The sequence below is a fragment of the Carex rostrata genome, chromosome 16 (genome assembly GCF_964058835.1).
Source record: "Carex rostrata chromosome 16, lpCarRost1.2, whole genome shotgun sequence".
Classification (NCBI taxonomy): domain Eukaryota; kingdom Viridiplantae; phylum Streptophyta; class Magnoliopsida; order Poales; family Cyperaceae; genus Carex; species Carex rostrata.
This window is the reverse complement of record NC_135933.1, coordinates 1741858-1885052: the sequence shown is the minus strand read 5'-3', so window position 1 is coordinate 1885052 and position 143195 is coordinate 1741858. Positions and strand designations below refer to the sequence as shown.

At 34.4% G+C, this 143195-nt stretch overlaps 13 protein-coding genes and 1 pseudogene across 32 annotated transcripts; 8 read left to right on the top strand and 6 right to left on the bottom strand.

Moving 5' to 3' along the window:
• The first annotated feature begins 13714 nt into the window (after positions 1-13714).
• Positions 13715-17238, top strand: LOC144567057 (WAT1-related protein At3g45870-like). 2 transcript variants are annotated; one of them, XM_078317096.1, is made up of 6 exons: positions 13715-14206; positions 15377-15439; positions 15520-15904; positions 16041-16196; positions 16299-16450; positions 16562-17238. In XM_078317096.1, the coding sequence occupies exons 1-6, from the start codon at positions 13974-13976 to the stop codon at positions 16737-16739; spliced, it is 1167 nt and encodes a 388-aa protein (XP_078173222.1). In that variant the 5' UTR covers positions 13715-13973; the 3' UTR covers positions 16740-17238. The 2 variants fall into 2 exon arrangements, with proteins under 2 accessions (XP_078173222.1, XP_078173223.1); XM_078317097.1 differs by lacking the exon at positions 16299-16450 and having other exon boundaries at positions 13733-14206.
• Positions 17239-17630: 392 nt separating this feature from the next.
• Positions 17631-22160, bottom strand: LOC144567058 (uncharacterized). The gene is made up of 5 exons (XM_078317098.1): positions 21678-22160; positions 19432-19509; positions 19162-19249; positions 18394-18521; positions 17631-18117 (listed from the first exon to the last, which is right to left on the bottom strand). The coding sequence occupies exons 1-5, from the start codon at positions 21948-21950 to the stop codon at positions 17872-17874; spliced, it is 813 nt and encodes a 270-aa protein (XP_078173224.1). The 5' UTR covers positions 21951-22160; the 3' UTR covers positions 17631-17871.
• Positions 22161-46006: 23846 nt separating this feature from the next.
• Positions 46007-47043, top strand: LOC144567578 (late embryogenesis abundant protein). The gene is made up of 2 exons (XM_078317741.1): positions 46007-46552; positions 46670-47043. Exons 1-2 carry the CDS (start codon positions 46208-46210, stop codon positions 46928-46930), a joined length of 606 nt encoding a protein of 201 aa, XP_078173867.1. The 5' UTR covers positions 46007-46207; the 3' UTR covers positions 46931-47043.
• Positions 47044-47333: 290 nt separating this feature from the next.
• Positions 47334-49617, top strand: LOC144567374 (uncharacterized). Of its 2 annotated transcripts, XM_078317499.1 has the most exons (4): positions 47335-48800; positions 48905-48976; positions 49124-49229; positions 49326-49617. In XM_078317499.1, exons 1-4 carry the CDS (start codon positions 47481-47483, stop codon positions 49331-49333), a joined length of 1506 nt encoding a protein of 501 aa, XP_078173625.1. In that variant the 5' UTR covers positions 47335-47480; the 3' UTR covers positions 49334-49617. The 2 variants fall into 2 exon arrangements, with proteins under 2 accessions (XP_078173624.1, XP_078173625.1); XM_078317498.1 differs by lacking the exon at positions 49326-49617 and having other exon boundaries at positions 47334-48800; positions 49124-49319.
• Positions 49618-50906: 1289 nt separating this feature from the next.
• On the bottom strand, positions 50907-52476 carry LOC144567375 (uncharacterized). The gene is made up of 2 exons (XM_078317500.1): positions 51864-52476; positions 50907-51448 (listed from the first exon to the last, which is right to left on the bottom strand). Exons 1-2 carry the CDS (start codon positions 52459-52461, stop codon positions 51057-51059), a joined length of 990 nt encoding a protein of 329 aa, XP_078173626.1. The 5' UTR covers positions 52462-52476; the 3' UTR covers positions 50907-51056.
• A 15024-nt stretch (positions 52477-67500) lies between these two features.
• LOC144566985 (uncharacterized) lies at positions 67501-71872 on the top strand. Of its 17 annotated transcripts, none has more exons than XM_078317001.1 (8): positions 67504-67793; positions 68358-68447; positions 68562-68741; positions 69500-69667; positions 70050-70217; positions 70459-70593; positions 71214-71365; positions 71621-71872. In XM_078317001.1, exons 1-7 carry the CDS (start codon positions 67646-67648, stop codon positions 71348-71350), a joined length of 1026 nt encoding a protein of 341 aa, XP_078173127.1. In that variant the 5' UTR covers positions 67504-67645; the 3' UTR covers positions 71351-71365; positions 71621-71872. The 17 variants fall into 17 exon arrangements, with proteins under 17 accessions (XP_078173129.1, XP_078173136.1, XP_078173127.1 ...); XM_078316998.1 differs by having other exon boundaries at positions 67505-67793; positions 70456-70593; XM_078316997.1 differs by having other exon boundaries at positions 67505-67793; positions 68355-68447.
• A 9695-nt stretch (positions 71873-81567) lies between these two features.
• On the top strand, positions 81568-83164 carry LOC144567645 (F-box/kelch-repeat protein SKIP25 pseudogene; annotated as a pseudogene). Its single transcript, XR_013515474.1, has one exon. The product of XR_013515474.1 is annotated as an F-box/kelch-repeat protein SKIP25 pseudogene (transcript).
• A 1750-nt stretch (positions 83165-84914) lies between these two features.
• LOC144567284 (phytochrome-interacting ankyrin-repeat protein 2-like) lies at positions 84915-88188 on the bottom strand. Its single transcript, XM_078317383.1, has 3 exons — positions 87591-88188; positions 86767-86938; positions 84915-85514 (listed from the first exon to the last, which is right to left on the bottom strand). The coding sequence occupies exons 1-3, from the start codon at positions 87723-87725 to the stop codon at positions 85291-85293; spliced, it is 531 nt and encodes a 176-aa protein (XP_078173509.1). The 5' UTR covers positions 87726-88188; the 3' UTR covers positions 84915-85290.
• Positions 88189-90659: 2471 nt separating this feature from the next.
• Positions 90660-93308, bottom strand: LOC144567286 (GCIP-interacting family protein). The gene is made up of 5 exons (XM_078317384.1): positions 93085-93308; positions 92836-92985; positions 91849-92054; positions 91415-91652; positions 90660-91281 (listed from the first exon to the last, which is right to left on the bottom strand). The coding sequence occupies exons 1-5, from the start codon at positions 93194-93196 to the stop codon at positions 90917-90919; spliced, it is 1071 nt and encodes a 356-aa protein (XP_078173510.1). The 5' UTR covers positions 93197-93308; the 3' UTR covers positions 90660-90916.
• Positions 93309-94530: 1222 nt separating this feature from the next.
• LOC144566984 (chaperone protein dnaJ GFA2, mitochondrial-like) lies at positions 94531-99424 on the top strand. Its single transcript, XM_078316993.1, has 18 exons — positions 94531-94821; positions 95202-95262; positions 95396-95455; positions 95543-95634; positions 95900-95983; positions 96110-96148; positions 96236-96370; positions 96480-96527; positions 96640-96727; positions 96855-96919; positions 97060-97134; positions 97274-97346; positions 97906-97997; positions 98265-98336; positions 98441-98497; positions 98596-98644; positions 98858-98924; positions 99017-99424. Exons 1-18 carry the CDS (start codon positions 94741-94743, stop codon positions 99114-99116), a joined length of 1338 nt encoding a protein of 445 aa, XP_078173119.1. The 5' UTR covers positions 94531-94740; the 3' UTR covers positions 99117-99424.
• A 335-nt stretch (positions 99425-99759) lies between these two features.
• LOC144566986 (multiple organellar RNA editing factor 2, chloroplastic-like) lies at positions 99760-101831 on the bottom strand. Its single transcript, XM_078317011.1, has 4 exons — positions 101289-101831; positions 100776-100873; positions 100511-100576; positions 99760-100171 (listed from the first exon to the last, which is right to left on the bottom strand). Exons 1-4 carry the CDS (start codon positions 101681-101683, stop codon positions 100044-100046), a joined length of 687 nt encoding a protein of 228 aa, XP_078173137.1. The 5' UTR covers positions 101684-101831; the 3' UTR covers positions 99760-100043.
• Positions 101832-115016: 13185 nt separating this feature from the next.
• Positions 115017-125822, top strand: LOC144567247 (protein ENHANCED DISEASE RESISTANCE 2-like). Its single transcript, XM_078317336.1, has 22 exons — positions 115017-115494; positions 116736-116810; positions 116889-116942; positions 117360-117425; positions 117579-117673; positions 118506-118564; positions 118671-118787; positions 119242-119282; positions 119544-119644; positions 119804-119899; positions 120581-120645; positions 120730-120801; positions 120972-121127; positions 121204-121421; positions 123444-123483; positions 123581-123729; positions 123926-124027; positions 124168-124212; positions 124299-124439; positions 124685-124780; positions 124910-125011; positions 125190-125822. Exons 1-22 carry the CDS (start codon positions 115348-115350, stop codon positions 125295-125297), a joined length of 2145 nt encoding a protein of 714 aa, XP_078173462.1. The 5' UTR covers positions 115017-115347; the 3' UTR covers positions 125298-125822.
• Positions 125823-126040: 218 nt separating this feature from the next.
• Positions 126041-127615, bottom strand: LOC144567650 (UDP-glycosyltransferase 73B1-like). Its single transcript, XM_078317818.1, has one exon. The coding sequence runs from the start codon at positions 127613-127615 to the stop codon at positions 126041-126043; it is 1575 nt and encodes a 524-aa protein (XP_078173944.1).
• Positions 127616-128239: 624 nt separating this feature from the next.
• Positions 128240-132428, top strand: LOC144567246 (tlg2p-like protein a). Its single transcript, XM_078317335.1, has 8 exons — positions 128240-128597; positions 129035-129314; positions 130127-130216; positions 130304-130387; positions 130673-130750; positions 130851-130916; positions 131013-131093; positions 132015-132428. Exons 1-8 carry the CDS (start codon positions 128389-128391, stop codon positions 132120-132122), a joined length of 996 nt encoding a protein of 331 aa, XP_078173461.1. The 5' UTR covers positions 128240-128388; the 3' UTR covers positions 132123-132428.
• The last annotated feature ends 10767 nt before the right edge of the window (positions 132429-143195 follow it).

The window sequence follows — 143195 nt, the reverse complement described above, 5'->3', positions numbered from 1 at the left end:
GTCATACGAAGCGTGTGAGTACTGACAGAGCTGCTCTGTTCTATTTAAGCAGGGACCGGTGTATTTAGGATATATTCCTTTTTCTCACGTATGTCTACCTTTTCGAGTAGGTAGCGTAAAGAGAAAGACGTTTCTTTAGCCATATTTCTACAACGTTTAAAGTAAAGATTTTTAGCTTTGTTCATGTAATGTTTTATTCAATAATAAAACTCCCACTGCAAATTTGTTCTATTCCCGTTTGCAGTAGGACCAAGATCCATATTTTCACCAATAACCAAGGCAGTGTATGCATATCATGGCTATCAGTTATCTTAGGTAAGCAAACTTGCTAATCACATCTCTTTGTGATTCTTGGTTTCGTTAAAACATCACGTGTATTTAACGAAGACTTTGCCCCGAGCCCAAAACTGTTTTGGAAATCATCGGTAAGTAACCTCACTCTATTTGGTTTGATATGTCGGACATAACCCTCGACCACCAAAGGTAAAAGGCGATGTCTACTGAGTAGTTTACCCATCAACCAATGAACAATGGTTTGAGGAGGATAGAGTGGGAAGGGCATACTACTTAGTATTTAATGGGTTGGTGTTTATGCTTAACAGTGCCAGCAATCTCCAAAGGGGTATGTGAGAAAGAATGACTAATGTGATTCTATTCGTATCTTTATAGCGACTTCTTTCATATGCTTCATTAAGCAATTATGAAAAAGAAGTCTTGAATACTGAATGTGATCTCCATTTCTTTTCTTATCTTATGTTAGAAAGAACGATTAATGTGATTCTATTCGTATCTTTATAGCGACCTCTTTCATATGCTTCATTAAGCAGTCGTGGAAAGGAAGTCTAAAATATCGAATGTGATCCCCATTACTTTCTTTTCTCAGCATATGTAAGAATAACTAAATGTGATTCTATTCGTATCTTTATAACGACCTCTTTCATATGCTTCATTAAGCAGTCGTGGAAAGGAAGTCTTGAATACGAAATGTGATCTCCATTAGTTTATGTTCTTATCAGTACCTCTTTGATATGCTTAGCTTTGTTAAGCAGTCAGTTCTTGTAACTGACTTTAGCTACCGTCTATCTTGTAGAGGTAGTTTATATGATTTCTTATAAAAACGGTAAATCTAATCTATACGTTTTTATATGATAGCAGTAAATCTGATTTACCTATATATGTGATCGAGTCACGTATATTTCTTTCAGTTCGTAATGTTGACCTTGGTCAGTGTTACGGACACGTGAAAGTTGCTTGTCAGAAAAATACCGATTGTGATCCACTTCCTATCTTCCTCAAAGACCTCTTTCATATGCTTCGGTAAGCAGTCGTGGAAAGGAAGTCAGACAGAAAGAATAGTGAATATGATCTCATTTACATTTTCCTAAAAGACCTCTTTCATATGCTTCAGCAAGCAGTCGTGGAAAGGAAGTCAGAAAGAAACAATGTCAAATGTGATCCCACATTCATATTTTTCTTCAAAGAAAGTTTTCTTTCACGGTTCCTTAGAAAGATGGTAAATCTAATTTTACTCATTTTTCATTTTAAAGCAGTAAATCTAATTTACTCTAAGCTGTAAATCTAATTTACTTATATACGGGACCAAGTCGGTATATAATCTATCAGTTACCAATTCTTTATTTTGCAGCTATGCTCAGTTCTTATTTATACCATTTAAAGCACATAAACAATTTATATGTTTTAAAATCAGATATTCTTTTCGGTCCATAAAGCAATTTGGTAACGTGACAAAGTTCCTTTTGGGCCAGTCATTAGGACACGTGAAAGGGGCTCCCAGGAAAGATTGGGGTCACGAGGACCGCTTGACTCAATCTTTCCTAGACAGAACCATCTCTTTCTTGTGTGGAAATGACAGCTCTTACTCAGGTACTTTATCACATTCTTCGATGAACTTTATTTATCCGAAGGTTTTCGAAAAGGCGAAAAACTTACACTAAATTTTGCCATTTCAAAAGCGTTAAAGCAATTTGGTAACGTGACAAAGTCCCCTTTGGGTCAGCTATCAGGACACGTAAAAGAGGGTTAGACGAAAAGCCGAGACTTTTCTTGTCATTAACCTTGTCTTTTACGGGTGGAGATTAACAGCTCTTACTCAGGTACTTTATTGCTTCATCACATTCTTAGATGAACTTTAACGCAATCAAAAGTTTTGAAAACGAAAACATAAAGAAAGCATAAAATCCTATTTTATCTTTCTCGGTCGGAAAACCGATCCAAGAAATGTAAAAGTTTACATTTCATAAGAAAGCATAAAGAAAGCTTAAATCTAATTTAACTTTCTTAGTCGGTAGAACCGATCCAAGAAAATCTCATTTCTAATCGGTTTTGGACTTAAGCTGCAAATGTAAGAATTAAACTGATATGCGGTATATGCACCTAATTTGCATAAGTTATAACTTTTAGAAAATCAATCAGCGGGAGAGCCTTGTGCTCTGATACCACTGTTGGGTTTTGCGCGGTGTGCTAACCGGAAACCCTTTTAAGCTTAAGTTGCGGAATGACCGTAGAACAAAAATTTCTACGGCCAACTTAAGCTCAGGATTAAACGGGGTATGTCAGGAAACTTTCCAAGGCGGTCCACCTTCAGTATTCCTTTGGCATCAAAACCCAATTTAATCATTTTACAGATCTACTCCATGATTGATTTCTAAAACTTTAATCTACTTACAAATTAAATAGATTAATATAACATATTTATACCTTGTTTCCAAATCACAGTTGGAATGCAGACCGAGCGAGTAGAGCCTCACCAGGGAAGGAATCGACTCGGAGTATCACACGTGTGATACCTCTATCGGTTATCCACCAGGACTAACCGGAGAGCGGTTTATTTCTTCTGCCAGAAATACCGTAAACCGCGGAATTCTGCAAAAACACTATTCACGGGGAAAAGACGAAAACCCATAAACACGAATTTTCGGTTGCTCAGTTTCATCAATATGCAAAACTGACATACCGCTAAATTCGGTAAAACACTATTCATCGATCCCGTAAATATTCTCCACAACAACCCGCAAGATTATACGTCAACTACGTATAACTTTCTTTTCTCAACCGAAACACTATTTGGGAGAGAAACCGAGAAAGAGAGAAAATACCGATTCGTTTCTGCACGAAAAGATACATGTGAATGTGCATATGTATATATGTGAATATCTCTTTCTCTCTCTACCCCTCCACCCCTATTTATAGTGTTTAGATTCGGTTGCAAAAGACCAAAATGCCCTCCAAGTTCGGCCTATTTACAAGATATGCCATTGACACCTCATCCTTTTATATGTGAAATGACCAAAATACCCCTTCCACACCCTTCCACATTCTTCTCCATGCTTCTACACATGCAAGGTGGCATAGGTGTGAAATGACCATTTTGCCCTTGTGGATAGGATTGATGACATGTCATCTGGATAGGATCAATGACGTGTCATGCGGATAAGCACGAATCTGAAAAGACCCGAATGCCCTCGGCCCGAACACAAATAATATTCGTATAATTATTCTGAACAATTATATATATATTTTTCTTTCGGTTATTTGTTTCGGTATTGATGACGTGTCATCTGGATAGGATCAATGACATGTCATGCGGATAAGGACGAATCTGAAAAGACTCGAATGCCCTCGGCCCGAACACAAATAATATTCGTATAATTATTCTGAATAATTATATATATTTTTCTTGCGGTTATTTGTTGTTTCGATAATTTATACAATGTGTCCTGCACATTTATAAATTAACCAGTTAACTTTTATACAACGTGTCATACACGTTTATAAATTAACCAATGTTTTTGCTTGTTATTTTTACATAACATTTATAATTTAATTATAACACGTATAATTAATTATAACCATCTTAATATTAATTATAATCAATTTATAATTAATCAGTAAGATTCTCCGAGTAGCTCCTATATGGTGTGACCCAATAGGATCTGTGTTATGTTGGTAAACAGAGTTAAAACTATTTTAACTTCTGTTAGTCATGGGTGGCATCTGGCAACACATCATGACCATCCAATTACACAGATGATGCTGTACTGTACAATATCACGATCCAGTAAACAATTTACTTGTGTCTGTTCTTCTGTCTCATAGCTATCAGATTAGTTTCAAGGTAGATGTGTGTCATCCTTGCTAACTTAATCTTTTCTTGATCTTGAGCAGATTATCAAATATAATTACTCTTGTAACTATACCGCTAGCAGATAATCTTACTCTATCAAGGGGCCCAGTGATGCTATAGCTCGTATAGAGATACGAGGGACAAATAGTATTCTTGGTAAACTATCACTTCCTCAGCTAAGCTATACATATGGAAAAGCTACCGTTATGACTGCTTTTTACGGACAGCGGTGGATAACAATCACACATACATATTTCTCAGTGGGAACGATAAATACCTCATACTGTAGAACGTGACACTGAATGAAAACATAAATGACACGAACACAATTCTATTTAATGTTTCATTCGGGGTCTGTCAAATACCATGTTTCTAAAACATGTATCTATGTGATTAAAATGACATCTCGTGTCAGGTGGTTTGTAAAACTTAACCATCTTTTAATCCACATACTAACCTTATCGCGGTAATTAGTGTTCCTGCTAATTACCTTGGTCAGTGACCTTTTAAGAGTATATATCATCTATATTATGGAGTTTCACAATTTCAGTCATGAACTCGAAATGATCCATAAATTCAATAATACTCAAGGCAACAAAATGCTATATAAATCATCCAATTCATGAACAAAGCTTTATGATAAATTATCGTATTATTGACTTCTAGATTATTACAAACTAACAAGGATGTAGTCTCTAAACCTTGTCTTTGAGTTGAATGATGTTTTGATCTAAGTTTGAACTTGTGTGATTGTTGTTTGAGTATTCATTGTTTGCTTGATTGTGATTTCTTGATTGATTCTTGATTGTCTACTGTTAGATGTCTATAGCATCTCTTCTAGTAATTTGGCCTTGATGTATCTTGTAATTGTGATTGAGCATTTGAGGTAGATCTAAGATCAATAGTAGCCGAGAGGTGAAATTTCTATTATCGAAAGGTTGTAGATACCTCTAGTTAACCAGACAATCAATTTAGGTTAGATACCAGTAGGCGAGAGCCACAGGTTGAAGCCTCGCACAAGAAATCAACTTAGATACGAACACATGTCAGCTCTGCTCGAGGGCCATGCGACCCGCATCAGAGATGATGCGAGTCGCATCATACGGGTCGCATCAGAGATGATGCGAGTCGCATGATAGGTCCAGAGAAGGCAAAGTTTGGGATGAAACCTGAAACCCTAGGAACGCCTTTTATCTTTGATTCAAAACCAAAACCTTTAATTGCTTTCATTTACTGTTAATTGAATTGACACCCAAAATTAGGAAACATAAACAAACCAAACCCAACTTTTCACACTTCTAGTACCTAGCTTGGATAAGTGGTGATTTAGAATCGAATTAAACCGTCCCTGAGGATCGATACCTTAATATACTATACGGATAGGGTTGTGCACTTGCAATCCTAGACGAGAGTAGATTCAAGGTTTAAACTGGTATAGCTTGCTATACCTGAGACTTTGTAGCCTACCTTTGTAAGCGAACAGTGACCTATACCCGCTCTGGATCCGGAACCGCCCCGTATCCGAACCGGACCCGATAATCCACAAACAAGTTACGGGTATCTATCTACCCGGAACCGAAAGACTGGACCCGAAATATCTACGGGTAGATAGGTATCCGGATCCGGACCCGACCCGATTTGAAACAAATAAGTATATGAATCGAAATTTGGACCCGAACACTTTTAGGGTCCGGGTCCAAATATAATAGTACCCGGACCCGACCCGACCCGATAGCACCTCTATATATACCTTGATCTAATGTTTGCAAAGTACATATTGCTAGCTTTGTGTTTGACAAGAAAAATAAAATTAAGCGAAGTAGATATCAAATAACTTTAAAATATCAGTTTGATGGTAATGAAGTATATAGACGAATCTTTTATTTTTACCATATTTAAAAAGAAAAATAAACCAAATAGCTCTTTTTATTATCTTCTAAAAATTATATTTTTACTAAAATTGCAGATTCAATCTACAATTTTCAGATTTAATCGGCGACCCATCACAGATTCAAACTGCAGTCCATTTTTTATTTTTACAGATTCAATAGTTTACAAAATTTACTAGTTTGTAAACTATCTATACATCTGTTCATTGCAGTTCCTTTTGTTCTCTTTTTAATAGTGGGACCCACCATTTGTTCACTCCAGTCTAGGGCTATAAATGAGCTGAGTTTGAGCAAGTTACCTCCAACTCGTGTTCAGCTCATTTAGTAAATGAGCCAGTCAACTCGAGTTGGGATGTCAATACGAGCTGTAAAGCCAACTCAAGTTTTCATTACCAACTCGAGTTGGCTCACAACTCGTTTGATCAGTCAATTTTCGTAGTTATAGTTATATACTAGTAAGAGTTTATCTAAACAAAAATAATTCAAATGATTTCGTAAGAGTTATATAAACACAAACAATTCAAAGATAATTAACAAGACAACTCACAAAACAAAAAAAAAAATCCAAATAACCTCCTAGGAGTCATTTAGAAGGGCATAAGCTTATTGTGGCGAATTTTGTGTAACTCGAGTTGTTAATGAACGAGTTGGGGTATGCTCAAACTCATAACTCCCTCATTTACAACTTGAGTCAGCCAACTCGAGTTGGAACTGACTCAAGTTATAAATGAGCAAGTTACAAGTTTGAGCGATTTTGTACAGTCATACTGCAGTCTCTTTAGAGGGCATTTGGTTTGTGCTTTTGAAAGGCAATTCTCAGTCATTGTGATTTTTTGGAAAATGATTAGTGTGTTAGGTAAAATTAATTTGCAGTCATATTTCTAGTTTCAAAATTCAAAATGTCGATTCGAACCGTTTAAGTTGATATCCATATTAAATTGTGCTTGGAGACCAAATTTTATATTTTTTGGAAATTTTTTTAGAATTTTTGAAAATCACTGTTTTTGATGGTCCATAATTTTCTGAAAAACACTGATTTTGAAAAATTCTAAAAAAATAGTAAAAAATTTTCAAAAAATTATAAAATTTGGTCTCCAAGCACAATTTAATATGGATATCAACTTGAACAGTTCAGATCAATGTTATAAATAGCTAGCTATAGCGGTTTTGGACCTAGAAAGCTAAGCTACGGGGTAAAACTGCGCTAATCGAGCTAGGGCCGCTATAGCGTGTAGCGCGTAGCGGCAATAGCGGTCCGCTATGCTACATGGCTTATAATTTTGCAATTTTAATGGGCCTTAATGTCCAGATGGACTTTTTTTACTTTATCAAGCTATATCAATATAATGGAACATGTGCGGGCTATACCGCTATATTAATTAAATTTTGTATCATGCATTAATATATGGTAGTGGTATATTTTGAATATAAAATATATCGATAGTTTTTGAAATAAGGATATTTTGAATGACAATTTGAACTTTGTATTAGTTCAATATGAATATTAGAACTTCTTAATTAATTTGGTATTTTTTTTTCTTGATGAGACATGTTTACTATTAGTAGAAATATAAAATATAATTTTTGAAATAGAAAAAAAATGCTATTTATGATAGCTTTCGCTATAGCTGCGCTATTCGCTAAAGCTTTTTTTTTTTTTGTCTCCTCGCTATGCCACTATAAACACTATTTAGAACCTTGGTTCGGATCGATGTTTTAAACTTTGAAACTAGAGATATGAGCGCAAATTAAAACACCCACTTTATTTTGCAAAGCATGGTAGCATTACTATATATATATATATATATATATATATATATATATATGAGTAGGGTTAAAATGCACTATTGGTTTTGTGCCCCAACCATATCCCACGTCTCTATCTCCGTTTACAAAGTTCAAACAGTCGATTCGAACCGCTCAACGTGATATACATATTAAAATGTGCTTAGAGACCAAATTTTTATATTTTTTTGAATTTTTTTAGATAGGTATAAAATCACTATTTTTGGATGGTCTAGATGCAGTGATTTTGTACCTATCTAAAAAAATAGTAAGAAAATTCCAAAAAATATAAAATTTGGTCTCTAAGCACATTTTAATATGTATATCATGTTGAGCGATTCGAATCGACTGTTTGAACCAACGCAGATAGAGGCGTGGAGTGTGGTTGAGGCACAAAACCAATGGTGCATTTTAACCCTACTCTCTCTCTCTCTCTATATATATATGAGGTTCAAATGCCTTCATTGTTTGTGCCTCCACCATACCTCTATTTTTTAAAACTTTAATAACTCAAAATTTAAAACTTAAAAGTCAAAATAAAACCGTTAAATGTGATATATGTTATTTTCTCTATGTACTCATAAAAAATTATCACATTTCAATGTGAATCAATAAGTTGAAAAGTCAATGTATAGAAATCATCCACATTAATACATTTTATACAAGCTTCTGATGGCAACCAAAATAAAATTAAAATATCATAATTTTTTATACTTGCATAGATAAAATGATGTAGATCATAACCAACAGTTTTATTTTAACTTTGAAGTTTTATAAGTCATTTCTATGTTTTCAATGTCCAAATGATTGATCTGAAATGCTCAACATGTTCTTCATATTAATATGTGTTTGGAGACTAAATTTTATATTTTTTGAAATTTTTTTACTCTCATATGCTTATGGAAATAGAGTAGCCAACCCCCCTCTCTCTATATATATATATATAGAGGTTGCCTACTCTACTTACATATATATATATAGAGAGAGAGGGAGGTTGGCTACTCTTGGCTACTCTACTTCCATAAGCATATGAGAGTATATACTTATAAGTCATTTTTTCATTTTTAAAATTCAAAAAATCGATCTGAACCGTTAGATGTGATATCTATATTGAAATGTGCTTGGAGATCAAATTTTACATTTTTATGAATTTTTTTACTATTTATTAAGCCACTTTGAAAATCGCTGATCCAACGGTGGCTTCTGATTTTACTGTTTTGTTAAGCCACCATTGAATCAGTGATTTTCAAAGTGGCTTAATAAATAGTAAACAAAATTAGAAAAATGTAATAGACTCACAAACGATTTGGAATCGTGTGCGAGGAAGAAAAAACAAAAGTCGCAGATTGGATCTATCATTTTCATATTGGAGTCGTCGATTCAATCAGCGATGTCAATTATAAAAATCATATATTGAATCGACGATTCTGGTAAACATCAAATTTTTAGAAGAAAAAAAAAAGGAGTTATCTGATTTATATTTTTGTAAGATAATAAAAATAAGAAACGATTCCACTGTAACCGATTATAGTTAATGAAAACTAGAGCTAGATCCTTCTCTTTTATTAAAAAAAATGGTAAAAATAAAAATTTCGGGTAAATAGATGAAATAGTATTAAATAAAAAAAATCCAGTTATTATCATATGTTAGATGTACAAGTATCTGGGTTTTTCCTACAAGCAATAGATGAAATAGTATTAAATAAAAAAAATCCAGTTATTATCATATGTTAGATGTACAAGTATCTGGGTTTTCCTACAAGCAATAGATGAAATAGTATTAAATAAAAAAATCCAGTTATTATCATATGTTAGATGTACAAGTATCTGGGTTTTTCCTACAAGCAATAGATGAAATAGTATTAAATAAAAAAATCCAGTTATTATCATATGTTAGATGTACAAGTATCTGGGTTTTTCCTACAAGCAATAGATGAAATAGTATTAAATAAAAAAAATCCAGTTATTATCATATGTTAGATGTACAAGTATCTGGGTTTTTCCTACAAGCAATAGATGAAATAGTATTAAATAAAAAAATCCAGTTATTATCATATGTTAGATGTACAAGTATCTGGATTTTTCCTACAAGCAATAGATGAAATAGTATTAAATAAAAAAATCCAGTTATTATCATATGTTAGATGTACAAGTATCTGGGTTTTTCCTACAAGCAACTTGGATGGACTAATCTCTGCATAGCACTATACAATTTAATTTTTGACTTTTAATTAGCAGACTAATCTCTGCAAGCCGCTGTCAAAATATAATCCCTATTTTCTATTTATAAACGAACAGTGTATTTTATAGCTGTCAATGAACAGGTTATTTGACCAAGATATCATTGTTTGAATACATTATCCCTAGTACTCAGAAGAAATGCTATTATCTAGATTTTTTTTTTTTAATATTTTTCTCTTTTTTTTTTTCTTTTTTTTTTTGCTGTCTTTGCTTATTATGTAAATATTTTTTCAGTTATTAATGAAAATTTGTAGGCTTATGCCTGTTTACTCAAAAAAAAAAAATATTGTTAATACAGTGCAATGGCTCTAGACAAGAGAAAAAAGAGAGAGCAAGTAATTAAAGGTTCGGGTATTGATAACATTGTACACAGGGGCGGACCCAAAATTTTCATCAGAAGGGCAAAAAAATATCGAATCGGATTTAAACTCATTAACTAATTGAATACTTGATAAAAAAAAATGTTTTGACTTATATTTTCTAATATGCTGACTTATAATTTTTAATTCTATAACTTATAATTAATATTACCAATCATAATTCAAGAAATTTATTTTGATTTTAATACTAAATTTAACCCAAATTACAAAGTAAACATCTAGAGAGGAACAAAAAAAATTCCAGAGAGGGACAAAATCGATTAGTACCAATAGATCACCACTAAAACTCGAAATCCAGAAGAGACGGCTACCCCCTGTGCTAGTAGATCCGCCCCTTATTGTACACTGTCTTAAGCATTAGTGTATCTTCTTGGATTTCCAAAACTCTTCTTAAAATTTTTTTTTTTTCCTTCTCGTAACTAATTAACTTTCAAATTATTACTTCATTAATTCACAAATCTATCCTCTTGAATTGTAGAGGATCGATTGAAAAACAAAAGTTAGTAAATGTAATATTAATCAAATTATTTTTAAGCGTAAACTTGATTTCTAAAAAATAAAATCAATACCTTATAATGATGCAAAATTTCATCTACACGATAGATATTTAAAAAAAAATAGCAAACTTTTATAATTACTAAATTAGAATAACAGTTAGAAATACAATTTATTTGAATCGCGCTGGACGCTACACTTGTCAAATGGAAATCGTGTACGCAAACACATTATATTTATAACATATGGTCTATTTATTTGCCTATTTGACTCCAATATAAGAAACTACCACCCATTCTTTCTTCATTTTTATTTCTAAATAATAGGAAACTTCCACCTACTCATATACTCTCCGAACTTTCACTTTCATATTTTGACTAGTATAACATCAATGTCAGATGACACTAACTACAAAATTAATTGTATAGACTTTAAACGACTAATTTAAACTATTCAAACCGATTTAATTTATGAGTGATCCGTTTATTTGCAAAATTTTTATATTTTATAGTTATTTTAGTATCAAATCCAGCGGTCAAAAATGTTGAAAAATAAATGCATTAAAATTAACTTAAAAACTCATACATTTGACAGCTTGACTTGATACTAAATAAATTAAAAAAATTATAAATTTTGTATGTAAACGCACAACTAATAAAATAGATCGGTTTGAACGGTTTGAATTTATCATTTGAAGTCAATTCAATAAGTTTTGAACTCGGTGTTATATAGGATGAAATGACATAGTAATAAAGAGTCCGGCTAGTATAACATCGGTGTCACATAACACTAATTTCGAAATTAATTGAATAGACTTCAAACAACTAATCTAAACCGTTCAAACCAATTTGCTTTATGAGTGATGTATTTACATGCAAACTTTTTATATTTTCGAGTTATTTTAGTATCAAATCAAGCGGTAAAAAAAATAAAAAAATAAATGTATTAAAATTAACTTAAAAACTCACAATTTGACTACTTTACTTGATACCAAATAAATTCAAAAGGTTATAAATTTTACATGTAAACGCACAACTAATGAAGTTGATTGGTTTGAACGGTTTGGATTCACCGTTTGAAGTCAATTCGATAGGTTTTGGAGTTAGTGTTATATAGACTGAAATAACACTGATGTTATACTAGCCAAACTCAGTAATAAGACTAGCTTGCTATCTTTTGATACAGTAACATGCTATGTTATTTTAAAAAATATATATATTGAATATGTTTTAACGGTAAATTCAAATTGTTAAAACTGATACACTTTATGAGTAATGCATTTAAATGCAAAGATATATTAAATTTTAAATTTATTTGATATAAAGACAAGCGGTCAAAAAACAAAGAATTATAAGTCATCTTAATACATACATTTTTGTTATTTTTTTTTACCATTTGACGTTATACTAAATGAATGCAAACATTTATAAATTTTATATGTAAATACATCACTCATGAAATAGATCGATTTCAACTGTTTGGATAAATTTTATATGTAAATACATCACTCGTGAAATAGATCGATTTCAACGGTTTGGATTGTTTGAAGTATGTTCAATAAATTTTTGAGGTAGCACAATATGCCACTGTTCTACATGTAGCATGTTAGTCTTTCCCTTTGAATTAGGCAAAGAATAATACTAATCTGGGTTAGCGACTATTCTACACGTTTGGATGTGTTTGGACTAGCAAAAATGAATAATTCTTTGTTTGTGTTTTGTAAATTAGCATGCTATTCTATTAACTTAATTAAAAATTAATTTAGTTCACTATCTCAAATTTGAGTCACCTCACTATTCTCACTAACCGAAATCTTCATCCAAAAGAGTGTTAAATAAATTTCAGTAAAAAACAGATTATTTAGTTCTGATGTGTTCTTTTTTTTTTTTTTATAAAACAAATGAGAAAAAATAATTTAATATTTCACACAACTATGATTGTCCGGTCTTTTAACTGAAACTTCATATTTCATCACAAACTCAGATTTCTTTTCTTTTTTATGTTATAAATAAAATAAGGGTCAGTTTTTAAAATCACAGTCTTCATTAGGCTGTATTTTAATTTTTAAAATCATAGTCCCCGGAATTGCTGAAGGCCAGATGAACTTTGGAATTGCGGTCCTCAAAAGAAAAATCACCACCCATGCCTGGGCTTCAAAAAAAAAAAAAAAAATGTGTTATGTACTTGTGTGTATCAAGTATTAACTTAAATTTTTAAATGTTGGATAATGTAATTTGGTAGCTGCTACTAAAGTTAAAAAAATAAAAAATCGGACCTACTTGTCTTTACTTTGATCACCATGGGAAATAAATCTGCTGCAATTCCATAGGATCGTAGGATCTCTGCAATTCTAATCTCAATCGTTATATATTTTGAGATACGTGCACAAAAATTATCTCCTTTCAAAATTCCTACAATCTAATAAATGAACGGTTGAAATTGAAATCGCAGGATCCTGGAATCCTTTTGGATCGCAGCAGCCATCACCATGGGGGGACCCCTGTTAGCCATCAGACGAGACCACAGACCAGCCTCAGCCTCAGGTAGATAAGAGGGATTGGAAATACCTAATTCCAATTTCGGGGAGTGCGAATCTCTGAGATATCTCAACTTCTGCGTGACCGACGTGTTCGGTGCCTATTCGGGGGTGATGTAGGGCTCAGTATTATGAGCGCTTTGAGATTCGTGTAGAACGTATTTAAACGCTTGGGATTTTCCATAAAGTCACGCAAAGTTTGAGATATCTCAGAGGACCCGCGGCATAACGTCTAAAAGTAGATAAGCTCAAAACGGCGGGCAAGAGAAAAATTAATTAAACGAGAAAAAGATGGGATACCGAAGATATTTTCTTATTGAAATTCTCAGCGCTTGATGGCAGATATCTCCCTTAAATATTAGATAACCTATCAAGTTGGGTTATCATATCAAATTGGGTTTGTGGTGACTGGTGACCATCTGGGCTCGCGTCAATCCTTGCAAAAGTAAAGACAAAGGAAAAGGAAGAAAAGAGACGGAAGGTTAGAGAGAAAGACATAAGAGATGGTGGATAGGTGCAGCTCGAGCTCGTCTTCGCTGGGATTTGGATCGGGATGGTGGAGAGAGGATACGTGGCGGGCCCACCTGGGCATGGCCATGGTTCAGTTCTTGTACGGCGTGTACCATGTCTTGACCAAATCAGTGCTCAACGTCGGCATGAACCAGATCGTTTTTTGTGTTTATCGTGATCTCGTTGCCCTCGCCGTGCTTGCCCCTTTCGCCTTCTTCCGAGAGAGGTCTCCTTTCCATTTTCTCTTCCCTTTTCTCCCTTTTTTTGTTTAATATTTTCCCCACACAACTCTCTCTAGTATTGTTACTGATGACCCAAAAGTGAAAAATTATTTCTATGTTTTGATTTGTACAGAAAAGAGCACCTGAGTAAGTATTTTCTTTCCGAAATTGGATATATAGAGATGTATAGTTGTATTAATGCAATTTTCTAATAAAAGTAAATTCACAGATTGAAATGGGTGTTCAATTTTATTGATTTAGATAGGAGAAATGCCCCTTTTTTATAGGATAGCTGTTACTTTTTTTGTTATTTTGTTTTTACCTTTGCAAAATTTGTTGCGTCAGTTAGAAGAAGTGTGTCCAAAGTCGGAGATTGTTTTGGACTACCTCAGTTTAATTCATTTCTTTATTAGTTTGCCTTTCGTTCTTTTTCTTTGGTTTATTGTATATTTAAGTGGAATGGACAGCCCAGTTACTAGATATAATTAGCACTGCTGCATGATGAGGAGGGATCATTTGATAATAGTTGTTTTGACAATCTTGACAACAAATTTTAAAAAAAGTTTATAAATAAAATTGAAAATTGTAAGTTATAGGTATGTTATCACACATATAGATAGTCTAAAGATCAAATTTCATGCAATTTTAATATTGTTTAATGATGCATCAAGGACCGTTAAATGTTCGAGTCACTTGATGTACGGTGAAACATACACCAAATCGTATCATATTGTATATAAATAATATGTGGATACTATAGATCATGTCTATAACGTCGGATTTAAAATTTAAGATTGTCAAGGGATCCTTCTCACATGATAAAACAAGCTGATTTAGATAGCACAAAGCAGGTCAATCACATAAATTAGAGAGTAATTAATGGTTATAGGCTTATAGTTGTCAATAAGAGCTTGCTAAGAAGGTGATCTACATACTTATTGTCATTCTTTCTGTTGTGCTGTCGTAGTTAGATTTCTACAGCGTCAAAAGTTTTATTTCTGACACTTTGACTCAACGGTACTTTGTATATCACCAAATGCATAATTGTAATTTGTACAAATCATATAGGTAACTTTAAAAAAAATTGTTTCAGTCCTGACATGGTTTTTGGAGCTATTGTTTGTGTTGTTCGAACAAGTATATTAATCTTTTTTTTTTCCTCTTGATTACTGTAGAACAAAGCGGCGCCCATTAAATAGTCAGCTTGTTGGATCATTTTTCCTCCTTGGGCTTACTGGGTAGATTCCCAATTCCAACTCTTTAAAATTATTCACAAGTGAAATTTTCTTCCTATTTTAACTGATTATAACAAATGTAGAATATTTGGGAACCAGCTTTTGTTTCTCCTTGGTTTGAGCTACACAAATCCAAGTTATGCAGCTGCATTCCAGCCTGCAATACCTGTTTTCACATTTCTACTGGCCGCAATAGTAGGCGTTGAAGCAGTAAATTTGTACAAAAAGGATGGTCGTGCAAAAGTTATGGGAACTGTTGTGTGCATTTTGGGGGCTACATTAATGGTTCTTTACAGAGGTCCTGCTGTGGTTGGTCCAAGTGGTGCTGATTTAGTCTCCCAGAATGGGATCGGTGTGCATCTTAGTGGCCTTAACATGGGACGTCTTGGTGGTCTCGGTAATTTTCATCTAGGCGTGTTATGTTTGATTGGAAATTGCTTTCTTATGGGTGCCTACTTTGTTATTCAGGTACCTTCAATTTATTCTTGTAGCATCGCTATATCATGTAAATCTATGGTTGTAATTCTATGGTTATCCCGAATATTTGTTTTTTTTTTATTTTCATCTTTTGGGGAAGTACTGAGATTCAGATGTTATTTTTCAGGCACCTGTGTTGGTAAAATACCCAGCGAGTCTGTCATTGACGGCATACTCGTACTCATTTGCGACACTTTTCATGGTAGTCACTGGTGTTTTCGCAACAAATGGATTGCATGAATGGATCTTGACCACAACTGAAATTATTGCCATCATCTATGCTGTACGTTATGTTCATGCCTTATCTACCTAGGCCTTTCAATCTTATCTACTTTTTCAAATGTGATAAGTATCAATTTGGCTTCTAAGATTAGTATCCTTTCAGGGAGTTGTGGCATCCTGTCTTAATTATGCGATAATGACATGGGCCAATAAAGTACTGGGACCTTCTCTGGTGTCTCTATACGTCCCCCTCCAACCTGTCATGTCTACATTCTTATCTACTGTTTTTCTTGGTAGTACTATTTTTCTGGGAAGGTATGATTACATTTAGGAAGGTTCATTTTCTTGATGTTTTGTTCAGTCATCAGAGTAATTCAATCTCAATTTAGCTGTTCTTATCTTGTTCTTATTTTATTTCAATTGCAGCATAATTGGAGGTATTTTAATAGTTGCTGGATTGTATGTGGTGACATGGGCCCGGTACAAAGAGTCGCAATCAGCAAGTATGGTTGAGATAGACTACTATGACCCTCTGCTGCTAGAGAACCCACCATCTCTCAAGACACTGGGAAAGATGCCAAGCACATCCTCCTTGGATCCTTAAATGCTCCTCTACGTTGGTATAAGTTGCCTTGTATTATATCTGTTCTCTTTATCTATGTTTATATCTAATCACAGGAGAAGGGATTTTGAAGGTGGGGGTGGTTTGGGGGCGGGGTTGGGGAATCAATATTAGAGTGGTCCTTGGCCGACTGGTCAAAATTTTCAGGGCACCTATTGGCAAGGACATTGATTATGAAAGGGAGCTCATTTTGTTTCATGACATGATCTCTCCATTCCAATCCTGTTTTGCATCAGAACTACTGGGAGAGTGATAGAAGTTTGCTTCTCAAGTGCAAATATCGAGTACTCTTCTTTTTTTCATTTTTAACGTGTATTCAGTTGTTTTATTACGGCAATAAAAAAGAGGGGCTGTGGAGTATCTATTATTATGGTACTTCTGTGTTTCCTTTTGAAGTGTACTATTACTCTGGCTTTATAGCTTTCAGAATATTCTTGTAGAGATTCTCTCATTTAGTACAAACCAGTATTAATTAAAGTCATATCATGTTTCTGTAGATATGTTACTTCTGCGAAGAAGCGATTTTAGATTTGTAATATATTGCTAACCAAGAACTTTAATAGCCTGTAATTTCCATAATTTGACTAGAGGAGGGTTCAAATGCCTCCATTTTTATTTTATATTTAGATTCTTTTGTGAGACTAACCGGATTTAGCTCCGGACCACATATTTTACAAATTACAATACATTGTTTTTTTTACGACTTATTAAAATCTAAATAGAAGAGACAATTTACAGCATATTTTTGGTCTAAATATTTTTTAATTTTTGTTTCTTATTGCATATATATAGAAAAATTGAATATATATACATATTTCTAAAATAAATCAAGATTTCCTACAACTAATTTCACAGCATAACCATTTCCGAACATACTCATGAATATGGGTTTCCGTAAATTAACTATTTAGTTTCTGAACCTGTAAAACCTCATTCACACAATTTCTGACCTATAGATCTTTTAGCATACCAAGATGGATGGCCATTGTTCAAGTATTGATACAAGGAGGATGTGGATGCTTTACAATATGCATAAAATAAGAAAATATCGTTCCGTACATCTAAATGTATCCTACTGCTGAGTTACCATGGATATATCTTAGGAGAGATGCCTTTAGGATGCCTCTGGAGCATGGTCCGTTTCTTCTTTAGAGCGGGTGGAAGTGAGCTTTGAAAGAAGAAATAGACAACCAGAAGAGAGGAGAATTGAAGCTGAAAAGTACAAGAGATCTGTTGCTGTTGTGATTACAACCTTCTTGCTATTCTCAAATAAGCCAATCAGGAGAACCATCACAATGACATGTCCAACCTTCGTCTTTAATTCATTCACTGATTTTATCTGCAGCCATTTTGGTCTTTCCTGCAGATTACAAAACAGATGAATTGAGACAAATTAAACATTTGACAAGGATTTTCTAATTTGTGGCAATTTCTTTGTGCAAGTTTCACACAAAAGATCACTTCTCAACGAACTAATCCCTCAGTCAGTGGTTTGTGTGCGTGTATGCGTGCGCGCGCGCGCGTGTGTGTGAGAGAGAGACTGGCGAGAAATGTAATTGTAACAATTTAATTTTTTTAAATACAATAGGATGGCAGCTACTGCCATCATTTCAAAAAGAGAGAGAGAGAGAGAGACCGGAAGGCGGAATAACCCGAGGAGATTGGAGCCATAGGAGGAGGTTTTAGCAATATCAAGATTGCATATGAACAGCTCATAGAGACCCATTCCGAAAACAAGCATCACTGTCCCTATCAGATAGCAATCTGCAATACACGACCATTTCATCAGTTCTTATTCAAACCTAGCATCCTTCTACATCACTTGATCCTCCACTGCCAAACTGATCAAGGTTGGTTCTGGTACCAGTATAGTGTAACCACAATCAGAAGCAGATCTTTATAAAAATAGGGAGAAGCTGAAGATTCCCCAAAGCTTTTGATGCTGACTGCTGAGTTCTTAATTAAAAGAAGGCTAACTACTTGTATAGCAAATATATGCCAAATATACTTGAATATTCTGAAGTCCCTGAAACTTCTGAGATTTGCATTTATAAGGATGCCCCTCCAAGAAAATGGTGGAGCACTGCCACCAGACATATAGTTCAGTTGGTTGTTTGTACTTGGTAGTGTTTCCAGGATAGTACTGTCAGTGGGTCATGGGATTTCACATCTTTCCTTTTCATTATTTTTTAGTAATGTTTGTTAAAATTGAGGTTTCTAGCATCCTTAATCTTTGTCACACTAATTACACAAACACTGTCCATTTATTGTTTGCTCAAGTGTCCTATTGCCAATAGTCAATAAAACCATGGCACTATCATCTAATTTCTAGCTTCATTCCTCATATAAAGTTCAAAAGTTACATAATTTAAAGGAGAAATTCCGAGGCTAGAATGGTACTAACCAATGGCTTCAACCAGCATTGTGATCACCTTTCCGGCTCCGCCACCTACAAATTGCTCCCCAAAAGAATTGAAGACATATATACAACCCTGCATTCCATATGCCAATTTCATGGTAAGGCTGTCTCAAGAGTTGGCAATCTTCCGATCACAAAATCAACTAACTAAGCAATCTTAATTACCAAGCCAGCAACTTCAAAACGGCTATGGAATGAGCCTAAGCCATATAAGAAATTAAGAAGAATAGAAAACAGGGACAGAAAAGGAATTACCTTGAGGAAGCAAATAACGGAACCCATGAGAGAACCAGTTATGCCAAGAAATGTCATAAAACGGCACCCATATATTACCTACATCGACTAATGAATTAGTGGAGAGTAGAACCTTTTTAAATTAATGAACTAGTCAATTGAAAACTTAGTTAAATGTGGAACCACTACTGGATTTATCTCTGTTTTCATTTTTCTTTCTTTCTTTGTTTTTTTTGGGGGGGTGGAGGGCTTTAACTCTCTTATTATGTTGAAATGATTGAAATTCTGCAAACTAATTGAGCTTGAGTTCAATTTGCTTGTTAGTCGCACTTGAGCTATCAAGCTCTAACTAATTTGAACTCAAATTCGAGCTCGAACTCTACACAAAATTAATTACAACTTTTTTCTTGTATTTAATTAAAATTATTTGAAATAATTATTATAAAATAGGGATCAACTAACTATCCCCCAATTCATTTCCTCCATTTATTCTCCAGTCAATAACTGTCTTTGTCTAATTAAGAGGGGGACCACAACTTCCAACACTAAAAGACAAAACAAAATGTGTCATTATCGATTATTAAGTTGAAGGGCCGCTCATTTACTGGGTGGACCACTAACTACTTGAGGGACCGCTTAATATTTGATAGATTTTACAACTGGCACGCGCAAATATGGATACATATGCACGCAAGTGTTAATATATAATAGATCAAGTATTCATACCTAAGATATCAAGTATTTTAAGAAAAAAAAAAATGGACACATCACACCCATCTTTTATACGTTTTTAGAGGTGGGTTTTTTTTTTCCCCGTTCAATCTCGCTAATATTTTTGACGATCTGTGATGAAATTTGTGAATCTAATATCACGAACGTCTTTTACGTAATTTTCTCTTTCAAATGAGATCCATAATAACATACTTTCGAGTCGTCCGTTGCATAAGTATTCATATCTTGTCATGTAGTTTCATACCTCGTCGAGCAAGTATTCTACCACATCGAGCAAGTATTCATACATCTTTGTGCAATTATTGATACTTCGTCGAGCAAGTATTCATACCTCGTTGGGAAAGTATTCATAAATTGCCTGTGACAACCTGCCTTGTTGCCGGCGGATCAGTAGAAGCCGATGGATAGGAAGTCGAAGGTGATGCAGTTTGGATTGTGATCGCGACGAGTTATGAATACTTGCATGACGAGGTATGAATACTTACACTACGAGGTATGAATACTTGCGCGGCGGACAACTCAAAAGTACTTCATCATTGATTTCATTTGAAAGAGAAAATTACGTAGAAAACGTTTGCGACTTTAGACTCACAAAAAAATTCACAGATTGTCAGAAATATGGGCGACATTGAAGTAAGAAAAAAAAATCATCTTTAAAAATGTGTAAAAAATGAGTATGTGATAAGAAAGATTGTTTAAAGAAATACTTGATATCTTACATATGAATACTTGCTATATTAGATGTTAATACTTGCGTGTATATGTATACATATTTACGTGCATCAGTTGTAAAGTTTTTCAAATATAAGTGGTCCCCCAGTTAATTAGCGGTCCCCCACATTATTAATGACTGATACACGTTTTCTTTTGTCTTTTTGTACTGGAAGTTGTGGTCTCCCCATATAATTAATGATTGGGGGATGGATGGGGGAAATAACTTGGGGGAAAGAAATCTTTATTCTATAAAATAACCAGTAGTTATTTTTTACATTAAATTTATTTGAATAAACGATATTTAATTGATCTTATAGTATTTAAAAAAAAAATACATTTATATCTTAATAGATTAGTCTCTTATGCTATATTAATGACTTCATAATATAAATCAAGTAACAGAATTACATATAAATTTATATCTTAACAAAAGAATATATTATGTTACATTAATGACTAGAAATCTAAATTGAACAACACAATTACATATCGAGCTATTTTGGAGGAGCTCAAGTGAATCAACTCAAATGATTTCCAACTCAAAATCAAACTAGGCAAAAGTCTGATTCATCTACTTGAATTCTAGCTAGATTTAACAAAAAAAACAAGTCTTACGTAAGTGTAATCCTTGTATTTCATATCAGCTGGTTAAAATATGGCTGAATTGAAATGAGACTCCACACTATAACAATCAGACAATTCAACAGGTTTCCAAACTTATTCAATTAATACCATCTGATCTAAAATAGAGCAATCAGAATTCCTAAGGCTACCTGATTGCTTCAAAAAATTATGAAAGGATTGAAATGGAGAGTTGATACCTTCTCAATCATGGCCTCGGTTCTATTATCTGCATCCATTGAAAGAGCTGCCGCATGGAGAAATTCATCATCCTCCACTTGCGATCGCTCTGCTGTAACTGCGGCAGCAGGGGAAGTGCCTTGCCTCTGCGCTGAACAAATGGAGATGCAGCTGCGCTTTCGTTGGGACGAATTCCGTTGTACTAATTGCCTCTTAATTTTGGTGGTGGGCCCCACCTGACTCTTTTGTGTGCAGAGTCTGATTTTGGCGAAGGTAGAGCCCGGTGCCTTCATCTCAAGGCAAAGCAAATTAGCAAAGACTGTGATTCTGTGTAGTGTCGATTACTTCAATTGTTTACTTGTAATGGAGGGAAGGAGGGGGATGATTTTATATTTTGATTAGTCAAGATATACAACTTTAGATACAATGGAACTGGACAAAGCGGGGATACTGCCAAGGCGAAGAGCTTGAGATACTTTGATTTGCGGGCTCACGAGGTTACAGGTGGAAGAACTTCAGAGAAAGCAGGAACACATAAAAGCAATCAACTAGGAACACATAAAAGCAATCAATCAGGAAATGGAACAAAGAACGACTAATTATTGATCGGAGGCAGACTTAGGGAAAAGTATCTCTGCGGAGTTTTTCCGTGCGGTGCTGTGCGGCACTTTTAATCTGGTCCGTTCATTTCGAATCGGACGGACCAGATCAGATCTTGTCTGAATTTAAAAAAAACTCAAAATTTGATGAACCCTTAATCCAGTCCGTCCGATCTGAAACGAACGGACCAGATTAAAAGCGCCGCACAGCACAGCACAGAAAAACTCTGCAGAGAATAGCGTTTCCAGACTTAGAGCCTGCGAGTATTGCATGGAGTAGATCTGGCCCAGTTATAATGGCCCAATAGGTCCATCCCGCTATAAGCTGACATAGTGACATGTATCTGGGCCCTGAAATGATGTATTAAGCTGAGTCTACCTGGTGTTCGGATCCGGTTTAATCAGTTTTAAACAGAACCGAGAGAGTTTAAATTAAATAGTTTAGGTTTTTTGATTAAATAAATCGGTTCGGTTCTTTTTTTAAAATCAGTTTAACTTTTCCGTCTAATTTATCTTTATAAATTTTAAAACTGGTTAGATCGAATCTACTGAATTTTTTAAATCCGTTTCCTGTTTGAACTAAATATTTAAAAAAAAAAATTAAAATATGACATACATATATTGATTGGTTCAGTTTAAAATCTCTTAGACCGAACCAAACAAATTTTTTAAATCCATCTTAAAAATAATTCCAAAAATTAACAAAGAAAATGATTATTTTTATGGTTAGTCTTCTTAATTTGATTCGAACAAATAAAAATTTAATTCAATTTATTCAGTTCAATTGGTAATTTTATTTCAATCTGTTCAATTAAACTTTTGAAAACCGAATAAAATTTTAATTTACCTATTTTACTTTGATTTTAACCGAACCAACCCCATGAATCTCTTAAGTCAAAGTACTTTTAACCTAGCCCGGGCCACTCCATTCCACGACTGCCTTAAACTTTTCTGGGGATATACAAACAATTTTGCGAGAAGTAAATTTTTTTTTGTGAGAAGATATATAAACAATTAAATAATAATAATATATTAATTATTATTGTTATAACTATAGGAAGCTGATAATTGTACTCCAAATAAAATACCCGCACGCGTCTTCCAGCCTTCTAGAATGTCAGTGACAAACCGAGCAGGTTTTACTTCATACAGTTCAATAATAATACGAATCTTTCTTTATTGTATAGCCTTTCGCTGCATGAAGCGAAAAATACTTTGTTCAAAAAGTTAACAAAAGTAGCGCCAATTACAGCAAAACAATCGTATAATTTAAACATGTAAACGAAAACGTTTAATTAACTACGTTCTAGTGTTTAACTTTCATTGTAAATGAGTTAAATTTTTTTTTTTTTAAAAAGACGAATCCTCGAATTCGTCCCCGAGCGTAAATTAACAGCTCTAAATTTGTACCAATTCCCGAGCACGTCCCCAGCACAAATTTCTTCCATACATTCTAGAATGATTGCAGCTCTGAATTTCTAAGCATGCAAACATTGATTAAATAACAATGAAACTAGTACTTCAAAACAATCATTCCTACCAGACTCATCAATTATTTTAAGTTGTCAAAATTATAACTTTTCCAACAATGACAATTTCGAAGCATGCAAACCTCTATTAAATAACAATAAAACTACTACTTTGAAACAATCATTCTTATCAGACTCATCAATTATTTTAAGTTGTCAAAATTACAACTTTTCACAACAATGACAATTTGTAACTAATCAAACCTCTATTAAATAACAATGAAACTACTACTTTAAATGACATAAACAATGTAAATCTAACTCATTATCCACCCTGTGTAAACAATTAACTATAACAATTTAGAAACATTGAAAGCTAAACTAGATAGCATTGAAAACTAACTCATAATCCCCATATTTAGACCATTCACTATAACAAATTAGAAGCATTCAAAGCTAACGTAAATACCATTAAAAGATAACTAATACTCCCCCTTTTTAAACCAATTAACTATAACAAATTAGAAGCATTCAAAGCTAACGTACAAACCATATAAATCTATTCACTTCATAATTTAAACATCAATTAACAAACAAAAGTGAGGAATACAAGTATTCAGTAAAAAATGCTCAAACTTACTATGCTGTAAGGTTTGAAACATCGATCAACGATGGAAAGCACAAAGAGGAAGAAAATAGAGAGACAAAACAAAACAGAAACAAAATGAAGCTTCAAAATGGAGACTCTTTTTTTAGTTATTAAATATCAAAAGCAGTTAATTTCCATCATTAAAATTTGTGCTTATCATTAAAATTAGAACCAATCCCCGAGCTAATCATTATAACTTGTACTTTAAAGTACACTAAAGTACTTTAAAGTACTTATAACTAGTTTAACTAGTTAAAGTACTTAAGTAGTTAGCAAATGATTAGAGGACCGTTAACAAGCTGGGGGACTAGCTCGGGGATTGGTGATTACAACTGCTCCTAACAAACTGTCCACGAAATTAAAACATTGTACAAAAGTATGCAAAGCTAATGTTTAAAACAATCAAATTAAAACAGCGATGCGTTAATTAATGGCAAATTAATAAATTGCCATTATTAGCGGACGGTTAAACCCAGTTAAACCAGTTCGGGGACAAGCTCGGGTTTGGTGGCTCGGGGTACCAGAACATTTCTTTAACTATAATTATAAATGAATTTGACAAGCGTGCTATTGGGTGTATAGCAACAAGCCGTGTTATAGTCTCAAAAATTTATCGAATAGGCTCCAGACAACGAATTTTATAAATTTTACATATAAACAAATCAGTTTTAAAGTAAATCGGCTTTAATTTTTAACAATAGATCTTGAAAATAATAACCCAATATGTTACTAACTTACTACTAGTATTGTACCCGTGCGTTGCAACGAGGACATTATAAGAAAAAAATACGAAGAGACTTTTTTTTATTAACATTTCACTTAGAATTAAGAAAAAATATACAAATGAAAATAAAAAACACAAATGAAAAAAATAAAAATAAATAAATAACGTGAAAAAAAAATCTTACAATATTATTGCCAGTGTGATCCTCTTCAATGTAGTCCAACATTTATGAAAATGATCCTCTTTCTAATTTTGTTTTGTTTTCTTTTCCTTCTTCCCATCTTGCTAATTTGTGATTTTCAATTGATTTCCATTGGAATTTAGAATTTGTCTGATACCCTTTGGACCAGAGCTCATGCAAAGGACATTTTACACCGTCTGATTGAGTGATCAGGTAAAAATAGAAAATTATTCTTTCACCTCGGTCTAAATCAAATATGGTATCTTTTTGTTTCTTATTTGAATACTAAACTACACATCAAATAAAATGGAGGTTTTCATTACTTCTCAAAGTCGTATTTCTTATTAAACGCTATTCATTAACAATTTTGTTTCATATAAAAAAATAAAAATATAAAGTTAGTGTTCGCACTAAATATATGCTTACAAAGTTTCGGTATAGCAAGCTATATCTTTTAAACCTTTGTTATACTATGTCAAATCAGATAGCAAGTGTACTATCCTATTGATGAGTATGCTCATGTATCGATCCACAGGGACGGAAGAAAATGATCGGACTCGTCTTAAAATTACTTGAGATTCTAGAAGTGAGAGAAATTGGTTTGGTTCGGTTCTAACAATTCTAATGATTTATGACAAGTTTAAAAGACAATAAAGAGAATTAAAGTTGTTTTCAATTAATAAAAAGGCGTTTCCAAGGTTCAGATTTCATTTCTGTTCAGCCCCGAGGCATACGGCCCGTACGGATTCCCGTACAGCCCGTAGGGGACCCCAAGTTAATGCTGCAGCTACTGTTTTCTGCGTTGATACTAATGTTTAGGGTTTTTATCGACCAGATCTAGATACCTAACCTCAACTTTCGCATTTTGGCCTAGTACCCGATTACCGAACTCAAATACTTCCCTCTTAGATGCGTTAAACCTCAACTTTCGCATTTTGGCCTAATTTATCCAAGTTACTTGTTGGTTTACTAAAAGTATCCAAGGACTTTCGCCTCAAGGAAAGTTTCACCTTTCGAGTACTCCTTGGTTTCACCCTACTTCATATACTTTATTCGGTTGGATCAAATGTCATAGACTTGGCTCCTAACACTTAGATGTGCGCATTCATCTAACGGGATGACTAATCAATTCAAGAAAGCACAAATAAAGCAATCAAAATACTACTCAACAAGGTAAAAACAAAGCATTCAACACAAAATCCAAGTAGCATGCAAACAAAACCAAACTAGAAACTACATCTTAACCCTAGAAACAAAGTAAATTAGCTACTCATGTTCATAAGATAACACAAATAACAAGAAATGAAAGAGTTCATGACAAAACAGTGGAAAATCCGAAGATCCGTTGCAAACTCGCGTTTTTCACTTCTCTTCCTCTTCTCCTCTTCTTGTCTTTTGCTCCAAGAAAGCTTGTCCAAGTTCCAGTGGTGAATTCCCCTTTTTTTGGTGTGAAAATATCTCATTTAATGCCCCAGATCGCGTCCCCAGAGGCTTCCTTTTCGGCCTCCTTAAATTATGCTCATTTCAGATTCCAGCTGGATTTTCCGAATTAGCGTCCTGCGGCCCGTAGGGGACCCCGTACAGGCCGTATACCTGTGCTTTGTCTTGGAGACTTTGTGCCTCTGTTGTGGAACCTTCTGTGTGGTTGGGTAGATCTTGTACGGCCCGTAGGGAATGTCATACGGGCCGTATGAAAAGTAGTCAGATCTAGTTTTTCGCCCTTTCTCCTGCAAAATACCAAACAAAGCATAGCAGTACCACATTTATGTTAGTGTAATAATCTAGAAGTCAATAATACGATAATTTATCATAAAGCTTTGTTCATGAATTGGATGATTAATATCATTTTGTTGCCTTGAGTATTATTGAATTTATGGATCATTTCGAGTTCATGACTGAAATTGTGAAACTCCATAATATAGATAATATATACTCTTAAAAAGTCACTGACCAAGGAAATTAGCAAGAACACTAATTACCGCGATAAGGTTAGTATGTGGATTAAAAGATGGTTAAGTTTTACAAACCACCTGACATGAGATGTCATTTTAATCACATAGATACATGTTCTAGGAACATGGTATTTGACAGACCCTGAATGAAACATTAAATAGAATTGTGTTCGTGTCATTTATGTTTTCATTCAGTGTCAAGTTCTACAGTATGAGGTATTCATCTTTCCTACTAAGAAATGTATATGTATGATTGTTATCAAATGCTGTCGGTAAAATACAGTTATAACGGTAGCTCTTCGGTATACATGGCTTGGCTGAGGTAGTGATGGTTTACCAAAAGTACTATTGTCCCTCGTATCTCTATACGAGCTATAGCATCACTGGGCCCCTTGATAGAGTAAGATTATCTGCTAGCGGTATAATTGCAAGAGTAATTATATTTGATAATCTGCTCAAGATCAAGAAAAGATTCAGTTAGCAAGGATGACACACATCTATCTTGAAACTAATCTGATAGCTATGAGACAGAAGAACAGACACAAGTAAATTGTTTACTGGATCGTGATATTGTACAGTACAGCATCATCTGTGTAATTGGATGGTCATGATGTGTTGCCAGATGCCGCTCATGATTATAGAAGTTTAAACAGTTTTAACTCTATTTACCAACATAACACAGATCCTATTGGGTCACACCATATAGGAGTTAATCGGAGAATCTTATTGTGATTGATTATAAATTGGTTATGATCAATAGTAAGATGGTTATAATTAATTATACGTGTTATAATTAAATTATAAATGTTATGTAAAAATAACAAGCAAAAACATTGGTTAATTTATAAACGTGTGTGACACGTTGTATAAAAGTTAACCGGTTAATTTATAAATGTGCATGACACATTGTATAAATTACCGAAACAACAACCGCAAGAAAAATATATATAATTGTTCAGAATAATTATACGAATATTGTTTGTATTTGGGCCGAGGGCATTCGGGTCTTTTCAGATTCGTTCTTATCCGCATGACATGTCATCGATCCTATCCAGATGACACGTCATCGATCTTATCCACATGACATGTCATCCTTATCCATTCAATGGCATATCTTGTAAATAGGCCGAACTTGGAGGGCATTTTGGTCTTTTGGCAACCGACCCTAAACCCTATAAATAGGGGTGGAGGGGTAGAGAGAAATTTGCTAATTTACTCATACCGTTTCGTGTCGAAACGGATCGGTATTTTCTCTCTTTCTCGGTTTCTCTCCCAAATAGTGTTTCGGTTGAGAAAAGAAAGTTATACGTAGTTGACGTATAATCTTGCGGGTTGTTGTGGAGTATATTTACGGGATAGATGAATAGTGTTTTACCGAATTTCGCGGTATGTCAGTTTTGCTTATTGATGAAACTGAGCAACCGAAAATTCGTGTTTACGGGTTTTCGTCTTTTTTCTCGTGAATAGTGTTTTTGCAGAATTCCGCGGTTTACGGTATTTCTGGAAGAAGAAATAAACCGCTCTCCGGTTAGTTCTGGTGGATAACCGATAGAGGTATCACATGTGTGATACTCCGAGTCGATTCCTTCCCTGGTGAGGCTCTACTCGCTCGGTCTGCATTCCAACTGTGATTTGGAAACAAGGTATAAATATGCTATATTAATCTATTTAATTGGTAAGTAGATTAAAGTTTTAGAAATCAATCATGGAGTAGATCTGTAAAAGGATTAAATTGGGTTTTGATGCCAAAGGAATACTGAAGGTGGACCGCCTTGGAAAGTTTCCTGACATACCCCGTTTAATCCTGAGCTTAAGTTGGCCGTAGAAATTTTTGTCCTACGGTCATTCCGCAACTTAAGCCTAAACGGGTTTTTGGTTACAGCACCGTGAAACCCCAACAATTTCATCGAAATACAAGTACAAAGTCCACTTTTATAGGCTTTAAAACACAGGTTTTAGTGTAAATCAGGGCTGTAATTTAGATATAATATGGAGATATCAGTTAGAGATAACAATTAGAAATATAAAGTTAGAGATAAACATTTGACTTGTTCAATATTATATTTTTATTCTAATTCTAACCTATTTTCAATATTATCTCCAACTAAAGTGACACTCAATTATGATTGATGTAATTTCATTTTATTTATTTATTTTATCTGAATAGATTGAAGAATGATGGATCAGTTAATATTTTTTTTTATTGAATAAAGATTAGAATTATAAAATGTCGAAGTTGTTTGAATGAAAATATAGTTTTCAAGCAAACTAATTAAAAAAATTATGAGTAAATATTGTTGTTATTCAGAATTTTTTTTCCTCTATCATAATTTGGGTTTCTAAGTTTTTTGTGCCCATCTTAGTTTATGCATTATAAAGAGCTAATGCTAATGATAATGGTTAGTGAATTTAAAAGAGTTAATGGAGGCACCGTTTATTTTGTTCTGTTATCAAATGGAGAAGGACCAAATATTCATATATTTCTTTCCAAAATATCCATTTCTCAATTATAAATATCATCCTAATCCAACGAAGTAGGAAACCTTTGGACATAAATCTAGTCCAAAGGCCATTGGATAGATTCCAGAACTTTTTCATTGTGATCCGCTATATAGAAATGAAAGGTCGAATTGGTTCAATTAGAGTTTTGAAGAGGGAAAAAAAAACAGAGGTATATAGCAAATAAATGAGTATGTTTAATTTTAATTATAATGTATCGTGTACGTGTAACGAGTATGTTTTTAGCTAAATTTAAACTTATACACATTATTCAGATACATTTAATAAAAAAATACATAATATGTGATTGGAGGGCTAAAATTAAATTTGAAATTTTATATTTCAATCGTAGCCGTTGATAAATCAGACACCCAACGTGCTTAATAATAAAATGGAGATACACCCGATAACATGCTTTAGTGGGGACCCATGCGGTATTTTTATTATAACTCAATTACATTAGGAATAAACCGCTGCTCATTACACGGAAATCTGCACAGTTTTGCTTGCTACAAAATAATAGAGAAAATGCTAGGAAATTTGTACCGTCCGATATTAATTTCGGACGAATCTGTACTCATCGATAGCTAAAAATAACTGAGGCAATGCTCGGTTACTTTATTTATAGGGACGAATCTGTACTCGTCTAACATTTTTGTATTTGGTTCATTCTTGTTGAAATGTACTCATTTTATAAAATTTATGTTTACATACAAATATACTTCAGACAATCATAGATATTTGACATTGTAAAATAAAATAACTGCAATGAAAAATATACAAATCTATAAGAACATGTGTTAAATTCTATAAAAAAATATATCAATTCTGCAATAGCACATATCCTATAAAACACAATTTAATTCTATAACAATATACAAGTAAACGTGAGCATACAAATATTATCCTGTGAACATACAAATATTATCCTGTGAACATACACATATTATTCTGTGAACATATATATTGTAATTGAAATTATCTATCAGTAATAGAGCAATACATCATCCTCATATACACCGAGCATTTTGTGTGTATTAAAGGTCTCCGTCTCTTTGAAAAAGGTGCAATATCAAGTATAGAATCCTTTACACCTTTGAATTTATTGCATACAAATTTATAATCTACAAAAACATCACCGTTCTTGTGAAAGGTTCTCTTGTTTACTCCAAAACCACTTTGGTACCCATACATTTGCCAGTATAAGTAAGCTTCTGCAACAGAATCAAACTTATCACCTACTGTAGGTGGACTGATGAATCGGATCTCATCAAGATCAGGTTCGCTTTCTAACTGATGACCAACATTAACAACTTGTTCCCCCCTCATTCTCAGCCCTATTCTTATTTTCACCAAAATTCTCATTCTCAATCGACTTCTCATCAGAAAATTCAGAAGCATCCTTGTTCAGATCCCATTCATGCATACATGAGCGGGAAACTGTGTCATCCACACTTTCTTCATTCGGGTCAAAATTCATTATATAAACCTGCCCTTACACAAACACATACAAACCTATAAGAATATATGTTTAATTCTATAAACATAACATATAATTTTATAAACATAACATAATACATATCATATGGAAGCAACCAATCCTATTACCAAATAATCACAATTTTATCAATTTATACTTCATCAACCAATGCATAACAAAGTTTGAAACCTCAGTTTATGTATACAGTACAAATAAAAATCAGAATGTAAGATAATTTATTAATTCCGTTATTGTAAAAAACTACAACAATGTGAATATGTAATTGAAACATAAACATGACAATCTAAAGTAATTAATCCTATTAACAAAATTATTGAATCCTGCAAATAACAATTAATAATCATTGAATCATGTTTACATCATAGTTAAGTCAATTAATCAGCAATTAATCGTTCAAAATTAAACGATCTATGTAACTTTCAAAACTTCAATACTAGCATATAATGAACAAAATTAATCTACAAAGCAATATTAAATGAGAAAAATGACCTATAGCATATAATGAAGAAAATTGATCTACAAAGAAATATTGAATGAGAAAAATGACCTGTAGCTTTCAGAACTTCGATGCTATTCGTCAATGCTGATGCTCCTCAACGATGATATTAAATGGACAAACGGCACTAAAATTACAACAAGAGGAGATGTTGATCTTCGATTTTGCGACTCAATACTTGATTGAAACAAAGAAGAAAAAGAAAAGGAGGTTCAAAAAACGATTCAATTTTCAAAAAAAAAGAAGGGCTTAAATAGGAAAAATGGCTGCTGTAGTAGTGGGGACCGCGTCGTTCCCGGTTATGACAGTTGAAAGCGCGTGGCCGAAAAAATGCGTCGAAACTAAACTAAAAAGAGAAGATTTTTATACGCGGAGATTTTCGGAGGACTGTAGCCCGGGGACATTACCTTTTCTCATGCGTAAAAGATAACTGCGAGGAACATTCCTTTTTTTCATTTCCCATAGTTTTGAATTTTAGTATGTTTAATGTGTGCTTTAATTTTTTATTTGTATTTTGAAAAAAGGCATTATTTGCCCATTAGCATTAGAAATAGAGATTAATTACAACCACCAACAGATATGTTTTAGTTAATATGAATTGGTCAAAAGGCAAGGAGTGAATTGTCTGAGACCAGACGTTTACCCTCCCTGCTTATCAGTTATCACCAATCATCAACTACTGCACTAGCCCATATCTGGCTATCCAAAAACTGACTTTCAATACCAGTACATCAACACTGGTACCAAGACCATGACAGATCATCAACAGCCATGTTCAGTTCCTTTTTTCTTTTCTTTTTTTTTTGATTAACAAAAGTTGGAGAGTCCCACCAATGTCATTAAGAACTAACACAGTTTGTTCATACAAAAGTTGGTACTAAGCTAAAGCTAGTACCAACCATGTCAGTATCTAAGGAAAGTAGAGACCACAGCTCTGAGCATATCCAAAAGAAGTAAAGAGAAATAAAAACACAGATATGTTCAATTCTAAAACTACATATATTGATAATTTGATATATATCATCCTCCAAACTAATATACTACTTATAAGAACTACTAATTGCCCTCCTGGATCATCTCCTCTCCCTCAATCTGGTACACCTGTGAATCTTCTCCAGCAACAGCCAGTTGTGCCTCTGCAGCCTGCAGAGGGTCCCACTCCGGCCTGTAAAGGGATGCAATCCACCTCCCTAGAAGTCCAGTCTTTAGTAGCAATGCTAATTTTCTCTTTATGCCCCCCAATCAATATTAATTGTACAAGAGAGATAATGAGAAGTACGTATTAAGTTTCTATTGCATTAATTATTGTACCTGAGAAACATCTTTCATTTCTAGTGTTTTCATATGGTCCAACAAACTGCACTCATAATCAAACGGAAATATATTATGTTAATTACTATAAGAATATTCATGGAAAAACTGATAATATCATCAAAAGGGTGCCAATTGATAAAATCATCTTGACAATGGTTCATCCAAAACCAAATATTTTCTCACAAAAGCACAACTCACAAATAGATGATCCACATCCTCTACCAAACCACAAAATTGACACTGAGTTAATCCAATCCATCATTTTTAAATAAATTATTAATTTGTCCTTTAATAGGATCCGAATCAAAGATGATAGCAGTTACCAGTTCATATGATTAGCGTTTATCATGGTTTCTTTATTGGACGAGTTCGGATTCAAGATTTGTTTGGCTCAGTTATTCTAATTCACTCTTAGTACTTACTGGTAACAATAAATTAAGATTTAAAATTTTGTCGTTATGCAATATAAGCACCCATAGTACTAACTATAACTATTACAACAAGACCAATTTAGGAGGGCAATAGAATTGTTATAATCGTTCAGGCCTTAATATACGTGATAAAAGAATAAAAATAGTTTGACAAAAGTTAGAACCTTGACATAAATAATAGAGAAATTTAGATATATACCCATCATAACTTGCTTAATTAGATATTTCCCCATTCAAAATTGAAAATTAGTTATTTACTCATCTAAACATAATTATTTTATTAATATACCCATTATTAAAAAAAATTCATAAAAAAATCATGTTAATATTAATGAAATATCGAATTGACAACTTTAACCTCAATAATTATATCCTCTTCCTTCCCTTTCTTTCAAGATAGCTATGCCGCATTCTCCCCTTCTCCAGATGTGACATTTCTCTGTTTCATTCCCAGACAGAGAGCTAGCTAGAATGCCGCATCCTCCCCTTTTCTAGTTTTGAGATGTGTTTTATTGCAAGATCTACCCAGCGTCATCATCTTCTTCAAAGTGCATCTTGACATCTTGCTCAACCATCTTATCACCGGAGACCAGTTCTTGGTCCTTTGCAAAAGCATATTTTTCATGAACTTAGTTAAAAGTTTCAAGGAACAACAATTAAACGAGAAACAAACCATGCCTCCCTTAGAAGCTCCAAAGTCCAAAAGCATAGCCCAATGTCATGTGTCATTTTGCCATTAATATCAAAAATCAAAATTCTACAAATAATTATTGGAAACACCAGTTTAATGATGCACAAATCATAAAGTACATGGTATACGAAAGTAGTACATTTATGCACAAATCATTGTATTGTATACAAAATAATAAAATATAAGTCATGCAAAAATGTTTTACATGCACCAAACATGAAAGGCCTTCACTCTCTGATGTCAGTTTGCTACTATAACAGCAGGGTCACGACCACGAAATTGTGGGGCCCAGCTGCCAGTCGGTGCACCGGACCGTTCTCCATCATCCACTTGTACAATAGCAGGAAGAGGTCCTCACCAAGCAAGTCTGACACATCGTCCAGCTTCACATTGGCGATTGGGATGTCCGATTTGTCACATTCGGAGAGATGGTTCATGTCAGTGAGGTGAGCTAGTCCGGGATGACACATGAACCACCAGTTCCTTTATTGTTGTCGAGAGAAGCAGTGGCAGCGAGTCTCCTGTGGGGTTTAAAATAGGCAGCAAGGTGACATCAGGGTTGCAACACGAGCAGGGAAAGCGGAAGGCAAGACCGTAGGGTGAGCTAACGAAGAGGGAAGAAAGAGGAAAGAATTATTTAAGGGTAAAACTGTCAATTAGATATTTTATCAATATTAATATGAATTTTAGTGTGAAAAATATTAAGAATGGGTGTATTAATAAAATAGCTATGTTTAGACGGGAAAATAACTAATTTTAAATTTTGGATGGAGAAATATCTAATTAAACAAGTTATGATGGGGATATATCTAAATTTCTCATAATAATATAATTTGGAGCTGAGAGAAAACACGCAAACGCAAAATAAAAATCTTACCTGCCAATTTTTCTCACATAAACACATTCAAAGGTTGGATCAAGGATACAATTAATGATTTAGAAATAGAAGGGCAATACCGGCTCCGGTTCAATTGGTGCAAGGCGGGATACGACGTCAATCCGCTCGATTTTGACGTCGACATGGACCTGACTCATTCCCGACCTGCACCAAGCGAATCCGAGACGGCCACCTCTGCTGCGTTTTCATGTCAAGTACAAAACATCCAGAAGGGGATCAGATTAAGGAAGAAGAGAGGAGAGATAGGAGAAAAGAGAAGAGAGAGAGGGGTGGAGGCAGGGGATGCATCATATGTTGAATGCAAAATGAAATTATATAGAGGTAGAGGAATTAAAACCGTAGAATATATATGCACGTGTATGGGGAGAGCACTGAGCAATCACACGCTCTGCTCAGCATTTGGTAAAAAACAGATGAGGCCAAAGTTTTTAGCATGCGGTAAATGTTCTGTTCTGCCGCCCCCACCTCTATGACTACATCTATGTAATGGATTCTAAGTTGTTGTTTGCTTTGAGTTGACCTATTATCTTTGTATTAGATTGTTTGTATTTAGATAAATTATTACTAGGCTTTTTCAATTGTTTGTGTATATATAAACACATATTAGTGTATAACAATACCTAAGAACTTGACTAGTCAAACGAGTTCCGAGTCAACTCGAGTTGATAATGAGCTGAGTTCGAGTTGGAGGTAACTTGCTCAAATTCGGCTCATTTACAGCCCTAATCACATCCAACGGTTTTATTTTTACTTTTAAGTTTTAAAAATGGAGGCATAGTGGAGACACAAAAAATGAAGGCATTTGAACCCTCCTCCTAAAAAAATAGTAAAAAAAATTCAAAAAAATATAAAATTTGGTCTCTAAGCACATTTTAATATGTATATCATGTTGAGCGATTCGGATCGACTGTTTGAACTTTGTAAACGAAGATAAAGACGTGGGATATAGTTGGGACACAACCAATAATACATTTTAACCCTACTCAACATATATTTACCATTGCAAATATGTTCTTTGAGCAAGGTTTTACCTAGCTATATGCGCAATGTAAATTTTTTTGTCCAGCCAATTGATTAAAGTTAATGAAAAAGAACCACCACCCATACAACTATACAAGTACTTAATTAGTTTAATACTGGTAATTTCTATAAATGCAATCATATACTTTATATATATCTTCCCACCTACCAACTAAGCACTTCTCATGCAACAAGGCATTGATAGGAGAATAAAAGGCAAGCACACGGTGAAAGTGATGTTACTGGAATAACAATTTGATGAAAAAGTATAAGAAAATAAGTACTAAATAGAAAACACTTGGATGTTTAAAAATAGGAAGCTGGTGGAATAAAACAGAAAAGCCAAGTACATAAAAGTGACATGCTAATTATTTTTCCAAGGTTGAATCGCTCCTATGATTGTTAATAGGGATTGCTGAATTCATGTATTTTGTTGTATTATTTATTAAAGATAAATATTATAAATTTTAAAACTCTGCATATATATTATGTTCGGGATTAAATTCATGACATTTTTTTTATAAATACTGTAGTCAAACTACCCAACTATTTGATATTTACAAACAAATTTTTTTTTTTTATGAATTTCAAAATATGTAACTTCTCAAACGGAAAAAAAAAAAAAGACTTTTATCACCATATTAAAGGCTAATTTTTAATTTATTATGTCAATTGTGAGAAGGCTCAAAAGAAAATAGATAGAAAAAAGGGGGAATTTCAGGTATACCTCTCAAAAACTACAAAATTGCGTATATCCCCCTCTAAAATTTAAAATTACATATTTCCCTCTCTAAATTTCAAAAACTCGCATATTTACTCATTTTTATTGTTTTTTTTTCTATTAAAACACATTCTAAATTTATAAAATATCAATTTTACCCTTTTATTAAAAAAACATAAAACATCCATCTGACTCCAATTCGAATCTAAAGGTTCCTCTACCGTCTGAATTACTTTGAGATCTGTGCGCGCTAGATCAACACGAATCTTGAAGCGAACAAACAGGGAATGCACAGATCTTAATGCAATGTACACAAATCAAAATTGCTTTGAGATTCATGCAGGCTAGATTAGCACGAATCTTGAAGCAAACACGCAATAATCTTATTGCGGTGCTCGCAGATCGGACGGTAGAGAAACCCTTCATGTTCAAATTTGAGTTCAATGAGGCGTTTTATACTTTTAATGAAGGGTAAAATAGGTATTTTATAAATTCATAATAAGTTTTAATATAAAAGACAATGAAATGGGTAACTATGTGAGTTTTTGAAGCTTAGAGGGGGAATACGTAATTTCCAAATTTAGAGGGAGAATACGTAATTTTGAAAATTTTGAGGGGTATACGTGAAATTCCCCCAAAAAGAAAATAATTCAAAGGAAATTTTCCATGAAGAGAAAACTTCAATTTTTGGGTTTATCTGCCAAAGTCGTTCCAATTTTATAATTTTTATCTATAACATTTCAAATCAACCTCCTATGTGCAACGCACGAACTCCATGAAAGTTTGTCTGCCTTATTCTAGTAACTACCCGATATACCCGATATGGAAAATCTTATGATAAGACTTAATTAATTATATTTAGTACAACATAATTTCTGGGGTTCCAAAACCAATTTGAAAGGAGAATTTTTTGAGTTCAGCTCCTCTGGTGCTGTGCCTACTTCCTAGTTCCTAATAAAAATATATTTGAAAGCTCATAAACTGTAGATTTCATTTATGAAGGTTCATGTGGCACCTGATAAGAAATTGCTTAATTTTTTTGTACACATTAATAATTGCAATCAGGATGTTTTATTTTTATAAAATCAAACAATTTAACAAATGTATATTTTCACTCACAGTGATAAGTCATGCATTGTTCAATTGGCACGCTGCAAATTAATTCTACGGAAAAGAGATTGTAAAGTGTATATATTCATCAAATAAAATAAAAATCATTGTCTGATTAGAGATAATAAAAATATTAAAATAATTGTTTTCCATACTGTCTACCTTATAAGGTGGTAACATGTAGAAAAATCAGTCACTTTAAAAGGCAACCAAAACAGAGGCGAACGCATGATTTTTGCCAGGGAGGAGTAATAATCGGATTCAAATAGCTTATCGGGTTCAAACTCATAAGATTCACGATCTGTTGTTATGGGGAGCATTTGTTGATTCCTAAAAATTTGAGAATTCATTTAAGAATTTTATCCAATTAGTTTTTTAGAAGATTGGTCGATTCAATGTCTTAAAATCTAATTTTTTTTTAAATTCACAAAAATGAGATTTGGATTTATTAAAAATAAAATCTATAATAATATTCTACGCGTTAAACTGAGAATTTCGATATGAAGAATGCGAAAAACCTCCAAATAGTTGATTTTATATGGATTTTACAATATTTAACGCATATTTGGATGCAACTTAAATTTGGTAGATAGCAATTCGACCAATGAGGCCCACTGTCATAGAGGTATCATTTGAATTAACTTAAACTCCTCATTTAATATAATCATTTCATTTTGGGTACACCCATACCACATAGTCCAAAACATGAAAAACATGAACAGACATGGGCTCATCATAAACCAAGTCTATCCAAAAATTAAAATAAAACAAGAAGCATTCTATTGGGTCAATGACATGTGGGACCCCTTTGTAAGATTTTTTTTTCCTTCTTTGTTATCTGAAAAATTTTTAGAGCTACAAAATTCAAGAGTAAGGTGAAATTTTATGACTTATTTTCACCAGTAATTAAGAGAGAAAGAACAAGACCCGTTTTTCTCTAGAGAGGAGCAACCTAATTTTCAGAGGAGCTAAAAATGAAATCAACGGACTACACTGGATCTTCCCCTGAACCAAAAGTTTTTTGGATATCCGATTTACAAAAAGATTATACCAAACAAAAGCTTATCTAATTTGTATTTTTCCTTAAAATAAAGAAAACCTCAAGAATTTCTGTTGTTTTTTTAATTGTGTGTGTGGGGGTTGGGGGGTGTTGTTCCTTGTTGAACTTATCCACATTAATCATTAATTAGAAGCTTAATCTACAAGCAGCGATCTCCTCGGTACTTTGACTCCATGATGAAGCTCAAACCCTAGTTCTTTTATTTAAACAAATCTAATCTAGTTGCTTTTTTAGTTGTTCAATAAATAGAACCATGTTTTGGGTAGTGCTTCATACTTTTACACTACTAAGCAATTTCCAAGGTTGAAATTTATAATACTCTATTAAAAAGTTCGTCTGCTTTGCAGCTAAACATATTCCATAATAATAGAAATTTATGATGATTTCGTTTTAGTGGAATAGCTTATTGATCTCCTAAAAAAAGGAAAAGAAAACTTTAAGAAAAGTCTTTGATCAGATTTGATTCAACTATATCGGCCAGTGAGCTTTATTCGATCCTTGACCAAAAAGGAAAAAAAAGGATTGGCACCTATTTCTTCAATAAAAAAAGAAATGAAATGAAAAATGGTTGGTGTTTAACCATGCAACTTATGATCCATGCTATTGCATGATGCTTTTAATCTTTTTGGGAAGAGCTATGTTTTTGCATAAATGATGCTTTTCATTTTCTTATATTATTTTGATGGAGGATACAAAATTGATTCTGAACTTTTACAAAATCTTTTTAAATATAGACCTCCGTTTTTCATAAAATAACAATTTTAGTAGTTGTTGTCAAGATGGATCTATGTATAGTTCAGGAGTGCTCAGTTATTCACTTATTCTCATCCTCATAATTCAAAAAAATTAATAATTATATTAGTTGATTTATCTTTTATTAATTGGAGATAATTGAATTCAAATTCCAGCCATGTATTTTGCATTTTAAATTTTAACATCTTATCTATTTTTTTGTTCTGCCTCTGACTATAGTATGTAATATTTAGACTTCATGAATTACTCCTTCAACAAATGAAAAAAAAACTCTCATCACTTATCATTGAATTCCATGTATTTTGTGTCAAGAAGTAGAACATGAAATGTAAGTAGTAGAAAATGAAAGACAAATAGTTGAAAATGAAAGACAATTAAATGAAAGCGAAAGACAACAAGTATAATATAAAAGACAACCCGTATAAAATAAGAGACAAATAGAAGAAAATCAATAGAAGATAAAAGACAATTAGTACAAAATAAAATACAACTAAAAGTAGATGAAAGATAATCAGTACAAAATGAAAGACAATTGTCAACGAATTTTTTTTTTAACTTGATGTAATAAATATCTTATCGTGTCAAAATATATGCATCCGCAATTTTTTTTATTTTCAAATTTCCATATTATCTTACATAAATAAAAAAATCATATATGCATTGCTTGTAGTAACACCCATGCAATGAGAGAACATACACTATTTTCTAAAATATATAATGAAATAAAGTCATGCGTGACATTGACATATCAGATCGTTGCAATTAATCAAAATAAAATAAACTTCCTACTGAATATACCAAACTCTTTTCATATTTATAATAGCAATTGTTCTATAAACATCATAATTAAAAGGATTGAAAAAATATGCAAGTGATGACATAATATATTCTATATTGAATTTATTTCAATAAAAATTAATGAGAGGAACGCTATAGAAATATATTTGATAACACCAAATCATATAACAAATATCACTACTTTTAAGTACGGAAAATGGCGAAAAAGAGTATGCAAAGTAGCTATTTTCTGAATTATTTACCGCAAACGTGTTTTTATGCTATTTTGGCAGGTTTTGAAGAAAATTGTGTATTTAGTCCAAAAATAGAGCTAAAATATCATATGTAGGTGAATATATCATCAAAATAGGGCATCACATGAAGCATGTAACACCTCACACGAAATACACAACATAAAAAATGGTGAAAAACACAGATATTACGCTAAGTCAAGAGCCCTGCAGCCTGGGGCCATGCTGCATGCGACTAGGCATGACGACCCGTAGAGCCCACGGATTCAATCTGTGAATTGTTTTGATTGGATTAAATCTTAGCCGTTGATGTGAATTAATTTCGAGCATAATCCTTCTAGAATAATGTGCCTACTTGACTTGCAAGTTTGGTGAACCATTTTTGGTAGAATATTTGTGACATGGGTGGACCCCATGCACCCCCCCCCCCCCCCCCCCCCCCCCCCCCATGATCTCCACTACCTCTTACCCCCTTAGAAAGACTATATACACCTTCTTGTAATAGGATTTAGTGTGCGTGTTTATTTGTGTTAAGTCCAGAAATTAGATTAGATTAGAGAGTATATTATAGGGAAGAGAAGTGTAGTCATTGGAGCCAAAATGTTCTTCAATCTTCAATCTCTAAGGTTCTGCCATGACTTTGAGAAGCTGATCTTCTCATCTCTAGGGCTTAGGTGTGATTGAGTTCTTGATTATGCCTTAGGTAGGATAAGAAATTATATATTATCCTTTGTGCGAGGAGGATAATTTACAAGTCTAGAATACTCAAAATTGTTTGCCCAAAAGCCGATCGAAAGATCGTAAAACCTATCAAATCGCACAAGGCAGAAACCCTAGGTACCTGCGGGTAGTGACAGTGCCGTATGCGGGACAGAGAGACATCGAAATTATATTTTGCTTAATTTAGAAGGATATGACCTGAACCCTAGAGGCTATCTATATCTGTTTATTTATGTGATTTAATTATAAATAGCGTCACCGCCTCAAAACTATTATAAACCCGAGAACATATACTAGTAGACGTTGGTAAATATTTAAAGATCTATCACTGTGGATCGACACCCAACATTACTAAAGGTAGAATCATGCGATTGTGATCCGAATGAAAGTAGAATTAGGGTAATAAAAGTATATTATTATATACTGAAATTAGACTAGTAGACGTTGGTAAATATTTAAAGATCTATCTCTGTGGATCGACACTCAACATTACTACAAGATAGGATCATGCGTTTGTAATTAATTTGAACGAAAATAAAATTAGAGTAATAAAAGTATATTATTATATACTAAAAGTAGTAGTACTAATTTGGTCATCAATATTCCCTGATATTATTTAATAAGAAAAATATTTGACAAAAAGAACTGCAACCATTCTTTAAAAAAACTTTGCAATTACAAAGCTTTCTAGGGTCTACACCTAAAATAAGAAAATTATAAAAAATAGCTTTTTTTTTATTATGAAAATAAACAGCAGCAGGTGTTTATCGTTTCACCGCCGGTGTAGCAGAATGCATATCATTTGCACCAACGCACTGTTTGAGTTTAGATCCGGACCGTCTAATCTGAATCTCACAGATATTAAAGAGTATAATTAGTTCGATCAGACGATCCGGAGCTAAACCCAAACGGTCCGTTAATGCAGAGAATGCAGACTTCTGTGTAACTAGCGAAAACAATATATTTACGACATGTACCTAAAATATCACAAAAATGCTACATAAATTGCTCTACTTTTTAAAATTTTCAAACAAAATATCCCTCTTCCAAAATAATTAACAAAATATTGCCCTTCCCTTCTCTCTTTTTCCTCTATCTTTACTTCCTATTTACTCTCATGAAAATTGACACCTCCTTATCTTTTATTAGACTTTAATTAGTGCATAAAATAAAATAAAATATAATTTAAACAATAGTCTTTTTGTTGACATGCAACAATATTTTAATGTATTTATACTAATCTGCACCATGATGAAATTATTAACACGATTATACTGGTTGCCACTAATATATCTGACCAACTCATATTGATAAAATTACAAAGATAACAAATTTATAAATAAAAACCAGTTAGGTCGGAGTTCTATAAATATGATCATATGTTTGTTATTTTTTTTAAAAGGGCTCGTTATAATAAGCATATTTTTAGGAATTAATTTCTTTTTATTATTGATGAGCATATAGGCATTAATTTATGTATTGCAATTCAAATTTACAAAAACGAACCCTTATTTACGTATCAAAAGTACAATAAATATTTAATGTTCAAATTTACAATAAATATTTATTGTAAATATTTTCGAACATTAAATATGAAAATATTTATTATTTTCAAAGGGTTCGTTTTTGATGTTTAATGTTCAAAAACGAACCCTTATTTACATATCAAAAGTATAAATATTTATTATTTAATGTTTTTACTCTTATTTTTTTAATTATTATAAGTAAGTTTAAATGAAACACTGTCAAATAAGTAAAATATATGTATTCGATATATATATTTGATGTGATTATTACAATACAAGTAATAAATCCTAATTTACGCTCAATTTGGTTGCAAGTGTACAACCTTGTCAAGTAGTACTTAGGGATCGTCTCCACAGGGACAAGTTGGAATATTAACTCTAACCTAACAATTTAACTCAGTGAAAGAAAGTAAAAATATTTTTGTTTGTTCAAAGGTTGGTTTGGTTTCAATTAAAATGAATTAAACTAAAGTCTTAAAGCAAAATCTGATTTTTAACAAGTATGAGAAATTAGGATTTCTTAGGGTTCCTATCCACTAGTGTTACGACTAATTGGTTTGTAAATTTTGTTCTTATATTTATGAAGGCACAGTTGGGTGTTGTAGGTACAAGTGATATCTCTATATTAATATCATCTTTCAATTAGAATAAACGTCACCTCTCGATACTTGGCTACTCTAATCTAAAGTCATTAAGTTCTTACTGTCCTAATTGATCTAGAAAACTATCTTTCACCTCTCGGTATTTGGCACAATTTTCTAAACTATTAGGTGAAGCCCGTATAAGACAAGCGTCACCTCTCGATACTTAGCCTATCAAATACTGGTCTGGACCTAATATTCAATTTCTCAATTGCAAATACCAAATCCTAGGGTTTCATGTGATTTTGATTAAGTCTTCACAATCAATTAAAATAAAGAATAGATCATAACAAAGAACAAGAATATATAAAATAAAACCAACTAAATAAATAACAAAAGTTTCAAGTACAACTCCAATCAACCCTAGAAAAGCCCTTAGCCAGTCATGGCTAAGACACAAATGAAATCAAAAAGAGTAAAAGAGTTCCAAAGAAAAGAAATTAATAAAACCGGTTGATCAATGATGTTCTCTTCTTCCTTCTTCTCTGTTCCTTGTTTTTCCTTGCTTTTCCTTGTTCAAAACTAGAAATTATGCCTAAAAAACCGTTCTTAATCTGTTCTACAGATCCCCTTTTATAACCCCTTGTAAAACCTAGAAATAACTAACTAAAAATAGCAAATTCGGACTCTGAACCGCCTTATTGCGAGCCGCAATACATTCATTGCGGGCCGCAATGAATGGAGGCAGTTAACAGACTGCGCAGAAAAATTTCGAGAGGTCATTGCGGGACGCAATAAAGGTCCTTGTGGGCCGCAATAAAGGTCCTTGTGGGCCGCAATAAAGGTCCTTGCGGGCAGAAAAAAAAGTTCTGATAATGTTGCGGCCCGCAATAAATGTGAAAGATGCTTCAAATTTCGTGTTGACTTGCTACAGATCACCCGTTTTGCTCCGTTAAGTTCCAAGCACTTGATTACCTGCAAAATAAACATAACTAGAGAAGTAACTTGAACTTTTGAACATTTCTAACCTAATTAAACCTAATTTCAACAAAACTTGGCTTAATTTACATAACAAACCCTAGGTTTCAATAGATACAATTTCGGCTTATCAATATTATCTAACGAAAAATTTATTTTATGCCTAAAAAAACATTATTATATGAATTATATATTCTTTGATATCTTTTATGTATTAATTAAAGTCCAATGGAAAATAATAAGGTGTCAAATTACTTGATGAGAATAAATAGGAAGTAGGGATCGAAAGAGTGAGCTGAGAGAAAAATGAGTCCCACAAAAAAAAAATTGTTAATTATTTTGAAGGAGAACATTTTATTTGAAAATTTTGAAAGTATGAAAATTTGTAAAATTTCCTCATTTTATTTCCAACATAGTAACAAATGAATAGTTCAGGTTTGGTTTAACAGAGTCAAAAGTTCGTGATTTGAATATAATTAAGGAATTTTTTTTTACTATTCGCGTTTTATTTGCGAATAAAATATATTATATGTATTTTTTAAGTTTTATTCGAATTTTAATTTAAAAATATTTAAAAATAAATAAAATGCGCGAATTTATCGCGTTTAACAATATGATATCACCAGCTCTGCTTTCCGCAGGGAGTCTTGCGCTGTTCCCATCATTGTTGGCCAATGGCCAGAGGTAGCTTCTGTGGGTCCCACGAAGGTTTAGTTAAATATGACTACACGGTTTATATGCTCTTAAAATAAGCATGTCTGATGACTTTACCCGCACAGTGATAAACGAATAATTCGGATTTAATTCGGCATAATAAAAGTTTTGTGATTCGAGAATAATTTAGTATAATAAGTAAATAAAATAGAATAATTGGAGGTCAATCATATAAAATTTTCATGCTACAAATGAAAATCAATTTTACAGTATCTATAATATTTTTCTCGAAATTATATTGGTTTTTTTGTCAGCCATAGCAGTAAGTTAACGGCGTATCAAGATTTTATATCCTTATACTTACTTTTTGTTAATTTATGAACTTATTATTCTTATTATTTCTATAATTTCACAAATTGTTTCGTATCTTCAAATTTTAATTTTCGCTCATCAAAGTCAAATATTTACACTATTGTTCATTTAATAAGGTTTATGAGTTTTGATGGTAATCTCTGCATTCAATTAAAAAATTTATCACATTAAATAAATTAAAAAAAACACACACACAATTGAATATGCAAAAGAACAAAACTCGAAAGTTTTATTTAGATGAATTTAGAAACGATACATTCATTTTACTCAAAAAGAAACAATACATCCATGTACAAAGTATGCATGGTAAGTTTGTTATAATAAAATTCAAAGATGAGGTGTTCTGAAGGAGCACGCTGTGTTACTTGCACAAGCATGGTATAATGCATAGTTCCAAGTCATGACAAAGCAAAGAATATACCAAACCTTTCATCGATCACAACCTACATGTATAACTTCCTAAACAACATTAATATTCTTTTTGAATTTCTATGCCCCATCACCCACCTTTCACATCGCAAAATAACATCTCTCAAAATCGCAACTAAAAACTGTTGGTAGTCTCCAAATGCCTGGCCATTGCACAAGAAAGAACATCACCTGCATCCTATAACAACACCGAAATGTCACAAAAGCCCCTGACGAGTAATTATGGCCAGCAGTCAAACCCGGCAGTATGGACGGTTGCAATTGTTTGCACCATTCTCGCTACTGCCGTGATCATCTCAGGAATAGCGGTGTTCACTGTGTACCTGATTTATCGGCCCAGGATGCCATACCTGGTCATATCTGCAGCGCACCTAAACAATCTCGGTTACGACGAGTTCCGCACGATGGATGTGGACATGTCGGTAACCGTACTTGCAGAGAATACCAACAGCAAGGCAGATGCTAGATTCTCTGATGTTGCACTGAGTGTTAGGTTCCGTGGCATGGATATCGCGAGTCTGCAAGCAACGCCTTTCGAGGTGGGTAACCTATCATAACCAAGCAAAATTAATCAATTATATATATCTAGAGTGTGTGTGTGTGTGTGTGTATTTGGTACTATATATGAAACTAAATAATGCATAATTGGGTGCAAGGTTGACAGGAACAGTTCATTGGTGCTGAGCTACCAGGTGAGATCGACGCCTATACCCCTCGATCGTGGGGCCATGAATGAGCTGGCAACGGCGGTCAACAGAGGATTAATTGATTTTAGTATATATGGGCAGGCGAGGACTCGGTGGAGAGTCGGAATATTCCTCTCCGTCAAGTTTTGGACGCGTCTCTCGTGCCGCCTTCAATTCTTTACCAATAATGGGACGGCTATCGGCAACGACTGCACTTCAAAAGCACTCTAGGACATTTTGTTTCGCACAGTTTCTTGCTTTCTTTATTTTTATTTTTATTTTTATTTTTATTTTTGCATGCCTTTTGTAGAAAAACTTGTGGTTATATTACTTGGTTTGCAGAATTGCAGGGGAGATAAACCGGTTGCTCTCTGCAAAAACGCCAAAAAAAACGTCTCATTCAAAAATCTTTTGTTTGGCTACGGTGACAATTCAGGGATGTTTAGCTACAACGAATTTTTTTTTTTTTAAATAAAAATAAAAGAGTAATGAAAGTATGCGCAAATCGCAATATGAAGAAAATACAATTATAATTGGAACATTTGATATTTAGATTTCCGCTAAATTAAAGATTTTGTCAATAAATGGGCCAATCATGAGAAACATATATCATCATTCACGGCCCAATTGGATTGCGGGTGGGACCGTCCCGTCAGTCTCTGAAACCCAAACTAACCTCGAGAGGCGAGAGCTCTCTCTGTTCGCTATCCGCACCGTCGTCCTTCCCGACTTTCAGTTTTGAGTCGAGAGTGAGAATTCGTGGAACAAATCAATAAACGCCATGATCTCTTCCCCCTCTACCCCTCAATATTTCAACAGTTCTTTACTTGGCCCTTTACCAAAAGAGCGCTCGCACTATTGCTGCTTCTGCTATGCACATGTAAAAGCTCCTTCCTCCCTCTCAACGAATATTCTTTCCAAATTTGGTCCTTCGAAACAGCAAACAAAGGAAGAGATTTCATGGGAAACCTACGACGGTCTGATTCAGAACCATTGCTCCAACGGCCAGATTGACCACTCCCTGCAGATTTTGTCAGAAATGGAGGCGTCCGGGATTTACCCCAGCATTTCCTCCTACTCAATGTTAATCAAATCTCTTGCAAAAGTGGGTCGTACTGTCGAGGCTGAAGCCATATTACTAGAGATGAAGCGTTTGGGACTGAGAATCGATTTCCATGTGTACAAGTTACTGTTAAGTATCTTCTTGAAAAGGGGTCAATTGCACCAAGCTGATAGTTTGCTGGTTGAGATGGGAAGGGATGGATTTGTAAGGAATAGAAAGATTTATCTCCTTCTCTTGGATACCTATGTGAAAGCCGGTCGATTAGAGGACTCATGGCAGGTCTTAGGAGAGATGAAGAAAAATGGAATCAGGTTGGATTGTTTCGTATATAGTAGAGTAATCAAGCTATATAGGGACAATGGCATGTGGAAGAAAGCAATGGAGCTGCTGATGGAGATGGATGAGATGGGGATTGACCCTGATAAAAGAATTTACAATTGGATTATTGACACTTTAGGAAAATTTGGACAATTGGGGCATGCAGTCAAGGTGTTTGAGGAAATGCAACACAGGGGTATGAAACCAGATATTGTTACTTGGAATTCTCTAATAAAGTGGCACTGTAAAGGTGGAGATCTGAAACGGGCTATTGATTTTTTTGGGGAAATGCAAGAACAAGGCCTGCACCCGGATCCAAAGATATTTCTCACAATAATTAGCAGGTTAGGGGAGCAAGGAAAATGGAACATGATTAGGAGTTTATTTGACGAAATGCGAAAAAGGGGGAATTGGCAAAGTGGGGTCATTTTTGCAATATTGGTTGATATTTACGGGCAATATGGTCGGTTTAGGAATGCTGAGGAGTGTGTAGCTGCGATTAGATCAGAAGGGGTAGTGCTCTCTCCCAGCATCTATTGTGCACTTGCAAATGCCTTTGCACAGCATGGTCTTTGCGAACAAACAGTGAAAGTGCTGGAATTGATGGAGGCTGAAGGCCATGAGATTAATTTGGTGATGCTAAATTTGTTAATGAATGCATTTAGTATTGCCGGAAGGCACTTAGAGGCACTTGCTGTTTTCCAACATATCAAGGACGCTGTATGTAGCCTTTGCTTTTCCTCTTTCTTTTACCTCTTTCTCTTTCTCTATTTTTTTTATTAATTGATCATATATCATGGCATACCGAACTGGTATTTTTTCAGGGTATTAGCCCGGATGTGGTTAGCTACACTACCATTATGAAAGCATTTGTTAGAGCCAAACTATATGCAAAGGTTGCTATTTTTTTCACCAAATGTTTAAATTTGAATGTTGCATGTTGAACCGTGAGCATCAAAAGTTTTGTTCAGTTGTCCTTTATAATAATTTTTTTTTGTGTAAAGATAATTTAACCAATGAAATTGCACCCATATGTTTATCAGGTCCCTGAGTTATACAAAGAGATGGAGTCAGCTGGATGCACACCAGACAGAAAAGCAAGGGAAATGTTACAAGATGCTTCCCTCATTTTACATCAAAAACAGGGATGTGAGTTTTTCCCTCGCATACTCTCTGTCTTGCATACGTTCTCTCCTCTTAGCACGAGAACAAATTGAAAAACCAATTGGTTTTCTTTTGTTGCAGATGTTTGAAAGATTTTGTGAAGCCCCACTCTTCACTTGTTCCTTTCGGCATGGGATGGTATCAACAAATACAAAGTATCTTTTACAATTGTGTTTGGTACAAAGTGTCTTTGAAACTCTTCTCAAAAGATTATATCTGGTATTGCAAGTATGCGTTGATTCATATACAGTAGTAGAAAGCAAGTTCTTGATGAGTGGTAAGCTACAATGTAAATGCTAGATTGATCTCACATATTAATACAATGTGAATCACATCTATTTATTTATTAAATCTTCATGCTATGCATAGCACCGATGGGCCAATGCTACGATATTCAAATTTCGATTTTGAGATTCAAATGGTCGATATGGACTCATCATTTGATCCATATATCAAATCCATATAACGATATTGTAGGAACACCGACTTTACATTTTTATGATTCTTTTCATTTTTCTTGGATAGAGAGAAAATTGTTAGTTATAAAATTCTAGACCATCCCATAAGAATAGTTTTTTCATATCAACACAAGGTAGAAAATTCTAAAAGATTTGCAATTTCATTTGCTGGAAGATTTTGATATGTAGATAACCACTTGAATCTCAAAAACCAAGATTTGGAGCAATAGCATCGGCATATTGGTCTATGCATTGCCCTGTAGTCTAATTCTTAGTTGTTTGTTTATATCAATTTGGGACGTGAAATTATGACAGTTTGAATTATTGTGTGTTTTATTATATATGCTAGCGACATCATTTCTGCCATGTTAATCTCAGAGCGGAATGCACATAGGTAAGCATTTAGTTATCAGCTCCAGATTCTGACCTAAAGATGGCTTGCCACAACTCCTTGAATGATGTCATTTATTAATTGATATTAACCTTTCATTAATTGATTTAAGTTAATGGACGTTTTTTTTTTAAAATGTAGCCAGTAGGTTTGAACAAAGACAGCTAACGGTAGCTCAGAATGAGAGCGGCTGGAAAGGTAAAATTTTAGAAGAACAAAAAGGGTCTTTAATTTTTTTTTTTTAAAAATAGAGCAGTTGGCGATATCAAATATTATCTGCAAAAAGGAAGTACTAAAATGCACCAGCTTTCTTGACCAAAAGTAATCAAAGCATATAGATGACCAACCTTTTTTTTTTTTTAATCCCATAGCATCTGCATTCCAGCAATTCGAATGAATTTTTAAATAATTATTAACCAGCAATTCAACAATTCAAATGAGTTTATAAATAACTATTAAACAACAATTCAAATGAGTTTCTAAATAACTATTAACTATTTTTTAAAAATTAAAGTCTCTAAAATTTCTAAACTCTAACTTCGTTGAAATTAATTTTAAAGTTCTATTAAGTCACATCAGCAATAAATTAAAAATGATAAATAGTTTGAGCCAATCATTTGACTAGTGTATAGTTTATAGATAATTTCTTAATAAAAAAAAAGACTGCATAATTTCTAAATAATAAACTTTTCTATATTCCTGAAATTGGATTAGAGATTACTACATCATATTATAAACTCTAATAATACCAGAGATTTAGTTGTTCTTTCTAAAGTTCATTTAAGATTTATAATATTTCCATGTATTGTAAAATTGTAACCCTATCAACTTGCATTTCTCTCTCTCCATATAGACCTATATTAATTAAAACGATATGCTATTGCCAAACAAAGGAAAATAATAATTAAAATCAATAAAAAGAAAAACAGTGACTGAAGGCCTTCTAAAAGCGAGCATCCAGGCTCAGTGAAAGTGGGTCCCACCAAGTTCATCATCGTCCTCGTCGCTGAACAACTCGTCAGTATTTACTCTCATTCTGGCCGATGCCTGTTTGGACCAACTCACCAGCTTGGCTGCCTCTTTACTAACCTTCTCTTGCTCTTTCAGCGCCTTCTTTAGTTTCTTCTGCTGCTCCTTTATATCTACAAGAAATTTATGATTATCCAACAGTTCATCGAGTTCTACTTCACCAAGATCCATGTTACCAACTGTTCGACCATTTCCATCTTCTCCTTTACTCTTTGGAGTAGTGCTCATGGTCTTTTTTGGTGACAAAAAGAAGCAGCAACCCAGACGATCCATTGGTGATTGGCCCGGCGACCGGTCCCTCCTTTTAGAGGGTGAATTCCCTGATCCTGCATAACATAGAACACAGCTTCAGAAATAAGCTTCAGAGTTTGTGGTTAAACTTTCCATCTTTAATGAAAAGATACTGACTACTCAGCTCATAGGATATTCTCGTTTCCAAAAACTCTGAACAGAAATTGATTAAAATTAGTCAAATTACTGGTTTACAATGACAACTTAGGGAAATTAGCCCTACATTTTTCATTATTTTATAGCAATTCTTTGGTTTAATTAAGGGATAAGGAGGGTCCTCGACAAACTAGAACTCGCAAAAAGAGAACCTGGCACAAATTGTTTCCAATTGCAATAATATGATATAAGTTGCACGCAAATTATAATGGGTATATTTCTTTTCTTTCTCTAGATGCTACATGGTTGATCAGAGTCCTTTAGCAAACCACAGAGGGAAATCTTACTACTCACCGAAGTTGTAATCAGGGAGAGAAGGCTTCTTTGACTTCATTTCTTCTCCAGCTAGAACGCCATTTCCAAGCTTGAACTCCGTCTGAGTCTCATTCGGCATCTGCTTTCCAGCTCGTGGTGTGACTGGAGAAGCAGAGGCAGTTGCCTTGTCGTCGCTTCCAGTAAGAGTAGAAGGCACGATCGGCACGGAAGAAGGTGGAGGTGCGGGTGCATTGTTCTCCTTCCCAAAATTGAGGGATTTGGTGGCAGTTAAGGCCGGAGAGGCGGCGGTTTTAGCAGGGAAAGATTTGAGCTTTCTGAAACGCGATTCAAGATCGGAGGGGAGAGAGGAGTCGAGGGAGAGATGGGCAGTGTTGAGTTTAGCGATCTGGTCAAGTGCGCACGCGTCCATCGCCTCAGCGATAATGGCATCGACCGCCGATTTGTCCATCCTTGCGCCCTTTTTTGGATTGGATTGGATTGCGGCCGAGAGTGTAGAAGCGCAGGAGAGAAGTGTGGGTTGTCTTTGATTTTTCCCTTTCAGTGTGGAGTGAGAAGTGTGAACGGAGAGTGAGTTGGGATGGTTGCTGGTGCGGCGATACTCCTGGATAGCTAGCATTAGCAACACTCCGAGTCGGCGTGGATGTGACCGTTGGAAAATGTGGCCCCGGATATTTTATTTTTTTCTGACCGGTGGGCCACACGCCGACTACTGTCCACTGGTCACCGCCGATGCAGATGTGCTGTGGGATTTTAATACAGTGAGCACTGAGCACACTTCGAATATCAGAAGTTAATAATTGAAACTTGAAAGTAATAAATAAATAAGGAGGAGGGTTCAAATGCCTCCATGTTTTTGTGTCTCCATCATGCCTTCATCTCTCTCCATCGTTTTCAAAGTTCAAACAGTCGATCCGAACCGCTCAACTTAACCTCCATACTAAAATATGTTTGGAGACTAAATTTTATATTTTTAGAAATTTTTTTACTATTTTTTTAGATAGGTACAAAAATACTGTTTTTAGATGGTTCAGATTTACTGATTTTGTACCTATCTAAAAAAATAGTAAACAAATTCCTAAAAATATAAAATTTGGTCTCCAAACATATTTTAGTATGGAGGTTAGATTGAGCGGTTCGGATCGACTGTTTGAACTTTGAAAATAATGGAGAGAAATGGAGACATGATGGAGGCACAAAAACATGGAGGCATTTGAACCCTCCTCATAAATAAGAGTAGGATTAAAATGCATCATTGGTTTTGTGTTCTAACTATATTTTACGTCTCTATCTTCATTTATAAAGTTTAAACAGTCGATCCGAATTGTTCATCTTGTACCTATTTAAAAAAATAGTAAAAAAATTTCAAAAAATATAAAATTTGGTCTCTAAGCACATTTTAATATGTAGAACAAGATGAACAATTCGGATCGACTGTTTGAACTTTGTAAACGGAGATAGAGACGTAGGGTATGGTTAGAGCACAAAACCAGTGGTGTATTTTAATCCTTCTCAATAAATAAAATATATTAAGCCATCCAATTAAATTCGAATTAAAAGTTAATGAAGCTATCAATCATGTTTGAATATTAATGCTGGAAATAAAAGTTAGATAACATTGGAATATTTTTTCCGTTAAACTACTTGGGATGTATTCGGAGATTTTGTTTCAAATACAATTATCAAGCTCCTTTAACTGAATGCGTTGATAGTTTTATCTTTAAATCAGATAATTTCAATTATTAAAATCTACTATTTATTATCTGTTAATTTAATAAAAAGTTTTCTTTCTGTTGATTGATAAATTGATTTTTCTTGTAATTAATTATGAGTTTTAAATTTTATGTTCCGTAAGAAAAGAAATGAATCTAGAGGTGAGATATTTTGATTTTAGAAATAAAAGAAATCATAATTATTAAAATAAATAAAGAAAGTATTAATTACATAATTAAATAAGATATACTATAGCAATAACAAAATAAGGATAAAATTGTCTATATATTTGATAATTTTGAAATTGTTGTGTTAACAAAGTTCAACTCTCACAAAACAAATTAAATAGTTGAACTAGTGTTGTAAATAACGATATGCGGTTGTCGGACAGACGGAGCACTGTCAAGTAATTAATTAAAAATAATCGACTATATAAAAAATAATCGGCCTATTAGTCGAAAAAATTTATAATAATTTAATTACCGCTAACAACTAATCAGTCGATTAATCGGCCTAAACGGACTTTGTTTTACAACACTGAGTTGAACATCTCGTTGACCTCCTAACCGTTTCCGCCTGCATCAATTTTATAGAAAGTAAGAGATAAAATCTGTTCAACTATTGTTGTGGGATTAAGCTTCCAGTGTTGTAAAAAATGACCGTTTAGATCGATTGATTAGCCGATTAATTATTGGCTGTGATCAAACCGTAATTAATATTTCTGGCTAATTGACTGATTATTTCTGATTATAGCCAATTATTTCCAATTATTTCCGATTAATCACTTGGCAGTACGACAACACTGGTATTATCTGGATTCAGTGACCGAATAACATTGAATTCGTATCCTCTAAGATATCTCGTATCATGTGTTATTTTCTAGAAAATCTCAACCATTCAAATTGTCTGCACGAATCTCAAACCTCAAATAATGCTGGCTCCATGTGCCATCCCCAAATAGATGCATTCAGATCCAGTGAAGTAACCCGATTTTAGGGTTTTAGATCGAGACCGTCCGATTCAAAGCCGTGACAATTCATTCTAAGTTGAACGCATACATCCCAAGCAACGAATCTAAATTCCAAAATGATCTCAAGCGAAGAATTTGAATTGAACGATTCCAATCAAAAATCCAAAATCGAGTTACTTTAGAGGATCCCTATCCCGAATAGACACCGGACACGTTGGTCCGCAAAATATGAGATATCTCAGAGGATACGCACTCAATAACATTTATTTTTTCCTTTGGGAGAAAAACTGAAGAAAACATTACCTTTCTAGTTTCTACCGGAATTTTGGGCCCTTCAATTTAAGGCCTTCGTTGTCTCTGAAAATGAGGCCTTTATCGGGCACTTTCGTTAATTGGACCAATTGGACCACTTACATATGATAAACTCATAAACCACTTATAATCATTCTTTCATTTTTTTTTAAATCTTCTTCAAAATAATTTCGCATTTTGCCACAGTAGGAGCGCTGCAAAAGAAATCCTGCTTGTGCGATTTTGCTTACCTTTAAATTAATTTGTTATTAAGCCATCCAATTAAACTCGAATTAAAAGCTAATGAAGCTATCAAACTAATTTAAATTGGAAATATCTGTTCCTCAATAAACTAAAATGTAAGAGCATCTCTATTCTTGGTATTACTAGATTTTTTTAATATGAAGTAACAGCTTCTATTTTGATTTCAAGAATGTGCGAGTGTTTCTTAAATTAAGAAACTATTTATAAACTCTACACATATCAAATAAGTTACTTAAATTATTTCTCCTTTTTAATTTATTGCTGATTTGATTTAATAGAACTCTAAAATTTATTTTAGAGATGTAAAAATTTATTAGAAACTTTAGAGTCTTTAATTTTTATAAATTAATTAACGGTCATTTAGAAATTCATTTGAGTTGCTAGGATAGAATATGCTTGAAAACAACAAACAGTTATATATGTAAATTTAATTAATTGAAAATATTTTGCAAATCTGTCCCTTGCTTTATTCGTCGATGCGTGTCGGAGAGCCTCGGACACGTCATGCGTGTCTTTCCGTTTTTATGAGATTCTACACGATATTAACGCGTAACTTTTTTTTATTGTAGAGAATCTAAACGGCCTTTGGTGTTCCTGGTTATTTGCTGCTTTCTATCGGGTTATATATGAGTCGCCTCTTGGGCCCTTGGCTCAATTTCCCCTTTCCACAATTAAATCAAATAAAATTTGTAGGTTATTCTAAAAAAAAAAAAAAAAATGTGGGTCCCTCAATTACGGAGAATGCCAACTGGCATATGTATTCATATTTGTGCGCGTCAGTTGTAAAAATTTTAAATATTAGATGATATTTCAGGTAATTAATGATGTACAGTTAATGTGCAGTAGGAGTGTCAATGAGTACGATACAGGTAGAGTGGAAGCATTTTCATACCCATACCCTACTTTTACCCATTAAAATTTGACCTTATCCTATCCTATCCTATCCTTACCCGTTAAAATTATCGGGTAACGAAACAATAGCAGGTGAATAACGAATAATACTACTATAATAATTAGTTTTATTATATTTTACAGATAGAACATCAAAACTCATTTATTTCACACATATGCAACGGTATTACTAATAAAAAATAAAAAAATAAATGTACAATCAATTTCGACTAAATTGTATTTTTTATAAAACAAGAGAATTCAAAAACAAAAATATATCTTCCAACAAATTTAATTATTTGATTAAAGAACAAGAGATACAAATAAAAATAATATGTTTAATATTTTATATAATTAAACATTATCATATTATTATATTTTATATAATTAACCTATAGAGTAACGGGTACGAAATAGACTTTACCCGCATCCTTATCCGTTTAGCTAACAAAAAAAAAATCTTTACCCATACTGAATAAGCTAACGAAAAAAAATCATTACCCATACTCACCTTATCGAATATAGTATGGGTCGGGTAAACGGCTAAAAGGGTATCATTGACACCCCAAATGTGCGGTCTCCACAATTAGTTATTGATTGATATTACATAAAGAAAATGTTTAAATAGAGTTTATCGCGTCATAGCGGACTGATTAAAAAAACAGCGCTAATAGCATTATAGTTTTTATGGTCTGAAAACAACGCCGCTATAACACGCTATTTAAAACCTTAACATAGAGTAAGGAAGCAACGGGAGATACATGCACATCCTACAGTAAATGAGATAATTACAGAATAAGCCAAAAAATAAAAAGAGGTGGATACTTATCTCCTCTTTCAACAGTTGTAACTAAGATCCAAAACATAGGTTTTTTTTTGTAATCCTTGATTTTTCATAAATTGCAAATTTTAAAAATTAACTTTTTTACTTTGAAAAGTTCAAAATTTTATTTTTCCAAACACTAAAAACCACATGTTTCCTTGTCAGTGGGAAACAAACATCAACTAAATGTCACCCTTTAAGTTGCATTACGCTTTCGTGTGTTTTTTTTTTCTTTTCACTGACCTTTCTAGAAGCATTGACCACTTGCTTGAGAAACTTTCGGTTGAAAACTCATTATTGAAGTTGTTTGACAACTTAAATGACATAGACAACGAGGTTTTCCGTTTTCGTCGCCATGAACTCAACACCTGAACATGAATATAAAAGTTTTAAATAAAATTATTTTTTCTCCTAATTGAGACGAGTCGTAAGTTGTAACAAATTGTTCTCCTAGTACGGAACAACAGTACCTGCATTTTTTTTTCTTTCTTTTTTACTTCTAACTTAAGTCAAGGATTAAACGAGGTATGTCATGATATTTTCCAAAGCGGTCCACCTTCAGTATTCCTTTGACATCAAAACCCAATTTAATCATTTTACAGATCTACTCCATAATTGATTTATAAAACTTTAATCTACTTACAAATTAAATAGATTAATATAACATATTTATACCTTGTCTCCAAATTTCAATTAGAATGCAGCCGACCAAGAAGACCGAATATGAGGAACGTCTCGCCTTTGAGTATCAGACGTCTGATACCTCTATTGGTTATCCACCAGGACTAACCAGAGAACGGTTTATTTCTTTTGCTAGAAATACCGTAAATCGCAGAATTCTGCAAAAACACTATTCATCGAGAAAAGGACAAAATAACAATATTTACGACCCGCTGTTATTACGATTCACTAATAAGCAAAAACAAAAATACTGCGACTTTCGCAAATATATTATTTCCGGATCCCGTAATAATCGCATCCAAGAAAAAGAGAAAATAGATTACCGAATCGATTCGATATCTCAGAAATTAGTGATCTTCTCTCTACCCCCACCCCTCTATTTATAGGCATTCGAGGAGGTTCGGCCAATGACCAAAATACCCCCAAAGTTCGGCATATTTACAAGAATGCCATGGAGGTGTTCAATTTGGTTTTGTGCACTTTGGTTGGATAAGAACAATGACATGTCATGTGGATAAGGACGACATGTGAAAAGACCAAAATGCTCTCGGCCCAAATTCAATTAATATCCATATAATTATTCTGAATAATTATATTTCTTGCGGTTGTTGTTTCGGTAACTTTTATACAACGTGCCATGCACGTTTATAAATTAACCGTTTGTTTCTGCTTGTCATCTTATATGACATTTATAATTTTATTATAACACGAATAATTAATTATAATCATCTTAATATTAATTATAATCAATTTATAATTAATCAATAAGATTCTCCGATTAGCTCCTATTGATGAGTATTTTGGAGATACGGAATTATGCTTGGATTATATTCTTTTATGCCTTTAAATTTATTATCCTTAATATCCAAAGAAAGATTTGTTGCAAGCGCACAACCTATCTATGTAGTACTTAGGGTGTCGAACCACAAGGAGTACGTTTAGAGACTAGGCTTAAACTTTAATAATTAATTTCAGAAAATAAAAGGAAATAAAAGTAAATTGGGGGGTTTTGTTCTAACAATCTTAAAGTTGGGTTCAATACCCGAAGAAAGGAATTTAAAACAATAAAAACAAATAAAATAAAGGTTGGTTTGCTTTCTAGTTGAGGAGATCTAGGGGTATTCGGTCTACAATCCCTTGATAATTCCATCTATTCGGTATTTGTTTAAGTTCATGTATGATTTGATGAGGTTGCTAACCTAATATGTCATTAAGAGTCATTTTCGTGAATTAATAACGTGTCTAAGTAATTCGGATTTCACGATTAGGTCCTTCACCCTAGCTACCTAGACCATAAGCTCTTGTTAGTCTCTCATTGATATTTCATGATAAAGTCTATCATACCAATATCTGATTTGATTTGAGATGTCCTAATTAGGGTTTGGCTTCACGGTTAGGTCCTTCACCAAATCTCTAACCTTAATTTCTGTAGTTTCGGCTTAGATTACAAATTGGTTAGATCCTAATCCAAACCTAGGGTATTTGTATTCATAATTTGGTACTATCCTATTGATCATAGTCAATTTTGGTTCTTTCAAATCCAAAACGGGATAACTACAATTCAAGCACTAATTATGTAATTAATACAAATGATAAATCACGGAAATTAACAATCAAATCCCATAAAACAATCATAACAAAAACAAATATCCGAATAAGATACAATTAAACAAGTTCATGCATTGACCTAAACCTCTGGAACTCTAGAAATTGCTGCAGATTTATCGCTGTATTTTATGGAAATGGACATGCACCAAGGGTGAGAGAGAGAGATGAGAGTTGTGTCTTGAATGTGAATGAACCTCCTCTTTTATAGCTAAGGGCTATGCCCAATTAAGAGGCTAGGAAGTGGAGTTAGTGGGTGCTATATTTGGATTGTTTCCGAAATTGCCTTGTCCACATTTGATTATCAAAACACGTCCTTGGTGCGCTAAAAATAGAAACCGTGTTGAAACCGTGTAATTTTGGATGTCTACGGGTCCAGTGCGTCCGCACTGAGGATGAGTGTGGATGGATGACCCGCACTGGATCCAATCTTTCCTTTTTTAACTCTGCAATTTCTGCGAAAATATCCTTAGTGTGTCCGCACTGGATTTTAGTGGGGTGGATGACCCGCACTAGATGATTTTCTGTGCTGTTCCAAAGTTCCTGAAATCGGTTTAAGTCTTGAGTGCGGATGGGTGACCCGCACTGGAGAATGAGTACGAACGCATTACGCTCGGACATTTTCTTCTGAGGCTCTGTGATGCTGGAAATTTGGCTTAACTGTTGAGTGCAGATGGATGACCCGCACTGAGAGCCTTTTTCTTCATTTTTCATCTTTTCCTGCATTTTAAAGCCAAACAACTGCAGTAACTTGATTCTAGGTGTATTCTAATCACTTTTTATTCAAAATACATGATATTTGGTATTGCTTTTATAATAAAATCTAGATCGAATGTGTATATATTTTATACTTATCAAATTTCTCCAAGCTTGAACCTTGCTTGTCCCCAAGCAACATCTAATCTTGGACTACAATTCGATCTCAAATTAACCTCATATCAACTATATTTCTTCAATTGAAAAATTTGTATGACCTTGACCAAATTTAAAAATCTCAATGTAATTTTTTACAAATCTAAAGTTCAACCATTGGCTAATTATGCTTCACCCCACAATTTGATTACTCTAACTTTCATTTTCTTAAAGAATTAGAATTTGTAAACTTTGGATATCTAAACTCGTTACAAAGATTTGAACTCTTATTTGCGGAAATTCCTTTTAAATTCCCCCAAGCTTGAATCAAACTTAGGTTAGAAAAATCGGGGACTTCGTGTGTAGATATTTGCAAAATTTCATTTTCTTTTGTTGCTTTTATTTTTATGACACTATAATTCTTTATCCTTAGTACAAAACCGGTTAGTTATAGGTAGCTAATCCATACCTAACCGTTTTAATTCAAAAGTGCATTTGCATGCTCTTGGTTCAACCCTTCCATGACACGAACTCACATGTTTAGTGCGAACCTGGTCATTTTATCGGGCAAATTAGCGGAGCAAAGTGTCAATGATTCATTGCTATAAGTACGTCATGTCGCCGTAACATAAGCAAGAGGAATCTTATTTTATTTTTTAAAAATTTTAATTTTGAATAATTTTTCAACATTTTTGCATAATATCATGAATACACACATCCTTAGGTATTAATTCATACCTATGGATATCCCGATCTTTCTAAATTCGTTTTCCGCATATAAGTTGCAATTTTGAAAAGAAATTTAAATCCCTAAGTTTTCATTTTCTTAAATCTTTATTTCCACAAAGTTTTTCGCCAAATTATGTGATTATTTCCAATTATTCCAAGGGTATTACCAAAAATTTGTTAAAATTTGCATCAAAATTTATAATTTCCGTCAATCACTCAAATTTATCAAAAGTTTTATTTTTTGCCAACTTTTAACACAAAAATTAAACATGATTTTATACTTTATGCATTTTCAAACAATTAAGTCCAATTATGCAAGACTCTATTTTCCATAACCTCATAAAACATCTTGACAAATTCGCAATCTCAAGCAATTAAGTTCAAAATCACAAATCATACTCATGGTCAAGTAAAAAAATAAGGTTATAAATCCTAAAAGTTTTCGAAAAAAAAACTGAAAAATAAACATGCATGCCGATACAATTTCTTCCCATCCCTCAAGCTTAAATTAAGCATTGTCCCTAATGCTTTAAAGTAAACTAAAAAAAGAAAATAGAAGAAACATGATATACTCTACTAGCTACTGGTGGTGGTAGTGCTATCAATCCTCATCTTCGTCCATGTCCTCGCCGTCCTCGTCCTCCTCCTCCTCGGTATCTTGCTCCCCTTCTTGAGCTGCAGCCGCTTGCTATTCGGCTTGAGCAGCTGTCGCTGCTTCGTGCTCCCTTGCCAACTCTTGCTCCCTCCGTCGAGCGGCTCTTCTTTGGTAGAGCGGTGTGGATGGCTGATCCTCATACTCGGGGTCGTTGTGCATTACTCCCTCACGAGCATAGTAATTTGCCACGGCTGACTCGACCTCTACCTCATCCATACGGTGCTCGAAAGTGTCCATGCGGTTGTCTATGTGGAGTCGCAAGTCATTGATGGAGGTTTGCATGTTTTGCATGAACTCCCACATTTGTTGCATTGTCGGGCCCCCTTGTGGTTGAGCGGCACCTTCTTGTGCGGCGGCGGCGGCTTGTAGCTCGGGTGGTTGCTGTGGTGGCAAGTGAGGACGCGGAATTGGTGCTCACTTATGTCATTGAAGAACCGGAGGGTAGTGCACATTTCTTTGACATTCTCGGTCGGTAGCCCGAGACCTATCATAAGTTTGGTGGTGTGCAGCTGATGATGGAATCCCCCAAGGTTGAAGCTCATTGTTCTTGAGGCCCGATCGAATTCAAAGGAGGAGAGGAATTCGATGGTTAGGTTTTTTGTAAGTTGGGACCTCATCACATAGGAAGTCCCACAGCCCAAGTCGCTCGGTAAGCATTTGTATCGTGGCTGTGAGTCCGAATGTCTGAAGGGTGTATATGTAAATCCACCGGGATGGTTCGAGGTTTCATTGGTATTCCAAAAGGTTCTTCATGATGTTTTGATCATCGTTTAAGGGTAGGGCGAGTGGATATTGAGGTTCTTGGTTACTGCTTTGACCTTTCCCTTTTCCTGACCTGGTCCTCTTAGATTTGCGCTCCATTTGTCCAACAATTAGGAAAAATTAAAATTTTGTGAAATTATGATGAATATAGGCTGAGTGCGGACGCACTGATTCTCAGTGCAGATGGTCTGGCCGCACTAAGCTTAATTGATTATATTCTGGTGCAATTCTGACCTTTCCCGAGCCTAATGCGGACGAACTGACTCTCAGTGCGAGTGGCCTGATCGCACTGGGTACTTGGACAATTTTGGGCTGGTTTTGACAGAGTGCGGACGCACTCAGATCCAGTGCGGGTGGTCTGGCCGCACTGGGTACTTGACTATTGCCTAGGGTTTTCTTACAGAGTGCGGACGCACTTAGATCCAGTGCGGGTGGTCTAGCCGCACTGGAAGGGGATTTAAACCGTCTTACCAAATTTTGGGCCGAAATTCCATTAGTAATTAAGCATTCATTAATGATTAAAGCCCAAGTGCAAAAGCCCAAAACAATTCAAATCGATTTTGGGTCAAAGTGCAAAAACCTGAATTTGCTTCTTCCTCTTGAAACTGCCACAACCAAGGGCATTTCAATCATTTCCCAACCGACCCTAGTGCCTATAAATAAGTGGTGAGGCGTAGAGAGAAGTTTACTAATTTATGAGTTCATACCGAATCGATTCGGTATTCTATTTTCTCTTTTTCTCGGTTTCTCTCCCAAATAATGTTTCAGGTTAGAAAAGATAGTTATACATAATCCACGTATAGTCTTTCGGGTTGTTGATTAGTAGATTTACAGGATCGGTGAATAGTGTTTTCCTGAATTTTATGATATTTTAGTTTTTTGCTTATTAGTGAATCTGAATAACTGCAAGTTCATGTTTACGTGTTTTTGCCTTTTCCTGATGAATAGTGTTTTTGCTAAATCCCGCTATTTACGGTATTTCTAGCAAAAAAAATAAACCGCTCTCCGGTTAGTCCTGATGGATAACTGATAGAGGCATCAGATGTCTGGTGCTCCGAGATAAGTCATTCCTTGAGTCGCTCTTCTCGCTCGATCTGCATTCGAATATGAATTTGGAAACGAGGTATAAATGTTATATTAATATATTCAATTGATAAGTAGATTAAAGTTTTAGAAATCAATCAAAGGGTAGATCTGTAAAGGATTAAAAGGGTCTTTGCAATGAAAGACTTGTGAAGGAACTCACATTTGGTCTTTCCGGCATATCCCTTTTAATTCACGGCTTGAGTTAGAAGTAATTTTTTTTTGTTTTACGGTCTTTCCACAGCTTAAGTCTAAACGGTATTTGGTAGCACCAAAACCTAACAGTATAGTGCCTTACGGCCTCAGCTATACTGCATGCGATATAAAGGTCTATGTTGTAAGGGCACACAGATTGGATCCGTGGACTGTCTAGTTTGGATGAAATCTCGGCCGTTGGACAGCAACCTTCTAGAAGGACGAATTTTCAGACGTGGCAGGCCTTGTTATGCATTGAAGTCTATTGTTAACGCTCCAAATATAACATAAAAGACTATATTTGCCACCCATGTTCTCCTATGATCTCCATGACTCCACACCTTTAGGAAAGACTATATAAACTCCTCTTGTAATAGGAATTAGTGTGCATGTTTTAGTTGTGTAAGTCCATAGTTTAGAGCATAATATTGCGTTTCTAGAGTCGGGAGAAGAAGAGGTGCTTGAAGTCCAAGGCGAAAGAAGAAGGAGTCATCCATGGAAGAGGTGTTCTAGGTTTTAGGTTATGTCTTTCTTTTATTACTTCTTTTATTTTGTCATGGCTTTGAGTAGCTAAGCCCTTCCTCTCTATGGATGGATGTAATGAATTCTAATTTATCTATTTACTATAATATTTATTTTTCTTTTATGTCTATTTGAGATTTCATTATAATTAGAATGTTATTGAAATATGTCCTTGCATACATAGTTCTGTCTACTATATGCCAATGTCCTCCAGATACCTATAGGTGTTAAGTCACTGTACATCGGTGTGAGATGGGATACAAGTACTATAAACACTTCGGCTAACGAGGCTTAGCAGCAGTTCAAAGATTAGAGTTAGAACCCAGTGGGCTCCCTTGGCAGGATATAGATTGGATAGCATGTCGAAGTATAATTATGAATTTATTTATTACTTGCAATGAATAGGGTTTAAGGTTATCGCTTAGCGAGTAATAAGAGAATATAATTAATTAGGTTAGTGTGAGTGGTTTAATTACATTATATTCTGTGATAATCTGAATTGTCCCCCACAAGCCGACCTTAGAGTCGGAGAACCTTTCAAATACGCATAGAACTGAACCCAAGCATCAGTAGAGAATAACAGTACCGGTATGCGGCTCTGCTCTGCGGGGTGGTCTATATCGCATACGATAATGACATAAGGTCATATGTGAGGTTGTATGCGATAGTGTCATAAGGTTGTATACAGGTAGACATGAGTACCATAAATATGTATTGAGATAATTAGAATGAATTCATCCAAAACCCTAGAGGCTCCCTAAACTTGGTTTACAAAAATTAGCATCTCCACCTATCAATTTTCCAGAGTAAACTGTAAAATCAAACTGCACTTATTATTATTATTATTATTATTATTATTATTATTATTATTATTATTATTATTATTATTATTATTATTATTATTATTATTATTATTATTATTATTATTATTTATTTATTTTATTAAGTATACACATTACCCAACTAAACCAAAGAACCTAGACTAGTGTTAGTATTGTTAAATTACTAAGATCTATCCATGTGTATCGACACCCGACACTACTACATGGTAGGATTATGCGCTTGTAATCCAACAGAGTAGCATTAGGGTAACTAAGTATATATTTTATATAGAGTAGAACTAGGGTGTTCTTAAGCTCACCAAAGTGTTTGGTGAGCTTAACTCCAAAACTCATCAAATCGATTTCAAATGACGAATCTGAACTGTTGGAATCCGTCTACCTTACGAGTGATGCGTCTACATGTGAAAATTTTAAACATTCAAATTAATTTAGTATAAAGTCAATCTGTCTAAATTAGAAGGTTAATAAATTAATTTTAGTGGATTCATTTTTTGAACGCTTTTTGATCGCTTGACTTTATACTAAATTAATTCGAATGTTTAAAATTTTCACATGTAGACGCATCACTCGTAAGGTAGGTGGATTTTAATGGTTCAGATTCGTCATTTGAAACCTATTTGATGGGTTTTGGAGTTAAGCTCACCAAACACTTTGGTGAGCTTAAGAACACCCTAGTTCTACTCTTTTATATATACTAAAAGTTAGTAGTCTCATTTCGAGTCATCAGTAGGCACATTCTTCTAGAAGGACTGCTCAAAATTTGCATCAATGGATGAGATTTAATTTAACCAAAACAGTCCACAGATTGAATCTGTAGGCTCTGCGGATTGTCATGCATAGTCACATGCGGCATAGCTGCTAGCCACAGGGCTCCTGACTTAGCAGATTTTTTTTGCGTTTTTCACCATTTTGCATGTTGTGCACTTCGTGTGAGGTGTTGCATGCTCCATGTAATGCCCTATTTTGATGCTATCTTCAGAATTAACCTAAATACGACATTTTAGGTCCATTTTTGGGCTAAACACGCAACTTTCTCCAAAACCTGCCAAAATAGCCTAAAAACGCGGTTGCAGTAAATAATTTAGAAAAATAGATACTTTGCATACCTATTTTCGCCATTTTCTGTATTTAAAGTAGTAATTTTCGCTATATAATTTGACGTTATCACTAGCATGGAGTTTATCAACAGTTTATTAATAAGAAACTTTCTGCATAATTTACAAATAAGAAACTCTCCTACATCCTTGAAACTAGATTAGAAATTGTCGCATCATATTAGAAACTCTCATATTACCAGGGAAGTAGATGCTCTTAGGGTCTCTAAATCATATTTTTTTTTAATATTCTATTTATATTTTTTTGGATAGCTATTACAATGAACAATTAATTGTATAATTTCATTGAGAATTTTTAATTAGACGTTTTTAAATATATCATTTGATTTTAATTTCACTCATTTTATTTATTTTTTCAAAATTTAGTTAAAAAATCTATGCAGGATAATTTGCGTTAAGTTAAGTTTGCTGCTTATTCGCACTTAATGTTCTAAGACACCTTGATCATCTGATTATAAAATAAATATATAATTATAAAATAATTAAATAAACGGGTGAAGCTACTCGAGGCTTGGCACCTAGTTGCTAATTTAGCAAAGTTTCAATAATTGCAAATGATACGAGCATATCATTCCTGTATTTGTAAAGATTAATTATCAACGACATTGAAATTGCATTCCTGTATTTTTTTTTTTACAAGTGCTCTTGCTAATTTTAAAAATCAATTATCAACGAAATTGAAACTGCAGAATGAATATTCCGAAAGTAATTTTAATGAGAATGATTAAATTACTGATTTAGTAAATTTGAATTTGAATTTATAGATTACTGATTCGGTTAATAAAGTCAACTCTAATCACAGAGATGCTCTTGGTCTATTCTGTGGTGGCGATGACGTCAATAACCATCGCGTACATTGTTTACTCAAGAACCGGCCAATTATATATGAACAACATTAAGTTACCAATATCTGTGGAAATTAGAAAATATATTCTTTGCCATTGTTCTAGACGGGTAGCGACATCAACCCTCAACCGTGCGTTAGCAGCCAATTGCCTTGTCAAATAATAGAAATCAGAAAAGAAAAAAACGTACGTAAGACTGTGAGAGAGAACAAAAGAGACGAAGGCTGGAACGTCGTTTCTGACCTGTGTGCACCTGGAATTCACATCCTCTCCAATACCTGATAAGGGAATCTTTTACAATTACTAGATCTCAACCGTTCTTTTTAACTTGGCACGAATCTCAAAGCCCAAAAATACAGCCCCTACTGTGACCCGAATCCTAAACTGGTTGAGATTTAATCTCAAACCGTAAAGTGAAGGTGATCCTTTGCAATACCTGAGAGGATACGGATTCGTGCACCTGGTCCCCGACCCAAACTTCTCCACCGCCCATTAGCTTATTCTGGGACCCACAGGTCTTTCTCAGTAGAACTATTAATTGTCACCATATACCTATGTTCCGGGCTCATGTAAATAGATTTGAATTTTCCGTCTTTTTTGCTAGTACCCTCTCCAGTCCTGAGATCCATTTTACTACTTGGAAAAATAAGAAACGTTAGATTTCATAATTTTTGTACTTGGCACAGAAAGATTACTACGGAACTCTCGAATAATAAATTAAACGGAGAGGATGCGGCTTGCCCTTCTTTTGTTTTTCTCCCTTCTACACTGGAAACAGAAATTTCCCAACAAATTCTCTTTGGCTGCGTTCTCTCTGTTTTTTTTTCACCGAGAAAGAATATTAATAGAAGCTTTCCTCAGAAAGCAAAAATAAGAAAAGGGGGAAACGAATTTTCTCCTAACCCTCACAAAAAAAAAGGGAAATAGAAAAATAAGAGTAGAAGCGGCATACTGTACGAGAAGCTATGGGGGATCAAGTGTGTGAGATTGAAGAAATTGAAGAAGAAGTGGCGATGGCGACCGTACAAGAGCACAGAAAGGTGAACTACAACGCACCAGACTCCTCTGATGGCGGTCCCCACATCTCCTCTCGAGACATCTCACCTAAACCAGGTTATTTCCCTTTTTTTTACTAATTGGTTTACAGAGACGCTCTATTATAGAAGGTTCTGGTTCCTTATATTATTATATTACTTCTTGAGATTTGGGAGCTCTGGTTGCTTGTTGTTGAGCTTTTAGCACTGGTGTTTTCTTGAAATCAATTGATAAATAAGTATCAGCGATTGGTTCCGTGGGTTTAGAGGCGCAGAATGCTTCGCATGGAAGAAAATATAAATTGAGACTTACTAGTACAATTCCAATTGAAGTACTAGTGCAATTGGTTTCAGCTAGGGGTGAAACTTACTAGTACAAGATCTTTATTTGATTTCTTAGGACCAATCAAGAATATGCGCAAAGGTATCTTATCCCCGATTCCCATGTTTTTTTTAATCCGGTGATATTTATGTGTTTCTTTATTTGTTTTTCCTTTGTGCTCTTGAAGAAATCGAAATCATTGGCTCTTATTCAAATGGCAACATGTCTGTAGGAAATTGCTTGTCTGTTGGAAACCTTTTCTTCATTTGTTTTCATCTTTGAATTAGATAGCGTGCTAATTGAAATTGTATTTTTTAGCAGCCCAAAATGGGGGAGATAAAACTGATGCAGAGCAAAGGCGCCATAGGAAGGGTAAAGAAGGATCAGGAGGCCTGCCTTTATATGTATTTTGTGAGTACTCTTCTATATTAGTTCTACAAAAAAAGAACCACTAATACTAAAAGATTTATATGCGAGCATGTCTATTAAATCTGAGTAATTTTGGTTAAATAATTTGACATGCAGTGCAAGAAAGTGTTGCAAGTGAAAGCGGCAAAAAAGTGGACCCAAGGTGCCCCAATGCATCGAACCCGTACCACATGTGTACCGACCATTGCTTAACCAAGATGAGAGAGATCAAAAGAGATGATGCTCCTAAGTCTCCCTTTTCCTTCCGATCCCGTCATTCTCGGTCTTCTTCCAGTGGTTTCTTTTTTTTTACCTTCTTTCATATCATGTCACTAGGACTGTTCAATGAATAGGGGTGCAAATGGATCGGATAGTGGTAAAACCATATCCGTATCCTTTTTATTTTCCGGATACGGATACTGATCAGATATTAGACGGATACGGATACGGATCGGATATTAACCGGATACAGATACAGATATCTGCCTTTTATAATAGTAAACAACATAATTTTTTTCATAATATATATTAAACTATGTTGTATATATCTACTATTCGGATACAGATAATTAAAATTTAAAACCATATCCGTATCGGTATCCACACGGATATTCGGATATCCGTATTAAATTTTCAGACATGGTCGGATAATATCCGACCCATTTGCACCCCTATCAATGATGGTCCAATTTACTGACAAGATAATTAGGACACCTGCATGCATCATTACAGTTTGTCAATGTTGGCTTTAGTGTTTTGAGCAACTAGTTGGTTACTATTTCTTTCTCACTTTATCAGTTCTTACAGACTTTGTATGTGTGAAAGGGGTAATGCACAAGATTTAAATCTATAATGACATAAATCCAGGTTTAAACTGTTTAAACTCATGGCCTTGGTAATCATGTGTGAAAGGGAGAAGTCCATAAGATCCAGTAATTGACTTGGAGAAAAACATGTTCATATTTGTCACATATAAAGATTTTCTTCCTTTTCACTTCTGTGTTAGTAAAACTATTATTTCTATTTGACCATCGTTTTATTCAAATTTGTGGTAGCAGGTTCTTCTAGAGAGGGTGTAAAGGTTGACCCCAGGTGCCCCAATTCTTCCAACCCATACCACGAATGTACTGACAATTGTCGCTCAAAGTTTGGTCAAACAGATAGAGAAGAGGGAACTAAGTATCCATTCCCAATAATCCCCCACGGTTCTCCCACATCCAGTGGTACAAACTATATTAACAATTTCTCTATTTTTGCATTAATATTATGGTAAAACATGAGTATTGATATACTGCCAAGATTACTTATGGTTTTTTCTTGCTTCTCCTGATTCATTTTGGTCATTTGGTTTTAGATCAGCACACATACATTCCTCATCACAGTGTATGATAAACCACCTCTTTTGGGGTTTTCGGGTTACAGTATTTGGTGTTTTTGCTATTGGTAATAGGTTTTAACTTCTGACCTAGTCATCCCAGTGACTACAGCCAAGACAAATTTTGCTTAAATATTTTGCGCATTTAAAAAAATTCTTTGTCTTTCGATTTCCATATATTATAATTATTCTTGTTCTATTGACCATTTTTAATGCAATATTTCTGGCAGAGGGATCTTCAAGAGAAAGTAGAAAAGTCAATCCTAGGTGCCCCAATTCTTCCAACCCATACCATGAGTGTACTGATAACTGTCGCTCAAAGTTCCATCTAACAGATCAAAAAGATAAAGCTAAATCTCCATCCCATCTATTCTCCCGCAGTTCTCGCTCGTCGAGTGGTACATACTGTATCAATAATTATTTTATTAGTATTCATTTATGCTTTTTTTTTCATTTCTTGAAATTATCCATAGAAATAAGGGCATGTAAATTTGTTTGCAAAGCTGGTTGAAAGGGATTTTCATTTATATCTGCTAAGTGCAAAGTGCAAAGTGCAAAGTCAGTCCTGAAGTGTGGGGTTTGCATTGTAATTAAGCACCTTTTGATAAATCCATCCTTCTTGTTCTATTCTTATAGCAGCAAGTAGTAGAAAGCTGGGAGATAGTGGGAAGGTAGATCCAAGGTGTGTCAATGCATCAAACCCGTACCATGAATGCAGTGACAATTGCTTTAAAAAATTACAGGAGGGCCATCATACTGTGCCAAATACTCCAGGTTAATACTTTGTTCTTACCATTTTCAAACAAGCCTTTTAGGGTTTATTTTACTGCTTTTTGACTTTTGGTGCTGTTTTTCTTGGCATGCACCACTTAATTTTTTTCGGATATAGTAAGGGGAGCACTTAATTCGTCCTTATACTTGTTACTCAGTTTCATCCATGTCAGTACTTTTTTTTTCCAACAAGAGAGTTCAGTGACCGTGATGGCAGTTGGAATTGTAGTTTGAAAACCTGTATTTGTTCGAGGTGAAAAGGCTGCCTTGATGCTTGATGGTTTGCTGTATTGATGAATGAGCAGTATGAAGAATACCTATCAAGGAACTTTTTTTAATATAATATACAGCAGAAAGAGTGCATTTTAAACTGATTGTCAACAATCGAGACTAAACAACTCTCTGGTCTTTAGCTGCCGTTACGAAGTAAGAAAGAATTATTTCTTAGTGACTAGTGCTGCTGTATAATTCCTCCATTGTTATGTTGCTAGTGGATAAATTAGAAAGGGCCATATTTGAAGGGTGAAAGGGACCTTTGATCATAAAACTGCCAACAACAATGGATGGCGAAACTCAATTTGTCTTTCTGTGGTCATAATTAGTTAGTTTTGTTGTTTTCATAGACTCGTCTACATCAAGAAAAAGCAAAGGGAAGGTTCAAAGTGTGGAAAGAAGAGAAGGCGTGCAACCAGATTGTGTAAATGCATCTAATCCCTACCATAAATGCAACAACTACTGCTTTGAGAAAATGCAAAGATAGGTACCATTCTTCTAGGTATGTAAATGGCTTTTTTGTTTAATATATTCTTCTACAGTAAATGACTTTTCTTACAAGAAGGTTGTTACCAACAAAGTAGTGCCAAAGCTTGAATAAAATTTCAAATTGAATAGAATTATAATTTTAAACAGAAGGGGGGTTGGGGGGGGGGGGGGGGGGGGGGGGGGGGGGGGGTGGTAGGCTTTCACGATTTTATCTTTTGTGATTAATTGTTGATGAGTTCTAATGCTGGTGTTTGTCTTTGTTTTGCAGGAATAAAAATTCAGATATCAATTTCATTGTTTAGTAATCGTAAAAGTTTCTGGGACATAGCTTGCAAAATCAGTGAACAGTTTACCGGAGGGTTTTTTTATGTATAGATACAGAGGTGTTAATGCAAAAGGCATGGAGCTGGATATGCTGCAGAGTTTTATTTTTCTAAGAAGTTTGGTATTTCACCGATACCGTGATATATCAAGTACATTTTTCTGGGCAAAGATTACCCATTAATATTTTTTCACGTTTTGACATGTCTCATGCCAAAGAGTGCGTATCCTCTGAGATATCTCATATTTTATTCTGCATGACTGATATGTCCGGTGCCTATTCGGAGATGGAGCAGGGGCCGGTATTATTTGAGTTTTGAGATTCGTGCAGAACATATATATTTGAATATCTGAGATTTTCCAAAAAGTCACGCAAAATATGAGATATCTCATATTTTGTGTGACTTTTTAGAAAATCTCAAATGTTCAAATACGTTCTGCACGAATCTCAAAGCTCAAAATATTGGTCCCTGCATTATCTCCGAATAGGCACCAGACACGTTGGTCATGCAAAATATGAGATATCTCAGAGGATACGCACTCAGAATATAGCTGCTAGCTTCTTCGGAGATTGCATGTTTTCGTTTAATTCCGAATTAAATATATATATATATTTTTTTTAAAGAAATAATTATTTTAAAAGTAAATAAAACATGTGCAAATTAGTACTGCTTGCTCGATTTCGGCTCAGAAAACCTCGTAATTAGCTTGCTTAATTATAACACGGCTTGTTATTAACAAGGTTGAGTTCAGTTTATTTCTCAGCTAGTTGCAAGAAGTACATGAATCTATTTTTTGTCATTTTTATTATTTCTATTTGTGTCCATCATAAAATCAAGCTCGTTGTAAAGAAAAATAAAATAATCAACTTGTGGTCTATATGTGACTCACAACATTAAATTAATGAAAAACTTTATTCCCTATGCAACTCACAGTAGGAAAGAGCTGTTAACGAGCTGACTCGTGATATGACTTGTTCTAGTATCCAACTATCCGTTGAGTTTGAACTTTTAACTCAACTCGGCTCTGTTTGTTGCCACTACTGCAAACAGGGGCGGAGCCACCTCAAGAAATGGAGTCAATTGACCTCATTTATTTAAAAAAAAAATTGTATTTATACTCTATTTTCTATATAGTTAAGAGTAAAATGCTATATGTAGTGTACATTTGATCTTCATTCGCAACAGAAATTTTTTATATATTGGACCTCCATTCTCGTCTGATTCCCATAGTCTGAAAGTCTGGCTCCGCCCCTGACTGCAAATGATTGCACATAGTTTTTTTTTTATTAATATCGGAGTTATTTTAAATGAATTAACCATTAAAGTTGATAATTATACACAAAATATTATGTAATACATGTACAATTAATTAAAGATATTATTAGAAACATTGATATAAAAATAACAATTATGTTATTTTCAATGTTTACGTTGATTGCATGTATAATAGAACTTTCAATTAGTTATGGAGTCATTTCAAGTAATTAAACTATCAATTGACATTTATACCTCAAATACCATCTAATACTTGCACAAATAATGATGAAAACAACTTCAAAAGAATACATGCATATGAGATGTTTTCATTTATTTCTAAACACATGATTAAATCACAAAATCTGAATGTTATCTCCATTTATATCTAAAACTTGTACAAAGTATTACCAGCGAAACTTTGATGGAATATGTCTATTTTTACATACATATTAGGTGTTTTCGAAAAAATTCTTGAGTTATCAAATACACAAACCACCAAAATATACAGTTACACCTCAAATATTCTAATACATACCAAAATAGTTAGCAGAGTAATTTTTGTAAGAACACATCCATTTTTAGGTAAATAAAAACCCTAATAATGCGATTCAGCGAATTGCACGAACATTAGATTTTTTTTTTCATTTAATTCTGAAAATATTTAAATTAATTAAATCACCAAAATTGACAATTTTGCTCCAAATAATATCCAAAATTACATGCTAAAAATATATGTAATAAACATTTACAACAAATTACATCATATTCACACAAAGAACAATTGTTGGTTGCAAGTTATTTCATCTTATGACAGCCGCAAATACATAATTTAGGTCGGTAAAATGTATAAAAAGTTCATAAAAAATATTAATTCTCTTTATTTTTATTTATTGCTATTTAAATCTTGAAATACGATGCATATGCAAATGAGGAATATGACTTCCTAATATGTCTTGACATGTGGGTTATAAAGATCAGGCATATAGATTCTTAGTCTATCTTGGTGTTTGAGCTCTGAAGACTTGCAACTTGGCTCTTCATCTCTCGGAGTTTTGTTTGTGGGAAATAAATCTGCTACGGATTGTAGGGTTGTACGATTTCAAATTCAACCTTTTAAGAATCTCCATAAAAAAAAAAAATTTATGCACAAATCTCAAAATAAATAAAATGTTGGATTTGGAATCGTAGGACTCTACAATCCATTTTAGGATCGTAGTAGATTTATTTCCTTGTTTGTGAAGATCGAGAATATGTTTTCTTAAGTTTTCGTGGAGTTTTATTGGTAAAGATAGATAATATTGTTGTAAAATTAAAGATAAAGAAAGTAAACAAATATTGAGAATATATAACAATGGCTATCTTTTATTGATATGTTTTTCTTATGTGTATCACTTTTACATGAGAGAGGGAGAAGAATATATAGAGAAAGAGAACAACAATATTAGAAACAATTTTCAGAGAAAATCAGGAAACATTCTTATGAGAGAATCATGAAACAATCTTATGAGAAAATCAGGAAACAATCTTATGAACATCCACATAAATAATAATTAATTTGATTTATAACACTTCCCCTTGGATATTCATCTTTCATTATACGCTGTTAATATAATACTTTAGGATCAATATTAACATGATACTTCATGATCAATATTAACATGATACTTCAGGATCAACATGATACTTCAGGATCATGTATTGCCTCATTAAAAACCTTACCAAGAAAAATTCATTGGGATAAAAACTCGGTCAAGAAAAAAAGAGTACAGTGCGTATAATGCTTCCCCTCATTTTGACATCATTAAATATCCTTCAATCGATGTAGACCTATCTTCTTTGTGAGTTGTACAAAAACCTTTGTCGGTAAAGATTTTGTAAATAGGTATGTCAGATTGTCGATTGATCAGACTTGGCAAACATCTATTACGTCTTCCTTTTGTAGGTCATGTGTCGAAAAGAACTTTGGTGCAATATGTTTAGTTTGGTCTCCTTTGATATATCATTCTTTGTTTTGTGCAATGCATGCTGCATTATCTTCATGTAGAGGAGTATGATTTGTCTTGATGTTTTCAAGTCCACATTCTTCTTGAATGTTTTGAATCATTGATCGTAATCAAACACATTCCCGACCCGCCTCGTATAAGGCGATTAGCTCGGCATGATTTGATGATGTTGTCGTAAGAGTTTGTTTTGTCGATCGCCATGAAATTGCAACTCCACAATAGGTGAATACATATCCCGATTAGGATTGTGCTTTATGTGGATCCAACAAATATCCAGCATCTGCATATCCAATTAATTTGAATTTTGTATCATTTTGATAGTATAACCCCATATCTCTAGTTCCGCAGAGATACCGAAATACTTGTTTAATTCCATTCCAATGTCTTTTGGTTGATTTTGAACTATATCTCGCTAACACATTTACTGCAAATGAGATATCAGGTCTTGTATTATTTGCAAGATATAATAATGCCCCAATTGTGCTTAAGTATGGCATTTCAGGACCAAGCACTTTTTTATTATTTTCTTGCGGGCGAAAATGATCATTTTCTGCATTTAGCGATCATACGACCATTGGTGTGCTCAAAGGATGAGCTTTATCCATATTAAATCTTTTTAATATTTTTTCAACATAATTTGATTGATGGATAAATATTCCATTCTTTAGATGTTCGATCTGCAGGCCGAGACAAAATTTTGTTACACCAAGGTCTTTTATCTCAAATTCATTCTTCAACAATTTTGCAGTATTCTCAATCTCTTCAGGAGATCCAATAATATTTAAATCATCAACATACACTGCAATGATTATGAAACCTAGATTTGATCCTTTAATAAAAACACACGGACTAATTACATTAATTTACATCAATTTAACTTATGGTGTTACTACTACAGAAAACACATTTAATTACTATATATATCCCATTTAATCATTATAATGAGATAATTATTTAATAACATACATAATTCCAACTCAATAATATCTAATTAACTAGATCCTGGAATTTTTGTGTTATATTTTTTTTTTAACAAAAAAGTTCATAACCAAGAGTAACATATATATCACTAGCTATATAAGCTAGATAGCTTATTAATTAATACTCATAAATATTTAAATTAAATAAATCCAAGGACGAAGCTAAACTAATGAAGTTCACAATAATTAAGTTTTCGTAACTAATTAGAGTAACATAACTATACAAGAAAGTTAAATTAAACATATGCATATATTACAAAACATCCAAATTAATTAAACATCCAAAATAATAGATTCCAATTCAACATAAGCATATATTACAAAACATTCAAATTAATTATACATCCATACACAAAATATGTTGTTCATATAAGTTTAGCAAATAAACAACAAATCACAGCACACTAATCAGCATATAGATCAAATGGACATGCATTTACTACCAAAAGATTTATTGTATTGTTTTAACTTAAATTGTGCTTGGACTTTTGCTTTATTTTGATCTAATAATAAAGTATACACGTGCTCCAACGAAGAGTTTCAGCTCCTGGAAAAAAAAAAAAAAAAGTGAAATTGAATTTTTTTTTTTTTCCCACAAGTAAGATGGTAGAAAATAGAAAAAAAAAATTCACAGATTATTACAAATGGAATTAAACCCGATTTTTTTAAAAATACCCATTTAATAAATAAATTAAATTAAAATACCCAAGTTTCAACAAAATTTATAAAAATATCCAAACCGCGGATTTTTTCCGCGGCCCGGAATTTTTATTCCGGGGCACGGAAAAAATTCACGCCCGGAAAAAAAAAAAAAAAAAAAAAAAAAAATTTTTGGTCCCGACCGCGGATAATATCCGCGGTCCGAATTTAAAAATAATTTTTTTTTTTTTTTTTTTTTTTTTTTTTTTTTTAAGTCTGGAGAAAAAAAAAATTTTTTTTTGTCAAACTTTGTACCTCTGGTTAACATAGCAAAACACCTTCAAATATCATGAAAATTTACCGACATTCATTCTTGACTTCATAGAATAAGACTGTAAAGTTTCATACAAAATCTCAAAACAGATCGTGAGATATCGGCTCTCAAAAATTGCCCGAACTGCTGAAGGAGTGCTTCTGACCCCAACTTTGCACCCCTGATTAACATACCAAAACACCTTCAAAAATCATGAAAATTTACCGACATGTATTCTTGACTTCATAAAATAACACTGTGAAGTTTCATACAAAAGTTCAAAACAGATCGTGAGATATCGACTCTCAAAAATTGCCCGAACTGCTGAAGAAGTGCTTCTGACCCCAACTTTGCACCCCTGATTAACATATTAAAGCACCTTCAAAAATCATGAAAATTTACCAACATGTATTCTTGATTTCATAGAACAAGACTGTGAAATTTCATACAAAATCTCAAAACAGATCATGAGATAATGAAACATAACAAAACTGAAAACTGAAACATAATAAAACATATACTAAGAAAATAATAAAACTGAACATAACAAATCAAAACTCAAACATAACAAAACTGAACTCTCTCTGAAGGAGTGCTTCTAAACCCAAATTTGCATCTCTGATTAACATATCAAAACACCTTCAATCATGAAGCACTCCTTCAGCAATTCGGGCAATTTTTGAGAGCTGATATCTCACGGTCTGTTTTGAGATTTTGTATGAAACTTCACAATATTGTTCTATGAAATCAAGAATACATGTCGATAAATTTTCATGATTTTTGAAGGTGCTTTGATATGTTAATCAGGGGTGCAAAGTTGGGGTCAGAAGCACTCCTTCAACAGTTCGGGCAATTTTTGAGAACCGATATCTCACAATCTGTTTTGAGATTTTGTATGAAACTTTACATTATTATTCTATGAAGTCAAGAATGCATGTCGGTAAATTTTCATGATTTTTGAAGGTGTTTTGGTATGTTAATCAGAGGTGCAAAGTTGGGGTCAGAAGCACTCCTTCAGCAGTTCGGGTAATTTTTGAGAGCCGATATCTCACGATCTGTTTTGAGATTTTGTATGAAACTTTACAGTCTTATTCTATGAAGTTAAGAATGCATGTCGGTAAATTTTCATGATATTTGAAGGTGTTTTGCTATGTTAACCAGAGGTACAAAGTTTAACAAAAAAAATAATTTTTTTTCTCCAGACTTAAAATAAATAAAAAAAAATAAAAAAAATAAAAAAAATAAAAAATTTATTTTTAAATTCGGCCCGCGGATATTATCCGCGGTCGGGACCAAAAATTTTTTTTTTTTTCCGGGCGCGAATTTTTTCCGCGCCCCGAAATAAAAATTCCGGGCCGCGGAAAAAATCCGCGGTTTGGGTATTTTTATAAATTTTGTTGAAACTTGGATATTTTAATTTAATTTATTTATTAAATGGGTATTTTTAAAAAAAATCGGGAATTAAACCTTTGTAGTCGAATATGTTATTGGGGAAAGTTCTAATAACTTCATTTTTTTTTCTCAAAGTTCTCCTGGGAATTGTTGTTGCTGAACATAGCCTAATTTGACTTGGTCCATACATGTGTGTAAAGAAGTAAATATTTGTTCTTTTTAATGAGTAAGACTTAGGATGTTATGGATAACATAAGGTTATCCGTGCTACGACTTAAAAAACCTATCGAATAAATTTCAAAATTTGACCTAAGTAGTTTAATAAATTATTTATATAATGAACTTGTAAAGTACCGATATTTTTTATTTTTGAATTTTTTTTACTATTTTTATAATTTATAAAAGATGACAAAAAAATAACTTAAAAATAAAAGAAAATTGTCAATAATTTAGATTATTTTTTGTCATATTTCATAAATCATAAAAATAGTAAAAATTAGTATTCTACAAGTTTATTATATAATTCAATGTTCTAAATAGCGCGTTATAGCGTTTTCGGACCATAAAAGCTATGGCGCTATCGGTGCTATAGTGCGTTATTCCGCACTATAGCGATGCTATTTGGGTATAGACGTATAGCGCTGTTTTTTTAGCCAGTCCGTTATGACACGATAAACGCTATTTAAACCTTTGATATAATCACATTAATGAGCTACTTAAATCAAAGTTTAAGATTTATACGATAGATTTTTGAGACCACAGCACGGATGGCTTTATGATATCCATAGCATCCAACCTTACTCTTTTTCACATAATAGAAAGATCGTTAATTTGATTTTTGTCTCACGGAGAAGATGCCCTAAAAATTGTAATTAATAAATCAAACAAAATTCCTTAATGTTATTATGAAGTCTCAATTAGGTGGTCCTTTCTGTATCTTTGGGTCTTAGCTGGGAGCCTGGGACAGGTTGCTTTGCTTGTGGGACTATACAAATAAAGAAGGAAAGTGAATGTACAGCAAGCAATCGGGTGATTGATTGCTTCGGTTTCCCCTATCTATCCTTATAGCCTTTTGTCATTTAAAGAGAAAAAAAACGAGTTTTGTCGTCTTTATTCTCATAATACATTAATACCTCAGGCTATCGTCATGTCGAAAAGGTGTGACCAATCCAATTTTTCCCTGAACATGGTCCTTGCATACATGGAAGCAACGGAACCTTTTACGGGACAATAGTTAATACACCGGATCCATGTGGAATAGTGTAATGCAGATTTGTTACGATTTGTTACGGCATCTTCTTCGACCCATATAATATAAAAAGGCTGTGCCTTGGGGGACGAACCTGCCGAATAAAGTCCTAAAGCTACTTTTTCGCTAGAGACGCATGATATCGGTAAGCGGTGTAGTCAACTGGGATTTGGGACCACGCATAAAGTTCATGTATCCATCCACCTGTTAAATAGATGGTTATTCGCGTCAATTTTACCTCCCCCGCAACACAGTCACAGCACAGGTCACATCTGACTTGGTTCTAACTGCATAAATGTACATACTATGGAATATGAAATATGGTCAAGGCTATGAAACTACGGTTCAATATTTAAGTTTTTAAAATTTTAACGATTAATCTGAATCGTTTATCTTGTTTTTCATATTAATATGTGTTTGGAGACTAAATTTTATAATTTTTGAAAAAAAATTATTATTTTTTTAGATAGGTAGAAAATTAAATATCTAAATGGTGCAGAATTTTTTAGAACAACTGATTTTCTATCTATCTAAAAAAATAGTAAAAAGTTTTCAAAAAATTTAAAATTTGATCTCCAAACACATATTAATATGGAGAACAAGATGAACGGTTCAGATCGACCGTTATAATTTTGAAAACTCTAATATTGAGCCATAGCACCGTAGCCTTATCCATGAAATATATATAAAACCGGATTTAAGTTTTGTTTTTTTTTTTTCATATTTTTATCATTGTTATGATTTTTTTATTTAATGACAATTTCTTTTTAAATTTATGTATCAAAAAAAAATTATTAGATGTAATTAATATTTTTTTTCACATGCACATAAAAATATAATTTTTCTATTTTAATTTTATACGAATCACGAGTTAAAAATTTAACATTCAGAACTTATCCACATTAATGTATTTTTAAAATTAAGCTCTTGATAACAATCAAAATAAAATTGAAATGTTATAATTATTTGCATGTACACATGAAAAATAATAAAGATCATATGTAACATTTATACTTTTAATATTTAAATCTTTAATTCTAGATTATAAAATTTTAAAATTAAAAATAAAATCGATGCACCGATATGAAATAATTTGTGTTCGAATGATTTTCATGTCCATCAACATTCAAAAATGTTCAAAAATTATCCACATCAATATATTTTTACAAGTTCTTAATAACAATTAAAATAAAATTGAAGTGTCATAAACTTTACATACTAAAAAGAATACAAATATCATATCTAACATTTAAATATTTAATTCTAAATTATTAAAATTTTGAAAATTAAGATATTTTAGATGAACAGATTATGAAATAATTTGAAGTATATAAATAACGATGTTCCTGTCCATCAATAAAACTAAACATGAAAAAAAAAAAAAAAAAAGATGAATCTGACGGTCAGAAATATCTAATTTCTAACCGTTAGGAAAAGTCCAATCTTTGCTTTTATGACAAGACGACATCAGAGATTTTTTTTTCTTTTATGAGGACGTCACTGACTTCTTCTAAAAATAAATTTGGCAACTTGCTCTTTGATATTTTTGTGGTTTGAAGCAGTGCCGTAACAAACAACGATCAAACTGTCACGAATTTTTTTAATTAATTAATCGATTATTTCTAATTATATTTAACTATTTTTAATTAATTATTTAACAATACCATATCTGCACGATCAGCGCAAACCATTATTTTCAACAACTATACGATTATATATCCGAATTGAGATACAGCTGTTGCATCAGCTGTTATAAAAATATATATTGAGTGTCTATATAGGGAGATACAGCTACCTCATGTCGCATAATGCATGGTTTGTCACATCTCACATGCAGATCTGACGCAATTGAAGAATTATTTCAAGATTACGCATGAAACAGGTCAGCAGGTTCGGCTCGAAAAGTGATATTTTGGAGGCTTCCGCGTTTTTCCCTACGAGAATCATATATTAATATTACGGTAACATGGGCTCGAGAAAGCCGAACTGTGATTCAGTGAATTCATTTCCAGAAAATGATGAAATTATAAAATAAAAAATAAAGAAAATATTTGAAGACGAAAGTGAAAAGTCACATGAATACCTAGCACAATTTATGACACACTTTTTGATATTTATGAGTCATCTTCTACCTCTTTCCATTCCCTCCAAATTTAGCGAATCTTCCCAAAATAGCATATCTTCATTTTCCCGCTCCACCGTCCCAAAAGAAAATTCCATCGAAAATTCCAAAAACAAGTGAATGGCAGCCAGTGCAACCCCGGCCGCCAAGCGCGCCAAACTCTCCAATCGAAAGCACCACAATTCCCCCCTCCAACAATTCCCGCATTCTTCCTCCATGAATAACCACCAAAACCAAACCGAACAAAAAGTGCACGAGGGAACGGAAAGGTGTGAGAGAAGTGAAGATTACGCCAAGAAGCTCGAACCTCTGTTACCGGGTTTACCTGACGACCTCGCCCGGCAGTGCCTCTTGCACCTCCCCCCATCTCTTCTGTTCAGCGTGTGCCACAAATGGCGTCGCTTTATGTATTCCCCTTCATTCCCTTCCCCCACGCTCTCTGTTTACTCCCTTCTTACCGACTCCGATTTATCCAACTCTTCCTTGTCCTTCGCCTCCTATGATCCTCTCTGTGCCAGGTGGGACACGCTGCCGCCTCCACCACTGCCCTCGCCTCTCCTCCTCAAGCACCCTGGCTTCATCTCTCGCCTCCTGCCAGTGCAATCCCTCTCCTCTTCTCCCTATCTTCTCCTACTCTCGGCCTCCACTCCATCTCTCCAACCAGCTCTCCACTCCCCTCTCCTTTTCCATCCCTCTCCTCCACGCTGGCAGGAGGGACCTTCATTTCCCATCTCCCCACGCCGTTGGTGTGCCACGGGCTCCTTAAACGGATCCGTTTATCTATTCTCGGGAGTAGGATCCTCGCATTACAATGCTTCCCTTGCTCGCTCTGCGTTTAAATGGGACACTGTCAGAAGTGCGTGTCACTGGAAGTGGGACCCGCTGGCTCCTCTAAGAGATGGCACCTTCAGCAGAGAGGCGGTGGAGGCGGTGGAATCGGATGGTAAACTGTGCATGGTGAACCTGAGGGGCCGTTGCCCGAAGGAAGGCGTGGTCTACAACGTACGCATGGACCAATGGGAAGACATGCCAACTGGTTTGCTTTCAGGATGGATCGGTCCCGCTGCGGCCGACGAAAACGGGGACATCTACATTGTGGACGAGGCAGCTGGGACGCTCCGAGTGTACCAGTGGTGGAAGGACACGTGGCGGACAGTGGTGCGGGACGAGGAGAAGCTTAGAGGTGCCACACAGATGGCAGCACGAGGAGGGAGGGTTTGTGTTGTGACGGGAGGCGGTGAGGCTCTTGTCGTGGTCGATGTGAAAGGAAGGGGAAGGAGGATATGGATCGTTCATCCACCACGTGGCAAGAAGATCCTGAATGTGCATATCCTACCCAGGATGAGCCGTGGAGAATCCTGATTCACAGATTAATTAGATTTGGTTGGCAAATAGTAAATATTCCATTGTGATTACTTATTTGTAGTATTTGTACTACATTAATTTGTAACTTTTTTTGTGGTAGTATGTTTGTTATTACTTTTATAGAGAAACTTTTTTGTGGTACAGAATATGGGTAAAGGTATATTTGCAATTTTGCATGCAGTAAATAGAAAAAGAAAGGTCAAATGTGGGGTATTAAGACGCATCAGATCCAATACTCGCGCATGTCAAAACATTATTCTTCGGTTAAGTTTGATTAATTCTGAGAAGATTACTTCAGCAAATGGAATTCGTTTTGTGTTCTTTCAGATTAGGTTTGATTTTCAATTAATGCCGGTTTAATTGGTGGCGTGCAATGCAGTCCACATTTTTCTCATTAAAATGCTAAAATAAATGTATTTGCCAAGAAATAGTTTGAACGTAACTGAACATATGCCAAACCCTCGTTCTGATCCGATCCAGCTTAATTTGGTGCCGACCATAGTGAAAGCATTCAAATCTAATTTAGTATCAAACCACTTGTTGAAAGGATAACATATAGAAATGTACAAACGAATTATATAGATCGGATGTAACAAGTCAACAACGTAACAGCGATCTTTCTAATTTTTTTTAAAAAAATATTGATCTTCGTCAGTCAACTGAAACGTGTAAATGATAATCAAAGTCCAAATTTATGACTTTTTGACTGACATCGATAACAAACCAGAGCAAAGAGAAGAACCACAATTAATATTCGAGGAACGGTTGCGTTTAATTAGCGGTGATGTCACGGCTGATGTATATATTTGTTACCCTCGCCACAAAATTTCTCTAAAATTTGGTTGAATTGTAGGCGGCGGGGTTCGCTTTGTTTTGAAGTTTCTGGTTTTCAAGGAGGCGCCGATGGTAACGCCACAGACCTAGACACTTCTCGGAGACCCGGAGTCCCGGATTGTTTAAAGAACCTAGAAGAACATTTTATATGTTCTGCTTTTTTTTTTTTACTTTTTATATGAAAATCATAATTTGTTTTACCAACGTTATAGACTAAAAAAATTATGTTTCGATCGTCAAGAATGACGGTACAGTTAATTTAGTAATGCTATAGAACGAAAACCAAAAGAGATTTGAAATACAAAACAGTTCTTAATCAACACACTGCTAAATTAGCAAGTAGTTACAACTTATGCCTGTAGCACTCTTCCCTTTTAACCATGCCAATTTAAACAATATTTGAACATTAACACCTAAAACAAATCTTCCTACACTATTTAATTTACTACTCTTGTCTTTGTACTAGCTATTTTAACACACTACTATAAATAACACTATTCTTATGTTATTCCCTTAGATCTAAATATCGCGTATTATACCAATGCTTTTCTTATGTCTAGCGACAGGTACAATCATTTTTGCAACCAAAAAAAAAAATATAAATCTAGAGTGCTTTGAATTCATCGAGTCTCATTCAAACTATTAGCACAGATCTACATTATGATGATTCATAACATAATAATTTTAATGTTAATCATATTCTGATTCAAAAAAAGAAAAAGAAAAAAAGAAGATTACTTCATAAATGATGCGTTTACAATACATTTTCAAATTAATTATATATGCATATTACTTGTGAAGTAAATCAATTTCAATAAATTTTAGAGTTTAAACTTCCAAAACACTTGACAGTAATGTTTGGCACACTCTTTGTAAAACTTATTAAAGCTTCATTTGCCCATATTTTTTAACTTACCCGTACTTTCGAGAAACCATTCTACATGAACACTTGAAACTCCTTGCAAAAACTAAGCATCTACTTTGTTTTTTTGTTACCAAACACCTCTTCCTCTTACTTAACAGAACTTAAAATTTAACCTTACCTAACTTCCTAAACACCCTCAATGAGCTTAAAAGAAATATACTTCTACTCAAATTTCAAATCATTTTATTGCTACCTAACAATAAACACCTGGTAAATAATTTGCAAAATGGCAATTTCAGAATATATATTTTCTTGCACAATATGAAATATATAGATGTTGCCATAATTTAGATAGAAAGCCATATCATAAATCCATCTCATGGCCGGCACTTAGCAGCACACATAGTTGACAATAGTTCAAGAACCAGACACTCTACAGCCATAATATACAGACAGTACCAGAAGAAAAAACCAAGACACTACATAACTAACACACTAGATTCCTCGGAAGTCGATATTTTGATTAACAGCAAACATTCTCAAAACCATCCATGGAGTAGCACTAAATTAGCAAGAACACAAGAGATCTGTTCCTCTCAGGTGTCAGAGCTGTGAGAGGTCTCCTCAGTATTGGTGGAGAGGTGGCAGTTCTTTTCAAGGATGTGCTTGATGTCGTAGGCCCATTCAAGACCAGGGCAGTAATGCAGGGGTGGGTTGAAGCGGTGATCCTCCATGCTGGGAGGCAAAAATGCACCGTTCTCTAACAAGAATTTTATGGCCTCTTTGTTTCTTTCCTTGGCTGCTATATGCAGTGGAGTCCCTGCATGGATATTTAAGTTACCGTCAGTAAAAGTTCATCTGTCATTAAAAGTTCGTCATTCTTGACGGCTGAGTTGACATATGACTGTTTCCTAGAAAGCTACGTAAATGTGAATTGGCAGGTAATTGGGCACTTGCACACACAGCACAATGCACACAATTCAACTCCTCTCTACAATTGTAATGATATCAAACAGATCTGATTATCCCTTTAAGATCAGATGATTCATTTGGCAACAGACCAAGCTATCTAAACCAATTATGTTCTCATATTTCTCCTTGTCTGGCCAATTAAAATAAAATAAACATAACACAGAAAAAGGGAGAAATTATAGGATATAGATAAAATCATAAAATACTTGTCATACTGTTCTGTATCCATGTTCTTATTTTTTTTTTCTTTTGGGATAGATACATATATAGTTACAGTAACACTCGGGTATGGATATGAAATAAGATGCATAAATAAACCAGATCTTTTTCACTCATATAATAGATATGGACAAATGGTAAGACTTGACAAGGATACACAACAGCATGCAAAAATTAAGCAGCCATTACTGAATAACGGCTACCAATATAAATCTGTTTTTAACATTAAATCAGATGTCCATGTACAGAGCTTCAGTTATTCAAACGATAAATCCATTATATAAAAAGTTCTATAGCATGATTCAATATTACCATGTTTATGAAAAAATAAAAACAAGTTCTTTTCACATCATTTAATTATAACAATACTGGCTCATTTATATATATATCCAAAGTTCCAAACACATATGAAGGGCCTGCCGAACTAAGTTATACATATCTTTGGCAAACTGATGCTGTAGGAATATTGAACTTAAACATTATATTGACTTCAGAACCATTGTCTTAACAAGCACCCAAAAATCTATATGCAGGCTTCCTTAATTGCATCCACACCAAGTCAACAAAATAATACCAGTCTCTCAGTAATAACATAATATCCATTCTCCATATTTGTATAGACTTCCACAAGTATTCACATTATCTTTCTAGACTTCCAGAACAATGCAAGTATCTCAAGGATGCTATATCATATCCAATAGGTTTTGACATTATCTGTCTAGACTTCCATAGTGTATCTGGTTCAGATCATAATAGGATTTGGGTTGGAATTTGAAACCACCCAATCTGAGTCCTAAAACCAATATACCATACAAGCAACAAGATAAGACAGCAACAGGATTAAGAGGAAGGCAATGAAAAGAAAAAAGTCAGGCACATACATCCACAAGCGCCTTTGGTTCTGGCATCAATATCAGCACCACGCTCGAGCAGTTCATCCATGACTTTCAGGTGCCCCCCTTGAGCTGCCAGATGAAGTGGGGTCGCACCTTGAGATTTTGGGCCCCACGCCGCCACATTAACATCCACCCCTTCATCCAAGAGTCTCTTTACCTAAAAAATATTGACAGATAAAGAGTCAAGAGCTTTGCAAACACAGGCTTTTCATACAACAAGGAACTGCAGTACTCATTAAAATCATCATTGTAGCTCACCGTGCATTCTTATTATACAACAATACTAGTAATACAATACAAAACTGCATTCTCAAAGATATACTAGGCCTTCATGGTAAGTTCAGCAAACAATAGTGCCAATGACAAGCAATAATCCAGGGGTTTAATACATCTAGCAGAAATACTGGGGTTAATCCATTGAAGTGTGATATAGAGACTTGAAACTACTACCATTAAAAATAAAGAAACTGGTAAAGCCAAATTTATAACAATGCTGGCATTGGAGCTGTAAAATTAACACAGATAAACCTTAACCTTCACAAATAGATCTTGAATTAAAATGGGTTAGGCAAGCTTTACGTGGGCATGATTTGATACTAGAGAAAGCAGATCAATTATTATTAACAACATGAGTTACCAAGAATGCTCTCCTCTTGTCACACAATTCTTAAGTGATAGGAGGGAATTTTATGATCTAATCTGGATTTCGTAAATTAATCTATTATTTTTCCCCAGAGTACATAATGAAACATAAATTCAATCAACGTGAGTGTCGATCAATAGAAAATTAATATAAAAAAATGACCAACCTCCTTGATATCACCCTTTCTGGCACAAACGTGAAGGGGGGTCCACCCCCGGTCGTCCCTGTCAGAAATCCTACGGCACAAAGCCCGTCTGCTTAGCTGGCGACGGGACTGCTGCCCATCCAGTACTTGCGTCATCACTCTCTTTCACAACCAATGAACAAAAAACACAGTACAAGAGAAGCAAGATCGATGCTGTAATAAAGACAGCACCGAATTCAGAAGAAAACAGATAGACAGAAGCGAGATAAGAAAGATCCGAATAAGATAAGGAAAAGACCTAGGGTTTACATAGTCTTGCAAAATGTAAAAGAGGTGAAGGGATTTAGCGGGAAGAGGTGTAGTTGCCCATGCCAAAGGGAGCGAAGGGATTTAGGCCAGGACCAAACGCACGGAGGTTCTCTGCAACTGGAAGACGAACTTCAACGGAGAACAGCATAGGGGATTGGAACATAATTGGATACTTGCTATTTTCAGGAATAAAAAATAGAACAGGAGTCAGAAGGGATTGAAAATAGACTGATCGAGTGAATTAATTGGGAACTAGAAGAGAATCATGGAGGTTTTTTTGGGAGGAAAGGAAACGGGAAACCCTAAACTTTGTTTGAAGCTTGGCAAATGGTCGGCTGAAGCCGGCGAGGACGAGAGAGGATAGATAGATAGATTCGCACGTTGTTTCTAGAATCGCTCTTTGTGCCACGCACCAGCTGTAGGCCTACTTTCGGTCCATAAAAGAGAAGCCCACTAAAGCCTGTCTCTGTACTAATCTATTAAAAATTAGGACGTGCTTGGAATTGGAAGATTCCTTATAATTGCTAAAAACATACAGCAACTCTAAGTGGATTTGAAGAAACGCTTAAAACATCCGCAACCCAAGATTCCTTGTCCTTGCCATTGGCTAGCCCACGAACCATCTACATAGCATCTGTATATCGGGATTTCATCGCTGTCCTCCTGAGTTGACTGAGAGATATATAGGTCCCTGCTTCACATTCATAGCGGAAGCCAGCAGTCCCTCCATGTTAGCATCAGACAGGTACTTAAAGAATTTTTGAAAAGAGGCTTGCTTCCCCTCATAGACCCGACCCATTCATTCCGATATCGTCAGATTGCCCAAGGAGAATTGAAGCCAAGGAACAGTGAGTCAGTGAAACGCTTCAAATATCTCGTAGCTGCATTGTCTTTCAACTAGAGAGTTAGAGAAAGGGTCTGAATCCTCTGCGTTAACTCATAATTTGAGTTAATGCATCTTAGTCGTCCAATCAGAATCCGGATCAATCCGGTCTGAAGTGGAATGCACAAATTCATCTAATATTCGTGCCAATACGGATTGGACGGTTCGGATTCATTCTATATTAACTATTTTTTTTAGTTAACGCAAACGATATGAATTCTAGAAAGGGGGTGGGTTGGGTACCGATAGAACAGTGTCGAAATCAAGAATTTTATCAGAAGTAGGCGAATATATAGTTGCAAAAAAAAAAAAAAATCAACATTACAAAAAATACAACATCAATGTCTTAAAACCTAATTCTGTGAAATTCGCAAAAATAGAATTTGGATTTCTTGAAAATAAAATCCATGATAATATTTTACGCGTTAAATCGAGAATTTCAATACAGAGAACACGAAAAATCTCCAAACAGTTGATTTTATATTGATTTTACAAATTTCACAAGATACAAATACAATTTTGAGCACAATTTGGGAACAACCAAGGAGAACCCGACCACTGAGACACACTGGGCAGTGAGAGAAAGGAGACACCATGTCATTTAAATTTTCAAAATATCTCTTTATTTTATATAAACCTAGACCATGTGAACTTTGTTTAAATTTGTACACTGTCCACATGAAACATCTCTACCCGAATTCAAGACATGAGCCAAAGAGATTGTTGTGAGACCGACATATGGGGCCCCTTAGTCAGATCCGTCTCCCTCTTCTCCAACTCACACAAGGCCAGTTCTAAGGCTAGAAAAACCAAACAAAATTGAAAAAAAAAAGAAAAAGAAAAAGAAAAGAAGAACACTTAATAATAATCAAAAGGAAATAGCTTCCTCTGCTGAGGCGGAGGCCAAGGGTAGGCAACCCAATTTTTCAGAGATAGGCAAGCCCAAAAAAAAGCGTGGTCCAAACAAAAAAAGTTCCAGAGATAGATATTTGTTTATCCCTATAACACACTAGCTTCATCTCTGATTACAAGAGATAGTTTTATATCCGAATATTGAGTTGATCTTTTGCGTGGAGAGCACTATCTTTTAAGATTAAATAAATGCTGATTTAATTTAGTTGTTTACCATTTTCAAACCTTCAACAAGTTTCAAAATTTATAAATTTTACATGTAAAAACATCAATAACGAAGTTGATCAGTTTTAACAAATTAAATTTGTTATTTGAAGTCAATTCGATATATTTTCGAAACTATAGCACAAAACTTCTTATGTTATCCATAGCAGCTTAGCCAAACTCATTATTTTTTACAAAGCTATTAAAGAAAACTTAATGTACTGAGAAGATGGGTCTTGATCTCTAGGAAATCGCTATCGTTATTATGTGTTGTTTGTGGATGACTTGTCCCGTTTTACTCTTGAGACTTTTTTCAATTGTATGTAAGTACATTTTCGGCAGGGGATTTTCAAATTTTCAAATTTGCTTTCAAAATTGCATTTCACAATTGCATCTCAAAATGCAAAGCAATGGATAGAGGAAAGTGTTGTGTTCATTAACAATCAGCATCTTTTTGCAATTTTTGAGGTGTGGTTTATTTTTAAAACAATATTCTTCTACTTTATTGTACCATTTGGTGAGAGAGAAAAGATATGCATTTAACATAACAGACTCTGTGCTTCACAACAATTAAAAGATTAACTAATTACTTAATTAGTAGTGTACCCACTCCACTCCACTCTCCGTTATAATCACTTAATCAGTCTAGCTTCAAATGCTCACAGAAAGCGTCCTAATCTTAGAATGACAATTCTACGCATAGTACATGTAAATTTTCAAAACAGTTACTGAACTACACATTTTGAGCCATTTACAGTACAATATGATTGAAGTACAAGAGCAAAGGCAAAATCAGATTAACTACACAACAATATTAAACTATCAGATAGACTGAAACACCAACACAAGTTTAAAGAAGTAACTCGACTACTCAACATACCTCTCTCCTTGAACCCTTATCCACATTATCTAATTTTGATTCCATGGAAATTCCAACTAATTTAAAAAGTACAGCCAGAAATACTGGTCAAAGCTCTCAGTTTACACAGCTCTGCAAGGCAAATAACACGGGAGAACATATCTAGAATGTAAAGACAGTTTAATCGGGCAAAGCAGTTCCTCTTTCAAGATTGTTCTTAATTTCAAGGGTGTACTTGCCGAATGCCCGCTCAATCTTCTTGTTGAAATGCTCGTTCCTGTCATTGATTGAGTCGATGTCCTTCTCTTCATGGAACTTGCGCCTTCTGCTGAATGCTTGGCGCTTGGATTCTCTGTCTTGTAGCTCCTTCACCATCTTGTCTATGTTTTCCTCTGGTACCTTTGACACCTTCCCATACTGCAAACTGGAGGCCTCACGGTAGAATTCTGGGTCTGCCTCCTTGGCTTTGTTGTATGCCTCCATGTCCACCTCTAGGTCCTTCGTCCTCTTCTTGTAAGCGTTGTACAGTGTTTTCTGGTTGAATACTGCAAAATAAATTTTATTGTTTATTTACCATCTCGATGAAGGCATCTGTGTTTCTTCTTATTTGCAAAATAAATAAAAAAAAAACTTAAATGGAGGGGGGGGTAAAGAATGAATTTATCGAGATTTGCTTACCATCCCAACCGTGAGGAGCAGGGTCCTTTTCCCACTTCTTGTACTTGGTTTCTGCCATCTCCTGTGTATCAAGCATGTAAGCCTTTTTCATGTCCAGACCATTTGAATCCAGGAGTTTCCCAATCTTCTTTTTTCTATCATCTAACCACTTCTGTTTCGAGATGCCTCTTGATTCAACTGGAGCTGCCCTCTTTTTCTCCGCCACCATTGCTATTTGATTGGCTTTTCTTGCTTCATTCTGAAAACAAATTTTTAAATCACGACTAGAAAGTAAAAGATATCAACTATCTGCAATCAACTTGGTTCTCAACTGACCGATGATCAATTTTATGACCAAGTCAGTAAAAAATATGCCCACAAACATCAAGTTTTTTTTATTTCAAACAAATAGGTTAACGCGGGTTTGTATGATAGTATCAGTAAGGATTAATTACCATTTTAAGCCTCAACTCAAACAACTTCTGCTGCTTTTCAGTCATCTGAGGATAACCTGATTGAGCATCTTTATTCAAGTCCTCTGTACCAGCATCAGCTTTTGTAGTTTTGCCTTCCTCTGCATCATCATCTTGTCTATGCTGGGAAGGGGCTTCAGTGTCATCAGGCTCATGTGAGGATGGTCCAGCATCCCCTGTTTTTACACCTATCAAGAAAACCAAACAATAAGATTAAAATAGATGATATCTTAGGTCAAGACACGGGCATTGGTACGGGCGACTCAGTATCCACCTGGTATTGGCACCACCATACAGACACAAACTTCTCTATCTATTTATTTATTTTTGAAGAGCTCCAGTAAACCCAACATTCGTTTCTTTTCGAATACTTGTGTGGGAGTTGAGAATGAATCCCTCCATAGAGAGGTGAGGCCTATCACCATCTGTAATAGGCCTGGTTCTCAAATATTTCTAATGAAATATTTGCTTTCTAATCATTTTGTTTGACTGTCCCCGGATATATTTTTGTGTTATACAGCTTGACTTTTTGCAACACTAAATGAATAATCTTAATCAAATGGACCTATGATGCTAATTGGGAGCTGAGGTGATTCAGTCCTTAGTTGCTCCTGTACCAGGTATCCGGAGTGGTTAAGTCCACTCTTGATTGATCCATCAAGGAAGCGGGTGTGTGAGTAATGATGCCAAAATTCCATTTGGGTTCCGATTAGGGATGGGTAAGTTAGTTGTCATTTAAGTATGCTAACTTATTAGAGCTGTAACTAACTGTTTCATGATATCAATGGAATGGGCAAATTTCGCCTTTTTGCACAAAATAGTCCTAATCAAATATTTCATGAACAAAAAAAAACTTCCATTGCCAATTCCATTATTTTTATATCTTGACTCACATCGAATTCAAAAGGCAATGTCAATATGGAAACCTGTTGCAATTTAAATAAGCTACCGAAAATTTATCAAAAGTACCTGCGGCATCAGTATCAATCCGATCCTGGGCATCAGCTATCCTCTTAAAGCAATAATCAGTACACTCATGATATGGGTTAGAAGCGTTGATGCAATCGGGATGAACAGTTCTCTCCGCTGGGGGCTTATTATTCAACGAAATATGTTCCTCTGTTATAATAAAAAAGAGAATAGGAAAGTATCAATATATGTTATCCTACAATCCAGTGAAGCTGCGTAGAAAATAAAGAACAGAGCGTGAAGAAAAACCTAGTTTGGCTTTGGCTTCAGCGATCTTGCCGTAGCAATACTCGGAGCACTCGTGGCAGGGATTGGAGGAGTTGATGCAATCCGGGTGCGACTTCCCTTCATGACCTGCCATTGGAGCAGGAGCGAAAAAAAAAGAACCTAACCCTAGGTGAGAGAAGAATCGGGTCGAAAGGAATTGAAGCTCAAACCTTCCAAGTCTTCGATAGTCGGTGAACTGGAGAGGACTGGATCTTGGGCCAAGGTGCAAGTTAAAGTTGGGCTGGGCTTTGGATCAATGAATAATTGTGTCAAAGCCGTTAACTGCTAGAAAATTTGGACGAACTTTCTAGGCCGAGAGTTCAAATAACCGAACCGAATGGACCTCTCCAGAACTTTCCGGCTCTTCTCCTCTTGTGGAGAGACGCTCTCCATTTTCAGAAAGCAGGACATGTCCATGGCCTGTAGGAGGCTAAATCTATCCTGTTGCATTAGTTTCGTATTGCGGAAATTTATGAACTAATGAAAATATTTCTTTATCTATATAATAATATATAGATAAAATCCATCTCAATGAGCATACCACATCCTAACTTTGCTTAATCGTTAAAATCCATCTACTTTATAAGTGATGCATTTACATGCAAAATTTTAAAAGTTTTGAATTTGTTTAGTAGAAAAGTGGTTAAAAAAATAATGAAAAATAAATACTATAAAAAACTCATAAAATATTCATTTTTTTTACCGCTTGACTTTATACTAAATAAATTAAAAAACTTTCAAAATATATCATGTACATGCATCACTCATGAAGTAGATAGATTTCAATGGTTTGAATTCATTATTTAAAGTCATTCTGATAGATTTTTAAAATTTTGCTCACCAACTCTTCTTGATGAGCACATTACACACTAGTTTTGTTCATGTAAAATCATCTTTGATGTTATCTATTAGTTTTTTAAAAAACATGCAAAAATACTTTTCTTTCTTTTTAGATAACTCATTATTAAGGAGTTTGATTAGTATAACATCAATGTCATTTCAGCTTATATAACACAAATTCCAAAATCTATCGAATTGACTTCAAATGGTAAATCCAAACCTTTCAAACCAATCTATTTCATTAGTTGTGTGTTTAGATCAAAATTTATAATTTTTCGAATTTATTTAGTATCAAGTCAAGCGGTCAAATGTATGAGTTTTTAAGTTAATTTTAATACATTCATTTTTCAACATTTTTACCACTTGACTTGATACTAAAATAACTCAAAAATATTAAGAAAATTATATCTAAACAAATCACTCATAAAGTAAATCGGTTTGAATGATTTGAATTAGTCGTTTAAAATTTATTTAATTAATTTTAAAATTAGCATCATATAACACCACCGATGTTATACTAGCCGGACTCATTATTAACTATACTGACCATAATCCTTGCGTTGTTTTCCAGTTTTGTCAAACTGGAGATGAGTATATGCAGCCTGCTCCGGCCTCCGGCTGTTCTAATTCCTCGTAAATCCTAACGCCCTAATTAACCCCTTTCTTACTGCAACCATCGCGCATAATTTGTTGCTTCCTCCTCTCCATTTCCCCTTCTGCAAGCACTCCTCCTCTCGTTTAATTCTGATAAATGATTGCTCTCTGAACCATCCAAAGTGTTACGGCGATTGTCCGACGATGCGCTATTACTCAGGTGCTCGCCTCGCCGTATCCCTCGTTCGCCGATCTCTCCGGTCCAACCAATCTCCGATTAACCATGTGAGCTCATTCCCTTCCTTGCTTCACGAACTGTTCGGCTTTTCGTTCTCTCCAGCTTGTACGGGAACCTTAGCTTAGGACTGGAACCAGTTTACCTGTACAGACCCGAATTAGTTTGCTAATTATCTGTCTTATTGTTATGGTATGGTGCATAAGTCCATTATCATTGGATCACGTGCATGATCTTGGAAAATAAATAGTGGTTTTTCCTGTTCAAACCTCGTCTGTTTGTGTGGAAACATGCCTTCAGCCTTCTTCTGACCATCAAGTACTGACCGGCCTTGTGGAAATTTGAAATGGGACACATATCATGCTTGACCGTTCACTTTATGTTCTCAATTTCAATCAATCTAAATTGATAGTTGTGTGATTGGTCTCAGGTTTTTGCAGCAGAAATCTGCAGCTCTAGTCGTGGTCAATTCTACGGAAGCTATGAAAAAGGTATTTATTTAGTGTTAATTGTATTCTATGCATGTTTTTCTTTATCTTTGGACCATAAAGATATGAATTCCTAACTCTAATAGCTCTACTTATAATCTTATTTTCTACTTCTTGAATTAATCTTATTCCACAGTGAGATGTAGCAATGGTATCTTAGTGGGGAGGTTTTCACATCCAAGCAGGGCTTTTCATGGTATACTGTTTTCTTCCTCTACTTATTTTTTCTTATGTTTACATGTTGTACCCATTGTAATTTGTATCATATAATGATGATATATAGGGACTAGGCCGGTGGCTGTCAAGGATTACTATGATGTCCTGGGAGTGAGCAAAAATGCTAGTCAGTCGGATATCAAGAAAGCTTATTATGCGGTACTTTTTTTTTAATAAAAACTGGAAAGAGAATAAAAAAGAAGCTGAGAATAGTACATCCAATTTACTAGATTGAGGAACTAATTGGCAATTGCCTCATGTTCATGCTTCTGATGTTTACGGTGATCAATTGGTATTTAGTGTATCATAGTATATTGCTAGAGATTTTAACTGTCGATTTGCTTCATCCATCACTGAATAATTGTGAACTGTTATTATTATTTCTTTTTCTTTTATTGTTGACAAATTAATGATGTATTTAAAGCTGGCGAAGAAGCTGCATCCTGACACAAACAAAGGAGATGCTGATGCTGAAAGGAAGTTCCAAGAAGTCCAACGCGCTTATGAGGTAATTAATGAATTTGGTCATATTTTTGTGCTGCAAGATTGTACATTCTCTCAAGTTTGACATATCTGTCTTTTGTTGATGTTCTGTACAAAAAGCTGAATGAAAATAATTGGTCTTCTTTTGCAGACTCTCAAGGATGACCAAAAGCGCTCTTTTTATGACCAGGTACTCGCAACATTATCTTGTTTACACAGCTAATATGTTGTTGTTTTTTCATTATTTGGCATTTCATTATTCTTTGTTGTTTTTCAGGTGGGTGCCGACCAATATGAGAAGGCAGCATCAGGGGGAGGGGGCTCAGGGGGGCCGTTCGAAGGAGGATTTGGAGGCAACCCATTTGAGGAGATGTTTAGTGGTGGGATGGGCATGGGTGGTGGAATGAATGATGTATACCTTTTTATTCTTCCTTTTTCATTTTTTTTTTTTTTAACCTTGTGAACTGCTTGTTCTATTTATTAAATTTGACTATTGTGTGGTTTTCTTTCGCGTTTTGCAGTTCTTCAAAAACATCTTTCACAGGGAATTTGGCGGAGAGGATGTCAAGGTTCTATTATTATGGAAATATCTGATAGCGTGTTCCTTTTTTTCTCCTTTTACCTCTGCTAAGAAGATTTACTTTATGTGTGACTCATCTGTTATTATAATTTGTAATGCAGCTTACTCTTGAACTATCATTTATGGAGGCTGTACAAGGCTGTACGAAGACGGTCAGTTTTCAGACTTCTGTTCCTTGTGAAACATGCGGTATGCGTATATTCTCATTTTTAAGTAAAAGATTTTGAATATTAGACGATGAATTATGCTTTTGAGATTAACTATATCATTATATGTCTTTATAGTAACATCTTTCGTTTTCATGTGATTGCTGCAGATGGGACTGGTGTGCCACCAGGGACAAAGCCTGAAACATGCCAACACTGTAAAGGCTCTGGCATGGTTAGTTCTCCCCTGCTACATCTCAGCGCTCATTTTATTTATATATCTGTTATCTACGTGTCCTTATCTCAGCCTGAACTTTCTTTGTGTTTGCTTGTTTGGAAAGTCATGCTCTCCCATTTGTCAAATGTTGTCCACAGATATATATGCAAACAGGACCCTTCAGGATGCAAACAACATGTTCCCAGTGTGGCGGTGCTGGCAAAACTGTTAAAGTAAGTTCTTCCTCTTTTTTAGTTTTATATCTTTCCAAACTTTCATTCTTTGCTTCCGGGAACTTGGTTTGGTTTTGTCTTCATTATGTTAGACCAAGTACCATATTCCTCCTACCTTAACCTGTATTATTGGTGCCAGAACTTGTGCAAATCATGCAAAGGGAGGAAAGTTGTGGCTGGTTCTAAAACAATCAGACTGGATATTATGCCCGGTATGGATTTCATTTAGAATTGTTATGTTTCTCTGTTCATCTATTTAATTCTATTTAAGAAAAAGTTTTGCCCAAATTAGCGCAGCCCTCATACAGCTGTTTTACATATCTAATGCAATAATCCATCATGCATAATTTTTAGAAGTTTTTGAATAAATGATGCAATGGTACTTTTTTTAGTACAATCGGGATATGGACATAAATTCACAAATTAATATAAATGCAAAATATTACATTAAATTACAACCCAATTTATGCTGGGATTATACAGTACATATCAGATTGAGAAATCCTAATAGCTATGCAAATATTGTGGTAGTGTATGGTCCAAAAAGGGTTTGATATGAAAATTAGACAAATTGCATATTTGTGTTAAACACTCATTGCAGTTCTTAATTGAAAATTGGAGAGTTTCAGGCACTCATGTGCAAGCGTTGAAAAGATTGGACTGAAATACTTCTGAAGCAAAATTCTTGTTCTTGTGAATTATTCTATTCATGTTTTCCATTTTGCTAGATCAATTTCCATGTTTTGATTCAAACAATTGGAATTGAGCCAGGTATGGATAGTAATGACACTCTAAAATTACCAAGAGCTGGTGGTGCCGATCCTGATAGTGGCCAGCCTGGAGATCTTTTTGTCACTATGAAAGTAAGTTGATGAACTATCACACTAAATCATGTAACTAGTACTGAGCCAGCAAAATGAGGGTCCACCGAGTGATCTCAACAGCATTGATTTCTGTTGTCCTTTGATGTCCCTAGTATATTAGTGTGAATCAATAGATCTTTGGAAGGACCTAACTGGCGCAGTACTGGTATTACAATTGTGTTTTTTTTTGTACTGTCTTATTGTTGAGCGGACAAACAGTGAGAGCCAACATAATCCTTTTTTCTTTTATCTCTGAAATTTGAGTAGGTTAGGGAAGACCCAGTATTCCGCAGAGACAAATCTGATATTCACGTTGATGCTGTTTTAAATGTAACCCAGGTAACTACTAATTTGCAAGCTCGTTTTGACTTCTACTACTATGACTTTTGACTGTCCCTTATTCCCTGCCATCCTAACCGGCATTCTCTGATTCATTCTTTCAGGCAATATTGGGGGGAACAGTTCAAGTTCCAACACTGACAGGCGAAGTTGTTGTTAAGGTTTGTTTAACTATGATGATTTTTAGAACAGTTATTTTGTGGAAGAATTTTCTTTTTATTTTTTTTTTGTATTATGATGCATGTTTTTGTTGCTGCAGGTTAAGCCTGGTACTCAACCTGCTCAGAAGGTTGTTTTGAGAGGAAAAGGTAGTCTGTTTACACTAATCCTTTGATCTCTTTCTTATTTTCCCCCTCCCTCCTGCACCCCCTGCAGAGTTGCATGCACAGACACACACAGTATATGCAAAGATAAGCACGCACATGTAGCGTGCTTCATGACTTTTTGACTCCGTATGGAATGGCTGGCATTTTTACCGAGTTTGTTGTCAGCTTTACTCATATGTTATTATTTGAAAACAGGAATAAAGACGAAGAACTCGTCACATTATGGTGACCAGTATGTTCATTTTAATGTTAATATCCCAGTGTAAGTTTTCTCAAACACCCGACAAAAAAGAGTGAATTTGTTCAAATTTGAAGTTGATGTCATTAATAATCTGGCACATTATGCTGGTACAGAAACTTGACACGAAGACAACGTGAGCTAATCGAGGAATTTGCAAAAGAAGAGCAAGCGGATTTTGACAAGGGTGAAGCTGCTGCTGGTGCATCTGGATAATAATTTAGTCTTATGTTGCAGCTTCATTACTAGTTTAATAGTTTTAGATGAAATAGTTCCCTTAGAAACCTGCAAATACATGCGAACGTTTCCTTTGTGGGGTTAAATTTTGAACTTCATTCATTCTTCCTTACCAAATAATAGCACGCGAAGGTCCTCAAAAAAACTTATATTTTTGTAATTTTGTTGTCGTCCTTTGGGTAGAGTTGATGATAAAGAAAATGTGTTCTGTTGCGAACATCCAAATGCTATTTATATGACGGAGGCAGTACTCTATACTTCTTACTTATATGGCTGCGTTCAAACCGTATGTACAATAATTTTATGTTTATAATTGTTTATGAGAGAAAAAAAAAACAAAATTATTGAATAGTTATTCTCAACAAAAAAGACGAGACTTTTTGCAAATTAAATTGAAAGTTGCCCTGAATTTTGAACATTCAGTTCCAAACTTACATTTGGTGTTTAGAATGTCCCGGCCCTCAAATACTTTTGCTGCCATTTATTGAGATTATTTAGTTGTTAAATAGCACGTCTTTTAATGCCTAAATGTATCGTTTGAGTTATGAGCTTAACCAGAACAAGACTTGCTAATAATGCATGCAATAAAAAGTAAAATAAATTAAACAAACAACTCGAGAGATGCTGAGGAAGCCACATGCACAGATAATTACACAGTTATCAGTCAATAGGCACTTGTAATTGCATAAACACAAACATCTCAAAATACCAGAGTGACAAAAGGCACCAACACAGTTTGCAGACAATATTGCATTGAACAAGTAGTCAGGTCTAAATTGCACATGCTGTTTAACAGCCTTACATATACTACCTAGGAGAAATATCAACTAATCTTTTAATTCTCAATTGTTCTGCAGACTGCTATTTTTAATATGCAGCATTGATTTCTCAATGCTAATTCTGGTTTTAACGGCGGCCCGTGAAGCGGGTGCGGTCATTGTGCCGTGGTCCCTGGTTTCTTTGTGGTTGGGGCTCCACCCTTCTCTGCCTCTCTGGTGGCCTCTTCACTATCTCTCCATTTACAAGCAGCTCCGCTGCAAAACCACTTCAGGATTAAATAAGCCTTGATCAAAGCAATACTAAACTGTAAGTCAAATCATAGATAATTTCATTCTAATCAGATTGATTAACATAAAAGTTTAGCCTCTTAAAGGATCTCCCAAGCTTATCTAAACAAAGACTAAACTAAAGCACAGAATCTGATCAGTTGAAATAATAGCATTCTTTAGTCACAACAAGGCTCTCTACAATGCCATAATGATATTAACAGTTTATACATAAACATTTCTCAGTATTCTTACACCGTGATTCTTTACATCAGCTTACGAGCAAGAGTTCAGACAGTAATAGGGATTTAAATATAAAATAAGTACCTCCATAATCTTTGTATTCAGGATCAACATAAGAATCTGGAAGCACAAAGAGTACACCTTCGAGCCCTATAATAAAATCATCTCCTTAGTTTCTTTTCTATCAAAGAGATAGTGAACAACAAAACAGCAAGTATACTGAAAGGCGATAAAAAAGCAACATTAATTCTCTATAGGATACAGAATTCTTATTTAGTTGCTAAAGTATGCAAACAAAAAGAATATAGGAAATAACAAATCAGATGAATGGAGGTAAGAATAAGTAAACCTTCGAGCTTATTTGAAGTTTCTTCATCAATCTCACAACCAAAACCAAAGTAACGGTCACAGGAAACATTATATACCTTTTTCCTTGCTTCCTCCTCGCTAGTTTTAAAACAATAAAAAGAAAATTAGTACTACCATGCTTAATACATCGAAGGGAACTCAAAATATATATATAAAAAAAAAAACGGACGATGGTACAGGAAAAGTAAATAATAAATAACAATGAACTGTAGCACAACATGGAAATGCAAATATTACTCATGGAATAAGGACTACTCGAACCGTTATACTTTACAGGTCAAATTTTGCTTCTAAGCCTTAAGATTTTCGTTATTTTGAAACATTCTTTTCACTTACAAGTATAAATAAAAATATAAGTTAAAGTCAGGGGCAGTAATTTTTTAAAAATCGTAGTTAGTCAAGCTATCTGGCATTTTAAAGATCATAGCTTCACTGAACATGAGCGAAACATCAAACAACGAAAGCAAATTGAACTAGATTCATAGTTTCATACCTTCCAACAACCTTGGCAAGGGTTTGAATGTAACAATCAATCATCTGCTGCTTGGTCGCTTTTTCGCCCCCTGGCTTATCCATCACGATCAACCAGTGCTCGTAATCACAACCGGGAAAGAGCGGTCCCATCTCAGCTGGTGCCCGGTCCGAACCACTGTCCTTGGCAGGTTTCGTTGCGAGGTTGGAGGAATCTGCGCCAGGTCCCTGTACCATGTTCCGGACAGGATTAAAGCGGAACGGCTGGACTAATCCGGATTCTGCGAGAGGAATGGCAGCGGCGCGTAGGCAGCGGAATGTTGTAGGTGAAGAAGATAGGCTTCTGGAGAGAAGTTGCGCGAGGGGAGAGCGGGTCGTTGTGGAACGGATGGATCGGGCGATCGCAGGCATCGCCATGGGAGAAAAGGAGGAATGCACTAAAACCCTAGCCTCGATGGAAAGAAAGAAAGAGAGAGAGAGAGAGAGAGCGCAAGGGGTTTGGACTGGGAAGGGACGAGGGTTCGCACGAATCTTTATGCAGACAGGTCTCCCGGTAAAGAACTTGATTTGACGACTTGACGTGTTTCATGTTCGACTCGAATCAATTGATCGGCTCAAGTTAGTTTATGCCTGTGTTTAGGTTAAGGGGCCTTCCCGTAGCCTAGTAGGGATTCAATTATTGGTCCGTTAGGTTATTTTTTTTTATTTATTTGAGTTAGGTTGTGTTCATTGTTAAGTAAAAGGTGAGGTAAATTTTTTAATTTACATCTAAGCTGTTAAAATAAGAAGTAAAATAAAAAAGGAAGTAAAAACTGAATTAATTCGGATTAATTAGTTTACTTTTTCAAGTGGATTAATTAGTTCATACTTACTATATTTATAGGATTGGGTGATGATATTGAAACAACTCAATTTTATATTAACACAATATTATCAAAATATTTTACTATATAGACAATTTTATCCTTCATCAAGTATTTCCTTTGAAAACTAATTCTCTCTCATATATTAGCACATTTATGTTTTTCCTTAAAAGTTATGTTTTATAAAGTATGTTATTTTGTGTAAAATATATTTTTCTGTCATATATTATTTTAAAATATGTTACTTAAAAGTTACTATAAAATATGTTTATAAACTTTATGTTATCATATAATAAGTATTCATTATTTATTTTAATCAAATATTTAAGATTTTTTAAGGGAATTACAACATTGAATTAATTTTATGATATTATTAAAATCTATCAACGTTGTACATATCGATTTATTTTGTAAAACTTCACAATTTTTTTTAACAATCCACTATATTATTTTGTCTATTAAAATTTTGTGAATCTAAAACCACGAACGTTTTTTACGCAATTTTATCCCCCCAATTTTATTTGTTTAATCTCGTCCATATTTCTCACGATCTACAAGGAATTTTGTAAATCTAAAACCACGAACGTCTTCTACGCATTTTTATCTTTCAAATGAGATACATGATGACATACTTTCGAGCTCATCGTTATACAAGTATTTATACCTCATCATCTAAGTATTTATACCTAGTATTTTATGTTAGTTTTGTGTTCTAAAAGTTATTTTTTGTTGATTACATTTACATGTTGAGTTTATGAATTGGATGTTATATACATTTTGTTCCTTGAGTTTAATATTTTACTTTAGAAGTATTTAAGAAGATGCTCTTAGTCTTGAACTATAGTAAATTATTTTCCACTGTTCAAATACACAACTGTATGCGTTGTTCACTAATCCATCTACACAACCCATTAACAGAATTAAAGTGCTATTCCATGTCATTTCTAGGTGTAATATCAAAGAAACCTTACATAGCATGTATTAAATAAAATAGTTACAAGTTACAACAACTAATGTACATTGTAAAAACAACCACGCAGATGTGAAGACACCACCATATGTGCAATTCCTCTGTAGTCTCGCCCCTTCTTACAATATCATTTGGAAACCCTATTAAATGTCTAACCCTGTTACTCATCTACATAAGTTTATCCACAGATTAGCCTCTTCTAGCATCTTGTTTACAACGCTAATGGGATTAGTTTTTTTCCGTTGAAGATTATGTCATTTTGTTACTTCCAAATTGACTAGCAGCTGCACACGAAGTAAGCAGTCCATGTATGTGACTACATCAGACCCCTAACCCGTGTTCACGATTTGTCACATAATTTTTGTAATGATTACTAAGGGGACATGATAGGATCCCAAGGCTTGCTTTCGTAACAGCCAACACCATGACTGCAAACCGGCATGTGAAGAGTAGATGCAGAGAAGTTTCGGTTTACCCCTGATTACACATCTTGCATTCTACCTCAAACTCCATTCCCCTTCTTCTAAGTACATTGAGGGTTAGTGCCTTGTCCCGCAACAACATACAGATGAATATATTGGGATGACCTATGCATATATTGTTTGAAAGATTGAAGTACGGGATCTTATGTAATTTGACAATAGAATTAGGAATCATACCATTGAGAAAATTATCACTTAAAGAGAGGGAATTGAGAAACCTAAGGTTTTCAATTTCTAATAGTACCTGACCAACAAGCTTATTATTACAAATAGATAAATCCAAAAGATTAGACAAACTCCAAATTGACACTTGTATTTTCAGTGAACTGATTACTTGAGAGGTCTAACAAAGTGAGATTCTAAAATTTCCCCAAAAATGAGGTCTACTAAATTGGAGAAACTATCTGGTACGGTACCGGTAATATGTGAAATTGTCAAAAGGGTGAAATCATTAATTAATTTATGCATCAAAGCTCAATTCCACAATTGATTTCACAATAATAATCTCAAAGGCTCAACGATTCGGTTCACATACTTGATACTACAATAACTCAAAACTGAGCAAGAACATGAATCAACAACAATCGACAACAATTTCATGGCATACAAATAAAATCAACTCCGGGGGCTTATCAGATGCAAACACGTAAAGTGTAAATCAGAGAGATAGAGGAAGAATACCACAATCCTCAAGACTCGTTTGAACTCACGCCTTTCCTACCTCGAAAGTGGCCGTCGGCTCCTTACATGGTGCTTAGTCAACAAGAAAGCAAGTAGGGGAATCAAGTAAAACCCCACAACGAGTTTAGTTCAAACCCGTTGAGAAAGAAGGGAAGAGAGGAAGAGAGAGTAATAAATCTCGAGAGAGAACGAACTCACATACATCATGCGAATTTATTTTCTAAGGATTTTTCTCTAGCGAACCAGCGAAGGGGTTTTTCAGAGACTTGACGCGAATTCTCTCTTTGAGGCGAAGTCTTTTTCTATAGCGAAGAGTTCTCTCCAGTGAAAAAAAATTTTGGTCCAGGAATAGACACTGTTCTGGGCTAAAAGTAGGCACTGGACTGAAATTGTACTAGGTTTAAAAAAAAAAATTCAAAATATGGATCCGCCACTGCTCCTGACTAATATTAAATTGTTTTGTATTCAATGATCATGGTAGCTCCTGAAATTAGAGGCGTTTAATTTATTCTAATATATACAATTATCACTCGCATATCATAAAACTATTTGCAGGTAATAGCAACAAGCAACGTAATTTTTTTTTTTTATATATAAAAATGAACTACACCAATTTCATTTGAAAAACGAAACCATATATCAGTTATCAAGTACTGGTACCAAAACCTATCCAGTTCACAAAATATCACATTTTACATCAATTAACAGAGTTCCTGCATGAAACTTAAAAGTTAAACCTAAAACATGAAATTGAGTAAACAACACATCCAAAAAACAACAGCAATCAAAATATCAACTATCCTAACACCCTATAATCAATCAAATAGCAAACAAAAGGATTTTGACACTGGCATAGAATTGCAACGAGCATACCTCGTACATTGCAATAAATAAATTCGGTCATGATTGTACCACCTTATCAATACTTGTTGGACAATGGACATACACAGTGGCGGAGCCAGGATCTGAGCCAGGGGTAGGCAGAACAATTCAACAAAGACAAATCAGCGAGCAAGCATAATCACTGTGATTTTTTCCAAATACGCTGCTACTGCTCCCATAGCAAAATAATAAGAATTGGGCTGTTTTTTGTAATGGGCTGCTTTGTGGACTAAAACAGAGGAAAGCAGGAGGTAAATCAGAGGTAGGCAGAAGGTTGAATCACTATAGTCAGTAAAAAAAAAAAAAATCAATTTCGAGGGGGTAGACAACTGCCCACCCCTAGAATGAATTGGCTCCGCCTCTGGACATACACCACCCGCTCACCCGGAGATACCGTAACCGGGTGGCATTTTGCAAATTATTCCCTTTCTATTTATTCCTTTCTTTCTGCTTTTCAGAGCCGATCAAAAGTGGACTAAATTGCAACTGCTAGTTATGTAAATTAGAAAATGTAGTCAGCGGTTCCTTAAACCATGTAATCCATATTATATACACCAAATTGTAACATGTAAATTATGATAATAATTAAAAAAATCAGTCTTTTATTAAATTCACTGATTATTTTTAATAATGCTATTCTTTAAGCTTGCTAAATTGCTTTGGGCTAGCTCAACTCAAAATATATTAGATCTTCTTGAAGAGAAAAGGTATAATACCCCGAGGTCCAGTCCCCGGAAAATCTCCGCCGTCTTTTTTTACGCGGTATCAACTGTTTCTTCACCTGCTTTTAACGGTACAAGATCAAACTTTCCCATTCTCTTCACTTCTCCCCATCACTCTCATTTTTCTCCTCTTTCCCGTTCTCTTCTCTTCTCTCAATCAATCTCCTTTTTGTTCTCTTTCCCGTCCTCTTCTCTTCTCTCCTCCCAAGCGGATGAACGGAGATCTAGGAGACTTCTCCCCAAGATTAGCCACAGCCACAGGAAGTGCTCATCCCATCTTCTTCGACAATGAACAGAGATGTGTCGCCTAGATCTCGGAGCTTCAGATAGAGGAGCATGACGCATTCAAATGGAGAAGTCTTCGTCTCTCTGTTTGATGTCAAGAATGGAGGGATGCGAACCAGTCAATCCATGACGAGGCTGGAGTAATATGTCCATGGATTTGTTGATCTGACAATCTCGTAAGGTTTAATCTCTTTCCAAAATTCAATGCCATCAAGTTCAATATGACTATTAGTGTTCTAATCAACCTTTCTTGTGAAGCTTTCATGTAATTAAATCTGATAAATTCAGGATGATAGCATATTAGTTAACATTACTGAAGCAAAAGGTTTGTGAGGTGCTAATACCATTATGTTCAACTCCCTTATCAAGCAGATTACCAATTGGTGTTGCAACTTAGGTGTTTGCTGAAATGCCTCTATTAGAATGTGCTCCCGGTTTGGACATGTTTTGTTTACTGCCATCGTGTACTAGTCAATTTGTTCAAACTGGCTGACTTTACACTTAAAAGTAGTGGATATAATACAAAAATTAGCTCAATGTAACCAGTTAACTTGAATTTCATATCAATTTTCTTGAATTCAGGGTATGCTATTTGAAATTCACATCAATTTGTAAATTTTGTGTATCTTCAAATCAATCATGTTGTTTGAACCATACTGGTTTACTGATCTATTGTGTTCCTAACTCGTACACCTATAGTATTCTCATAAACGGACTATGTCGCGTGCACAGGTACAACAAGGCATTTATCTTCTGCGAAGAGATGCTAAAGCTAGGGTTGATACCGAATTTGGTGACATATACACTATGATATCAGGTCTTGCAAAGGCTGGTAATATATCAGATGCAGCCAGCTTATTTGCATTTCTAGCAATCCTTATTAGTATAGGCTGCTTCTGGTGTAAACCTGTGTGTTGTCATGTGTATTCTGATTTATTCAGGCTGATAAATTCACTATAAGAATTAATTGATAAATAACTGAATTAATTGATTAATTAAGCCTACAAGGATTCTTTAATTTGATTTACAAGACTCTGACTTGTGTCAACAGAATTTGTTTAGGAGCATCAATTATTTTTGAGACAGACCGTTATCATTAATTGTGTTGCATTTGCACACCTTATTGTCCAAACAGATTGCTTCGCAGCTCTTGATTGTTCAAATGATAAAGAGAGAGAGAGAGAGAGAGAGAGAATGGCGTTAATGAGCGGCGCACTCACAGGGTTCTTCAAGGCCTCCACTCTTCTTCTATAAGCTTCTCCATTGGCGGCGCTAGATCATCCGCTCCTCCTTCTAGGGTTTCATGTCTGATGCTTTCCACTCCATTCTCCAGGTATTTATTTGCTTCAAGTAGAATTGCATTGCATTAGTTAAAGCAACAGTTCTTCGTAGCTATATGTACAATTCACCGCTCCATGAACTCTGAAGTAGGCCAAATTAACCCAATCTTACATTGTAATTCTCGACAAACATACATGCCAGAGGTTCAGTGGAAGTCTTATTAGTACCAGAATTCTGGTCATTGATTGAGCTAAAAAAAAATATAAAATAAATTATTGCATGTGTAAAACAAATATTAAAAATCAACATAAGGCAGATTTGAAATCCTCTGTACTATATAAATATAAAACAAATCATCACATCATTATATGTGGATTTATTCTGTCCATGATAAAAGGCTATCTGCTTTGAGTTAATCATAGAACCTTAAAGGGAGTTAGGGAGAAGTGACAATAAGAACATGAAAAATGTTTTAGAAAATAAGAAGAATTGGGCATTTTCTGGTAAAACTATCAAGAGGTATAGATATCATATTTGTTTATTTATGTTTTTGTCTAATTATTTGTTACTTTTCTAAACTTTTAGATGTATTTTTTTTTCTATATATGCAATTTATAATATGTTTGAATTTTCATGATGGCATTATGCATATGCAATTTAATGAATGAACAAGACAGAGGCAAATTTTTGGCACACTGCTGATGCTATCTTTGTAAGTACAGCACTAATATATAATCTTTAGAATTTTATTTTTTTCTCTTTGAAACAAACTGGTACAGCTTCCATTCCAATGAACAGGAAACTTCAAGGCATATACTGATTTTACATATGGCCATTATAGTATTGACATTTTGGCACTGGAGTTGTATAGTATTTAGATTTTGGTCTCAATAGAATTATGAATCCTTATTGGTTCAGTAGCTTTAGTAATTTGATTTATGAAGAGACAAATTTTAATGAATGAACAAGACAGACAAATTTTATTAGACGGGGGCAAGTTTATTTTTGTTGGGAATATATGATTTTTAATATACCTTGAAGTATTTTTTTTTCTTATTCAACTCTTTTCATAGTTCTTATTCAACTTATTTTTTCATGTTCAGCTCTATTGCCGGTGTAAACCGTTGCTCGTTGGAGCTGTTCAAACTTGCCATAGCCTGAGAAGGAATTGGCACGCGCAAGTTCAAGCCAGATGTCAGGAGATGTAGAAAGTGAATGGACAAGAAAGTAAATTAAGAGAAGAGGTAGAATCTGCAGCATTTGAGCCTGTCTCATGGTTTTTATTTGAGAAAATGATAAGAAGTGGGTTTTTTTGGGCACGAGAGATATATAGGTGTATTGATATATATTAGATGTATTAGTTACTCTATTTGGAAATTATGCGTTGACAAATTAAGTTGGTATGTCTTATTGCATGTACATTAATTCATGAGAATTTGTTAGTTGGTGCTATTTGCATTAAAATATTTAATATACCTTACTGCAACAATGACATGATTTAGTTCAAATTTATGTTGTATAGGAATATTGTTAAGAATTTATACTTCATTTTGTTATGTTTTTTTGGTTTAGAGTAGGAACATGATTTCACTCTAGTAAAGACTAGATTGACCTAAGTTTATAGAATTCATACATCAGATTTACATAATTTTTTATTTAAGTTTACAGAATTCTTGACATGTTATTTAATATTTTAAACACTAGAAGATCATCTTAAATTTACAGAATTCATTGCTTAGGTTTAATAATTATAAGTAGTGTTATGTTAGAATTTTAGTTTACAAAGTTTTACAGTAAGATTTACAAAATTTAAAACATACAATTTTAGTTTTTGGATAGAGCACATCAAAAAAGAAAAAAATTATAAATTTCAATTTAGGTTTACATAATTCAACACTTAATTTTACAGAGTTACGTGATATAATTAAAATAATTGAAAGAAGTATATAGATGCAGAATTTAACAAAACTAAAATTTTGAAACAAAAAAATAAAATAATTTTTTTTTACCGATTTATAGTATTCAATGAAATTGTCTATAGAGTTATGTGGTCAGGTTTACAGAATTCAAAACAATTGAAAGCAGCATCCAGATGCAAATTTTAAAAAAAACTTTAAAATTTAATAAAATCTTGAATAAAATTAAAATTTGAAATTTGTTACCGGTTTACAGGATTCAACGAAACTATCTATAGAGTTATGTAATAAGGTTTACAGAATTTAAAATAATTGAAAGTAGCATTTAGAAGGATATTTGAAAGAGATCAGTTTAGATTTCAATCATGAGAAATTTTGCTATTATCAATCTGATAAGTAAGAACAAGGAAATGATGTCATCATGCTAAAGGTCAATTTTGCACAAGCCGCTAATTGTCATAGTTTTTGTGGTTATATTAGTATTGATAATTAAACGAAACTATTTACAGAGTTATGTGATAAGATTTACAGAATTAAAAAAAATTAGCAGTAGTATCTAGAAGGAGATTTGAAAAAAAAATTCGAATTCTTTTTTACATTTTAAAAAAATAAAGTTTGAAAAATAAAATAAAATATTGAAAAAAATTTAAATTTTTTTTTTTACCGGTTTATAGGATTAAACGAAACTATTTACAGAGTTATGTAGTAAGGTTTACAGAATTCAAAATAATTAAAAGTAGTATCTAGAAGGAGACAAAAAAATTTTGAAGAAAAATTTTGAAAAAAAATTCCGAATAAAAATTTCGAAAATAAATTTTGGAAAATAAAAATTCCGAAAATAAAGTTTTTAAAAAAAATTGAAAAAAAAACTCGAATATTTTTTACATATTTCTGTTTACAAAGTTTTAATGTAGTCAAGTTTTAAATTTAAGTTTTGAAAAGTTGTTAGAGATCTTCTAGATGTGGTCCTGGTCAAAGGTCTAGAAGTGGTCCCAGTCAAAGTAGTTAAAGTGGTTAAAGTGGTTAAAGTGATGGTTAAAGTGGTAGTTAAAGTGGAAGTTATTGGGGACCACACAGAATTGAAAGTTTTATGTTGACAGGATTTGTTGAATTAGTTTACAGGATTTAGTATTGATGTTTACAGGATTTAGTATTGATGTTTACAGAATTAGTTGAATTAGTTTACAGGATTTAGTATTGATGTTTACAGAATTAGTTGAATTTGTTTACAGGATTTAGTATTGATGTTTACAGAATTGAAAGTTTTATGTTTACATGATTTGTTGAATTAGTTTACATGATCTAGTATTGATGTTTACAGAATTAGTTGAACTAGTTTACAGGATTTAGTATTGATGTTTACAGTATTGATGTTTATAGAATTGAAAGTTTTATGTTGACAGGATTTGTTGAATTAGTTTACAGGATTTAGTATTGATGTTTACAAAATTAGTTGAAAAAAAATTTGAAAAAAAAATTCGAATTCTTTTTTACATTTTAAAAAAAAAATATTTGAAAAATAAAATAAAATATTGAAAAAATTTAAAAATTGAATTTTTTTTTACCGGTTTATAGGATTAAACGAAACTATTTACAGAGTTATGTAGTAAGGTTTACAGAATTCAAAATAATTAAAGGTAGTATCTAGAAGGAGACAAAAAAATTTTGAAGAAAAATAATAAAAAAAAAAATTTGAAAAAAGTTTTGAAAAAAAATTTTGAATAAAAATTTTGAATAAAAATTTTGAAAATAAATTTTGGAAAATAAAAATTTCGAAAATAAAGTTTTGAAAAAAAAAATCGAATATTTTTTACATATTTTTGTTTACAAAGTTTTAATGTAGTCATAGTTAGTTTTTAGTTTTGAAAAGCTGTTAGAGATCTTCTAGAAGTGGTCCCAGTCAAAATAGTTAAAGTGGTTAAAGTGGTGGTTAAAGTGATGGTTAAAGTGGAAGTTATTGGGGACCACACATAACTGAAAGTTTTATGTTGACAGGATTTGTTGAATTAGTTTACAGGATTTAGTATTGATGTTTACAGGATTTGGTATTGATGTTTACAGAATTAGTCCGGGGATTTTTGGGGGACTGTTAGTTGCTTCCCTTCTTGAATTACTGTTTGTAAATATTAATCATGCACAAATTTAAATCTGTAAATAATTATACTTGTTATTATAATTTTGGATATCATTCACATTTATTTACACGTGTCTAGTGTCTTGTGCTGATTAATGACGAATTCAAGGAAAAGATTCTCCAAACAAACAAAATCATTTCTCTTAAGCTTCCTATCAATGGAACAAATTTTTAATTAATTTCGACATCCCAATACTTGCATTTTTCTTGAATCATGAATCATGACAACCACAATTAATAATTCTGTCAATCAATTCTGCCAGTTTTTTAGCCGGATGGTGACATATATATATATATATATATATATATATATATATATATATATATATATATATATATATATATATAACAATATCTATGTGTCATCCTGTATCTCCCTAGCTAGACCTACTTTATATGACCACCTCTATAAAATTACCAATACGAAGGAAAGCGACTTAATTATTTTCTCTTGAATTATCTCAGGAGACGAGTCTCAATCTAATAGACAGATTGTCTGGTACATTATCATTTAAAAAAGATACATTTTAGAAAGTGACAATGATAACCGAAATTTGAAAATTTAAAGTGAAGTTGGAAATGAAAAGTAATTAAAATCGTTCAAAAGAAATCATCGTCGAAAACATGCAAATTGGAGGACATGGTGGAAGGCACAATCATACCATCTCTAAATTTTAAATAGCATTTAAAATATCTAGTGCACTAGTGCAAATACTTTTATCTTTTAAGAGTCATGTCGCATCTGTATTCGATATGATATCAATATTTATGTTCGGATAAAAATTGAATTGAAGATAACGTATGGTATCGAATTTTATCATGCAAAAGACTTGTGTCCAGATTGTAGGTCAATGGTAAAGAATAAAACAAAAAACAACAGAAAAACAAATACAAATTTAGAGTAGGCAAAAATATAAATTTTTTATCAAGAGTAGGCAAAAAGTTTTATTCATATGATTAGTGGGTTGCAAACTGTCGTGAATTAATCAATTATCCATGTGAGTTCTCTTTGAGTAAGCAAAATTTTCTTTGGAAATAGACAACAACCCAATTATACATGAGCTTATATTCATTTTTTAAATTCTAAAGATAGACAGTTGTCTACTTCTGGTTCGAAGTGGTTTCACCATTGATCTGAATCCCATAAAGTAATTCAAATATTGGGATTGGTACCGGACCATTCAATCAGAATCCAAATCAATTTGATCCGAAATGGAAAGTCCGGATCCTTTAATATTCGTGCCAGAGCAGATTGGACGGTTCGAATCCAAATTAAAAATACAAACTCAATTTTGGAGTTGCTTTAGGGATCCGAATTCAAATTCAAGAGTCAAGACAACAGCCGTGTAGAGAGAGGAATTCATGTAGACGAACTGAGTATAAAACTGACATCAATGTTGCCATGTTGGAAAAAGGTTGCTCAACTAATAATAATAAGAATCGTGGAACAGGTCAATGCAATGCATGGCTGCGTGCTTTCCATCTTCCGCTGGAAATCTAAAATGAAAAGAAAATAAAAATGGCAGGTATTAATTAAGGTACAAGCTGTCTGCCTACATTGACTGGCTCTGAAATCTGCATATTGTTTTGGCACATCTCTGCTAATTACAGGTTCAAATGGACGGCCGATGCAGCGGTTGTTGTATTTATAAAAAGAATGTTATATATATATATATGCCAGTTTGTTCACCGACCCTTGTCGATCGTGGGGTCCTCTCCTTCCCGCCATTTTCTCCGGCCTAATATAATATCATTATATGGCTCCATTAATGATAGAGTTCAGTTGAGATGTTAAATTAAATGTATGGGATTTGATGTATTGATATCTATCTTTGTTACCACTTAATATAATATCATTATAGTTAAGTTTGATAATTTAAATACGAATAATTGAAAATTAACGGTGAATGGACCTCGAACTAGTTTCTACTGAATCAGATAACAAGGATATTATAAATTTCAGTTTAATGACATTGCCACTTAATTTATTTTAATGATTAATATATTATGGACCGGTTAGGTTTAATGGTAACGATAATAACAGTATTTTAGATAGCATATGAACATTTTCCTAATTGTATCAGGCTAGATAATAATTTCAATGAATTCGCAACTATCTTTAATACAATTTTTATGCACACACGGTCAAAAACAGAGTTAGACTTTTAAGTTATAGAATCAACATAAATGAAGTAAATTATACAAAAGTTTACTTTAAATTATAAAGAAAACAATGCACAAACAGATAAATTTTGAAAAAAAAAATAGAGATCAGTTGACCACATTCTTTTAAGGTAGCTCCCACCCTGCACACAACTATTGTACAATAACGAAGGCATAATTTAATAAAAATAATATTCAACTAGCAAGATACATTCTAGAGCAAGGTATTATTGTTGCTTTAATTAACAAATACTTTATTAATAAAAGTGACCAACTATAAAATTTATTAAAATTAGTTAAAATTACACATAAACTTTATTTGTTTTTGGAGCCATAGGAGGCTTAGCCACCAATTCGTCTATCATAGAATGCACGCATGCTATTTCAATTAGAATTAAATCTGCTGAAATCCTTTTGGGATTTCAGGAACCCTGAAATGCTAAATTCAGCCGTCTAAATTTTGTATACATGAATCTCAAAGCATAAAGTTTTTATGCACAAATCTCAAAATATATATTGAAACATATAGACCGTTGAAATGAGAAATTCATATTCCTGAAATCCTAGGGGATTTCAACAGATTTGTTTCCATTTCAATCAAACGATTGTTGGTAGCTATTAACATCGATCTTAATTTCCAAACTCATTTATTTATACAGAATGCACACTTAAACAAAATACAAACTTAGTTATTGTAGAATCACAATCGCTATTTAAAAATTGACAACAGCAATTGAAGAAATTTGAGGATGAAAATTTGGAGGCAACTATACTATTTTTAATTATATTTAATTATTTATCAACAACTAGTAATGTTTAGGTGGCACTTCGTTAAATCCAGCGATACCTGTCTAATTGAGTGATATCTTTATAATGTTTGTATAACTCAGCAGGCTTTAAAATTAAATAATTAATTAATTAAATATAAATTTTGTAAAAGACAAAAATCACGGTATGTTGGCCGGAAAAAAAAAATAACGAGATACCCACTCCCTTGCGCTTTCGTTCCCCTCCTGTCTTTAATAAAATTCTCCCTGCACTTAGAAGTTGATTTATAATAAAAACACCAAAATTTGTTGATCCGATCGAACTTGGCGAATTCAAAGGGAATCCATTCCTGTCAGATTTATCATTCATCCAACTAAAGCAAACATGAGAAACATGGTCGGCGGATGCGGATCTAAGAAAAGTGTACAGAAAATAAAACTCTATTGCTCGCATTCCCATTAATATAGGATGACGGATGCACTGGGTCGTGGGTCCCATTGTCTGTAGTAATCTCTTTGTACACCGGAAATACACCAGTCACACGTAAATATTACTAGGAAATCCTCGAGTATTTTAATAATTTTCGACAAAAATCATTTGGACGAGAGCCCTCAAAAAACGAACTGATCAACGTCTTTTTCTATTTTTTGAGAGGCTTATTCAAAACTTCTTCTTCTCCCTTTCGTAATCATTAATTCGTTCACTTACAGGGAAAACTCTCTCGAAACAAATTCAATTAAATTTACACAACCAATTCAACCGAAATCTCATCGATTTCTTGATTTCTTAAGTGAAAGAGGGGGAAACTATTCTTACGAGACTCCCCTCGATTTTCTCCCGCTTGACTGGATTCCAGCTAAAGCTGAGAGACGAGCTCTGATTTGAATTTATGCCGTGAGGAATTTCCGAGTTATTTTTGAAGGATTAGAAGGAGATGTCTAATCATTCCAAGGTGGTTTATGAAGGATGGCTGGTGCGATACGGCAAAAGAAAACTCGGGAGGTCGTATTTCCACATGCGGTACTTCGTTTTGGAGCCCAATTTGCTCTCTTATTACAAGAGGAAACCGAACGATAACATGGTCAGAAAGCAATTTTTCCTTATGCTTTGTTTTGTAGGATTAATTCAGTTGTTATTAGTTTGCAATTCTCTTGACTTCAATTTGGCTAGTAATTTATTTAATTTGGTCGTATTTTGGTGTAAACTCTTCTAAAACATCAAATTATCATTTCAAAATTGCCAACATTATATTTTCCTTTTAAAATAGACAAACTCTCAAACTTTATCTGCATATATCAAAATTACATATTTTTTGTTCAAAATTGTAAATCATACTTATTCTTTTAAATTAAAAACTTTCAAATTTAAGCTTCTGAAACCTCAAATTTCATATTTCTCCCTCCAATATTATAAATACCATATCTATCCTTGTAAAACATAAAAAAAAAAACTCTCATATTTATCCTTTTGTAACACAAAGTTACCAAATTGTAATTCCACATGTCGTTTTAACTTGTTTACTCTATCTTTATATTCTTTCATCGCGCTTAGCACTGCTAGATGAAAGAGAGATGGAAAAAGAGGGGAGAAAAAGAGAGCAATATATAGAGATAGAGAGAACATTGAAGAGCTTGTATGTTAGGAAGTGTGTGTGTGTGAGTGCATGCATTTGTGTATGCATGTGTGTGCGTGCTTGAGTGAGAGAGAGATTAAACCTAGCAGATTGGCTTCAAATGGTGAATCCAAACTGTTGATACCGATCTATTTCACGAGTTATGTTTTTAAATGCAAAATTTATAAATTTTCTAATTTATTTAGTATAAAGTCAAGCAGTTAAAAAAATGTTTATACATTACTCTGATGCATTCTTTATTTCAAATGCATCACTTGTGATGTAGATCGGTTCCAATGGTTTTAATCCATTGTTTGAAGCCAATATTGAGTATCGTGAGCTTAAGAATATGCTCTCTTCTCTCTTCTCTCTCTCTATCTTTTAATTTGGTTTGTTATCTTGAATTAATCTAAACTTCTTACATCATTTCAGCACCAATCCCCCCCCCCCCCCCCCCCAAACAAAAAAAAAAAAGGAGTAAACTTTTTTTTTATTTGGAATGTCCTATTATTGTTTAAACTTATCATATAACCTTAATCAGATTACGGAAGTGGTCAGAGATAAACTTCATGAAAAAGGGATTGTGGAAAAAAGCAGCTCTTTCAGTCTGCAAAAAATTTTAATGACATGATACTTTATGTATTTTATAATGTCGGCAAAGCTAACTATCTACTATTCTTAAGTCCAGTACATATGTTCATTGGTTTCAGGCACCTCTGAGGAAGCTTGAAATAGATGGAACTTGCAGGGTTGAGGATAGGGGCCTTAAATCTCATCATGGCGAGGTATTTAGCTTGTGATATTGTTTTTTTCCTTTACAATTTTTTTTTTGGATACTAATAAGCTATATGTTGTTTTTACAGGTGTTTTGCTTTTTATGCATTTACAACAGAAAGCAGAAGGATCAACAAATAACAGTACGTAACAATAAGTTCGTCCTTTTATTCTTACTAATCAGAATGTTGTTTCTTAACCAAATGAAAATATAGTTTATTTTTAGGCATTATGATAAAATCACATGTTAAAATTGAAGCAGTACAAAAAACAGGCTAAACAGTAGTGCTTGTCAGTGCAGACCATTACATACTGTATCGGTCCTGTTTGATTCCAGACCAGAAAAGTACTTGCTAGGGCTGTCTGATATCATTTGAAAAAGGTTAAGCTAGAATTCAAAAGTGACTTCATAGTTTTCTCTCTCATATGCACTACCGTAAACTATAGTCCCTTATTTCCCGATGCAATATAGTCATATTTTCATTTCAAAAAATATATATATATATATAGTCATATTTGAATTTTTTTTTTTTTTTTTTTTTTTTTTTTTTGTGAACAAGATGGGCACGAAGGACATGCAGGAACTTATGGCGTGGAAACAGAAGCTCCAGGAAGTCATTGATCAGGTCTATTTTGTTCTGATTCAGCTGGAAGCCCCCCCCCCCCACCCCCCCCCCACACACACACACACACACCCAACATACATGGACATAACTATTAACTGTCAGTACCATAATTGTGCATGAAATGATAATTGGTATATGTATGGATGGATGCAGCAACAAGATTCAACAACATCCAACCACAGAAAGGCTTTTGCTTCAATGGACTTTGATAATCTTAGTGGCTTTGCTCTCTCTGACCTCGAAACACCGTAAGCCACCAGCATTCATTTTGCTTTTTGTTTTCCTTTTTTTTTTCTTTGTAAGATTAAAATAATGGTGCTTAAAAGTACTATCTGATCCCAATTTGAATCTTATAATCTGTACATTTTTCGACAAAACCTGTACCTTTTCTGTCAAAATACAGAATGATCCTGGTGAGAATGAGCAACTTTTTGAAAGATGACAAAATTACCCAGACACGTGTATCTGTTGACCTACTTAGATGGGTTTTCTCCATTGTAAACATCCCACTTGCAGTAGTTGCACAAAAGGATGACATACTGACTTCAACTCATGATTGTAAACCAAAATGGTCATGCATCATAGAGTTTTGATGGTTTTGGTTGTGCTATGAGTTGAATGGACTTGACCTGTAACCAAAACTTAACTGACTTGGTTCAGATTCCAAAAAAATGTTTAATATATCGGGTCTCATGTATGGTTAACTAGTTATTTCCATGTAGAAGCATTATAATATTGAAATTCATATTTTGCATGGTGATTACTGGTGAGCAATGCCAGGACTGTAAGCCCGGCAGATCTCCTGAGCAATAAATTCCTAGCCAATAGCATTAACTTAGAGCTTTGTTCATCTTTGGAATGAAAAGGATGGCAGGGATCGATATGGTATATATAAGTTGGAATGCTTGATGACAAAAAATTGGGAATTCTGGTACTTTGTGGTCCAAACTGGAAACGATACTTTTCAAGCATCATACCTTCAGTTTACCTTCTGGATTTTCTTCATCAATTCTTAGGTATACATGTTTACTTGAATTAGTCATTTATCTGTTAATCCTGTGGTTTACTTCTCTCTTATAGGATGGAAGATGAAGAAGACAATTCACACACCTTGGGGCGGAAACTTACAATTGGAAACGGTCTGAGCACATATAATTGCTTCTATCAATCTATGTTTACTGTTCATTTATTTTCATTCTCCAACAAACGAAGTAGTACTTAATAAAAAATATTCTGTGCCTTTAGGTCCACCTGATTCTCTTCATGACTGGACAAAGGACGGTGAATTTGGGGGGCCCAGTCAGACTGATGCCAATCAAGCTCACTCTAGGAAAAATTGGCGGCTAGTTAGATGCCAAAATGGCAAGTTTAAATAGTTTTTATTCCTGCAAGGTTCCAGTCAATACTGTACCAATGAGGTCCATTGCAAACCTAGATCTTTCCTTCTCAGGTGCTTCGGTTATGGTTCATGTGTAATTCTGTTACATAATTCGGGTTTAATGTATTTTTAAAAAATTAAGAAAAATTGCCAAAACGCATATAGAGAAGCTGAAGATAATGCAATAGCTTTCATGCTAATACTTGTACTCATTAATAACTATTGCAATTATCAGCCATATGTTATAAATGCCAAATTGTGTAATGTTTACCATTACTATGTGGTTTTAGAATTTCAGGTTTGGATCACACTTGAATGATCCAAATGTCCTTTTGGAGCTATTAGTTTTATCATTTGCTGCCCCCTGCTTTATATAATTTAATATAAAACAAACTTTAATTGTGAGTTTGTGACAATTGATGGGTATTACTAGTGCAGGTTTGCGAATCTTCGAGGAGCTTGTTCCAGTTGATTACCTTGTAAGCACTAATTCCATTTACATTTACTAGCAAATGACCACTTATCCTAAAATTCCACTCTAGTTGCTTCTCATACACAGATTTACTATCATGTGATTCCAGCTAATTCATAACCTGAATATAATAATAGCATTTTTTTCTCCTAGCTGTAGATGTTAATTGAGGCTATTCCTTTGTAGAATAACAGGGTGATGTGATGGGAGATGTTTTTCAGCCATTTAAAAATACCAAGTTCAAAACCTAATATTGCATAATTTGTAGCCAAGGAGCTGTACAAGGGCAATGAAGGCAGTGGGTGTAGTGGAAGCTAAATGTGATGATGTTTTTAAGCTTATTATGAGTATGGATTTAGAAAGATACGAGTAAGCTTATAAACTTTATTCCCTTCATTTGTAGTCATTTTCGGTACATCTCTTTATTTGTTCATGGTGCTATTCATCCTTTTAGCAATATGGATTTGGTTTATTTGACTAAAAAGTCTTTTTCTAATTTGTGCTTGGTTACCCTGTCATTAAATTTAGGTGGGATTGCAGCTTTGGATATGGAAGCTTAGTTGAAGAGGTTGACGGGCATACTGGTATCCTGTATCACAGACTTCAACTAGACTGGTGCCCAACGTAATCCTTCTCTTCATCTCCTTCATTCTCCTTTCGCATTATTGAGGCTTCCCCTGTAAAGGAATTTGTAGAACAAGGGTTGGGATGTAGGGTCCACTGATAGCGCATCTGGCAAGTCCTTTTTTGGTTGGTATATATTCACCTATACCCAGTGTTTTAAAATGCGGTTTTGTTCATGCATGCGGAAGGCCACTGCATACCGCATATGCGGATTTTCATGCGGATTTTAAAATAAAAATTCACGTATATATATATTCATATTCATATATTTGAATTTATTTTTACATAATAACATAACCAACAATAATTTTTTAATTTTTTTAATATAAATTTTAATTAAAATACAATCAAATTATCAAAACTGCATGGAAGACTCCATGGCCACATATTTCAGTCCGCATGGCCACATATTCAGACCGCATGGCCGCATTTTTAATCCGCATGACCGCATATTCGGACCGCATATGCGGCCGCATGGAAAAACTGCATGGGCATTCTGAGCACGGTTGCCGACCGCATACGCATATGCGGCCGCATTTTAAAACACTGCCTATACCTGACTAGAGGAGTGGATGAACTAGCTTTGGTACCATTCATGTGGTATTTTCCTAGCAGATAAACATATAATGGTGGTGATTGTGATGATTGTGATGATGAAAATATTCTCATTGTGATATGTAGGTTGGTTTGGCCTCGAGATCTTTGTTATGTTCGGTATTGGCGCTTTAATAATGACGGAAGCTATGGTATTTTGCTTAATAATTGTCCTATCATATCTGAAACCAACACTTCTGAGTTGGTCTGTCTAAGTGCTTGTGTTTTGAGTGCAGTTGTGTTGTTTCAGTCGAGAGAGCATCCTAAATGTAGGCCACAACAAGGATACGTGCGAGCTCATATCGAGAGTAATTTCTCATCTGCTAAGTTGTTCAAGTTGAATTTTGTGTTGAATGACACCATATACTTAATTCACAAATATGTTTTTGTTACTGTTAACAGAAACAGGCAGCCACTTTTCAAAGCTAGTTTACTCAAAAAAGGAAGTATTTGAATCCAAATAATGAATTTATTTCAGGTGGTGGGTTCAAGATATCAGCCCTAAAAACAAGAAACGGGAGGCCACGCACACAAGTGCAACACCTTATGCAAATAGATCTGAAGGGATGGGGTGTTAACTATATTCCCTGGTACCAGCAACGATGTGTTTTGCAAATGTTGAACAGTGTTGCCGGTATGCATTGATAATCAGTTGCATTAATATTTGTTTTTGTGTGTTTAATTAAGTTGTAATGTGTGTATGGGAATAGGGTTGAGAGAGTACTTCTCTCAGGAGGACGGGGTTAAAGCAGTTGCTAGGGTGCCCAAAATGCTAGGTGTAGAATCAGACTCAAATTTAGAGAAGAAAGATGCTAAGCCGCAAGATGCAAGCAAGCTCCAGACGCAGCCATCAGATCAAGCCAATGTTGAAGCCATGGATGATTCATCTGATGAAGAGGACTACCAAGAACCTGAAGCTTGTATCGAGGTAGATGAACTATATCATACCTTCTTGTACCATTTCTTTTCTTGAACACGTCCGGAATTTGGCATGGATTATGAAGAGTAGGATTAGAAGTTGTGTCGGTTTTAATATGGTATGGGCTTATTTCAGGTCTGGTAGTGGCAATTGGCAAACACTTAGTTTCACTCCTTAAAGAGTAGGAATCTAGATTGAATTATTAGAACCATACAACAAACTTTATTTCATGAGTCTGAAAATCAGAATCGGAAATGAAATTGGTAAGTTGATCATGAAATCAGAATTGGATGAATAAATAGGAATTGGTCGAATCGGACTGGAAAGATATTTTCGAAAAAAGGTTGTTTTGTATTAAAAAAATTAATCTGTCCAAAAACTATGTTAAGACAAATAATTTATTTAAAGCATAAATTAATTTATGCATGGTGTATTATACAAAAATAAAATGCAGAGCATAAATTATATGCTCATGTTTAGTAGGGTTCAAATGCCTCATGTCACTCATGCCTCACATCCTTATTTATAAAGTTCAAACAATCGATTCGAACCCCTCAACATGATATGACAGGTACAATCACATTTTATATTTTTTGGAACTTTTTGACTATTTTTCTAGATAGGTATAAAAAACATTGTTTTTGGATGGTCCAAAATTTTGGAGAAACAATGATTTTGTTCCTATCTAGAAAAATATTAAAGAAGTTCCAAAAAATATAAAATTTGGTCTGCAAGCACATTTTAATATAAAGATCATATTGAACAGTTCAAATTGATTGTTTGAACTTTGAAATCGAACATAAATATGCGAGGCATGATTGAGGTATGATGAAAGATATGAGCCAGTGTTGTAAAAAAGGCCGTTTAGGCCAATTAATTGGCCGATTAGTTGTTGGTGGCGACCAAACCATCAAAGATTGTTCTGAGTAATCGACCAATTATTCTCGATTATGACCGGTTATTTTCAATCATTCCCAATTAATTGTTTAGCAGTACCGTGTCCGTCCGACGAACACATTTCATTATTTACAACACTTGGTCATTTGAACCCTGCTCATCTTAGAATCACTGAAATAGACCTAATGCAAATCAAGATAAGACAATAATAATAAATTATTTTATTGATACTAAACTATTTACTTGCATCACTTTCTTCTTGAGACAGCATTAAAATAGTTTTCTTAGCCGGTTAAAAGTTCGTTTGGCACAGCACAGAGTGGACTGTTCTTAACCAACTACTCAATTGAGTTTTCTTAATTGAGTTTAGATAAAAAGAATAGCCAACTACTACCAGTTGAGTTTAGATAAAAAGTTGGTAGTGTAACTTACTATAAACAATACCATGTAGATACCTGCAGGGAAATACTTGATGCAACTGGTGACAACTGATTGGTTTAACGGCAATAGCCGTATAGATCATGTTGCCAGACGACGAGGCTGTGCTGCCCAGGTTGGAACCACTTTTTGAAAGATTTTATAGTATGAAATACTATAAACAGTTGCAATTGTTTATAGTAAGTTACACCACCAGTTGCATCAAGTATGAAATAAGAGAAGGCCCAAATGTTCGGCCCATTCCTTTGATTTATAATGACATGTTCAGTTAATTATGGTCCACCGTTCATATCCTCCTTCCCCTCCTCTTCTATTCAAAACTCTGCCAAATTTGCAATGATTCAGTCGATTCAACGATTTTTCCGTTTAAAACTCGGCTGATTCTACATCTTCTGAGAATCGGAGCTGATTCATTCGTGTTTCTGCACGAAAATAGTCAGCCGCAAAAATTGGGTAATAATCTGCTCTCCCTGGCCAATTCTGTCCGACTCGGCCGATTTTCCAAGCCATTTATTTCATAAATTTTAGTGTGAATGCACTGAGTAGGCTTGGCTATTGGATTCCAGAACAGTTTTTATTTTTTGTTTATTTTCTTTTACATTTTCCATGAATGCCTATTGCGAGGTTCAAGTATAATTAGCATTATTGCTTATTACATTGGACGCTAAAAAATATTTTGAATTTACCAATTTACAGGAAGAAATCATCAGATCTGACAGCGATGCTAAATATTCAGGTAAGAAATGTGCAAATAACTTCTTTATTTGGAGCTTTCATTATGTATTTTTTTTTCTTCACTGTGCTTTATTATCCACAATTCATGATTTTTAAAGACGAAGAGCTATCAGAAGATATTGATGTCTCCGCATTTTCTGGAATCTTACGGCGGGATGCAAGTGACAAAGGGCGTAACTGCTGGATGGTCCCTGAACCAAACTTATTCAAAGTCCGTAGCATAAACTTCCCATATGACAAATCCAAGGTTGTTCAGAGTCCACACTCTACATCCTTTTTGTACTATGTCAATCTTTCTTTATTTCTTTCTTTCATTTTCTTATCTTCTTATTTATTTATTTATCTTATTTCTTAATGAATCACTAACTTTCAGGATGGTGAAGTGTTATAAGTATTTAAAAAAAAAGTTGGTAGTGTAACTTACTATAAACAATACCATGTAGATATCTGCAGGGAAATACTTGATGCAACTGGTGGCAACTGATTGGTTTAAGGGCAATAGCCGTATAGATCATGTTGCCAGACGACGAGGCTGTGCTGCCCAGGTTGGAACCACTTTTTGAAAGATTTTATTGAGATTATATATTTTTTTTCTTTGAATGCTCCTTTTGTATTTAGAATCTTAACACTTATATTTCAACTAATGTTGTTAAAACAATGCATGATTTAATTGTAATTTTCATAGGTTGCTACTGAGAAAGGCTTATTCAGTTTGGTGATAAATTTGCAAGTAAGTCTTAGCACTTGCACAGCCCTTACTCTTTTCTCTAATTATAAAAAAAGGCACCACTGATATTGCGGAATTGTAATATTCAGATTCCAGCCTCAACACATTACAGTATGGTGATGTACTTCGTATCAAAGCACCCACGCCCAGGAACACTTCTACAGCGGTTTGTGGATGGCGATGACGAATTTCGTAACAACAGATTGAAGCTAATTCCAACTGTGCCTAAGGTCTCTTTTCCTCCACATATCTCCCAACCCTTATACACAAATAATTTTAGTCAATGCTGAAAGTTTAATCGAGTTGTTTATCGTGTCTGGACTACCATTATATTCATACTGATCAATACTGGCTGGAATATGCTTTTACATCTTTAACTAAGCTACAAGACCCTGATACGATTAGATCAGTTGGGAGTTTCATGTTGCATTTTGATTGCTACCTCGCCCTAAAATAGTAATAATGAATGTTGTAGGGGTCATGGATAGTTCGGCAGAGTGTTCCAACCTCTCCTTGTTTACTTGGAAAAGCTGTTGATTGCACCTATATCCGTGGTCAAAACTACTTGGAGGTATAAATCCCTAACCTTTTCTTCTTATTATTTTTATATAATCAAATTCTGAATTGTTGTAGGATGAAATTTGCTATCTTTTATTCTGCGCCGCTGGCAATTGAATGTGTAATTTCCATTATTATGCAGATTGATGTTGATATAGGTTCTTCTTCTGTGGCCAATGGTGTTTTAGGGCTTGTATGTGGTGTCATCACCACTTTGGTTGTTGACATGGCTTTTCTTGTACAGGTATGATAGATTTTAAATTTATCTTAGTTTAAAGGTTCAATTTGAAACTCAAATCTGGACCATGTAGTATTTTAGCATGAAAAATTTCTTGTTTATGCCTAAAGCCATGGATAGTTTCACAAATCCTCTTGTTAAAAGTTTTGTAAGAATATTCTGCTAATTAACTTTTTTCTGTCAGGCAAATACTTTGGAGGAGTTACCTGAGCAGCTTATTGGTGCCGTTCGCATGGCACATATTGAGCTCTCTGCTGCCGCTGATGCTCCTGATCTTGACAATACAGACTAATGATAATTTGATCCCCATTTTTATGTATATTTAATACAATTTTGTTTTTGTTTTTTACAGCAAAAGGAAAAGAAAAGAGAAATCATAACTATGCAGTGCGTCCTTTAAAAATAGTCCCAAAAGGATTATTGGTTGTTAAGTTTGATACCTAGACCTACCAAATGGTTGCAACTTTAATATCTCGATCATTCAAATCTTAGAAAAGGATGATTGTTCTTCAATACCTAAGAAGAAGGAATACAGCAAGCTAGAATTTGTTGCAAGATATGGTTTATAGAGATCTTCCCGTTAAGTCTATATATGTTATTTTTTTTGGATATAGTCCTACAATTCTTTTGTCAAGTTTAAGAATGTCAGTTGGGTACTTGTGTTACTATTCTTTTGTATAATTTTTGGTGATTTTGAAGGGTGCACAGGGATAGTCTTTTTCGTATCTTTATAACATTTTATCGGATCATGTACAAATACCTATTCCATTTATTTAGTTGTTGTCATTTACAACAAAGAATGTTTCCACAAGACGCATATGCTTGTATTATTTTGACAATCTATAATAGATAATTTTACTATGACTGTTAATTATAATGTGTACGGTAAACCAAAAAAAAAGTTTAAAAGAAAAACTATCGCATCTCTGTGCAAATGTACAATGCCGCATCATGAAATCTCATACTCAATAGTATACATCGATGCCAACCTTAATTCAAGAAAATCCCTTAAAACAACGGACAGATAAGTTGACATTAGCAGAGTAATTTATCCTTACTTTTCCTCTTGGCATCAACCAAATCAAGAAATTTATCAACTGCATCAGCTGAGCTTGATGGAAACCCTTTGCCGAACACATATCTCGACGTGGCTTTCACTCGCTGCCTGATCTCATCATCTGTCATCAGCTTATGAATTCCTTGCAAAACTTGCTCCCTTTTAATGGCCTCTTGCCCCTCTGATTTCAGCACATGACCAGCCTTGAGCCACTTTGTTACTAGCCTTGCATTGTAAATCTGATCACCATGTATTGGCCATGTCAGCATCGGCATCCCGCATCCTAGTGCTTCAACAGTTGAGTTCCAACCACAATGGGTCAAAAACCCGCCGGTAGATTCGTGGCTTAGGATCAGCAGCTGTGGGGCCCAGCCGCGGATCACCAAACCTCTATCACGAACTCGTTTTGCAAAATCATCAGGATCAAATAAGCTAGTTTCCTCTTGGTCTATCGGTAACCCTGCTGGATCATGCTTCATGGCTGAGGATTGGATCGACCATATAAATGTCCAGTTGGACTCCTCCAATCCAGCTGCTAACTCAACCAACTCAACATCACTTGGTGTGTTGGTTGAACCGAAAGATACATAAACGACCGAGCGAGGTGGTCTTGAATCAAGCCAGTTTAACACGTCATGCTCACTGTGGGTTGAGTCATGCTTTGGCCGGATGGACTCGTCATGGATTACAGATCTTGATCCGGTGACAGAAGACCAAAATTGAGAAGGGAGGAGTGGGCCAACTGCCAAAACCGGCTTCTTTGCTTCCTTTGCAATGTAATCCAGAAAGGGAAGCTCCAAGTCGCTACATGTATTGATAAGCAATGCAATTGCATCGTCTGTTTGTCCTAGACCCATTGCTGGTGGTGGTGGTGGTGGACCTCCAGAAGGCCCTTGCCATGGTGGTAGCAGTGGCCACGCATGAGGACCTCCTCCAGGTGGCGGGATCGGTGGCATACTGGTAGGAGGAAAAGTACCAAACATAGGGCCTGGTCCCTCTAGTCCTGGCATCCGCATAGGTGGGCCGACACAGGATATGTTAAATGTCGTGAGCGCCATTTCCTCAGGTAAACCTGGGACAATGAACAATCCATCCGGACCAAAATCTGTTTCCTGGGAATGGATCACAGCGTGCTCCAGTGCTGTGACGCAAGCACTTGAAGTGAAAAGACTTGCTGTTGGAACACCTCGCTCTGTACAAACTTGGATCAGCTGGGAAGCCATCACATCCACAATCACACATAGCAACGGCAGTGAGGATGTTTCATGATTATCAATTAACTGCGCCAAGATTTCATTTGTACTTGGCCCCTGGTGGGAACCAGAGTCAGCGGGAACGAAGGGTAGTTGTCCAGTGTGTGTTGGAGGGGGTCCAGAAGGTGCAGCCGAGCATTGCAAGGTACGGATAAGAGGGTGAAGAGGGGAGGAGGGGAGGGAGGGAAGGAGGAGGGTAATTTGGTAATTTCGTGAAGCGAGCTGGGTTGCAAGCACAGTGGCAGGAAAAGTATGGCCAGAGAATGGAAAGGGGGCTATGATGATCTCTCCATTGGACATTTTCTACTTATTTAATTTTTTTTCGTCTTTCAGTTAGGTTTTTAAGACAGGATTGGTGTGGGTTTGATTTCTGAGATGAAACATGAAAGGGTTTAAAAAGGGATGAGAGACTTAAGAGGGAAGTAAATGGGATGGAATGGTAGAAGAACAAGCAACAAGGGTTGACTGTTAGGAGCTGAGACAGAGTTGCTGTCAGAACGAAAGTATTATTATTTTGAGAGAGACGACCGACATAATCCAATATTTTGTAGGGATCTGCTGAAATCACACACAAGATGTCGGCATGCCCCTCCCAGGAAACCCCAATCCCCAGTTAACATTTTCGTTATTTGCTCCCTGGAAATATTCACAGAAAGTTTTACTACAAATTCTAGAAACCAAAAAGACAGCAACTGCCGAAAATCACCAATCAGCCCAGCAAAAAGTTATATACTGTATATTATCAGCCCATAATCAGATAAATAGGCCTTAAGCCCATTATGTGTTGGAACTAAGGCCCAGTCGATGACTTGACCGGGGCTGCCATCGACCATCTCCAACAGTCATAACGCAAAACAATCTCTCTCCAACAATCTAGGCAAGGCAAGCTAACCTGAAATGCGCACTTTAGCATCAACTGGACTTCTTCTCTTTTCCTTCTCTTCGAAGTAGCTTTCTCCTGTTGCTCTCTCTCTTCAGGGATCCGTTACAGATTCGCTCTTCGTATCTACCTACGACCACGCAAGAACTACCATAATTCTTTTTAATTCAACTGAATTATTATTTGAGTATCCATGGCGACGCGGAATCGAACGCCGATGTACAGGAAATACCGCGACGCTCTGCGCCAAGTGCGTTCCCCTCCATCTCACTCCGGCGCCACAGCATCGTCTTCTTCGTACGGACGCGACGGTGGGCCCGTGATCGAGCTTGTCAGTACTTCCCTGCTGCGATCCGATCAGCGTTATGCCCCTCTCAGCACCGAAGACCCTGGTAGTTCCAGGTCTCATATTATTTTTATTTTATTTTATTTTATTAACTGCTACCCTGTACGTCAGAAATTTTAAATTTGGGAAATTAGGGTTAGAGAAGGATAGTAATTAACTTTGGGGGTTTAAGATCAGATACTTATCTGATAAATTGTCTTGTGGCTAACTTACTAGTAAGAAGTAAGACCAGTTGTTATTGGATATACGTTGGGATTTAGTCAAGTTCTCTCTAGGTCTCTAATTCTTAATTTTCATTTCACTTTGAATAACCCTGTGTAGAGAGAGGAGTTGCCAAAATTCTGATTCAATTTAACTAAATTCACCAGCTAATAACAATTTGCTTATGCAGGTTGAAATTTTAGTTGTAGTTATAGTTCTGTAGTACCTTGCTAAACTCTTAAAATAAATGAACAAATTGTTGTGCTAATGAGTGGCATATCTTGAGTTGCAGTGGAGGAGGGGCAGTTACTGTAGGGTTGCCTCCAGCCTGGGTGGATATATCTGATGAAATATCAAGACATATGCAAACGGCAAGGGTAAAAATGGCAGAGCTTGCCAAAGCCCATGCAAAGGCATTAATGCCTTCTTTTGGAGATGACAAAGAGGACCAACATAAAATAGAAGTGCTAACTCATGAAATAACTAATTTATTGAGGAGATCAGAAAAGCGCTTGCAAAAGTTATCTACTTCAGATCCTTCGGAAGATTCTAATGTTCGCAAAAATGTTCAGGTATGTTTTTTATTGTATAATCTCTCATAAAATCACATGAATGAAAAGTGAAGTGGCCAAAATGATGCCAAATGCGTACTTATCTAATTTAGGAAGCTGAAGTAAATTAAGTGAAACAAAATTGTAGGAGCAAAAGGTTCTTGCTAAGTTAGCCCGAAACAGATAACACAGTACCTTTCATCTTTTGAATCGGTATTTAATTTATTTGATGCATCTGCTAACAGTACTGACTTGAGATTTCTGTTAAATAAAAAAAATCACCCCTACCAGTAAGCTGTTTCCCCTTAAGTTCAATTAGGCTAAAGTCAAACACTGTTCTTTGAATGCGGTTCATGTAGTGGGTCATGGTATGTACTCTTTAGAGAGATCTTTAGGAAAGTGAACATCAGAAGCTAGGGAGCGAGAACCACACCAAGCATGGTTGGTAAAGGCATTGATTCCATGTAAGAGATATCAGGTTCAAAACTCAGTGCACACCACTGGGGTTGATTTGAGGGCTTTGACCTGCGTGTCACTGTAAAAAAGAAAAGCTAGGGGGAAAACTTCATAAGTTATCAACTTGCTCTTTGTTTGAAAGTAGGGTGTTATTGCAAAACCCAAACAACTGTTTGGTCCATGTGAGAAATGTTGGGTTATGTGAGACAGGTACTGCTGAATGTGAACGAGCTTATTTGCCTCAGGACTTGAAAACTTTGCATACTGAAACATTTTTTTTTGTTAATTGATTATTTCTTGTGTGTTTGTGAACATAAGATAGAATTGGAAAAATAGCACGGGCAGTGATTTCACATTTTTGAGTGCCTTATTTTCAGAGATCACTTGCAACCGACCTCCAAAGTCTTTCAATGGAGTTTAGGAAAAAACAATCTATTTATCTAAAGCGGCTTAGACAACAAAAGGAGGTTTGTTAATTTTTCCGTTCTTCTATCCTTTTTGTACACCTTTTTTCGCTCCTTATAGGTCATAACTTTTATTGATGCTACTCACAGGGCCAAGATGGCATCGATTTGGAGATGAATATTAATGGTTCTACATCAAGATTGGATGATGTTGATGATGAATTTGGTGATGTGGTATGTTATCCTTCTAGCATATCAGCAGTTCTAACTGGCTACTTGTAAATCAGATATAAGATATATACTTGATCTGCCTCTTTTATGAAACTAATGAATATTTATACGTGTTATAAAAACATAAGTTTTTTATCTAGTTTCTGAAAGATGTATACAATTATTGCATAGAAAACTGCTTTCTGATGCCTCTGTACTGTCAGTTGTTAATATTTTACAAGTAAAATATTGTTTTGTTTTCATTATTACTCTTGAGAAACTTAAAACAGTGGAGTTTTTGTCTTACAGGGTTTTACGGAGCTACAGATGTCAAAGCTTAAAAAGAGTGAGGTGTTTACTAGAGAGAGGGAGAGGGAGATAGAGCAGGTATAGCAAAGCTAAAGAAGTATAAGATCTTGTAAGAATTTTGAAAAAGAACACTTTTTATGTCTTTCTGAGTAATCAAACTTTTGTCTGTACATTTGAGGTGGTGGAATCAGTGAACGAGCTTGCTCAGATAATGAAGGATCTCTCAGTACTAGTTATAGATCAGGTACTATACTTCTTTTTGCATATCTTAAGAACTTCTAGCTGACTGTTTAGGAAAAGGATAAGCTCTAATACATCTCTTGGTATTTGGGTGTAATAGGGGACCATTGTTGACAGGATAGATTACAACATACAGAATGTTGCTAGTCAAGTAGAGGAGGGCTTCAAGCAGTTAGAAAAGGTTACTCCTCCCCCCACCTTCTCTCTTCCCCCCTCTCTCCCTGAGTTATCCATTAATGAAAGGTATCTGCAAATTCTTTTTGAGGAGATCAACAATATCTCATTGCATGCTTGCCCGACTCACATAGCCCCAGAAGCATTTGGTCTCTTGTGATTTTCCTTTAAATCACAAGAGCAGGGTTACAAATTCCTTTCGCCTTGGAAGTCAACCTTTTCATTTTTATTTATTTTTTCCATGGGCACTCAGTCAACAATTTACCTAAAAACAATTGGAAAATATTTGAAAAAAGGAATAAGCACACTTTTCTAAAATAATCAAATATCAAAAAGAGTGATTAGAAGATTTTTAATGTAATACTTGAAGATATTTTTTGAAATTCTGACATTCATGTAGGCTAGTGGCAGAATGGGATAAATGAGGAGACTAAGGATCAAATATCCCTTTGTTTTACTGCTTCTATGTTTATTCTAATTATAGATATCGTCTGGGTCATCACCAAAACTGTACCATTACTAGTGGAGTGTGTCCAGTATTTAATGCTCTCCCAAATCATGTGATGTTGTGTCCCCTTTCTAGGGGAAGTTATTTTGTGAAATAATGCTAGATAAACTTCAAAAAGCTGGAGTCAGATGACTTATTTATTCTCCTCCCTACTATTTTCCATTATGAAAACTTACTTCATAGTAACTGCTATGGTCTGACCTCACTGGAAAGTTCAAATTTTGAAAACCAAAACCCTCAGTTATGGGCTTTGCAACTCCTGATTTACTATTTGACCTTTCCCTTGGCTCAGGTCAAAGTAATTAGCTGTGAACTGAGATCACTGAACAAAATCATTACCTGTTTTTTGCAGCTTCTTTAATTTTTGGCATTACTTTGCATGTGCACTTTTCATATCTACTTCTAATTATGATTTTGCAGGCTGAAAGAACACAGAAAAAGGGGGGCATGGTGATGTGCGCATCGGTCCTTGTAATAATGTGCTTTATCATGATAGTCCTTCTAGTACTAAAGATGATCATTTTCTAATCCATCCGGTCCAATCCCCACATAAATTACCAGATTGCACTTTGAAAGCCCCTCCAGTGCTCTGTCAGCTTCTGATTGATGGACTAAATTGGAACTTTTTGGTTATACAGTGAGGTGCAGTGCTGCTTGTATTTGTATAGTTTTCTTTGTGGACAGGGATGATAGCTTATAGTCTGTATTTTGGGTTCTATAGAGGTATTCGACAGGATATTATCATTTTTCATTAAGAATGTCACTAACGGTATTTTTTTTTTGAAGAATATCACGATTAGTATTGTTATTAGAAAATACATTCTTGGCATGTCGGATCTCTGGTACGAAGATTTTTTTTTTTTTTGCTGCCCCTGTAGAGTAACCTTAGATAGTTTGAGAGCTCGTTGTTCAATACCCGGGCTTTTGTTTTGTGAAATACTAATTTTGTATTATAACAAACTTACGTTTCATAACAGGTACCACATAAGCTGCTATTCTAAAGCTAACATCAATCCATTAAAAAAATGCAACGCTACTAACCAGCTACCATTTAGGGCAAAATATAGGTACAAAATTAGTTGATTGGTTGATATTTATTTGGTCGTCTCATTTAGAGCAACCATTATTCAACAATGTTGTCTCATCTGACTAGACAGCTGAAAGGTAGCAGAACCATAAAAACATTTGCTAGTGGGTCATGGTAGTTTGGATTGGGATTGGATTTGTTCAACAGAAAGTTTTACTATTTTACTCGTCTATCTGCTTTGACACCACCTCTGCTCCAATCAATCAACAATATTACTATTTTTTTTTCGCTTCGTTATTTTGTACAAAATGCATCTCTAAATATACTGTAGCATGTTAAGCGATAAGATACTGAATCTGCGCTCAGTAAACGGGAAAGAAAGCATTCATATCTTGATTCTAAATTTTGACTGATTGACGAGGACCTCCCCCACTTCATTATGTCCACTTCAATTTATGTATGGAAATGCTACATGAACCCAAGAGATGTATTCTTGTTCCTTCAGGCTAGTCTTCAGTTTTGTCTTTGCCAAGAACAATATCACTAATATTTTTTGAAAAAATGTCGTAATTATTTTTTAAATTAATCAGAGACTCCTATTGATACTGACTATAGTGGACATGTGTGAACCCAAGGCAAGACGATTTGATAAGGAAAAATAAAAAGAAGAAATATGAAATATGAAATGCCACATCAAAGATGGTTATCCATTTGGTGAAATATTGGCGTGTTTAGGAGAATTCCCGAGCAGTAAAAGATTAAAGACCATGTTTCAAATGGGCCCGAACTGTGGAGGACCACAAACAATAGATACACACATATGTCAATCAATGAGACGTCTGTCTCTCTTCCCATCTGTGGTCCAAAATGGAAGTGTAATCCAAAACGAAGAGGAGGGGGGGGGGGAAAAGGAAAAGTTACCACCTGGAGCGGAGACATGGGCGGGACTTTGGGCTGGTCGGGGCCGTACGCGTCACGTGCACTGCCTGCCGGGCCCAGATGCGGCAAGTCCCACCCCTCGCATTTACTTTTGTAAAATATAACTTGTCCCACAACCGATTTTCAAATTTTGGCACTATTTCTATGCGTCGCCAACTTGCATGCACAAGGCCACAAGCTCCAATTTTTTTTAGTTAGCATCCCATAAAATTAAAATTAATTGATTACTACTTTATCGGACAAATCTCAATTCATACCACCCACGCGAACCCAGTCCGTGCACGGATCCAGATTAGGTGCGCACTGGGGACGCCCACGAATCGGTGCATGGACTGGGTAGGCGCACGTATATATTTTCTTTTTTCTATTAGAATTTTGTTTAGAACTTTTTTTTTGTTTGAAATTTTGTTTTAGAAATCTGTTTTTTTTTTTTTGGAATTATGTTATAAAATTTTGTTTTAGTATTTTGTTTAGAATTTTTCTTGGATTATGTTTTATTTGTTTTATAATGTACGTCGTATATTTATACGTATTATCGTAGGTAAGGCGTATTGTATTGAAATAAAATGATAGATAGCTAAAAATATTCTAACATATGCTAAAAAGAGAATAAAAACATAATATCCTAACAACCAAAGTCTATCATAACATAATAACTAAAATAACAGTCTGAATAACATAATCACCCAGGTCTATTCGAATAACAGTCCAAATAACTAAAACAGTCCGAATAATAGTAGTCTGATAGTCAAAAAAACTAAGCAAGTAAATATCATCTCTAACTACTTGCACAGTGGTGTGTACAGCGCCCTCCGTTTTTTTATTCTCTTACCGCACATCTTCTCCTTGATCTGCTCCAATTGCCTGAAAGGAAGCATATACGGTTGTGATGGCTGTGGTAAGGCCTCCTCTGTGATCTCCCTGAACAGTCTCTCCTCAGATATATCACCGAAAATATCCGCAGAAGTATCATTTGCAATGTATGAAGGTCGATATGTCTCTTTCTGGTACACTGCTGCACTGTCCTCTGGTAGTGGCTCATCATGTGTGTAAAACTGGGGAGAGGAGTAATCCTGAGTGTATGCATCGTACTGAGAACCACTCAAGTCGAACTCAAATTCCTATTGTGGTGCAGGCTCCTCATAATATCCCCGGGGCATATCTCCCTGAAAATAAATGGTTGATAAATATATAATTAAGTTTCTCAATATAGTGGATAATTAGGTTATTAGAAAAATACACGTACCACTATATCTCCAACTGTCTGAAATGCTGCCTCAAGCGTCACTGTAGACAAGATCTCTGAAAAATCTGGCTTTGGTGTGCTCATCGACTCTGCAGAATCTACATCATCCATTCTCTCCAAATCTTCATATTTTGGCAGATCTGCTAGCCTCAAGATCTTGTCTAGCTGGTCCTTGTACCTGACGATGACTACCGGCGGTACAGACATGCACAACATAATCTTCCCCAGCTTCTTCTAGCCTCTTGTGATCAAATATTTTGCACTTCTTAGAACTTGCTTGGTGTTCATGAGTACCTGCGAATAAACCATTTAAAAATATTTCAAATTGCGAGTCAAAAGATGAAAATTTTATTGAAATAATAAAATCTTACAATCTGTGAAGCCGGACCAGCGCTAGGGATGAAGCCGTACTCAGGGAAAACTGTGTTGCGTCGTACATGGAGCAGCTTCTCATCGATCTATGTGATATGACCAAACATGTACACCGTAAATGCACAATACTCCTGATACCATTGGCGGTACCTCTGGTTGTACTCCTTGAAAGCATACAACTGATACTCCTCGGGAGTTATGTCCTACAGATTCATAGCCTTTAGTCGCTCTACATACTTGGCGTGCACTGTCCGCCAATTCTTGTTCGTCGTAGTGTTCAAATTCTTGTGAAGATTGTACCACAAATCCTTTGTGATAGGATACGGGACTGAAAAATACTGAGCCATACCAAACTGCCTCATTACCCATCCAGGGTAATGGTGCACAACCTCGTAGAAGAAAAGCGGTACCTACAAAGATTTGCATAGTCTAAATGTATTTTTTAAACTACAATATAATTATGAATTTGCAAACTAGAAAATAAATAAATAGTACCTGAGCAAACAAGTATTGGAGTTGTTCCCTACAGATTGAAGGAAGGTTATCCAGGAAGGAGCGAGGGATGGCATCATCTTCATAAACCTCGACACGCTGGTCGTATGACCTCCATTCGACATGTCGACCTGGAGTCATTTGCTCGAATTGAGTCTGAAAAAAAGTAACTCCCGTAGGTTTGTCATGTAGGGTCTCAACATAAGTCTTTCTCGCGCAGAATCTATGAGCATACGACGGACATGTCTCTCTGTTTGGTTGACCACAGGCTAGAGCCCAACCTATATCTCATGGTTGCGGGTGATCAAATAGGAATCTCGTCCACGACCAATGTTGAAGGAGACCAATCGGACTACATAGATTCAGCTTGTCAACCTATTTTGATACAAGTTGCACTTATTTTTAATACAATAAGAGAAAATAATTATAATACAATAAGAAAAATTAATTTATACCCAGCCACTCCAGCAGACAACTAGGAACAGTGGCACCCGAGTAATCTGGGAACATCTCCATGATGTAAGCCCGTGTCCACCAAGCTACCGTATCGGGAGGTGCATCAGGTCGCAGGACTCCACTATAAATTCCAACTAATTTAGTACAAAATCTGAAAAATACCATTAAATAATTACTATTAAAAATAAGTGGTACCTGAATGTCACCAGCAAAGAAGGGATATTGATGTCATTCTTGGAGGGAACCTGCCCCTTCTTGAAACTACTCATTTTCATCAATCTGGGGCCCAACAGGTCAGTAACTGGCTGTGTGAAGTCCCTGTACTCTACACCTGTGATAGCCTGTCCAGTAATGGACAGTCCCCAAAGACAACTCACGTCCTAAAGAGACACTGTAATCTCTCCAACAGGCAGGTAGAATGTGTGTGTCTCCGGCCGTCACCTCTCGACCAACGCAGATAGAACTGTGAGATATGCCACAGACGCATCCTCTTTAACACCGGTTTATATCGCTCATCGTAGAGGATACTTATCTGATTGTTTTGTGTCAATATCATGGTATGAGTCTATATTAAATTTCAAAACAAACAAACAAATTACTTACCTATTTTATTTAAATACAAATTTAAATTATTTGCATTTCTCAAAATATAAACTTACATATGAATTTCTGATCTTGTGTTCCTTGAACGGGTACCAGTGAAGGGGGTTAATACTCTTCGGCGTCATGTTTGAAAATATGGTACGTGCCAATGAATAATCCAACTGTAAGTCATCTATCTTGTGTACGGTGAATTTCTGCAGTACCACTGGTTGATGCCATACTAACATATTTTTCTGTATATTTTGTCAATTTCTCACTCTGTCGATAATTCCAAACCGTACAAGGATAATTTGGTGCATTTCTACTCAATTTTGGTCTAAAATACTTCAACTATGGTAAATTTAAAATCTTTTAATTTTTTGACACAATCGGTAAATAAATGGTACAATCTTGGTTAATTTCAAACAATAAAAGACCAATTTAGTGCATTTCTACTTTAGTTTGGTCTAGTAATAATAAAACTATTTTAAATGTAATATATTACCATTTTTGGACAACATCGGTAAGAAATAGTACAATCTAGAGTAAATTCAAAAAATATAATTCTAATTTGATGCATTTATACTCAATTTTGATCTAGTAATAATACAACACCATTAAATATAATATATTACCATTTTTTGACACTATTCAAACTATTTAATACAATTTAATATAATTCTGATTTATTTTGGTAACCTAATATCTAACTAACTAATTTAAAAACAATTAAAAAAATTACCTTTTACTGCGGACTGGGCGCTGCTTGTTGTCTGTTGGAGTGAGTAAAAAAAGTCACGCGACCTCTTTTATTCACCAAACATTACGTGCGTCTGCCTTGTTCGCGCACCGATCCATGCACATTCGGAGTGTGCGCACCAAGTCTGAATCCGTGTGCGAAGTGGATCCACGTGAGTGGTATGAATTGAGATTCGACCGGTAGGGTGACAATCAATTAATTTTGATTCTATGGGGATGCTAACTATAAAAATTTCGGGTTCCATCGCCACGACAATATTTGCTGCTATTCGTAATATAAAAAGAACTGATCTTGTTTTTATTTTATTTTAATGACTCCTTCCTGACATTAGTTTTCGTTCCACACATCATATTTGCTATGTTTCGAATTACAAATGAGTATATTATTTGGACGTATCGGTGAGATTAAACATGCAGGATTGATATAGCGTGATCTTGCTTTCTAGACATGATTACCAACAGTACCAGACCTACTAATTGGCATGTTATTATCGTACGGAAGCAGATCACCTGCCCTCTCAGTCACTGCAGGGTGGGGCCGGGTTTAGGGTTTAGAGGTTTAGGGTTTAGGGTTTAGGGGGTCCACCAACAGTGACTCTGGGATAGGAAATTCCTGCCCACAGGGGGGGCAGACGATTCAATCTCTTATCGTACCGTATTGATATTTAATAGCGACACTCGTGTTTAATAAAATGGAATTGAAATAATATCTCATATCATTTATTATCGTCTTCAAACTGTGATCAATCTTTGAATATAAATTTGAATACTGATAGATATTGAGTGAGGCTATGGTAATATGGATATTACACAACAGTTCGCACTATGAACTCATACCTTCATTTTTAAAATTCGAATAGTCAATCTGAATCGTTTAACATTATTTTCATATTAAAATGTATTTGCCGACCAAATTTTATATTTTCATAATTTTTTTACTATTTTTTTAGATAGATAAAAATCATTTGATTTGAAAATCCTTGACCATCCAAAATTAGTGATTTTTTTTTAAAAAAGAAAAATAATAAAGACATAATTATCAACGGTTTAAGACCTATTAATTTGCATGTTATTATTGTACCGTATTGATATTTAATAGCGACATTCGTGTTTAATAAAATGGAATCGAAATAATATCTCATATCATTTATTATCGTTTATTATCGTTTTCAAACTGTGATCAATTTTTGAATATAAATTTGAATACGGATAGATATTGAGTGAGGCTATGGTAATATACATATTACACAACAATCCGTATTATAAATTCGTATTTTTGTCTCTACAGTTCAAATAATCAATTTGAACCATGAACCATTTTAACATTCTGTTTGTACTAAAATATATATATTTTTTTTTTTTGAAATTACTGACAGCGGCTGTGTACTAAAATATACTTGCAACCAAAGTTTACATTTTTATAATTTGTTTACTATCTAAAAAATAAATAAAAAATCACTTGATTTGAAAATTCTTGAGCATCCCAAATTAGTAATTTTCTATCTATCTAAATAATAATAAAAAAATATATAAAATTTTGTCTACAAATGTACCTTTCATATGAAGATCATGTTTAATGATTTGAATTGACTATCTAAATTTTGAAAATAAAGATATAAATCCATACCACGAGTGACGAGTCAATATGTAATATGCATATTACCATAGCCTCACTCAATAAAAAACATATATAAAACAAAATTATAAGAATCACAAAAATTATTCATAAAAAACATATATATTTATGAGAAATTATTTTTAAATTCATTGTATAAATAAGATAGTATTTATCTGAAGAATCACAAAAATTATAAGAATCAATAGAATCTAAAAAATAAGAAGAATCAATAGAATCAGAAAAAAAAAAAAAAACAAATCTTGCACAAAAGAAAATGCAAAAGTATATTAAAAATCTTCGGAAAGAACAAGCCGAAAAACAATTTGAAGATTACCTTTTTCCAGGAGTGGGTTTCTTATGAAGACGAACTAGATTCATATGTATACTTTATATCATTATTCATTCATAATAATGATAACATTTTTTTTTCATAACTGATTTGTCTGTTATATAATATATAGTTGTTAATTAAATACTCATATTTCTAAAAAAAACATACAAATAATCAGGGCGGATTCAGGATTTTCGTCAGGAGGGGCAAAAAAATATCGAATCGGGTTTAAATAGCTTATCGGATTTAAACACATTAACTAATTGAGTACTCGGTAAAAAAAACAATGTTTTAACTTATATTTTTCAAGCTCTAACTTATAATTTATGATCCTTTAACTTATAATTCTAATTGCCAATCATAATTCAAAAAATTTATGTTGATTTTAACACTAAATTTAACCCGAATTACAAATCAAACATCCAGAGGTGGCAAAAAAATTTCAGAGAGGAGCAAAGTCGATCGGTACCGATAAATCACCACTAAAACTCAAAATCCAAAGAGAGCGGCTGCCCCCATTCTACTCTGGGTCCGCCCCTGCTAATAATTAATGTATTCATATCCACATTCAAAATTACACATATATCTATATGCATCGATATCTGCTTAAATTTATATATACCTGTAAACATTGAGTAGACTAGAGTATTCTTACCGATTTTTTTATTTATATCTAAAAAATAAATTGAATTTTAAAAATTAACCGAACCGGTCATCAAATTTGAAATCTACCCAAACCGGTTAACCGTTAACCGGACCAAATTTCCGGTTAACGGTTAACCGGACCCTTTGAAATAGTCCGGTTAACCGTTAACCGTTAACCGGAAATTTGGTTTGGGTCCGGTTAATGGTTAACCGGTTTTGTTGGTTCGGTTAACCGTGTACCGGAAAGTTTGTTTTTTTTTTATTTTTTTATAATATATGTATATGTATATGTAATATATGTATATGTATATGTATATGTATATGTATATGTATATGTATATAGAGCTGGGCTACGGTGAGTTGCGAAGTAAAGCGACTATTTTACTTCACGCTCATATTTTGTGATTTTAAAGTTCAAAACGTAGATCCGAACCGTTCATCTTGTTCTCCATATTGAAATGTGCTTGGAGACCAAATTTTACATTTTTTGGAATTTTTTTACTATTTATTAAGCAATTTTGAATGCCGCTGATCTGAGGGTTCACAAAATTTTACTGTTTTTTACTGTTCACAGCAAAACAGCAGTTTTCAAAAATGCTTAATAAATAGTAAAAAAATTCCAAAAAATGTAAAATTTGGTCTCCAAGCACATTTCAAAATGGATTAAACATCTAACGGTTCGGATCGGTCGTTTGGGCTTTCAAAATAAAAATACGGCGTGAAGTAGAAACGCGTTTTACTTCGCAACTCACCGTAGCCTATCTCTATGTATATATATGTATATGTATATATATGTATAGGAATATGCTAGCATGCTATGCATAGCATAGAACCCCTCCATGCAACGGCTTGGATTTCGACTTTTCAAAATCCTAATGGTCGATCCGAACCGTTCATCTTGTTCTCCATATTAATATGTGTTTGGAGACCAAATTTTACATTTTTTGAAATTTTTTTACTATTTCTTTAGATTTATTGAAAATCATTGTTTTCAGCAAAATCTGGACCATAAAAAACAGCGATTTTCAATAAATCTAAAGAAATAGTAAAAAAATTCCAAAAAATGTAAAATTTGGTCTCCATACACATATTAATATGGAGAACAAGATGAACGGTTCGGATCGACCGTTAGGATTTTGAAAACTCGAAATCCGAGCCGTTGCATGGAGGGGTTCTATGCTATGCATAGCATGCTAGCATGTTCCTATATGTATATATGTATATATATGTATATATGTATATATATGTATATATGTATATATATGTATATATAGAGTTAGGCTGGGGTGCTATGGATAGCATAGTGGCCTCTATGCTACGGCTCAATATTCAAGTTTTCAAAATCCAAACGGTCGATCCGAACCGTTCATCTTATTCTCCATATTAATATCTGCTTGGAGACCAAATTTTACATTTTTCTGAATTTTTTTACTATTTATTAAGTATTTTACAAAATTATTGATCCAACGGTGGCTGCACAAAACAGTAAAACCGTTGGATTAGCGATTTTCAAAGTGGCTTAATAAATAGTAAAAAAATTCAGAAAATTATAAAATTTGGTTTCCAAGCAGATATTAATATGGAGAATAAGATGAACGGTTCGGATCGACCGTTTGGATTTTGAAAACTTGAATATTGAGCCGTAGCACGGGAGGCCACTATGCTATCCATAGCACCCCAGCCTAACTCTGTATATATATGTATATATGTGTATGTATGTGTATGTATGTGTATGTATGTGTATGTATGTGTATGTATATGTACAATATTTGTACATATACATATATTAGTTATATTAGTTTATAAAAAAATAAAAAAATCAGTTATCATATATTATACATGTATTATATTATATTATATATACATATACATATATTGTATTATATATACATATATTATATATTACATATACATAACTTGGGAAATATTTATACTAACCACTCAAAATCAATTTCGTAAAAAAAATTATTGCATATTATATGAATTTACAATTGCTCTGATGTCAAATGATAGTCTTAATAATTCATGACGTGTTTTGCAATTAAAATTAAAATACTAAGATCTCTAAAAAAAAAAAAGCGGACCGCCCGTGAAAATAACCGGACACTCTCCATATATTATATTATATATACATATATTATATTATATATTACATATACATATACATATATATTATATATTACATATATATACATATACATATATATACATATGCATATACATATACATATACATATACATACATATACATACATATACATACATATACATACATATACATACATATACATACATATACATACATATACATACATATACATATACATACATATACATACATATACATACATATACATATATATGAGTTAGGCTGGGGTGCTATGGATAGCATAGTGGCCTCCCGTGCTACGGCTCAATATTCGAGTTTTCAAAATCCAAATGGTCGATCCGAACCGTTCATCTTATTCTCCATATTAATATCTGCTTGGAGACCAAATTTTACATTTTTCTGAATTTTTTTACTATTTATTAAGTATTTTACAAAATTGTTGATCCAACGGTTTTACTGTTTTGTGCAGCCACCGTTGGATCAACAATTTTGTAAAATACTTAATAAATAGTAAAAAAAATCAGAAAAATATAAAATTTGGTCTCCAAGCAGATATTAATATGGAGAATAAGATGAACGGTTCGGATCGACCGTTTGGATTTTGAAAACTCGAATATTGAGCCGTAGCACGGGAGCCCACTATGCTATCCATAGCACCCCAGCCTAACTCCATATATATACATATACATATATATACATATATACATATATTACATATACATATACATATATTATAAAAAAAAATTAGTTTATAAAAACAAAAAAACAAAAAAAAACAAAACAAAACAAAACAAACTTTTCGGTACACGGTTAACCGAACCAACAAAACCGGTTAACCATTAACCGGACCCAAACCAAATTTCCGGTTAATGGTTAACCGGACTATTTCAAAGGGTCCGGTTAACCGTTAACCGGAAATTTGGTCCGGTTAACGGTTAACCGGTTTGGGTAGATTTCAAATTTGATGACCGGTTCAGTTAATTTTTAAAATTCAATTTATTTTTTGGATATAAATAAAAAAATC

What these genes read in the sequence shown, in the direction of transcription:
- LOC144567374 (XM_078317498.1), top strand. Translation starts at nt 47,481, where the DNA reads ATGATCTCTTCCCCCTCTACCCCTCAATATTTCAACAGTTCTTTACTT. An exon ending in TCCAACATATCAAGGACGCT is followed by an intron (nt 48,801 to 48,904) that starts GTATGTAGCCTT and finishes GTATTTTTTCAG; the next exon opens with GGTATTAGCCCGGATGTGGT. An exon ending in GAGCCAAACTATATGCAAAG is followed by an intron (nt 48,977 to 49,123) that starts GTTGCTATTTTT and finishes TATGTTTATCAG; the next exon opens with GTCCCTGAGTTATACAAAGA.
- LOC144567286 (XM_078317384.1), bottom strand. Translation starts at nt 93,196, where the DNA reads ATGGCAGGTCATGAAGGGAAGTCGCACCCGGATTGCATCAACTCCTCC. An exon ending in TTGAGTTGAGGCTTAAAATG is followed by an intron (nt 91,653 to 91,848) that starts GTAATTAATCCT and finishes ATTTGTTTTCAG; the next exon opens with AATGAAGCAAGAAAAGCCAA. An exon ending in TGCTCCTCACGGTTGGGATG is followed by an intron (nt 91,282 to 91,414) that starts GTAAGCAAATCT and finishes TTTATTTTGCAG; the next exon opens with TATTCAACCAGAAAACACTG.
- LOC144567578 (XM_078317741.1), top strand. Translation starts at nt 46,208, where the DNA reads ATGTCACAAAAGCCCCTGACGAGTAATTATGGCCAGCAGTCAAACCCG. An exon ending in TGCAAGCAACGCCTTTCGAG is followed by an intron (nt 46,553 to 46,669) that starts GTGGGTAACCTA and finishes ATTGGGTGCAAG; the next exon opens with GTTGACAGGAACAGTTCATT.
- LOC144567284 (XM_078317383.1), bottom strand. Translation starts at nt 87,725, where the DNA reads ATGACGCAAGTACTGGATGGGCAGCAGTCCCGTCGCCAGCTAAGCAGA. An exon ending in GAAAGGGTGATATCAAGGAG is followed by an intron (nt 86,939 to 87,590) that starts GTTGGTCATTTT and finishes AATATTTTTTAG; the next exon opens with GTAAAGAGACTCTTGGATGA. An exon ending in AACCAAAGGCGCTTGTGGAT is followed by an intron (nt 85,515 to 86,766) that starts GTATGTGCCTGA and finishes ATATCCATGCAG; the next exon opens with GGACTCCACTGCATATAGCA.
- LOC144566984 (XM_078316993.1), top strand. Translation starts at nt 94,741, where the DNA reads ATGCGCTATTACTCAGGTGCTCGCCTCGCCGTATCCCTCGTTCGCCGA. An exon ending in ACCAATCTCCGATTAACCAT is followed by an intron (nt 94,822 to 95,201) that starts GTGAGCTCATTC and finishes GATTGGTCTCAG; the next exon opens with GTTTTTGCAGCAGAAATCTG. An exon ending in CAGGCGAAGTTGTTGTTAAG is followed by an intron (nt 98,498 to 98,595) that starts GTTTGTTTAACT and finishes TTGTTGCTGCAG; the next exon opens with GTTAAGCCTGGTACTCAACC.
- LOC144566985 (XM_078316994.1), top strand. Translation starts at nt 67,646, where the DNA reads ATGGGGGATCAAGTGTGTGAGATTGAAGAAATTGAAGAAGAAGTGGCG. An exon ending in CCTGCCTTTATATGTATTTT is followed by an intron (nt 68,448 to 68,561) that starts GTGAGTACTCTT and finishes TTTGACATGCAG; the next exon opens with TGCAAGAAAGTGTTGCAAGT. An exon ending in CAGTTCTCGCTCGTCGAGTG is followed by an intron (nt 70,218 to 70,455) that starts GTACATACTGTA and finishes CTATTCTTATAG; the next exon opens with CAGCAAGTAGTAGAAAGCTG.
- LOC144567058 (XM_078317098.1), bottom strand. Translation starts at nt 21,950, where the DNA reads ATGAAGGCACCGGGCTCTACCTTCGCCAAAATCAGACTCTGCACACAA. An exon ending in CCGTTATTTGCTTCCTCAAG is followed by an intron (nt 19,250 to 19,431) that starts GTAATTCCTTTT and finishes TATGGAATGCAG; the next exon opens with GGTTGTATATATGTCTTCAA. An exon ending in AATGCTGGTTGAAGCCATTG is followed by an intron (nt 18,522 to 19,161) that starts GTTAGTACCATT and finishes CGTGTATTGCAG; the next exon opens with ATTGCTATCTGATAGGGACA.
- LOC144567375 (XM_078317500.1), bottom strand. Translation starts at nt 52,461, where the DNA reads ATGCTAGCTATCCAGGAGTATCGCCGCACCAGCAACCATCCCAACTCA. An exon ending in TCTCCCTGATTACAACTTCG is followed by an intron (nt 51,449 to 51,863) that starts GTGAGTAGTAAG and finishes TATGTTATGCAG; the next exon opens with GATCAGGGAATTCACCCTCT.
- LOC144567057 (XM_078317096.1), top strand. Translation starts at nt 13,974, where the DNA reads ATGGTGGATAGGTGCAGCTCGAGCTCGTCTTCGCTGGGATTTGGATCG. An exon ending in TTCGCCTTCTTCCGAGAGAG is followed by an intron (nt 14,207 to 15,376) that starts GTCTCCTTTCCA and finishes TGATTACTGTAG; the next exon opens with AACAAAGCGGCGCCCATTAA. An exon ending in AGTACTATTTTTCTGGGAAG is followed by an intron (nt 16,451 to 16,561) that starts GTATGATTACAT and finishes TTTCAATTGCAG; the next exon opens with CATAATTGGAGGTATTTTAA.
- LOC144567246 (XM_078317335.1), top strand. Translation starts at nt 128,389, where the DNA reads ATGGCGACGCGGAATCGAACGCCGATGTACAGGAAATACCGCGACGCT. An exon ending in GGCTTAGACAACAAAAGGAG is followed by an intron (nt 130,217 to 130,303) that starts GTTTGTTAATTT and finishes TGCTACTCACAG; the next exon opens with GGCCAAGATGGCATCGATTT. An exon ending in GGGAGAGGGAGATAGAGCAG is followed by an intron (nt 130,751 to 130,850) that starts GTATAGCAAAGC and finishes TGTACATTTGAG; the next exon opens with GTGGTGGAATCAGTGAACGA.
- LOC144566986 (XM_078317011.1), bottom strand. Translation starts at nt 101,683, where the DNA reads ATGGCGATGCCTGCGATCGCCCGATCCATCCGTTCCACAACGACCCGC. An exon ending in CTTGCCAAGGTTGTTGGAAG is followed by an intron (nt 100,874 to 101,288) that starts GTATGAAACTAT and finishes TTTTAAAACTAG; the next exon opens with CGAGGAGGAAGCAAGGAAAA. An exon ending in AACTTCAAATAAGCTCGAAG is followed by an intron (nt 100,577 to 100,775) that starts GTTTACTTATTC and finishes ATTTTATTATAG; the next exon opens with GGCTCGAAGGTGTACTCTTT.
- LOC144567650 (XM_078317818.1), bottom strand. Translation starts at nt 127,615, where the DNA reads ATGTCCAATGGAGAGATCATCATAGCCCCCTTTCCATTCTCTGGCCAT.
- LOC144567247 (XM_078317336.1), top strand. Translation starts at nt 115,348, where the DNA reads ATGTCTAATCATTCCAAGGTGGTTTATGAAGGATGGCTGGTGCGATAC. An exon ending in GTTTGGTGATAAATTTGCAA is followed by an intron (nt 124,213 to 124,298) that starts GTAAGTCTTAGC and finishes TGTAATATTCAG; the next exon opens with ATTCCAGCCTCAACACATTA. An exon ending in ACATGGCTTTTCTTGTACAG is followed by an intron (nt 125,012 to 125,189) that starts GTATGATAGATT and finishes TTTTTCTGTCAG; the next exon opens with GCAAATACTTTGGAGGAGTT.